At 41.3% G+C, this 109,685-nt stretch overlaps 3 protein-coding genes and 1 pseudogene across 3 annotated transcripts in view; 2 read left to right on the forward strand and 2 right to left on the reverse strand.

The window, feature by feature from the left end:
- The first annotated feature begins 9,274 nt into the window (after positions 1-9,274).
- Positions 9,275-18,991, forward strand: LOC119772207 (dynein regulatory complex subunit 7-like). Its single transcript, XM_038268547.1, has 15 exons — positions 9,275-9,418; positions 10,810-10,914; positions 11,226-11,364; positions 11,442-11,567; positions 13,278-13,466; positions 13,546-13,704; positions 14,622-14,843; positions 14,925-15,062; positions 15,364-15,430; positions 15,513-15,641; positions 15,714-15,842; positions 16,821-17,047; positions 17,181-17,375; positions 17,887-17,997; positions 18,525-18,991. Exons 2-15 carry the CDS (start codon positions 10,835-10,837, stop codon positions 18,609-18,611), a joined length of 1,998 nt encoding a protein of 665 aa, XP_038124475.1. The 5' UTR covers positions 9,275-9,418; positions 10,810-10,834; the 3' UTR covers positions 18,612-18,991.
- Positions 18,992-23,703: 4,712 nt separating this feature from the next.
- Positions 23,704-50,094, forward strand: LOC119772212 (annotated as a pseudogene).
- A 12,318-nt stretch (positions 50,095-62,412) lies between these two features.
- Positions 62,413-99,893, reverse strand: LOC119772206 (heterogeneous nuclear ribonucleoprotein L-like). The gene is made up of 14 exons (XM_038268546.1): positions 99,521-99,893; positions 94,732-94,850; positions 83,952-84,061; positions 82,559-82,686; positions 78,612-78,697; positions 78,247-78,343; positions 75,466-75,538; positions 71,522-71,593; positions 70,067-70,284; positions 68,611-68,732; positions 68,320-68,521; positions 65,784-65,841; positions 65,587-65,685; positions 62,413-63,124 (listed from the first exon to the last, which is right to left on the reverse strand). The coding sequence occupies exons 1-14, from the start codon at positions 99,728-99,730 to the stop codon at positions 63,069-63,071; spliced, it is 1,650 nt and encodes a 549-aa protein (XP_038124474.1). The 5' UTR covers positions 99,731-99,893; the 3' UTR covers positions 62,413-63,068.
- Positions 99,894-109,134: 9,241 nt separating this feature from the next.
- galm (galactose mutarotase) overlaps positions 109,135-109,685 on the reverse strand; it is a 12,899-nt gene continuing 12,348 nt past the window's right edge. The window contains exon 10 of the mRNA XM_038268532.1: positions 109,135-109,298. Within this exon, the coding sequence (XP_038124460.1) occupies positions 109,221-109,298 (78 nt within the window). The 3' untranslated portion in view covers positions 109,135-109,220. The remainder of the gene's footprint in view (positions 109,299-109,685) is intronic.

Here is a 109,685-nt window from a genome sequence, read left to right on the forward strand (position 1 = left end):
GTGGTTAGAATCCAACCTGGATTCAAAGTCATGGAGAAACAACGAAGATCTAGGCTTTAGAACTGACCAACTGGAACAACACTGCGGCATTGAGGCAAGGTCTGAAGACAGCTTATATAGTGGATCCTCTGATGATGGTAATGAGCAGCAGCTGTGCAGGAGGCTCTGCTCAGGAGGATCCACGGCGGACTCTGCTGGAGAAAGATGGTACTACTCCAGCTCCCAACAGTACCCCCCCCTCAAGGGCGGATTCCAGACGCTTCAGACAAGACCTAGGGAAACAAGGTAACAACAAAAAACATCCCACCAAGGGTGGGCGCAGGGGGCACCAAACTAGGTAGGCAAGAAGCCAAGTCCAAAACAAGAACCAACCCACCCAGGGTGGACGGAGGAAAATAAAAAGGAAAAAACAAATTGAGTCCCAGAACAAAAAACAATCCACAAAAAGGTGGACGTCAACAAAGAATGTCTCTTATATCTTACTGGGAGACACCCGGTAGCAGCTCAGAAATAGGTGCAGGGCGGGGCCGCCCACTGCAGCACCGGAGCTGATTCAGAGAGGACCGCCGACTGCAGATCTGGCTGCAACATGGAGAGAGCCGCCCACGACGACTCCGGTGCGGCCTCCGAGGTGTCCTGAGGCGCCCACCGAGGGCCCCTGGATGCTCGGATCGGCCGAGGAGGGACTCCAGAAGGTTCGGCGGAACGGGGACTGGTTGACTGACTGGAGGCATGGCAGGAGGGAGACCACGATTCTACGTGTCTATGAGTCCAATTAATATGAGGGTTGTGTCGCTCCAACCACTCATATCCCAGAACCAAGGGAGAACAGGCTGATGGGAAAACAAGAAAGGTTAAGGTCTCTCGATGACTACCTGAAACTTGAAGCTGAAGAGGCTGAGTTTCGTGGGTAACTTGGTGTAGACTCCTTCCATCAATAGCTGAGACTTTAAGTGGCTTCCTCAGAGGGGTGGTCTTAATGTTTAGCTGTTGAACTAGACTTGAGTCAATAAGGTTTCTCTCACAACCAGAGTCTATGAAGGCTGACAGAGTGAGAGTCTGATCAGAAAAGAACAGGGTAGCAGGTAAAAGTAGATGAGAGGATCTTCTATTTAGTTGATGCTTCACCAGACTCCCCATAATCGCAGACGAGCTCCAAATCCTATTCTTTGCTGGACAGGAAAAAAACAAAATGCCCAGGTATTCCACAATAAAAGCAAAGCTTTTCCTTAAACCTTCTCCTCCTCTCATCGGGTGTGAGCCTAGTGTGACCAATCTGCATTGGCTCCCCCTCAGTTGGTTCAAAAGCTGGTGGAACAAAATGAGTTTTAGACACGGGTTCAAATTCAGGCTGGACACGGCTCTCAGTTCTGAACGCCTCTTCGGGAGAAACAAAAGAAGAGGTGTCCCTTCTCTTAGCCGTAGAAACAGAAACTGGAAAAACATGACTCTTAATCTTAGACTTTGATCTGGTTCGAAGACGGTTATCCAAACTAATTGTCAGCCTGATAAGTTCCTCTAGGGTCTCAGGTGACTCGAGTGTGGCGAGTTCATCTTTTAAGTTTTCGTTTAAAGCGTTGAAAAATGCACTCTTAAGTGCACATTCATTCCAGCCTGAGGCTGCAGCTTTAACCCGGAAGTCTATGGAAAAATCCGCTGCGGAGGAGTTCCCCTGTTTAAGATTTAACAGAGCTCGAGAGTCAATTGTTTGGTCAGAATCTTGGTTGAAAACCTGAGTAAATTCGGAGATGAAGTCTGAATAATAGCCATCAAGGCTGTCGTCGGTGGGAAATCTAGCCTGAGCCCACTCTAAGGCTCTTCCTGTTAGCTGAGAAAGGATGAAGTTTATCTTCCTGTAATCAGTGGAAAAGCTGCCTGGAGAGTTCTGGAAAATAAGTCGGCATTGAAACAAAAACCCCTTACACTTGCTAGGGATACCTGAAAATTTCTCTGGGAGAGACGGACGAAATTCCGGAAGTGACGTGACTGGTTCTGGTTCCGGAAACGGAAGCTGGACGGGCTCCGCTCTGGGAGCTGATTGTCTGGAAAACTCCTGCGGAGACTTATTAAGTCGAGTGTTGAGCTCACCCATGATTATGTCCAAAAGCCGGTCCTGAATATCTCGAATGGCACACTCAATTCTTCTAGCCAATTCATCGTGGCTCCCACGGAGGAAGGCCTCAAGGTTCTGAATCTGAGTCGGTACATCCTTCAGAAGCCTCCAGAGGGGTTCCGCTGGGAAATTTTGTTGGCCGCAGTGTTCTGTCATGATTGGAACTCGGAGGTAACCCAATTATGCAGAACACCTCTGACGGACACAGGGATGGAAAGTTTGACAGTTTATTTAGCACAAACACACAGAATGTATAGATTCTGGTTCGGGCCTGGATTCTGGTTTCACCGGAGTCTCAAGGGTCGTTGAGGTTTTCTTTGGGAGAGTCACTGTTGGTTCTGGAGAAGAGTTTAACAGCAGAGTCCGTTTGCTGCTTCAGCGTCTCACGTCTAGCTTGAACAGACCTTGGCTTAGGTTTCCCAGCTCTAGTCCAGAGCTGCTTGGAGGTTCTCAGAGAATCCTCAGGGTTTGGCTCTGAGGGTCGGCTCGGCTGGTTAGCTCTTCCTGAGCTTTCACAGGGGAGGCACGGGTTTTCCTGGAAAAACAGAGATAGTGGTTAGAATCCAACCTGGATTCAAAGTCATGGAGAAACAACGAAGATCTAGGCTTTAGAGCTGACCAACTGGAACAACACTGCGGCATTGAGGCAAGGTCTGAAGACAGCTTATATAGTGGATCCTCTGATGATGGTAATGAGCAGCAGCTGTGCAGGAGGCTCTGCTCAGGAGGATCCACGGCGGACTCTGCTGGAGAAAGATGGTACTACTCCAGCTCCCAACACAACCTTTAAGTAGAGCGTGCACAAGGAGAAATGGGGTCCTGCATGCTCTTGCACACATTACTAGGCGTTCCCTCTTGGCAGCGGGTTTTTTTAAGTGGAGAGGGCGGGTCTTCTTCATCTCCTGCAAATTAACAGCCTTATAAATGCATTATTTATGTCTATATGGGGTCAGGGTTAGCATCTGTCAAAATTTAAGTAGTTATAAATAATACATTTTACTTCCTCTGGAAGATGAGGAGAACCCACCTGCCCCCACCCATCCTCACAACCTTCTACAGAAGCACCATAGAGAGCGTTCTGACCAGCTGTCTCACTGTGTGTTGTGGAGGCTTCAGCGTCTCAGGTTGGAAGAAGATGAGGAGAGTGGTGAGAGCTGCAGAGAGGATCATTGGGGCTCCTCTTTCCTCCATTAAAGACATTTCACCCCAGCGCTGCGTGTCCCGAACCCATAACATCATCAATGACCACTCTAGGAAGAGGCTTTTGGGTTCTGCAACAGCTTCTTCCCCACCGCCATCAGACAGCTGAATGTTGAAAAAGACTCTGCATCAAACTGACCATATCAATTTCTTTCTATGCACCCATTTTTTCCCCTCCACGTTTACATTTGATCACTGCTGCATAAGAAAAGTGACAGTGATCAGGAATAATCCAGTAACCACCTAAATAAATCAGCCATAAAGGAGAGGCACTGTTGAATTATGAAGCATGGCTGTAGCAGCATTGTGCTGAGGAGTTGTCTGGCTGCCACTGTTTCTGATGGATTGCACTGAGAGGATCCAATACTTAAAAAGAAGGAATATCTTTGAATATTGAATTTTACATTAAATAAATATTTGTTGGGCAGAAAAACATTTGATTTTGCAGGATTATAATCTCAAACACATCAGCGCTGGCTTAGAGAAGAATGAGGAAAACTGTCATTTTGCATCAGTTATTAAATTATCTGACTAATGATTTATAGATCCACACTCATTTATTTATAGATTATAGATTTATAGATTCAGGAGGTCGGCCAAATTAAACAAGCTTTAGAAATCCTGCCTGTTTAACAACAGAATTCAAACTTTCAGCCAACTTTCTCCCAGAAGCTCACCGATGTCTTCATAAAGCTTCTGGTCCGAATGCTACTCTATGCTAAATCTCATTCAGGATATACGTGTATTTGGACCATAGTTGATTAAAGACAATGTCTAATAAATGTTCATTTTTATGCTCCAAAGATCCTTAGTTTATCATCTTTTCACACCTAACCTTTATGAAATACTTTATGAAATGCCTAAAACAGAAATGATGTCCAAGTCAGTACTGTGTATCTGTAAATCCTTGACGACAAACATGTTTAGTTTATTTTAAAAAGAAGAAAGTAGTTGTTAAAATCTATGGATTGTTTTATTTGAGCATTTCAAGGTTTTATTTAAATTTTATTTATACCTTGGGATTACAACTTCTGGGAAATTCTGGTTCCAGTAGCTTATATAGAGTACAGAGAGTTAAAGCAAGATGCCATTAAGCCTTTATAGGGTAAGTTAGCATTTATGATCACTTGCATACCCCTGACAAATGGAGTCCCCGCCGTCCCTCAATGAGGTCTAGAAGCACAAGATCTATATCCAGCCATTCAGCAAAGATGCTGCTACATGACTGTACATCTTATTTTGGCATTTGAACAATTAGCTGAGCCCTTGAATGATATATTACCTACTGTACATTCAGCAGAAAAAAAGTTTGCAAGTCAAGAAAAAAAGGTAAAAAACTAATTGTAAAGTTAAAAAGTTAATAAGCTTAGTTAACAATTCTATTTAGGTTTATAAACTAAAAAATGTGTCAGTATCAGCATTAATGCCTCTAAGGCAGGGGTCTGCAACCTTTCATATCCAAAGGGCCATTTTGCTTCAAGTACGACGAAGTCGAAGTTGTTTAGAGCCGCAAAATATAACAACACTTTACAAAAAAAAAAAAAATCTATTTATTCTTTTTATTAGTGGGTTAAGGAAATTTTAAAATAATATTAATACACATAATTCCTACATTAATTCAGAGAAAAATTGCTCTTAAAACAGATTTCTGTGTCTTTTTAATATCATTCATTAATTCTGGTATTCATTATAGTACATTATTTAGCTCTTTATATACATTTTAAGAGCCGCTGGAGATGATCCAAAGAGCCACATGTGGCTCTGGAGCCGCAAGTTGCAGACCCCTGCTCTAAGGTGAAATACCAAAAATAAAAATAGTTTTTCATGAATTTCTTATAGAAGCACCTTTGTTGGATTCCAATAACACTATTGGCTTGAAATTTTGATTTTCAAAGTATTTCACTGAGTGCCCTATAAAGGGTTAAAGATAAAAATACAACAGGCAATATAAAAAGAGAGTATATTGTACCAAAATGTCCTGGAACATGTTTTCTTTAGATATAAAAATATCCTTTAGAAACTGACATCAAAGCTTTTCTCTTCTCTTTAGGAAGCACAGCTTAGATGCTCCTCAGCAGGAATCAGATCATTTCAGCTCTTTGCTGATGGCACAGATGATGACATGATTGCTCCATTCGGCACTTTGAGCGCCTTATTTTGGACCATTTCCAAGGGAAGAAATCAAGCTTATATATATATATTTTTTTTTTGGGGGGGGGGGCGTACACAGAGGCTAAACAACCTGTTGTTTGTTAAACATGGAACACGGTGCCAATGCTGTGTGCGCTGAGGCTGTAAGGTCTTACTGCCAGGTAGCAAACACTGTCCGAGAGTTCAGTGAATGTTTACTGAAGTAGATTTTGTTCTAATATGTGAATATGATGGAATGATGTTCTTTTTTAAACTAAAGCATGTTTCAGTTTTTAGTCCTAATATAAAATTTACAATCAAATGTGTAACGCAAAATCTAAGGCTAGATATGACGCCTCTTTTGTAACTTTTAGAAATTCCCCCAGACGTCGAGGGAATCAGACATCATCAAACCTACTGTAAGCAGCTTCCCGCATAACTCAGAAATACAAAGACAAATGGAAAAAAAGCATAGAGATGTACAGAAATATGTGTATTTAGTTTAGATTACACAGGTTGGTATTTTTGCACCCATTACACTTCTTCTCAAGGAAAGCTTGAAGCACTTTAACAAAAATATTAGTATATTTCCACCCATGCAATAAAAACTGACCAATTGCAAAATCATGTTACAATCATGTTTTTTTTACAAATTTGTCAGTTTCTTAGAAGTTACTACTTATATGTATTTTTTTTTCTTTGGGGCAATAAAAGATTCAGGAAGTGTGTAAGTATATGTTTGTGTGTTTTTGAGTTTTTTTTTTAAACCTAGTAAACAATGTGCCTTTTCTATTACTGGAAAAACTGTATCTTAAGCATTGTGTGACCCTTTTTGGTCGTTATAGTGTATGTTTATTGGAAATTGAGGGAACTTTATTAAAAGTATTTCTTTTCTAAGAAACGAGTTGGAGTGTTCTTTTGACCTGAACGTAAAAATTTTCCCTTTTTTGTGAAAGTTATCTACGGAGCAATAAAGGGGTCAAAATGTTTGTAACCTTTGTTGAAACTGAAAAGATAAAAGCTGAAACTGAAAAAATATAACTTGATGTTGAATTTCAGATTTTGACCTTATAATCTGAGAAGCTGAAAGTCCTCAAGTCTCCATTGGGGATGAGGAAGTGAGGGAGAGGTCAATGGTAACAGTCCCAGTCCAGTGTGTTCTTTACACCAGTTCTAGTCCAGTTTGAGGTCTCTTTCAAGAGAAGCAATCGCTAAGCTGAGACCATTATTTCCTTCTTTCATCTGCAGAATATTGCAAAAATGAGAAATATCCTGTCCAGGGGTGATGCTGAGAAACTAGTCCATGCATTTATTACTTCAAGGCTGGACTAGTGTAATTCTTTACTATCAGGAAGTCCACAAACTGCAGTTTAAAGCCTTAAGCTGATCCAAAATGCTGCAGCCAGAGTTCTGATGAAAATTAAAAAGAGAGATCATATCTATTAATACATAGACTTCAGCTATTAAAGATATGTAGGAAAAATTTCTAAATTGGATTTTGCTGCTCGTGAAGGAGGATGATCACTGATGCAGCTTAAAGGGAAACCATCCATTTTTTTCGGGATGGATGGAATCGGCTGTTATTCATAATTTCCTTATATATTAATATGCAGTGCTGTCAAAAGTACACACATTTGTTACTTAAGTAGATAGTAAGTATAGATACTGCAGTTTAAAAACACTCTGGTAAAAGTTGAAGTATCAACTTGACCTCCGTACTCAATTAAAAGTGAAAAAGTATGTGCTCCAAAAACGTCTTAAAGTATAAAAGTATAAAGTAACCTTTAAAAAAAAAATAACCTGATGCCACTATATGAATTGAAAGCTCAATTTTTCACTATTTTGAAAAATTCTTTGAGATAGGGCCAAGGATGAGGGAGGTCTTGTTGGTCTCCGTCTCCAGATACGCTCTGGCCTGTGTCCGACCTTTCAGACATTTCAACATCTTTTTCTGAATCCTACATTGTAGCATTGCATAGACTATTCACGTTTGCAGTTTGAAGAACACCTGCTTAATTCTGATGATTTCCTTTAGCTAACCAATGAGTGTTTGCGTTATATGACTCATCTAATTACACTAGTTTTCACTAGATGTGGATGGTTTAATGATCTACATTGGATGACGCACATGATGTGAAATAAATATTTATAAACATTAAACCGAAGCCAAGAGTAATGAGTAACTTTTGTTTTAAAAATGTAAGGAGTAGAAAGTACAGATACTTGTGTGAAAATGTAATGAGTAGAAGTCAGAAGTAGGAAGAAAAATAAGTAATGGAGTAAATTATAGATACCTAAAAAGTGTACTTAAGTACAGTAACAAAGTATTTGTACTTTGTTACTTGACACCTCTGCTAATGTGGGTAGGCCTTATATATATAAATGCACTAAAAGGCATCTGTATAACTATCTATAAACATAAATATTAGTGTATTGTGGTTCTCTTGTGCTTTCAACAATAAGAAAAGCATTCAATAAATAAATAAATGTTTAAGCTAATTTTTGGAAAATAAAAAAACCTAATGAAAGCGTTCGGGTGGAGTAACTATAGGTCCCCACCAACTTTCATCACTAAGTGACACCCTAGGTAAATAACTGTTGAAGTGATTCCCTACTAATGTGTTTTAGCCAAATTTGTCAATATCGATGTCAACTGTGTATTCTGTAATACTGAGGAAGAAACGATTAATCATCTATTTTTTGAATGTAAATTTTCACAGATATTCTGGACAGAAGTTGAGGTTTACATCATATCACACTCTAACAGACCAATTAAACTACAAGTCAAAGATACCGTATTATCTTACACTATACTAATAACGATAGGAAAATGCAATTTATGGTTAACTTGATTATTCTAATTGCAAAATTCCATAGACACAAAACCAAATTTTCCAAAGGTCGACCTTTCTTCCCTGTGTTTGAAAATGATTAAAAAATTACATGATTTGTATCCAGAGAATCAACAATCAAAAATGTATTTACACTGTTAATGTAATTCGGGAAATATTTGGAGAAACATAAAATATCTCGGCCCTTTTTCTTTTTTTTTTTTGTCTTTTGTTTTTTTGTCTTTGTTTAAATCTCTTTTGTTATTTATTTAAGTTAAAGTATGTCATATCTTAACTGTATTTGCACTCCATCATTGAACACATATTATGGAGATACTGTTCTATTTCTTGAGATATGTTATGTTAATATTTTGTAATTTGCAACTTAAAAAAAAATTTTGAAGTGATTAGCGTGTCCTGAAAGAAAAAACAAATAACTATATTAAACCTAAAATAGATTTTCCGTTTGAAAATGTTGCTTTGTAAAACCTCTGGCTTAATTTTGAGAACACGTTAAAGAATATAAGAAAACATTCAAATGGGTTTATTTAGCTTTTAAACCGGTATTAACCGGTATTATTGTGTCAGTTAAAGGACTTCCGTTACCATGGATACAGAGAAGTAGCAGTTCACTTTCCTTCATTTTATAGAGACACTGACGGCTTTTGGAGCAGGTAAGGGGTACTTCATCATGTTTAACTCTAACTAGATCTACTTTTTTAACTAACAGGTGAAGTTATTCGAGTTGTAGTGAAAAGTATTTGTAATAATTTCTAATTAGAATTTTTAAGCTTCTGTAAGAACTAGAGTTTCTGAAGTAAAATTAAACCTTTTTTTAATGTAATACATTATTTTTGGAAGAAGAGTAAATTTTACTTAGAATTTTCTTAAACTATTTAAATATGTACAAGTTGTATGAAGATAAACCTACAAATACTGGATAAACGTTACTCAAAAAATTTAGCATTTTGAAGCGGTAGCACGGCGCATGCGCACTGTAGTGTCACAGCAGGACTGATTCTGCTCCGAGACAAGTTGGAAAACCTGGGCTGCATCCTCCAAGGACGCAGTCTACCTAGACTGGATCCTTCGAAGTCCTTGAACATAAGGAGACCGGAAGAGTTTTGGCTGTGAATTCGAACAGGTATACCCTCGGCGGGTTTTAACGCCGTAAGCTCTGTTGCTTAGCAACCGTGAAGTTGACACACAAAGCAGAAAAAGAATGAAAACCGAAGTTTTCTAAACTGTTTGTTTATTTATTTCTTTTTTATTATAAAGTGAACAAAGACTACATTAACAAGAATCAAGAGTGGAATAAAGGTTCCATCCACAGGGAGCAGGAACAAATCAAATCAAATGTAATGATAGAAACCTTAGTCAGTTAAATAACCTGCTGCTGTCATCACGCACATCTCTGATGTTGCTGCTATTTTCAAATATCCATTACTGTAAAAATGTCCATAGCTGCATATTGGTTATTAATTCTCCAGTTTTATATTGTTAAAGCTCTTTACAGAATTGTATTGTTTTTTTTTTTTTTTTACTCTTCCCTATATGTCATTGTTATACATTTTTCAAGGTCCTCATTTGTGTGACCATTTCAATAATGTTTCTGCTGCTGTAAATTTGCACATTGTGGGACAATAAACGGATTTTCTATTCTATAATAGGGGTAGAAAGATATAACTAAATCTAAACAGTGTATGAATAAAAAATATATCTGCAAAATTTCTAATATTCAACAACAAAAAATAGGTAGTTAAGCATATTGTGCAAAACAGCAATAAAACAATTAAAATCCTATCAGATTTGTCCTTAAATTCCAGCCAAACCCATTTACACAGTAACAGATAAAAACCTTTAGATAAATCAAACATTACCGCCACATATCTGACTCAATAACCATTAAAACAACTATTTTCATTCATCTCAGACGGAGCTATTCACTGACTTGTATTTGGTTAAACTGAACTTTTCACCACTGTTCGGCGCCAAGTAACCTTTCCTCTGATCAGGGAGCAGCCGGCTTGCTTGGTCTCGCAATGAATCCTGGGTAAACCAAGGATACCGAGGATACATCGGACCCGTCCTTCAAATCGTCTTTAACAGGATAAAATGTTAAAGACAGAAACTTTCCTGCACTACACTATTAAAGGAAAAGGTTTTCTACAATTCTGGATGATAGCTTTCTTAGACTTCATTTTATTAGTTTTTAGCTAAAAGATGTAATGAGTAGAGTAAAAAGTTGCCTGAAAAAGAATTACTTTAGTAAAGTATAGACGGCCAATATTTATACTTCAGTAAAGGAATGAAGTATTTGTACTTTGTTACTTGACACCTCTGTAGATAATTCAATAATAAAATGTTCCCCTCAGTCCGATAAGGAGATATAGAGACTGAAGTGTGTTCTATTAGCTGTAGTTCTATGGGTTAAGCTGCTTCTGTCTTGTTCAAAGCTACATTAAAGAGAAAAGGATCATTGATGTAACAATCTGCTTTGTTTTTTTCTGGGTTTGTGATGTGGAACCTCTGCAGACCCCTAAGATTCCAGCTATTATCCATGGAGGCAACTGGAGCAGGCAGGCAGATGGAGAAGCTGCAGGAGGATCTCAGCAAGCTGCAGCTTTCAGAGGAGCTCATGTGAGCCTTCAGAGTAACTCCTGCAATGACCATTATCTGATGTTCAGAGTCTGTTTAAGATGAGGCAGGTATAGATGTACATCACATAGACCAACAGCAGTTTAGTCCATCGCTGGTCACAGCGGCTGCAGCGTCTTTTGATCAAAGGAGATGTTAACCTTAGGTCCATCTAGAGGATTTGATTTTTTCTCTCACTGACCAGTAGATCTTCAGGGTGTGTTGATGTGACGATAACAGGGACAGAAAGTTTGGTTTCACTCTGGAAGCATTTTACCGTGTTTGATCAGTGGCCTCTTTTTGTCCTTCTGCAGGCCTGAATCCTGCAGGATCAACTCCCCAAAGGAAGAGCAGCTGCTGGAAACCGCAGACAACTTCCATCAGCAGTATGTGCTCCTGCATCCTGATAGTAAACCTCTGCTGCTCTGCCCCGTCAATGAGTGTGGCGTCAGGGTAAGGATGAGCCCTCCCTGTTTGACCTTTGCCCCCCGCTCCCGGTCTGATTCCTCTGGATTCTGTCTTCCTTTCAGAAGTTCATATCCACCACGGTTCAGCCTGTAGCCTCGAACCTTGGTGACCTCTTCTACTGGCAGGACTGTTCCTCGTTCGTAGCCGACTTCCTGTCCCTGCGGCCTCTGGAGCCGCCGACTGAGTTGGTCAGTATGGAGCAGCACCTTGCACCATCGCTTCTCATGTATCATCATTCAGTCAGAATTAAAAACCGTCAGACAAACAGTTCTTGCTTCGGACATAGCTAAGGCCAAAACACTGAATCCGATTTTGCATCCGATCCAACAGAAAATCGTGCCTCAGAGGTCGTGGCTTTTAGTGCTCATTGAAATTCAAAAGGGATGTTTTTTCCTGCAGGGGCTACGCAGCGCGACTAAGAGAGAGCCCAGGTCTCTTTTAGTCTGACTATGCAGCAACTCAGCAGCAATTTCATGGGTCTGACTGACAGGAGGAGAGATGTGGTTACAAAGTAAAATTCAACCAATTTGGGGGAAAATACAAAGTAAAATCTGTTAATCTGCTGGGGAAAGAGTCAGCTTAAAGTCACACATTGTGTTAGTAAGCAGGAAAGACTGGTGTAAAAATAGTGAATGAAACATTAAAATAGAAAACTAAACCCATGATAGGAGATCAGGGAGACTGAAAAGAGATAAAGTAGTGACTCTCTTTGAGGGGCAGGCAGAGCAGGTAAGCGCAGCGTATCTCTCTAACCTCTTTATGAAAAAAAAGAAAGAAAAACTTCCCAGATCTCTCTCTGAGAATCACCTCTCTGCCTCAGTCAGCATAGAAACCATCCCACCGTGTTTATCGCTGGGTTTTTCTTTTCTTTAGCCCTAGATCTCATTATGATTTTAATATATGAACATTCTCTATCTGTTCTGGTTTGAGATGCTGCACAGACTCGTTAAGTTGAGCTTTGCTTTATAAAATGCACCACTGCTGTATTTTTTTTAGTTTAATTAACCAATGGGTGTATAGCACAGAGACAGAAGTAAAAAAAAAAATCTGCTCAGATCTGCCCACCCTGCCCAGTTGGACCCTCTCTATACGCAGTCAGTGTGACACAGGAATGAACCTGGATGCTTTGACTGAACTCTCCTCCTGTCTGGAAGGATAACAAGAACAGAGTTAAGCTTCTGCTTCAGTTTCTTGGCTCCATACAGTATCATAAGGACGCCAACCAGCTCCTGCATAAGGCTGGGAGAGCAGAGCAATGACGTCAGCAGCTTCAGCTTCAACTGAAACAGCAACTGTTCTCATGGCTGAGCTGGATGTCATACACAGAAACCTTCCCTGTCTGAGCAGGCAGAGACTGAGCGAGAGCGCCACAAGATCAAGAAGAAGAATGTTTGGAGGACTCAAACTGTGCCAAACATGGCGGTGGGGGTATTATGCTGTGGGACAGTGTGTTTCTGTTCTGCGGCACATAGAGAATGAAATAAGGGGAGGGTCTTCCACCTGACAGCTGGGTGTTGTAGCCAGCAGCCAATCACACGACTGATACCAGCAGACATTTTGATTGTAGTTTTTACACCGTTTGACCATCAGCTGTTAGCAGGTCATTGGTCGGAGCTGATTGCTGCCATCATCTCCTGGTTGGTCTGTCGTCCTTCTGAGCACTGCCTGCTCTGACCTCTGACCTTTCAGGGACATTCACTCCTTAATCACCAGCTGGCTTTAAACTATCCACCAGAAAAAGTCCTGATCTCTCTAAATAGTGAGCAGCCTCATAACCCTTCTCACGTTGAGATGAGCATCAGTTCTTTGTGGAAGCTCACTGTTGAGCCTTTCCACCCTGACATTGAGATAACACCTGCAGGGTCTTCAGATTCTAACATGCGGACCTCTCGTTGCAGCCCAGACAGCTGTTCTCCCCCACATATGTGTTGAGCAATCAGAAGGCCACCTGTTTCGAATCCTCCACCCTGCTCTGCAGCATGCTGCTGGCCCGGAACTACCACGCCTACTGCGTCAGCGGCTACACCTCCAGAGAGATGTGCCTGCTGGACCAGAGCCTGCAGCAGTGCCCCCTGTTGGACACGGAGGTGAAGTTGGGTTTTTGGGCTCCATTCTGTTGGTTTCAGAGATCGTAGGCTCACAGCATACCTGTGTGATTCTGTGCAGGAGGTCCAGGAAGAAACCTCTGAGCAGAGACAGCAGCAGAAAGACATGGTCAGGCTTCTGGGGGAGCTCGGAACTGCCTCTCTGATGGAGCAGGAGAGGCAGGAACAGGAAGCTGCTGAAGGAGCTACAACAGCTTTGCTTCAGAAGGAGCTACAGGAGGTAAAGAAAACTGTGGTGCAAATAAGCAAAGGTTCAGAGATCATCTGATCATCTTCCAGCTCCAGCGGTGAAGCACATCCACCTGATTCAGATTGATCCTTTTTCTGTACTGAGTGAAGAAGCAGCCTCTGCTCTTCAGTTAGAGGTCTTAGAGAAGAATCAGAACCATATGAGTTCTCATAGGATACATATTGCAGCAGTGACATCTGCTGCCATAAACTCACTTTAAATGCCTATTAACTATCAAACAGCTCATGGGAATGGCTTACAAACAAGTTAAATCAACTTAGATGTTTAACAGGAGCATGTCAAGTCAAAATGGTGACTAATAACAGATCATAAATCTAAGATACTAGAGTTACCAAGCAAACATAAAACATCATTAAAATAATGGGAACACCTCATTATGCACACAGCTAACAGGATGCAGCATAATAACTAATAACAGTCTAATAATTCAAATATCATTACGCAACACAAATTAAACTAGTGTAACATAATGAACAACAAATGATTACTTATGATAAGTCAGTAAAGAACATCAACCATAAAGGAAACTGTCAGCACCAGCTACATGCAGCCACTCACAAGGATGTTGCTCTGAAGTTTCCAAAGTGCTGAAAAAGCTCACCAGCAGGTGGCACTCTCACTCCATTCAGGCTTCCACTCAGGTTCAAAATAACAGAAAAAACAACACTCAACACAGTTTAGCATCATGAAATGTTAATGTCCAGTAATATGCAGGAGCCTGCCTCACAGAGCTCCTCTGGGCAGCTGGAGGGTCAGAGGCTGCTTGGTGCAGTTATTGAGGTGGTCCTCTCGGTCCAGGTTGGGTTGGAGCTTTTTGCTCCATAGAGGGAAGTTAGCAAACAGCTTCCTGTTTTATGTCAGGTGGTTCCCGTCTGACTTCTTCTCAGCAGATTGAAAGTCGACGTCTTCCTGACCCCCTGGAAGGACTTCGGATTCACTGCTGGGTTCTGGTTCTGTCGGGAAAACACGACATCGAGGAGAACTTCTTCATCGACCCCCTCACAGGAAGCAGTTTTCCCACAAACGACAAGAACTTCCAGTCCATAGAGAGCGTATGGGACAACTACAACTGCTATATTAACAGGCAGCGGTGCATCGATAGCTGCAAGGTGAGTCCACAGCAGCTGATCCCGGTCAGAACCGGTCCAGATAGAACATCAGCCCTCTGATCAGGATGCTTCTGCCGTCAGCAGGATGTGTGCTTCAACTTTGAAGACCGCAATCTCTGGGAGAAGGTCTTAGAAGGTGCAATCAGCCAACAGCAACTGGAAAAACTGGCCCTGAGAAGGGAAAAAGAAGGTTCAAAGGGAATGGCCCAATTGATGCAGGTCATCCAACCGCCATCCAACTATCATCTTACACTCATCCTACATCATCTAACCATTATCCAACTTTATTCAACAATCATCCAATATCATACAACCATCATACAACAATCATCTGATATCACCCAACCATCACCCAGCTTCATTTAATTATCATCCAATACCATCCAACCTCCAATCAACCGTCACACAACTTCAATCAACCATCACCAACCCATCCATCCACCCATCATCCATCCACCCATCCATGCATTCATCCATCCACCATCCATTCATCCATTAACTGTAAACTCTTGTTTAATAGGGCATTATTCCCAGGAAGTTTGTCCTCCACAGCTCTTGGGTCAGCTACATCAACATCTCACGTGAAGGTAAATGCAGAAGCATGAATGATTAATTATTTTATTTCTAGAAGTTTTCCAAACCTCAAATACCTGTCCTGCTGTCATTCAGACTTGAAGAAAAGGTTTCCAGGGGGAAAGAAGGAGACGCGCTTCAGGAGGGCAAAGCTGGAGAGGTTTTCACCAACTGTGACCAAAGATGGCCTCATCCGCAGATTAACAACATACAAAGACCTGGACTGTTAGTCAGACAGGAACAATTTAATGTTCAGAGTTTGTTCCTTCTGCCAACATCTATGATCCTATGTTTCAGGCACAGAGGTCACCAGGGTCAAAGAGTGGTACAAAAACAGAAGTGATTATTTGGAGGAGAGAGAAATTAACAAGGTGGAGAACGTGACTACTGAGCGCTTCAGATCTCGAGGAATTGGGACCCTTTTATGTAAGTCTTCTCCTGAACGAGAACTATAGACCGAATGGACTGATTTCTCTTCTGTGAGCAAAGCAGAAGCAGATCATGCTTGGGTTTGAGTGGAACATTCTGGTTCTAGTGTGTTAAATCTCCGAACCATCACCAAAGCACTCTTAGAGCACTGTCGTCATTCAGCATGTCTGCTTACTTCATACAGTCAAACATGGCGGTGGTTACCGCTGATATCAAACAGTTAATAATTTGTATAATTTGATATGGATTTGATTTTTGAGAGTTTCTTAATCATTTAATAATCAAGAACACAAATCATCAGAATTAATTTCTTCAAATGATGGTTGTGAGGCTATTATCATGCAATAGGTTTACATCAAGTCACAGCAGAGTTTGCTGAATTGGGCACAGTGGTTTTTAAACAAGCCGTTTCAGTTAGCTGCAGAATCTTGGGTCCAAATCTAAGAGGCAGAATAAGCCTTTCCTGAAATGGTGTCATGAGCAAAGAAACAATGTGGATCGGTATTTTTCCTTATTGTTATGCTTAGTAACTTTGTTTTGAAGGGAGCATCGAGTCACTTCCAAGTCATGTCACCAATCCTTTCTGACGAAACCAAGTCTGGTCTGAAGTCATAGTCCTGGCCTATGCTGAACCCTGCTGGGTGCTTCATCAGATCAAACTCTGACTGTCTTCTGATGTTCAGGCTCTTCTGTTTGGCTCCAGGACACAATCACAATCAGAAAGCTTTTCAGGAATGCTGGTGTAAATTCTCAGTCATCCGGGTCACGGCAACCACAAACAGGCTCAAGTTGGAGACAACCGGACTTGGCTCAGTTTTTTGGCACCTTAACACCTGAGATTTCAAAACGTCTTAAAAAAACATAGGTCCATTTGCCTCCAATTTAATCCTGTTTGTGCTTTTTAGGACTATTCCTGTCAGGTTCTTCTGTTCTCACAAAATGATCTGGTTCTAATTCTGGTTCTGCTCTGTTCAGTTCATAGGTGGAAACCAGTGAGTTCTGGTATTGAACGGATGATGCGGTTTGAAACCTACAAAGGGTTACCTGGTCTGAGGCAAAGAGTGTTATCGCCACAGTTCCTTGAGGAAACCTTTTTGGACCGAAGTGACTTCCTGTATTTCAGACGCGTCACCTTCAGGCTTGACGATCAGCCTTTGAAAGCCGATCATCCGGGAACCCCGCTGGAGGACCTTGGTGTGCTGGTAGGAAGGCTGGCTGACCTGCCTCTTCATGGACTTGCATCTTCCCGTCTGGTTCTATAGAACTTGGGCCGTCTGCTGTAATTGTTTCCACCTTTGGGTTGATGCATGGGCTCATATTTCTCATCCCTTTCAGAAAGTGGTGGAGCGTTTCCATAGGAACCAATCCAAACCAGCCAACGACCACGTGGCCCAGCGGGTGTTTCTGCTGCCAGATTGGATCCTGTTGACCTATCACCTCATGGACCACTACACTATCCCTTCAGCAAGGCGCATCAGAAGAATAAACAAAAACTTTCCCATACCTCCTGACCTGTGCTCCGAGTTCCAGGTACAGCTCATGGCGAAGCGTGGTCCTAAGATGGCATGGCCCTGCTGTGGCCCCTGTGCTGTCTGGCACAGCCCACACCATCCCCTCTGCATCATTTCCTTTCTGGTCCATCATGAGTCAGCATATTTCATTCTAGTTCTGGGTGGTTCCTAACCAATGCAGAGACCTGAAATTCTGCTTGGTCACCAAAAAAAGAGGTCCGGTCTCTCTTGCATTCTTCAGATTTCCCTGGCATCCACGCTGCCACCCTCAGGCTTCCTGCAGAGATATCTGCATAAAACCAGGAAAAATACTAAAAATAATAACATGAAATCCATCAGATTAGTTAACAAGATTAGTTTTGCATTAAAGCTAATCCAAGGCATTATTTTATTTGTCATAAAATGTTTCACATGCAACAAGTTTCCTGAAAAAGCATTTGGATTAATCTGTGAAGAAAAACAGGAGACCCGTTTTATGAAAAAGCCTAACGATCTAAGCTTCCAGACATTCTGAATGTTTTTGTTTCCAGGCGGACCGCTCTCTGAAGCCTCTGGGGCCGCTGTCCTTCTGCAGGCTGTTGGATGACATGAACGCCGAGGAATACAACGTGGCCCTCCAGATCAAAGAGTCTCTGATGGAGGTAGGAACGTGTCAGCAGCTCCAGCAGTACTGAGGTCCAGTGGCCTTTCTATTCCAGAAGATGATGAGCATAGATCTGGGAGACACGAGGAGAAGAACTACTCCTGGAGTTCAGGATCTTCCATCGGCTACATCTTGCTGTTTACCCACAATCCTCGCCACAGTCATCTGCTTGCTCCGTTAGCGTCTTCTATCCTACGGTTCAAACACCCCCCCCTTCTCCTTGCAGACGATCTAACACTCTGTTATGAAGTTTGGGGTTCACCATTAACTTCCACATCTTTTATAGAACATTTTGGTCTGTTAAGACTAAAAAAAGTGGAAGAAAGCCAAGAAAGTTAACTTCCAATGGTTCATAAAGGACAATAGAGACATGGGTATTTAATCTGCAAATAAGGAAAATTAGGCATTACCTCGACCACTAGATGCCAGCAACGTGCTTCCTGTGTGAGCCTTGGCATTTTTACAACCCAGAGTATCTGTGTGTCTGTCTGTCTGTCATAAAGCAGTCTGTTACTCCTTCCCCAGGTGGAGAACTTCCTGGCCTCCAGAGAGCAGCAGGAGAAAGAGTTGATAGTTTTCTCATCAGTAATGGACCGGTTTAAATGCCTTTAGAGGGAAGCTGCAAAGATGCTGCAGACTATCGCTGATCCATTCAACAAGGAATTCCCGGTTTGGGGACAAAAGAAAAGCAAAAGTAGCCCCATCCGAAGGAGGCGGCGGTCGTGTCAGATATTTACTCATAAACATGAGATCCGTAATTATATATTTGTAATCCATGCTCATAGACTTGTGTTTAGAGACTTATTTCTGTGTACTCAGTTGTTATAAGATGTGTGTTTATGTGACTGTTATGAAGTGCAGTTTGTAGTTTTGCCACAATGTGTTCCTGTTAGACTGGCAAGAAGGGCGCCAATGCATTTTTTTTTTCTGTTGACCAGCTCCTGTTCTCTGTTTTGAGCACATGGTTTTCTGAGGGTCTGGTGAATAAATATGCCAATAGGGCAAAAGAAAGAGTTTGCCTCTGTGTCTGTGTTCCCCCGAGTTCAACCCTGGTGAAGCTGCAAAACGCAACATAAGGTCCAGGATGCTGAGTGACTGATGTCTCTGTTGCAGGGCATTACATTTCTCTATCAGCAGGAGGCGGGGTCATGTCACTACCAGGTCCCCTATCGAGCACTGAGCACTAACTTGAGTGAGAAAGAGAAAGGGTTTCAATATTCATTATTAATGGATCAGTACAATCTTGTTTAATTAAACTGTTACAGCTTTATATTTGCATAAAAAACATTTTAAGTTTGAATAAGAAGTAGATCTGATGAGTTAATCTAGACTAAAGGTTGTGTAGCATTAGAACTTTATATAATGCAGAAGACTGTGATGCAGTTTAGCAACATTGTTTAATAGCAGGTTTATAACAGCTGTACACTACAAACATGAGCATCAGATTTTAGACTAACTGTAAGGTGCAATATAATAAAATTAATATTCACATCAGCATTGCTAATGTGAATATTAATCTCAGCTGTGGGAAGGAAACACTAATCCTGAGATATATGTATATTTATTGATTTTGTATGTTTTATTGTGCAGATGTTTTAAAGTTTTTCTGTAAACCAGACATACAGAAACATAAAGGAGTTAAAAACAATGTTTTGTAGAATACATCCTTTTGTTTTCTTTTTTTTATTTTTATAAACTTGTTTATGAGTATTTGTTTTCTCTTTTAATAGTGATATACAAGATTTAAATCGTGACACCCTTTGATTAAAAGGAGGGAGTGTTCTTGTTTAATATGAGGCTTATTAATAAAAATATCCTCCATTTTTTTAAAGAATTAATTGCAAGTTCAGTCGAGGCCAAACTTTACAGCTCTTTTGATCTTTTTTTTGGCTTTTTAAATTTGATCCATAGGGTTTAGTAATAAATATTATTTCATTTTAAATTTCTCTTGTTGAAAAATACAAATTTAATTCAAAAATACTTCATTCATCCCAAAGGGAGATTAAATAAATGAATGCAAAGGGCCAATAGGATCTCTATAGATGTATACAATTAGGGTTGTTTCAATACTCTCCTGAATAATCAAAGATTTTATCCACATTTCACTTCATATTTAGTCTAGAATTCTCAAAAAACTTCTTATAAAATATATATATAAAATTCTTGGAGCTTTTTTAAATATCATTATTTCATTCTTTGCTGGGGGGTGTTTTAACATTTAAACCAAGCTCCCCTCTAAAAGTTTCCACTTAAAAGACAACTGCTCACTACACTGGAAAAAAATCTAAATCTAGATAAGTAATTTTTTTCTTAAAATAAGTGCATTTGTTCTTGAATTGAGAAATTAAAAGGGAGCTGTTGCCAATGATACAAAACAATTTACATTTAAAATAAGAAAACGCAATTGTATTGTCTTATTTTAAGTGCATTTTATCTAAATATCTTATTTTAAGAGTAAAAATACAAATTTTATCTCATTAACCTACTCAAAATAAGGGTAAATACACTTAATTTAAGAAATTTCTACTTATTTCTAGACCGTTTTTCCAGTGTACCATTCCCTCCTACCTGAGTCATCTTTAGCAGATGGCCCTTGCTGGGTTATTAAATATATCAAGAGTAAGAAAGTAGTTAATCTTATTAAAGTTGCTAGCAAGTATATGTCATTTTTTATTGAAAGCTCTGTGTTTCCACTTTGAAGCTTTCTCTCTCCAATTCTTTTCACAAAAAGAGGTCACTTGGGATAAACTCCTTAAATAACACTTCATGATGTATTAAATAACCAGGAGACATAACAACAGATTTGGACACAAATGATAATCTTACTTAGATCAGAGAAGTTGCTTAGAGTTACAGAAGGCAGCTGCTTACCAACAGGGCTCACATCTGGTTGGAGTGGCCCTAAATCACAGTCAGAGAAACTTTTTATAGAACTCCAGGCTGCAATGGCTTCAGACATGGCTTCAGCTTTATCAAAATATTACACTTTGTTCTTAGATCGCGGACGCTGCTCTCATTCTATTCCAAACTCTTTGCCACCTACATAATGAAAATGATAACTGTATATCCTGACAGAGGAACTGTCCTAAATAGATACAACTATTGGGAAAAACATTAGTTCTGACTCACAGGCATGCATTATTAGGGTTTAACAGACGCATCATCAATAAGGATAATCCTGTCTAATTTGATCACTGGTGTTTCCCAACACTTTTACTCATTCTGTTTATTCTGCTAACTTGTGTTTTCCTTGTTCTTACATTTGATTGTATTCCATCCATCCATTTTCTGACAGGGTTAATGCCAAGTGGGGTTACGAGGGTTGCTGGTGTCTCCAGCTGTCTGCAGGCAAGAATTTTATTGTATTTTTTGTATTTATTTAATAAAAAAAGAAAACCTGAGGAATGTAGATGCCTGATTGTATATTGAGAAATAAAATAGGTAACTTTTAACTAGCTCCACAAGTGGCCTGTTCAGGAAAGACACAGCAAGGCAGACAAGCTATGAACCTATTCTGCTAGTCATAGTGAAAGAATCAGGAAACAGGCCAAGATCCAATTTCTATAAACAGAGGTGTTGATGGCAGCAGCACAGCTGATATTTCTCTCCAGGATGGAGTCACAGCTGAATAGGAACAAATCAGATGAAGCTACTATGACAACCCGCAACCCAGCCACTACGTTTTGCAGTGTGGACCAACGTAGTGGGGGTACATTTTCCCATGAGACTGGGTTGACTATGACTAGAAAAAGCAGAGAGAGCATGACATTATGAATTGAGCTTGACAAATAGTGCAGATTGGGAGAATAGAGATGGAATGGCAGAGAATGAGGAAAAGTGGTCCCTATGTCCTCCAGCAGCCCAAACATATAGCAGCACAAATAAGATCAGGATAACTATTTTGTATGAAGTACAAGAAAGGTAAGGCCACAATAGGCCACACTCAACAGTAGAAGCCCAACAAAGCCTTGTTTTTATTTAGAAAACATGCAAATTGGAACAGATGATCAGGTCCACCCCTTTGGAATGGGGTTCGTTTTGCTTCTTTTGTTAGCCTGCAATGCCCCATACCTGTCTATGTCTCTGAAAGCGAGGTCGTTAAAGGAAATTGTTGGCCTGGCTGAATAGGTGAGGTCCTTTGTGTAACTATACAGCGGTTGGGGTTGCAGTGATAAGGGGAAGGGATCAACTTAATTGCTGCATTGTATGTTTTATGTTTTTTTTATTTTGATGGAAGCGAAAATCCTTATTATCTTTCTTAGGAAATATTTGCTGTATACTGCAGCTTTCCTGAATAGGTAGCTCTGCTCTGCTTTTGAATCCAACCATCTAATACTTGTGGGGTTGTTTACTATAAAAAACAAAACAAAAACAGACATTAAAAAGTTTATAAATATTCAAATTTATTAGTAAAAAAATGTTGCTCTAAAACCTCTGTACATCTAAAACAGTCTGTTTCTGGAGGCTAAATGTGTTCCTTTCTAACTGTTTGAGGGCCACCAAATCAGTATATACTGTGGGACAGACTCTGGTTTCAAAGCTGGTTTTATAAACAGGCTTTTTTGTCCTGCTGGAAGGGGAAACTCCTCCCCAGCCTCTGCTCTAGTCCTTCAACAGTTTTCTTAATGGCTTGACCTGTATTTATCCATCTGTCATCTCATCAACACAGACCAGCTTCAATGTTTAGGAAGGGCCTACCTACAGCATGACGCTGTCACCTCAGGATAATACTCAGTTGGTGTTTGTTGCCCAGCTTTGACAACACAAAAAAATCCTAAAACGCCACAGATGGACGCGTGCGGAAGCCTGTTTTCACCACTCTGTTAAAAAAATAAAATAAAATATTTCATGATAAGGAGATTCTATCTCAAAATAATGAGAAAGTAACCCAATAATGAGATACTATCTCATTATTTTGAGATAGTTTCTCAGTATAAACAAATAATTTATTTTATTTTTTATTTTTTAACAGAGTGGCGGGCTCTACACAATGGCAGCCCACTGCTCCCCAAGAAGATGGGTTAAATGCAGAGCTAAATTTATCCAATGTGAGATCAATAAAGTTCAATTATTATTATCATTATTATTGCTTTTACAAAATAATTTGACAAATAAAATCACACTGAAGCATATTGATGCCAGAAAACATTTTTGAAGCATATATTTTTCATATTTTTTAACTTTCCATCTAATTAATAATAATAAGAGGAAAACTCTGTGTCAGTACACAGGTCCCAAGCCTGCTACAGGAGCTGTTTCTAAAGCCTCTATCTCACTGAAAATACCGGGTCAACACAGGGTTTTCAAACACGGGTCGACCGGCTAACAATCGCCCTTTGGCTCCTTTCTCTTTGGCATTGGCTCCCACTGGCAGGCTGAGTGGCCTCTTTCCCCCTGCTGCTACGTGTCTGGTGACGCCATCATGCTGGGTTATGGGGCGAGAAACGCAAAAGTAACGCAATAATTACTTTTACTAATAATTAGTTACTTTTATTGTGTAGTAACTCAGTTACTTTTTGGGAGAAGTAACTAGTAACTACTTTACTATAACTAATTACTTTTTCAAAGTAATTAGTTATAGTAAAGTAAAAAAGAACCAGCGTTTATTTGAACTCAGGGTAATTAGTCAGAAAACAACAACAACAACAAAGATCAACCGGTTAGATCTGGATTCCTGCCTCTGACCCCTCCCACTTGACCCGCCTCCTCCACAGGTGAAGCTCTGACTCCAGTGGAGCTCAGCCGTGTCTCAGCCGGTTGTTCAGATCTTTTAACTTTCTGAACCTTTTGAAAAACTGTAAGTTTAATTTATTCAATTATCATAACTTTGCCTTAAGAAAACTTTCTTGTTTTTTTTTTCTCACTCTGATGATCAGAGAAAATGTTTACTTCTCATTTCACCCTCATTCTGCTCTTTGAAGCTTAATTTACATGAGAGACTATTAATTTGTCTGTTATTTATCATTTAAATACTGGAATCAAGCATCATGTTTGCAGCTTGTTTTATTCGAAAAAAGCTGCAAACATGAACTTTATTTTTTTATTCTTTCCTGGAACCAATTACAGGAACTTGGCTTCTCCTGTTGGTCCTTCCAGTCAAAATGGAATCACTTCATTTTTTTCAGAATCATACTGTAGTTTCTGTTTGTTATTGTTTTCTGCTTCCAGATTTCACATCTGATGTCTGATTTTTTAAAAAGAAATATTAAAAAATTATTTTTTTTATCCTGGCAGCAGAGATCTAATTGTCTCTCTTTCAATTTCCTGTTCTAAAGTCCTCTGAAAATAATTAACAGTCTGATATTTTGAACAATGATGATCAACTGCTTCATCATTTATCAGCTGACATTGTTTCACATGTTTAACTGGGTCAATGAGATGGACTAAAGCCTCCAATTAAATTTGACCAGTGTCAGTGGGTGGACATGTTGCTCGATGGCTTCATCTAGTGGACTGACAGAGGTACAGCAGCTGATGGCAGCATCCTCTTTTCTCACTTTGCTGTCTGGCTGCATTCAGCTGATATGAAGTAGAGAACAAGGCTCAACCCAAGAAGGAGCAGCTGATCTTTATCCAGCACTAATGGTGTAAAGAAAGGTCAGAGTTGATGTTCGGATAAATCATTTGTTTTTCATCTGCAGGTGAAGGAAGAAAGTGTTTGTGATCTGATGTGGATGTAAATTCAGCAGCATGGATCGCCATGGAGACAGAAAGGACGGAGTCCCTCCCTCTAAAAGCACACTGAGTGGAGAACATGAGAGCAAGAGCAAAGTTCCAAGGTTAGATCACCATCTCTAACTGTCCTCCTTTATCTTGTCATGCAGCTATTATTTCATCCAAATGAAAAATGGAGAACAGAGAAGCAGATCATGGCTTGTCTGCAGTGAAAAGAAGGACTGGGTTATTTACTTTTGCCTTTTTGGAAACACAGGAAGGAGCAATCAGCTAAGTGAGCTTAGTGCTTGGAAAAAATCTTTAATTCCTTTTGAGACAACATGAAAAGTCAGCTGAGTACAAAACATACACTACCGTTCAAAAGTTTGGGGTCACCCAAACAATTTTGTGTTTTCCTGAAAAGTCCCTCTTATTCACCACCATCCATTTTGAAATGAATAGAAAATAGAGTCAAGACATTGACAAGGTTTGAAATTTGTGTTTGAAATTAGATTTTTTTTTACATCAAACTTTGCTTTCGTCAAAGAATCCTCCATTTGCAGCAATTACAGCATAACAGACCTTTGGCATTCTAGCTGTTAATTTGTTGAGGTAATCTGGAGAAATTGCACCCCACGCTTCTAGAAGCAGCTCCCACAAGTTGGATTGGTTGGATGGGCACTTCTTGCGTACCATACGGTCAGGCTGCTCCCACAACAGCTCAATGGGGTTCAGATCTGGTGACTGCACTGGCCACTCCATTACCGATAGAATACCAGCTGCCTGCCTCTGCTCTAAATAGTTCTTGCACAATTTGGAGGTGTGTTTAGGGCAGGGGTCAGCAACCCAAACTGCTCAAAGAGCCATATTGTGTCAGGATTTGGTTATGGAGTGTAGACCCAAAAGCAGAGGCAGGAAGGCAGAGGTGAATTTCTTTAGATTTAATTAAAAAGGGAAACTGAAAACAAAGGCAGGTTATCCAAAAATCCAATAATGAAAACAAAGTCCAAACAAGCATCAAATCAGGAGTCCAAAAATCCAAAAGAATCAAACATAAAAACTAGTCAAAACGAACCAGAAACCGTGGAGACATCAGGGGAATTACTGTCACAACGAGGAAGATTCAGGAAGACGGAGTTGGAGGAAGTTTGACAAAGTTTGGCAGTGTTTGACGAGGACCCAGCAAAGATGAACTGAAGAGAGAGGGCTTTTTAAAGGAGACTGAGACAAAGAGGGGGCTAATGAGGAAACTGGGAGCAGGTGTACAAAGAACAAGAGAGGGAAAGAGCTAGGGGAGAAGGAGAACATAAGAGGGTAGCAGAGAGCAACAAATAGAAACCTGGAAGATTGGAAATAACAACAAAATGATAATCAAATAACTAGGACTATAAAACATGGAGAAAAGAAAACTAAACACTAGAAAACAAGGAGTAAAGAAAGACTGAATACTCAAAAGAAAAACATAACAGAAACAGAAACCTGACATATTGGACCAAAAAAACAAAAAATAAATCTGTCTAGAGACGCAAAAATGTAAAAGTCTTATAAATGCCTCGTATGGAAACACAGGCTCTAAGTGTATTATCCCACTATAGAAAATGACTGTGGGCTTAAATATATAATAAGCATTTATGATTAAATCTTTATCCTCGAGCAAATGTCACATAGCAGCATGAGGTGAGGGAGGAGCAGTGAACGCTCTCACCGCACTCTGCTTCCCCGCGCGCCGCTTAACCGCCCTTCACCGCGCGGTTAAGTTTTGTTGCATTGATGAAATTATAGAAACAGGATCAAGGAATCTCTCTATGGTGGACGTGTTTCTGTTGGGAGGAGTTGATTGAGTCATAAGGAACCAAGCAGGAACTGACATCAGAGCTGTGCTCTCTAACCCTGAAATCCCACATCCCAGCGTTCCTTGGCGTAATTTATATTTTTAGGATTTGGGGAAAAATTTGAAGAAAGTGCCCATCACTGCATCAGAGCTCTACCTGTATAATCTGTGGATGGTTTTCCATCCTTGCAACAAAACTAGCATCAGTAGTGGAGTTTGGAAATGCAATCCACTTCTTAAATCTACATTTGCTTTCCTCTAATTTATCCAGAAAAACTGCAATCACCATTTTTCTCTCCCTCCCAGCTTGGTTGTTGGCTGCATATTTAGCTTACCTTCCCTGGAAATGCCTTTCCAAATTTTTATTTTTACTTTTTACCAACCTCTCATTACCAAGCAAAAATGCAGGCAATCGTTCCCATTGATAATGGAAGAAAATGATTCGGTGAATCCTCTTTTCTCATCAGCCATCTTCCTTTTTTCCCCTTTGGGATCCATGGTCCGAGACACTCCAGCAGCCTGGCACTGCGCAGCGCTGGTTGCAAGTTATGACCACTGATCTCTATGGCTATGGCGCAAATTATTGTTTAAATTTATTTATTATACAAATGTTTACAGCCTTGGAAAACATAATTATTTTTTGTTTCACTTCCTGCACACCATATTAAAACGAAAGAAAAAAAAACTCGATTTTCAGAAATTTTTGAAAAAGCTCCAGGGAGCTGCAGGGGGAACGCTAAAGAGCCGCGGGTTGCCGACCCCTGGTTTAGGGTCATTGTCCTGTTGTGGGATGAAATTGGCTCCAATCAAGCGCTGTCCAATGCGCATGGCGTTGCAAAATGGAGTGATAGCCTTCCTTATTCAGAATCCCTTTTACCCTGTACAAATCTCCCACCTTACCAGCACCAAATCAACCCCAGACCATCACATTACCTCCACCATGCTTAACAGATGGCGTCAGACATTCTTCCAGCATCTTTCTTCGTTCTTCTTTGTGATCCAAACACCTCAAACTTGGATTCATCCGTCCACAACACTTTTTCCAGTCTTCCTCTGTCCAATGTCTGTGTTCTTTTGCCCATCTTAATCTTTTTCTTTTATTGGCCAGTCTCAGATATGGCTTTTTCTTTGCCACTCTGCCCTGAAGCCCAGAATCGTGCAGCCGCCTCTTCACTATAGATGTTGACACTGGTGTTTTGCGGGTACTATTTAATGAAGCTGCCAGTTGGGGACCTGTGAGGCGTCTGTTTCTCAAACTAGAGACTCTAATGTACTTATCTTCTTGCTCAGTTGTGCAACGCGGCCTCCCACTTCTTTTTCTACTTGGGTTAGAGCCTGTTTTTGCTTAACTCTGAAGGGAGTAGTACACACCGTTGTAGGAAAGCTTCAATTTCTTAGCAATTTCTTGCATGGAATAGCCTTCATTTCTAAGAACAAGAATAGACTGTCGAGTTTCAGATGGAAGTTCTCTTTTTCTGGCCTTTTTGAGCGTTTAGAAATTACGATGAAAAATTTGAAAAATTATTACATTTTAAATGAATAGAATAGAAAATCCCTTTATTGTCCTACCATGGGGAAATTGTGGCCTTACAGCAGCAGAATCATTGCAGCAAAAGTGGTCACACAATATGGACCTTAGTCTCTGTAGCACTTTGAGATTTCTTTGAAATATAAGGTGCGTTACAAATAAAATCTATTATTATTATTATTATTATTATTAGTGTCTAAAAAAGTGTCCAAAAATAAAAAAGTGAGAGAGTTCGATAATAAACAAAATAAAATATTGTACTCTGTTTTTACAAATATAAATTCTGTGCAATCATCTGGAGAATAATTAACCAATATAAAGCTATGGACATTTTTACAGTAATGGATCAAATAGCAGCAACACCAGATATGTGCAAAATGACAGCAGCATTATTTAACTGACAAGATAGAAACTGCTAAATCAGCAAGAATGTAACAACTTAACACACTGCTGTCATTTTGCAAATCTCTTGTTCATTTGTTCTATTTTAACAAAAATTTCCTGCTTTTGTCACATGTCTACAGTTCGCCAAAGAGACTTTTTAAAAGATCCTCGAAGACGCCTGAACCAGAACCCAGCTGCGTGTCCTTAAAGAGTGACGATTCAAAGGATCTTGTTATCACCTTTAATTCTTCTGGAGCTTCATCCTCAGAGAGGTGAGCTTTATCTAAAAGTTGTAACTATGGAAATGGAGTCAATTTGAACTTTCTTTATTCCATTCTTTATTCATGTGTTTTTAAAGTTGCTGTAGGAGATCTTGGAAAAACGGTTCAAGCAAGCTATATTTTTGAACATGCACAACCATGCATCTCCCTTCGAACCCCTCGAAGCCACACCTTCAAAACACATGAACGCGCATGCTGTCTGCAGCGCGTCAAGAGCGGCAGGAGCCGCTGCTGGCAGGGAGATGGGCAGCACTGATGATGCAGAGCGCTATGATCAGCGGGGGGAAGCACGGGGCAGCCAGTGTTCAGGCTACCGTCACGGGGTCGGGTTGGTGCTCCGTCCCCCACAGCCGGGGTTCCCAGTACGGTCCAGTCAGCAGCCCCAGCAAAAATGCAATGTTTTATTTTATAGCCTACATTGTTTCTTTCCTTCAAGGTTGGAATCTTTTATGGGAAAATAATAAAAACGGCAGCTGGAAAAAGCTCAAATACGTGAGAAACCCGGAGGGTTTAGGGACGGTTAGCAGTTAACGTTACTAACTACACCTTTGAAACACATAGCAGCTAGTTGAAAGTACATTACATGCATGAGTGGTTGTTTGCACTAACGGTTAGCAATTACTAAACTAGCAGGTTCCAGAGCCCGTCTGATCACAGCTTACCTTCGTACGGATTACTGTGTTCCCACTGTTTGCTGGCTTTATGATCTGCAGCTCCTGAACCCATCCATTCATGAACTGCACATGAGACTCCAAGGACGTGTAGCTTGGGAACTGTTTTGAAGTATAGGCGCTCACTCATCGGTGCTCCACTCATTGTTTGGAACTTCATATGGATCCAAATTATTACTAATGCTGATTTTGTCAACATACCAGTCCCTGGCTTCTCTATTTAATGTGTCCCGGTAAATTCCAGATCCTTTTTGGGATTTTAACATCTTTTTTCTCTCGACTTCTATGTCTCTTCTTTCAACAACAACATTGTATCAGAGCTATGTTTACGTTCGCGTAGCCATCAACATGGCCGCCACATACCACAATGCAACGCGGATCCTAAGCCCTATCGGTCTCCGCCAGTCACGTGACATTTGTTGCTAAGACGCCATTTTTGATGGAAGAGGCGTAGTGTTAACAACCGCAGCATAGCTAAACGAAGGACTAAAGGCCCCTTTACATAGCAGCCTGTCCAAGATAAGTCATTACAGTTAACATAAGCCTGAAAACAGGGGCGGATTTAGAAAAATCGGTCTCCGCCAGTCACGTGACATTTGTTGCTAAGACGCTGTTTTAGGTGGAAAAGGCATAGTGTACCGCGCCTGAGGTAAACAATTGACGTCACTTGACGGAGACCAATTGTTTCATATGATTGTCAGTGATTAATAAAGTAATGTTATTCATCATTATATTTGCACTATGGAAAGGTTTCAGTCAAATTCTTTTATTCATGAGGGAAAGTTCTCAGAGTAATGCAAAAATGTAAGTATTTAAGTATTAATATAGTTTATTCCAGACAAGTATAAAAAACAAAAATCATTGATGTTAAGCTCAAAATATAGAGAGCTATTTAACCTCAGGACTGCCAGACCACAGCTCATTGTAAGCCCTCAAAGAGAGCACACAAAGAGTGGACCCAGAACTGCAGCTTCACCACCTATTTGAAACAAAACTACTGACAGGTCAGGATATCACTTTCACATTTCTCTCTTGTCTGTGATCAAGAGAAGATTAACTCAGCATCTTGCTATATCTTGCTCTCCTCAAAGTCTACAGCTGCATAGCTGCAACTATTCCCAAACCACAGAGTGTCCAATCAACATGACAGATTCATAGGTCATCCTACACAATGGTTCTCAATAAAAAGGTTTAAAATACAGCCTCACTAGTAAAACACGTGTATGCACTATATATAACAGACAACTCTCTCTGCACTCTGGACAGGCAACAACTGTCTGCTGTGTCTCAGATGCAGGGGAGTGGGGTCCTGATGATCTTCTCCTCTGTCATCACCACCCTGTGCAGAGTCCACAGTCTTAGGCCCTGCAGCTCCCAGACCAGCCAGAGATGCAGCTGGTCAGTAGGCTCCTGATGGTCCCTCTTTAGAAGGTGGAGAGGATAGGAGGGGGAGGAAGGCTCTTCTCAGTTGTCACAGGAAGTGCAGGCGCTGGTGTGGCCTCTTCACAAGGGAGGTGGTGTGGAGTAACCAGCTGAGGTCATCAGTGATATGCACCCCAAATAACTTGGTGCTTCTCATTACATCCATAGCTGTGGTGTTGATGAGAAAGGGTGTGTGGGTAGGTTCGGATCTCCTGAAGTCCACAATGATCTCTTTTGTCTTATCAATGATCAGGACCAGATTGCTGGTCTGCATGATGTCACACCTCCTCCCTGTAGACAACCTCATTATCATCCTGAATAAGGCTGATGCAGACGCCGCCACCTTGGGTTTTCCCTGTTAAAACATGGCTTCTCTCTGAAAATAGCAGCAACATCAGAGATGTGCAAAGTGGCTGCAACATGTTATTAAAGTGACAAAGTTGAAACTGAAAAATCATCATGAATGTAATAACTTACCAAAGTTGTTGGGAACAGTGGTGGTTATAAAGTCTTACAGCTGCTGAAAGGAAGGATCTGTGATAACGTTCCCTGATGCATTTAGGGAGCAGCAGTCTGTGACTGTAGGAGCTCTCCAGTTCAGCATCAGCTTCATGCATAAACACCTTTTTCAAAGCTGTCATTCATTTTTACTATTTTAACAAACATTTCCTGCTTTTGTCACATGTCTACAGCTCGCCAAAGAGTTTTTTTAGAAGATCCTTGAAGACACCTAAACCAGAACCCAGCTGCGTGTCCTTTAAGAGTGACGATTCAAAGGATCTTGTTATCACCTTTAATCCCTCTGGAGCTTCATCCTCAGAGAGGTGAGCTTTTTCTAAAAGTTGTAATCCTGGAAACGTAGTTTGAAATATATTTATTCCATCATGTGTTTAAGGGGAGCTTAACCCATTCAGAATCCGTAGAACCTGTTTTCTCTCTTGATGTTTTTTGCAGTACTTGTTTCAAATGATTTTCAGTGATTGAAAATCAAGCGTCTGTATGATGTCAGTATATCCCTTCCACATATCTTTCTTGTCTTTGATCAAGAGAAGACTAATTCAGTTTCTAGCTATATCTTGCTCTCCTCAAAGTCTACAGCTGCATATCTGCTACTACTCCCAAACTATCAACGATCAACGTGACAGAGATTCATAGGTCATCCTACACAATGGTTCTCATGAAAAAGGTTTTTGAGTTGAAATGCCGCCTCACTAATAAAATACATGTATGTACTATATATAACAGACAAGTCATTATGGCTGGTACATTTCCCCACCTGTTTGGAGTTGGCACTGGGAAGGATATAGATGGTAGCAGTGGTGACGCTGGTAGAAAGAATGGTCTGCATCTCACAGTCATGATCAATATCTGCTGAGCAATGGCTGGATACCAGAGTAGCATTGTTACAGATTTATCATTAACATGAACAAACTTTAATTGGTCAGACAGATACGATTTAAACCAGTCTAGTGCTCTCCCTTTAATTCCTACACAATATTCAAGTATTTCTATAAGAATATTATGATCAACTGGATCAAATGCAGCACTGAGATCTAAGAGGAAAAGTACAGATACAAGTCCATTATCTGAGGCCATGAGAATATTATTAGTGACTTTTACCAGAGCTGTTTTAGTGCTATGATGAGCTCTAAAGCGAGATGGAAACCTTTCAAAAAGTGTATTATGGTGTAAGGGGTCACACACTTGTTTGATCACTAATTTCTCAACAATTTTAGATAAGAAAAGAAGATTGGATATAGGTCTATAATTGACCAAGTCCTCTGGGTCAAGAGACAGTTTTTTAAGTAAAGGTTTAATTACAGCAACCTAAAAGCCTTTGGTACATATAACTCTGAAAGTTCAACTGGATCAAAGCAGTCTAAACCCAGTTCAGAATCTATGGCTACCTCAGATGCTGCCTCACCATCCAGCGCTGAACCAATCATAGTTAGAGGAGTGCTAATGATCTTATTCTTAATAAGATGAATCTTATTTATAAATAATCCCATAAAATATTTGCTGCTAAGAGCAAGTGGGATGCATGGTTCAACAGAGCTATGGCTCTGGGTGAGTTTGGCAACTGTATGAAAAATGTATCTAGGTTTATTCTTATTCTCCTCTGTTAATGAGGAGAAATATGCTGCTCTTGCTTTACAAAGGGTCCTCTTATACAGCAGTAAACTATATTTCCAGAAAAGGTAGGATTCCCGTAGGCATGTACAGAAGCATGTAGAGCTTAGGCATGTATAGCGCCATTTTCTCTCCAGTTTCCTAGCATTTTGCTTCAGTGTGTGCAGCTCTGCATTAAACCAGGAAGACAGCTTTCTATTTTTATAGGAGAAACAACTCCCATACTTCAAGCTTGATTCTCCTCCATCAGCAGAAGAAAAAAGACCCCCTAACTTTGTTTTCACCCCCTTATATACTGAATCCACACCTCCTTAGGATCCATCCGTCAGGCCCAAATTCAAGGATTGCAGTTTCCTGCTTTTACCCCAGATCACATTGTCCATATAAGGTAACAGAAATACACATAGCAGCACTCATCTAAAGGTACCCAGCTCACATTCTTAATCTATCTCTAATACGACCCCCCTGTTGAGGTGGTCAATACACCCACCTCAATAATAAATCGCAGTGTGTATGTCAATGAGACCTATGCTACATACAACAGTACCAGCAGGCACTGTTCCAGATTTCAGGTGATTAAAGATTAGCAAAAAAAATTTAGACCAGGCTTTCCATCTCTACAATGGTTTGTCTTAGTTAACTGTCATCTAGCAATGGGTAATATTCCATACAACTGCCTGAGGGGGAGCTGCACATGTACACATGTATATCCCTCCATCTGGTACCTTCATTCATATATGAAACAGCATTGCATAAATTAAACTGGAAAGTAGTGCTACCCCCCCCCCCCCCCTCCTTGTTTTATACAGACGTTTGTGGAGCCTTTCCATTTCCAACTACAGCATCTTTTACTCCTCTACTTCTTCTCGTATGTCTCTCAGATGCCTTCCAATTTCTCTCAGATTTCTTTCAGTAGGTGGCTCTCCTTTTCACAAATGTGACTTATGCCAAGGTCTGCTTCTGTTCTAAATCTAACCACACTCTTAAACTGCAAGGGTTTGCACTTACCACTTTGAAGGATCCACTCCACCTTGGATCCTTCCAGGTTCTGTAAAACACCTTTCTGTAAACCCACTCTCCTTTTTCAATTGGCTCTGGTTCAAGCTCTGTTGCTTCCTTTGTTAGTAATCCCTGTACATTATGCATACAATTGTGCTATATAATCTTTTATCTCCTCCCTTTACTCGTCCAGAGTGATGAGCAACCACAGCTCAGCTGTGCAGTTGAAGGAGTGGGCGCCCATCTCCCTTTTAGTGGCTCATGTGGGGTCGATGCAAACTGAGTATGCTGAGAGGATCTAAGTGGGAGTTTGACCAAACAAAAAGCTTCCATCCAAGTCATTTTTGTGTCAGGACAGATTTTTGCAAGTTGTTGTTTTATGGAAGAATGAACCCTATCCACAAACCCTGCTAAGCAGGGTGGTATGCTGAGCCAAACCTGTGCTGAATGGAAAAGTACTCAACCTTTTGTAGATCCTCAGCTGTGAAATATGTGATCTGATACAACTTGGAACCCCAAAATGTGGAATAAGATCATTAATGAGCCAAGTAATCACCTCTTGGGCTGATGAATGTCTGGTGGGTTTAGCTTAACCTATCTAGTGAAAGTATCAACACAAACCAAATGTCTACATCCCTTGACATGATTTTCAACTCCCATATCTGTAAAATCAACCACAATTTCATCCCATGGTTTCTGCGGAACAGGGAATGAACCCATTCCTAATTAAAAGTTGTTTTAGGATCAGGTAAGGGTGCCAGCAGTTTTGTCCTTTCAGGGCAGCCAGTTTATTCCCTGATTGATGACTCCTATACTGAGCTTCCTCTCACATCATATTGAAAAGTTTTGAGGAGGCCAAAATTCCCCAAATGACAGTAGTTGTATATTTCCATGCTCCCTTTCCTATCCATGCCTGTTTCTCATGTGTGGCTGCTGTGATCTGAATGTCCACAAGTTCAGTTTTTGTTTTATCATTGGATGAAGAGGAGAGCTGAAACATCTAAGACAAACCTTTTCCTTTATTATGATAATAACCAGCCACTGTTTTGTCACGGTTGAGTGGAGGTTTTTGAGGACCCAAATGCAGAGGCAAAGGTGAGTCTTACAGATTTAATGAGGCAACTGAGGCAGAAAAAAAAAATCAAAAATACTATACACTGAGAACCAAAAATAAGATATTAGGAAAAACTCACGTAGGAAGCCAGAGAGAAGGAAGCCACAAAACAAGAATCCAGCACTCAGTGACTGCTTAAGTGGTGTATATATGGGGAGCCTGAACCAAGACAGGCTAATCAGCAGATTGGGAGCAGGTGTAAGTGGAACAGACTAGAAGGGAACCAAGGGGAAAGGAAACAAGCAAAAGGGGGCAACAGATGGTAACTCAAGCCTACTCCCACTCTTCTGCTGTTCTCCTTCAATTATCCACTGGTGGACTGTTCAATCATTCATCATCTGTCATCTTAGCTCCAGTGCTGACCCCAGCCAGCTAGTGTCTCTACCGACCACTGATGCTCTCTGCACTGCTAGATAAAAAGAAATAACACCAAATCTGGGCAATATGCAGACACAGCTCCTAGTGTTGGTTGTGGTACTCTATAAAATGGGTTTAGTCTCTGGAGAATCGTGTGGACCCATAGAGTCAGAATGGAAGCTAAAGCTAAACTCTGAAACTTTCCTAGAGAATCTTATCAAAATGAAACAGTCTTTGGTGTCACATCCCTGGCTGAATGATGGTCCTTAGCACTAAAGCTTTATCACACCTCAATGAGAAATGTTTTATCCATAAAACTTAATTGAACTATCCTTTTAATATAATTATAAAGAAAATAAAATGAGATCCAAACAGCTGCTTTCCTCTTTTTACTTAGACTTTTCTCAAGTTTAACAAGAATGCACCAGCAACCATTTTATAAAATCTCGTAATAGAATTCAGTGTTTACAATAAAATATTGTATAATATTAATATAATGCGTATAAAATATTGAATATTGATAAAATAAAGTCTGTAGCTTTACTAGCACCCAATAATATATGCTAAAAGTAATAAACAACTATCATTCACCATTTAGGTTTTCAATTTTTTACTATTTACTTGTAGTGACTAGTTGTCTATTAAAAAACTTAAAAATGAAAAAGCAAAAAATAAATGTAAATCAAATAGTCACTTGAGGAATATTGGGTTTCTGGTTTTACGCAGTACAAAAAATTCTCAAAATACGTGAAAAATGCAGTTCGGTGAGTTTATTCCAGGTTTCTTCAGGAAAAATAAACATGATACAAAAACTCAAAAGGACTACTTGCCACATCTCCTGGTCTGGTTTCTGCCTATGTGCTCACTTCACCTGATTAAGGCTGAGTGACTTGCCTTCTGAAAGGCCTGGTAGCCTGCAGCTAGAAGACTGGAAGACTGGTAAAAAACCATAAGCCCACCCACTTTTCACCTGAGCTACCTGGAGTACATGGCTCTGTTCGAAAACCTAGGACGCATCCTTAGAAGACCGGACTCGAAGGCCGATTACGTCATAGCGCGGCGCCGAGGTCTGGTCGGATTCCAAGAGTCCTCGTTATGCGGCCTTAAAATGCGTCCTTTTTTTTGCCCGATTTGAAGGACGGGTCTGATGTATCCTCGGTATCCTTGGATATCCCAGGATTCATTGCGAGACCAAGCAAGCTGTGATCAGAGTAAAGGTTACTTGGCGCAGAACAGTGGTGAAAATTGGAAGTTCAGTTTAATATAATACAACTCTGTGAATAGTTCCGTCTGAAATGAATGAAAATAGTTGTTTTAATGGTTACTGAGTCATATATGTGGCGGTAATGTTTGGTTTATCTAAAGGTTTTAATCTGTTACTGTGTAAATGGGTTTGGCTTTAATTTAAGGACAGATACTAATATATCTGCAGGGAGGGGACTATAAATCTGATAGGATTTTTATGTTTCTATTGCTATTTTGCACAATATGCTTAACTTTGTATTTTTTGTTGTTGAATATTAGAGATTTTGCAGATATATGTTTTGTAAATATATTGTTTAGATTTACTTATATCTTTCTACCCCTTTTATAGAATAGAATAGAAAATCCCTTTATTTTCCCACAATGGGAAAATTTACAGCAGCAGAAAGATTATTGAAAGTGGTGACACAAATGTGGACCTTAGAAAAATGTATAAGAATAACATAACAGGGAAGAGTTAAAATATAAACAATAAAATACTTTAAAGTGTTTTAACAATATAAAACTGGAGAATAAATAACCAATATGCAGCTATTGACATTTTTACAGTAATGGATATTTGAAAATAGCAGCAACATCAGAGATGTGCAGAATGACAGCAGCATGTTATTTAACTGACTAAGGTTTCTATCATTACATTTGATTTGATTTGTTCCTGCTCCCGGCTGTTGGAACATTTATTCCACTCTGGATTCTTGTGAGTGTAGTCTTTGTTCACTTCACAATAAAAAATAAATAAATAAACAGTTTTGAAAACTTCTGTATTCATTCTTTTCCTGCTTTGTGTGTCAACTATCACGGTTGCTAAGCAACAGAGCATACGGCGGTAAAACCCGCCAAAGGGTAGACCTGGTCGAATTTACAGCCAAAACTCTTCCGGTCTCCTTATTTTCAAAGACTTCGAAGGATCCAGTCTAGGTAGACCGCGTCCTTGGAGGACCCGTCCTAGGTTTTCGAACAGAGCCCATGTATTTATATACCAGACACCCAGACAAAATCAATTAACTAATTAAACAATTTACTAAGAAATAATTGTATTCTAAGCAACTACTTTCAAACAAAAATGCAACAAATAACCAAATAAATACAAACTAACTAAATAATCTAAGTTCTTAAACAAAAATAGAGAAATAGCTCCTACATACTTCTTTACTGAGTTTGATTTACTTCCTCCACTGATAACACTTAGACCATTAAACAAACCTTGACCAACTTTTTAAACGTATTTGGTCATCATAACTGTCATTAATAGTTTTTCTTTGTTGCAGTAATTCTATGACATCTAACTGCCCTGAATAGTTGAAAAATTAAACAGAATTATAATAATAAAATAATTTTAGCATCATGACTGAGACAGAAACCAAAGTGAGCTGCTAATTCTCAGCTGGACCGGTTCATCTAGATATCATTACATAAACCTTTACCACATGTTTGTCCCCTGACCTGGAAGCTAATTGTTTCTGGTCTTCCACAGAACGGAGCATCACTCTGAGATGATTCCTAGCTCTCCATCTGTCCAGCAGCAACAAGCCCAGCTGGACTCCATATTTTTGGTGTGTACAACAAGTACTATTTTTATAGTCTTCTCCATGATTCACTTTATGGACCAGGGGACCATTGCTCTGTCCAACATGGTGTTGGTGTTTGCCTCCATATTTTCACTTTGGTGTGTCCTTCATGTACTATTCTGTTCCAGCTACTGGAAGACAACATATTCACATTTGTGAAGAACGAGCTGAAGAAGATCCAGAAGCTTCTAAGTCCAGATGACCCTGAACACTCAGATACTCAGGAGGTTCAAGAGGAGGTGTTTGCAGGTGAGGATGAAGAGAAGAGGAGGAGCAGCAGCGAGGCACTGATGAAGATTACAGTGAACTTCCTGAGGATGATGAAGCAGAAGGAGCTTGCTAACCATCTGCAGAACAGTAGGATATTTTCTATAAAGATTTAACCTTAGGGATAAATCAAACATGTAATGATGTAAAGAGATGAAATTACATTTACTGAACAAATGTATATAATTTTATTTTCTTCCTTATTATATCTTTTGTTTTAATTTAGAGATTCCTGCTTTAGTGTGTCAACATAAACTTAAATGTGCTCTGAAGAAGAGGTTCTAGTGCGTGTTTGAGGGGATTGCTAAAGCAGGAAATCCAACTCTTCTGAACCAGATCTACACAGAGCTCTACATCACAAAGGGAGGCACTGGAGAGGTTAATGATGAACATGAAATCAGAGTGATTGAAGAAACATCCAGGAAACCAAACAGACCAGAAACAGCAATCAGACAAGAAGACATATTTAAGGTCTCATCTGCAGGAGATCAGCCAATCAGAACAGTGATGACAAAGGGAGTGGCTGGCATTGGAAAAACAGTCTTAACACAGAAGTTCACTCTGGACTGGGCTGAAGGGATAGCCCACCAGAACATCCAGTTCATATTTCCGTTCACCTTCAGAGAGCTGAATGTTCTGAAAAAGAAAAAGTTCAGCTTGATGGAACTTGTTCATCACTTCTTCACTGAAACCAAAGAAATCAGCAGCTTTGAAGACTTCCAGGTTCTGTTCATCTTTGATGGTCTGGATGAGAGTCGACTTCCTCTGGACTTCACCAACAAGGAGATCCTGACTGATGTTACAGAGTCCACCTCGCTGGATGTTCTGCTGACAAACCTCATCAGGGGGGAACTTCTTCCCTCTGCTCTCCTCTGGATAACCACACGACCCGCAGCAGCCAATCAGATCCCTCCTGAGTGTGTTGGCATGGTGACAGAGGTCAGAGGGTTCACTGATCTGCAGAAAGAGGAGTACTTTAGGAAGAGGTTCAAGGATAAGGAGCAGGCCTGTATGATAATATCCCACATGAAGGCCTCACGAACCATCCACATCATGTGCCACATCCCAGTGTTCTGCTGGATCACTGCTACTGTTCTGGAAGATGTGTTGATGTCCAAGGAGACAGGAGAGCTGCCCAACACCCTGACTGAGATGTACATCCACTTCCTGGTGGTCCAAACTAAGGTGAAGAAGATCAAGTATGATGGAGGAGTCGCAACGGATCTGCACTGGAGTAAAGATACCAGGAAGATGATTGAATCTCTGGGAAAACTGGCGTTTGATCAGCTGCAGAAAGGAAACCTGATCTTCTATGAATCAGACCTGACAGAGTGTGGCATCAATATCAGAGCAGCCTCAGTTTACTCAGGAGTGTTCACACAGGTCTTCAGAGAGGAGAGAGGGCTCTACCAGGATACAGTGTTCTGCTTCATTCATCTGAGTGTTCAGGAGTTTCTAGCTGCTCTTCATGTTCACTGGACCTTCATCAACTCTGGTGTCAATCTTATGCAAGAAAAACAAAGATATAAACCATCATTCGTATCCAAGAAACCTAAACTAAGCTCTCTCCACCAAAGTGCTATTGATCAGGCCTTACAGAGTCCAAATGGACACCTGGACTTGTTCCTGCGCATCCTCCTTGGACTTTCACTGCAGTCCAATCAGAGACTACTAAAAGGTCTCTTGACACAGACTGGAAGTCATTTACAGACCAATCAGGAAACAGTTCAGTACATCAAGGAGAAGATCAATGAGAATCTGTCTGAAGAAAAAACCATCAATCTGTTCCACTGCCTAAAAGAACTGAAAGATGATTCTCTAGTGGAGGAGATCCAACAGTATCTGAGTTCAAAAACTCACTCCATAGATGAACTGTCTCCTGCTCAGTGGTCGGCTCTGGGTTTCGTCTTATTGTCATCAGGAAAAGATCTGGATGTGTTTGACATGAAGAAATATTCTTCTTCAGAGAAGGTTCTTCTGAGGATGCTGCCATTGGTTAAGGCCTCCAACAAAGCTCTGTAAGAACATTAATTGTTACTGCATTTTTTTGTTGATGGTAAGAAACCTGTTAATGATGAGGTGAATTAGACTAATGTGGTTTTAGTTTATCTACAATTAGCCAGTTAACAACATCAAGTGATAATCATATGTCTAAATTAAAGTAAAATTTTCCAGGAAGAATATTGGCGAAATAAACATCATTCTTTTATGAACTGTTTAGTAAGATATTTTTCTCCCTGTCTCCTCAGACTGAATTCCTGTAACCTCTTACCGAGAAGCTGTGAAGCTCTTTCCCCAGTTCTCAGCTGCCAGTCCTCTAGTCTCAGGGAGCTGGACCTGAGTAACAACAACTTGGAGAATTTGGGAGTTGAACTTCTCTGTGTTGGGTTGGGGAGTCAGAACTGCAAACTAGAATTTCTCAGGTAAAATGTTCTTGGTCCTGTTAAAATCAGATGTTATTTTTTAGGACTAAGATCTCCAATCAGAGATGTTATAATTATACATTTTTCAACTTTTTGCATGATGTTTTTATTCCTTATGAAGACTGCTATAGAAACAAATCATTAGTCTTATATAACAAAAACAAGATTGATGGTCTTCATCCAGGCAAATTAATTTGTTCTTGCAACGGAGAACAGATAAAATATTTTTTTCTTTTACATGACCTGTTTACTCTTATAGCTCTGAGAATTGACGTCCTGGTGCTGAATAATAGCCCGACAATTTGCTTTGACTAGTGAGCCATCATGGGTATCATAGGGTTATACTTCTCCATTGTGATTAAATTATTATACACTATTACAACTATTATTGCAAAATTTAATTGAGGAGACTATCTACATGTTATCCATATTGTAAAAGATGGCTCTGGAAGCCTGTGAGGCAGAGCGACACAAAGTTTGCCTTCTAGTGAGGCGAATAGGGTGAGATCAGTGGAGCGAGAGCAACAGGCAAATTTGCAGGACCTGGTTTCAGCGAAAACCAATTAGACACTAGATGTGACTGATCTACAGTAAAGGAGCCTAGCAAATACAAGTTTGTTGATAGAGAAAATTGCTTTAATGAAGAATGAAAAAGGAAAAGGTTTGTAGGTGGAAAAAAAACATTTTAATTTAGCTTTAAGGAAGATTGGATATAGGGCTATAATTGACCAAGTCATTTGGATCAAGAGAAAGTTTCTTAAGTAAAGGTTTAATTGCAGCAGCCTTAACACTAGAAATCCTAGATAATTTCAGTTTTCCTGGAAGCCCCCCCCCACTCTTCAAGTTTGTGTATTCACTCTACCTTACTAACTGTCCGTATTGTAATGCAAATAACCTGTGATGTGACCAGCCCTTCTATATTAGACTGGATAAAGTCTGAAACACACTGGCATCAGAACAAGAGAATGCTCCAAGCTCTTTTCATTACCTGCCCCTGCAACATTAGACATTTTTGCAGGAATATCTTGGTAATTCATATCTAAATCTTTTATTTAGGCAAACCTATTGAACAACCAGATATCATACGGGTCCTAGTTCCTGAGCTGAGAACAGGTCATAACCATGCTTTTCCAACATGGCAAGGCAGAGCCTATTTATATTGTCCATTCACCAACAGACTCATTTATATTGCAAAGCTCAATATGTGAGAGAAACATAGACAATAATTGTATTTCGTCTTGTCTCGCCTTTTCATGTCATTCAACATTTCAGCTTAGAAAATGACAAACAGTATGATTTCAGTATTGGAGTAACATTTATTTGACCCAAGGAAAAGCCCTACATATGAAGCTACCATTGTCCCATTTAGCAGTTTTCACAAATCCTGCATTTGTGACAGGTATACTTTGTGCAGTGCACACAATGCTCAGTGCTCTGGTTCCTGTTGCAAAGATTGCACATCTGGCCTGCTTATAGTAACAATGAAAAAATCTAAAAAAAAATAGAGTTTAGCACATATTCTGAAAGCAAGAGTTCTAGTGTTAAGGAACAATCAGATCTCTGATATCAGATGGAGCTTGGCTGTTTAAGGCTTTATATGTCAGAAGGAGGATTTTAAGTTCTATTCTGGATTTAACAGGAAACCAATGAAAAGAAACAAGAATAGGTGAGATATGATATATTTTTTTTTTCACCAGAATTCTGGCTGCAGCATTTTGGATCAGTTGAAGGCTTTTAACAAAAGGATATTCCAGACTCCAGAGATAAAAGAAGGAAATTATAGAATTCTCTTTGATATGGGATTTAAACAGCAGGTCTGATAGCAAATGACACCAAGGATTTTTTACTTTATCATCTGAGGTCGATTTAGTCCCATCCAGATTAAGCGACTGAATAATCTGCATGTTTTTTTAGAGATTCAAAGACAATAACTTCTGTTTTGTCATCAAAGACATGCATGTAGTCTATTCAATGGGTTAGTTTAATCAGGATTTATGGACAAATATAGAGTATCATCATCATAACAAGGGAAATTAATAACAAGGGGGAAAGAATATTATTGATTTAGATTTTTTCACTTATTATTCAATCAAAAAAGTTTGCTTCATTTAAAAGAAATTGTAAAAAAAACAAAAAAACTTAACCTAATCAAAAAACCCTTTCCAATCCAAGACGAAAAGTTTTTGAAATAAAAAGTATATTTGAGACCCCCCCCAAAAAAGCATATGAATACTGTTTTTCTTGATTGAAAATCTTTATTTTGATAGAAGTGAAGGTTTTTTTTGTTTAAATCAACTCTTTGATTGAAGTATGTCAGGCTCAGAACAAAAGCACCCAGTGTTCGAGGCGGAGTGACAGTTAGGAATCTAAGGTAGGAATTTTTTGCAGGTGGAGAACACAGCTTGGTGACCATGTCTATCAGGAGGAGGAGGATAATGAATATGTGAGTCACTAACCTTGTTTTAAAGTTCAGTCTGTGCCCAGAAGACAAGATTGGTCCAGCTGGTTGGCTGCCAGTAATGAGGTGGGGGCTGCCAAGAGAGTCCAACACCCTTAAGACCCGAAGGTCAGACGACAGGCAGGTGATCAGCACCGAGCAAACGAAGGAAGGCAGGATAATCCAGAGAGCGAAGCCAAAGCCGATGTTGGGGATGTGCTTAGGAGTCAGAGTCAGGAGATCATAGATCTGAGAAGGTACCAGAGGCAAATCCAGGACGGTGTCAGGAGTCAGTTCCAGGTTCTGTACACAGCAGAAGTCCGAGGACAGCTCAGGCAAGCAGATCAGAATAGGAACAGGCAGGCTCAGAGGTCCAGAGGCAGAACTGGTCTGAATCAGGCAATCAGAACCATTCAGGTATGCTAGAGAACTCTCACTAAAGGCTCAAATAATCTGGCACTGATGACTGGTTGAAGGCTGGTTAAGTAGTTGCTGAAGCAGGTGGATCAGATGCATGGTGATGAGAAACTGGACGGAGCTATTTTTTTTGCTTAAGTTGTCACTCAATTGAAAGTTTTAAACTTTCTATTTATTCTTTAAATAATAGAAATGTTAGTACAGTATATAACAAACTTGTGAAAACATTTCTAACTATCAACTTTCTTTCTGCTCTTGGGGCTGTAGCTCCTCACCCCCCTCCTCTTCATCGGCTTGTTGTCTTTTATCCTGCTTTCACACTGAAAACCCGCCTTTTTTTTTTTTACTGGGTTGACCCACTAACAATCGGCTTCTGGCTCTGACCTTCTGCTGGAAAGCTGCGTGGCCACTGTTCCCCTGCATGGTCACTGCGTGTCTGATGAGGGCAAGAGCTCACAAATCTTTTGTTGCCAGTGCCATGCCATGTTTCTTGAATACGAGCATACGAGTTGTTTGTTATTTAACACAGGACCGGCGCAATGTTTTAACGTACGTACTTTGAGCTCAAAGTCATCACATAATTTAGTGGGTCGACCTGGGTCTGGTGGTCCCACATCATGCTGATCAGAGTCAATTTTTATGCTTGCCAAGTCATTTGACCAAGGTACACACCTGTTGGTAAAAGATGTAGTGTTCAGGGTGTTCTCTCTGTATGGGCATCTGTCTGTTAGCATGTGAGGAACAGCAGCAGAGGAACAAAGGGACAGAGGGGAGACTTACCAAAATAAAATATGAAAGGATACTACAGAAGCGCAACTGGGGCTCAAACATTAAATTACCTTGTGGCGAATGTTGCTCTGGCATTAACTTCCAAAATGAAAAATCTTGGCACATTTGGAGAGTAGCGAGTTACTTCGAACCCTGGATATACATATGTCGGTAATAAAACACATTCAGGAGCTCTTAGTTAGAAAGTCCACTTCCAACAGTATCTGTAAGTTTGAGTGTAAACTTAAATCTGTAAAGGGTGATAATAGTTAAATAAATAAACCCGAAACATTTTTTTTTTCCTGAAAAGGATGTTATGCTGCTCTCTACTATGGCTAACTTGTGCTAGACTGCTGGTAGCACATGGTGACTACATCTACTAAATCCAATTATTTATAATTATAGAAAAACATTATAAAAATATATTGGATAGAATAACATTCAAGCCCGTAACTTATACAATGTACAGATAAAATCAAGAAAGGGTAAACCTACATTTACATTATAAACTAACATGACTGTGATTTCAATCCATCACAGTGACGTCTGTTTTTTATTTCCCACAAAACAAAATAAAGTTTGTATATGATTTTATTGTTATTTGTTATATTGAAATTGTAAACAATAGTGTCTTGTTTTGTTTTTTCTCTCCTACTAAAAGTTCAGTACTTTGCTTTACCTCCACTGTTGTGTTTAATTGTGTGTCTGCAGCTTGTCAGGCTGTATTATATCAGAGGAAGGCTGCGTTTTTCTGGCCTCAGCTCTAAGCTCCAACCCCTCCCATCTGAAAGAGTTGGACCTGAGCTACAATCATCCAGGAGATTCAAGAGTGAAGTTGCTGTCAGATTTGCAGAAGGAACCACAGTCGAGACTGGAAGTTCTCAGGTATGAAGAAACCTGCTGCAGTGAAGAATGTCCTTTCTGTCCTTGTGTTAGTCTGACAGACAACGTTGTTGTAATGATGTGTTCACAAAGAATGGCGTGTCCACTGTAATGTCTGCCATCACCCCACACTATGTGTTTCAGGACCTCAGCTTCACTATGCTGATCGCGAACCCCCTTATCAAATAGGAGAAGCTTAAGCTTCTATCTGCCTACCAGCTTCTAGTTAACAGGGCAGAGAGGGATTTTGTCAAGCAAGTAACTGTTTTGCTTTGCTGTGGAAAGCACACAAAGCCAACAGTGTTGATCTCTTTTGGTCTGCCCGATCCCCGTGACAGAACAAGTTTTGAGAGTACCACCACTAAGTCCAACGGCTGTTTTGTGGATGATTGTCATTGTTATTATCTAAGGCAGTACACAGAGAACTAGCAACCCCATTAACAAAATAATCAACCTGTGAAGGGGAATAAGTTTAACGTTTGCCTCCACCGGCACTGCTCAGCAACACAGAGGAGAGAAAAAGTGAACGATAAAAATTATAACTGCACTATCTGATGATGATCTGCTAAAGTGAGACCTTCTTTTGGGGGAGGAGAACTCTGCTAAAGTAATCCTAAAGTTATTTTGAAAGGGGTCAGAGAGGACAGGGTTGTGAGAAAATACTGTTATTTCTTCACATTCAAAGCATATGTCAGCACAAGTTCTAAAGTATGAAGATGAGAAAGTGTGGGACTATTCATATTTTGAACAAAGTCAATAGCCTCTAAGGTAGCATTAAAGGCTGCATTTAAGCCATCACCTTTAATGTCAGCATGGATGTTAAAACCTCTTTAAAACCACTGGGTCGCTGGTGGGTAAGAATAAAAATATTTTTTTCGACTATAGACATGTTAGACATCATTTGGAAGCTTAGATTCTCCACAATTCATTCTCCACAATTTAGCATGCGATGTTTGGTATGGTTCTTTACATTGTCTTCTTATCTATTAGACAGAAGTATCTGCATATTTTCATGACGCAATCTGTGCAAGATATAGTCCCTGAAATCTCACTTGCTGTCACTACCTTTCAGCCAATGACGCACTCTTTGCCTCCTTAATAAGCCCGGCTGTTATTGGTTAAGACCATGTAGGCTGTTGGGTTTTGTAGCCAATGAAATAAGGTTTTAATCAAGCCTACATGTGCTGAGGGTATTTAAAGGGGTACCACATTACAGGCTTGCATTAGAGAGACACAGACAGCTGCGGCTGGAGTTTTTTTTTTTAAAGATTGGACGCTGATGTAGTTTTATTACAATGGCATTGTAATGAGTAAAAAGGAAATTAATAATAAGGAAAAAAATCTAGACCATGTAATTCGGGCTTACAGTTCCTAAGTTATTTGCTTTTCCATTTGGGTATGCAAGAGAGGCCAGAATTCCTAGGAAGAAGAGATACACCATCCAAAGTGGGATGGATGCCGTCTTTCTGAATCAGACCAGGATTTCCCCAAAAGGATTGCCAATTATTAATGTAGCCCACTTTGTTTTCAGGACACCACCTAGACAACCAGTGGTTGAATGATGACATATGGCTAAACATGACATCACTGGTCAGATCAGGGAGGGGACCAAAGAAAAGTCCAACATTGTTTTGGCAAACTTACACAGTGAAGCAACACTTATTTTAGTGACCTCCAATCGGCAGAGCCGGGTGTCATTATCGCCAGCGTGAAAAACAATGTTTCTGTATTTAACCTTATCCTTAGCAGGTAGTTTCAGGTGGGATTTGATGATTTGATTAATCTCTATTCACCGCTCGTGCCCCTGCAATATTCCTAGGGTTACTATGTAAATGAACCATTCATAGAGCGGACCTCGTGGGTAGTCTGAATGCACCATAAGTATTTTCTTCAGAACCCACCTCCCCATTCCATGTGCATCATGGTGGATGGTCCTGATAATGCCGGTGATGGCAATCATCCTATATTCCTCAAGTAAATGTCATCAAGTATATGTAAGTTTTTTTAATGGTCATGTGAAGGTATTTTTGTTTTGCAGCTTTGCCTGTGTCTAAAGAAATTAGTTGTGCTACAGCAAAGCTAATCCTCCTGAAGCCTTTGCATTCATTCATGTTCTAACACACCTGAAACAAAACACCAAATTATCTCCTTGGCTTGTCAGTGACTTTAGCAGTGGCCTGGCTATTAACCCTTCATTTGATTTGGATGTGTGGAAGAAGGGATGGATGCGAAACCTGCAGGACAGTGGCACTCCAGAACCAACATTGCCTACCCCTGTGCTACAGTATCAGTTGTCCAGTGCAGTTTGGAATGTTCACATTAAAATCACAGTTATAATCACAGTCCAGATTTATCTGCTGTCAGCTTTTCTTTCTTTCTTTTGATATTTAGAAAAAGTCCAAATCTTCTGTTCCCAGAGTAGGACAATGTATTCCTGACAACATGCAATGTTAATGTTTTCTGCCTGAAAGAGACTGTTAGTATAGGGCTGGTTATCCTCCCGCAGCAGTGAGCTTGTCGCAGATATTTTTTATTTATGCCCAATATTAAAACGTGGTCTGTGCTATGTTATTACATGCCACAAAACAAGAGGGACAATCAGGAACTAGCTGTGGGTCTAGATACGGCAGAGGTGGTGAGGAAGTGGGGGCAAGTTTGTGCGACAACGGAGGGACATGAGGGCCAAAAAGAGCGGGGCTCCAGGTGGAAAAAGGGTCCCAGCGTTCTCACGCACCTCACTCTTCTAGCTGGTCCATCTTCACAAGTTGTTTTCCACAATGGCGGTCATACAAGCAAAGCAAGCCAGTAAGGTACCAAACAGGAAATACGCATAGTGTAGAGCGGATGTAGATTTGACCAATCAGAGGCTTCCTGTCTGCCGTCACCTACAATTTTGGAGAGGTGCACCAGAGTGTCTGCAGGTTGGGCGGGGCAAATTTGCATTCACTGCGACGCACACGCAGACAACCTGGTTTCTGAGTATAAATCAACCTTATGGTCCTCTCCTTCTTTCAGTGTCAAGCCAACCGGAGAACGATGGTTGACACCGGGTCTGAAGAAATGTAGGTTTGTTTTTCATTGGATTCATGAAAGCAAAGCAGCTCAGATCTTCAAACTGTCAATGACTCATTTAGGAGTCATAATTAAATTGTGAAAAAATGATCAATAACTGCAGCTGAATTATGTTTCTCCATCAGATTCCTGTCAGATCACAATCGACACAAACACAATTAACAGAAACCTAAAACTCTCTGAAGACAACAGGAAGGTGTCATTTGTGAAGGAGCTTCAGCCTTATCCTGATCACCCAGACAGATTTGATGACATGCCTCAGCTGCTGGGTAAAACTGGTCTGACTGGTCGCTGTTTCTGGGAGGTCTGGTGGAAAGGAAGAGTTAATATATCGCTGAGTTACAGAAGGATCAAGAGGACAGGAGACATTAAAGACTGTGGGTTTGGCTGTAATGATCAGTCCTGGAATCTAAACTGCTCTGAAGGTGGTTACACAGTCTGGCACAAGAACAAAACAATACGTATTTCCTCCTCCTCCTCCATACTCGACAGAGTAGCTGTGTATGTGGACTGTCCTGCTGGCATTCTGTCCTTCTACAAGGTTTCCTCTGACTCACTGATCCACCTCCACACTTTCAACACCACATTCACTGAACCTCTGCATGCAGGATTTGGGTTTCTGTGGTCTGATCCTGGTTCTTCAGTGTTTCTATGCAGTTCACATTGAGAGGTGAGGCTATCTAAAGGGCTCCATAGACAATGGCAGTTTCTTTGTTTTAAAAAAAATCCACTGGTATTTCTAAATCTTAACTATATTTCAGTAAATGTCAGGGATAAAGGGGATGTGAATTGTCTTTGTACCATTTATAAACTACTGTTAAGAACCAACAGTAGTTTAGCGTTTGGCTTGATAAGTCAAAGCTATATCCATTGCATTACTTGGATCCAAGAAATTTCTCTTTTCTACCACTACAATTGTTTAAAGGATCATCTTAACCAGTCCACATGCAGTCTGGATAATGTCCATGTGTGAAAGGCTCTCATTTTTGTTGGATTTGGGGAAGTGGTTCTTGTAAATTACTGGGACTTGTGTGTTAAAGAGGCTTCTGGGTAAGAAGAAAACACTGCATTATAATTGCTGTCCCAAAACCATGTTGTTGTTTTATTACATAACATAATTACACATCCTTTATACTCATTGTTATGATCTGCTGGATTTATGTTATACTGTTTCTACTGTTGAGAGTTATATCTTTTTTTTTACTTATTAGTCTTACTCTTTGTGTTTTTTTAGTTATATATTCAGCAGTCTTTGCTCTAGTTTTGTTTTTGTCATTCATTGTTATCTTTGGGTTATATTTCCCAGTTACCATTGCCCCCTAAAGTCACCTTCCTCCTCATTGTTTTTTTCTTCTAGTTGGTTCTATTCACACCTGCTCCATATCAGCTCAATAGCCCATTCTTTGTTCTGTTCCCCATATATACACCACCCCTGCAGTTCCTCATTGCAGGTTTCTTGTTGCTTTGTTGTTACTTGGCTCCCTGTGTGTGTTTCTTCCTCCTGGTTTTTTGTTTTTCTGTATTTTGTTTTTGGATTTGTGCCTCTGTTGTAGTGATGGTGAGATGAAGCCTCATTGGGCTAATTGCTTCAACGATCCCCAGAGTTCATGAAGCTTCATGTGAACATGTCACCACCTACTGGTGGAGTACAGAAATACAGTTAATTTAGGTTTAGGTTAGGTAATTAGGTTTTCTTGTTTTTTTCCCCCATTTAGTCCCTTTAAATTTGTTAATGATTGGTGTGTATAATAAAATCTTTTGTAAGTTTTTTTTGTGTGAAATGTGTTATTAGAGAACAATCATTTAAGGTTCACGGTTTTTCTGTCATTTTAGTGAAATAAGCTCAAGCAGACAGGGAACGTGTTTGTGTAAATTGGGCAATGATGAGCAAAATGAAAGTGGTTAGTCATTTTCATGCAGTCCCTTTTCTCATGTAAATAAATATCGAATTTAATAGTTTTCCCACAGTTTTTGGGTTGTGTGTTCAACCAATCTTTTGACTAAACCAGCCAATCTAATTTGGTACTGTTTTTACCCAATCCATATTTGTACAGGGCAAACCAATAGAAACACACATTGACCAAAATAATTGTTAAGTATTATCACAACTTTCAAGTCTAAATTGGATCTTGAACCAACAACCTCAGGAAGTCCATGTCTGACAGCTGACACCACTAGCAATGATAACTACTCATTAGAAAGCAATACTACCTAACACTAATATAACAACTGTAACCAGTGGCTTGCTCAGATTCTGATCATTACATTGTTTAATCTAACCAAAATAGTTTTAGCCAAAATAGATTGGTTGTTTTTCTAACCAATCTATTCTTAGAATCTATCCACACTCTTCCCAACTAACAGCAACTCTCCTACAAACTTCCACATCTTCACTAAATACCAAGGCTCTTTAAATGCCTGTTGAAGTTCCGGGCGAGCTGATCCACTTCCTGAAGCGATCTTAAGGTACGGCGCGGTAACAAGGCTTCAGACATCATCTATTTTGGCTCCTCCAACGAATGAAGCAAGCCTCGACACACGCTTCAGGGAAGCTATCCTTCCGCTACTCGACACAGGCTTTGAAGCCTCGGCTCATCACTAATCTGTTGTCTTTGGAAATTAATAAAATCTGCAAGAACTCATCTCTGCCTCTTATTATTTCTACCTAAAATAATAAATGTTTTTGTACTGCTACAGTAAGTTGGTGTTACTGGATCTGTCTCTCAGAAATGCCTTTTTAGGTTGTTGCCTTTTGTAATGGCTTCCCACATGGCACCAATTGTAAGTATTAGCATGTTTTTTCTGTTATGCTGTAAGATTAGTGAGCTACTGTGGCACCAAAAGTGAAAAGAGGTGATCTTATAATGTTTGAGTTATTTGTAAACAGGCAGGACTGTGTATCTGTGAGATTGAGTTTGATAGTGCTGGGAGGTTTTTGAACAATTGTCTGGGTCAGTAGTAGGTTGCAAAACACTATATATCTAGTTTTTGATGTAAAAAGGCAGCCCCCTATTTCTAATAATAATTGAATGATTCCATCCATTTTCTGTCACCCTAGATCCCAGCTGGGGTGGCAACAGGTGCTGGTGCACCCCCTCGCTGTCCACAAGGCGGGGTCCACCCTGGACAGGGCAACACAAAGACAAACAGAACAAACAACCATTCACACACATGCTCACACCTAAGGAGATTTAGAGAATTCCAATTAACCTAACAATCATGTTTTTGGACAGTGGGAGAAAGCTGGAGTACCCGGAGATAACCCATACATGCTCAGGGAGAACATTCAACTCCATGCAGAAAGACCCCGGGCCGGGAATCGAACCCAGAACCTTCTTGCCAACACCGCACAACGGTCTGCTAATTTTTTTTTTTTTATACACAGACACAGAAACACACTTGTACTGTTCATCTCCAGACTACGTCAGTCGTCCCTGTCTCTCCATCTCTGGCATTCAACGCTTTAACATAAAACTGTTAGCAGCGAAGCTGTAAGTGAACGAATTCACAAAAAACAGAAAATCCACATTCTATGTAAAAACAAACCCAAGGAGCTACCTTAAGTGATCTGAATACATGTCTGACCATTAGAAGAGTTTCAAGCATTGTGGCTATTTGAAAAGGCCTCAAGGAAGACGCGTTCGTAGGAACACATTTCTGCTTAAATGGGCTTGCTGAACCATTTAAGCAGAAATGTGTTCCTACGAACGCGTCTTCCTTGAGGCCTTTTCAAATAGCCACAGAATACATATTCGATATTGAAACCTTAATATTCTTTGTGGATTATCTTTGAATATTTTTAGCAAATGTTTGTGTAAAAAATATACTGAAGACTGGAAATGAAATGGGGCTAGCAGCCTAGAGAGGCCCAGACTTGGGTCTACTAGGCTAGGCGAGCTGAGAAACATAGCTGAGAAACATAGGCTGTGTAGGCGAGCTGAGAAACATAATCCCTCCAGCTTCTCCTGGGTCTTCCTCTGGGCCTCCTCCTGGTGGGAAGGTACTAGAACAGCTCATCAGGGAGGTGTCCAGGAGTCATCCTGACCAGATGCCTGATCCACCAGCCTCTTTTTCCTTTGCCTTTTCATGATCAAGTCCTACATCCTGTTATGTGACTGCTGAGGTAAACAAACATTTTATAGAAATCTACTTAACTTTACTGTACCACTAAAGCCCCATTTATACTACCCTCTGAAACCGATTCATGGTTAGCTTGGTTCAGTTAACCGTGCTGAGCTTGGTTCCTTACAACCATTTACACAAAACATTAGCACGGTTCCTCACCTCCTAGTGACGATATATACGGTACTACTGCTCTCTAGGGGTAACGAATCAAATCAACACGGCAACGGCCGTAACATTCAGGGAGGTTGGTTATAATTGTGATATTTCGTTGTTTTTGCGGAGAGTCAGGTGAAGAAGGCAGACTTTGGTGAAATTACTTGACAGTCTGGTTTTGGGAAGTGGATACTACAAATGATAGTCTAATCAGGGCTTACAGACACAGGAAACAACGACAGACGCTGAGGCTCATCACACTGCTAAGCAGAATCATCACTGGAAATCGTAGCACGGTAGGGAAGCTAGTATTTTTAGGAATGTCTGAAATGTCATGAGTGTAAGGAGATGACGGCGTCTGTTGCGTTCTTTGTTATCAGAGAACCGAGCCAGAACTGAACTGCGCCAAGCTCCACTGATGAACTGGTACCATGTTAGTACGGTTTGGTTGTGTCTGCCACGGTCCATTTCAGTTGTGCGTGCCATTTACACTCAACAGTTATCTCAGCTACCGTGCTTGGACCAATCTCAGCACGGTTTCAAGAGGGTTGTGGGAATTTTACTGTGGGTTTATTACAGTTAGGGTGACCAATCACCCTTCTTCCAGGGACGGTCCCTGGAAAAGGTATCCCTGAAGTGCTGTTATAAAATGGCTGTTTAGGACAGCAAAGGAGAGAGCAGCAGGGGGCTTGTCCTCACTTGTTCATTGATACTGTTATTTATTCAGGACTTTTGCCAGGACAGAACTATTAAAGGGGAAATTTACTGTATTAGGTGATTAAAATGTGATCATTATTTCTTACATTTTTAGTTGTGTTGGTAAAGTAGACAACTATCTGAATAAAATAAGCTTTTACCAGCTGAATGTTGCCTATAAACACAACTTTAGCATCCCCTCCACTAGCCACTGTGTCCTCCCCACATTTCCAATGACTCCAAAGCCACTGCAGGACATAAAACCCCAGTTGTATTCTTAAAGGTACAGTTTGGTACCATTTTTTCTGAGTGTAAGGCAAATGTAGGTTAAATAATTCCTACTTTGGTGATATTAATTTACATTTAACGCTTCTTCCTGCAGTTTTTGTAAACATCTGGTTTGACAGAGATGTTCTAAAGAGGATTGTCAGCAGCAATCATAATGCTCAGTGGGAGGTCCACTGCATTTTATAGGGGTGTCTATGCAAGGACTAATTAATGCCAATTAGGGAGCGGCTGAAAACTTCTAGGAGGCAAAAACATTTGACAGTCAATCTATGCTTATCAAGGTAAACCAGCAGGAAAATGAACTCATACAGCATTTATATTTTCCAAATAAATCCCTGAAGACAGATATAATTTTGATGTGATCCTTGCCAATAAAGCTTAGCATGTAGTTAAAAATTATTGTGGTAATGTGGCCTTTTGTTTTCCTTATGAAGTTAATTTCATGTTTTATTTTTCTGATTTGGATTTGATTGTTATATTTTTGAAGTTATTCACTTTTCTTGTTAGATTTAGCTTGGGTTGCTGTGTTGCATGTTTTTCTGATTTCGTTTTGAGGTGATGTTACCACTCATACCTGGAGACACCCATGGCAGAGGTGCAGGTGTTCTCCATCAGCTAAACAGCGTGCAGACAGGGAGGCCGGTAATAAAAATGCAGCTGTGCAGTTGAAGGGATTGAAGACAGACAGAGCACAGGTGAAGGAGCGGCAGATGGAAGGACTGGTTGCTGCGGAGTCTCCTCCAACTGTTCACCGTCGAGGAATGGACAGGTGTTGGAATGTGAGTGCCCTACATTTTCATTTTCTCTATTTAGTGAATTTATTCTTTTAAATAAATTATTGTAACTTTTACTGGCCCGTTCTTTTAAAGCTCTGCTCAAAGTCAGTTTGTGTTTTCATAAATATACTTCTCGGGTGTGATTCCTGTAGGTATTGTCACGATTTGGTTAAAAGGTTTAGATTGGACCCAAACGCAGAAGCAGAACCATGGAGACATCAGGGAAAAACCAACAAGGAGCCAGGGTGAGGAAAGGTAAAGACGAGGAACCAGCAAAGAGGGACTGCAGAGGGAGTGTATTTATGGCTGACTGAACAAAGGTAGAGGTAATGAGCTGATAGGGAACAGGTGTGATTAGAGCTGACGAGGAAGCCAAGGGAAAAAAACACAAGGAGGCAGCAGGGGACAGACAGAAAAACCTAAGCAACTTAAATGAATCCAGACACACCAAAAAAGCTAGAAATCAACGAAAAACCTGGCTAAACTTGAAACAGAAAGCTTAAAGAAAAACAACAGAACCAAGATCATTACAGAGCCCCCCACTCAAGGGCGGATTCCAGACGCCCCTTTAATGTCCAAAAAGCAAAAAAAAACAAAACAACCCAGGGTGGGCGGAGGGGGAACCAGGAAGGGGGGCAAGAAGCCAAAAACAGTCCAAGAAACAAAACGCAACCCATCCAGAGTGGGCGAGGACAATCGAAAGTCTCTGAAAGGCCGGCCGCGGGGCCGGAGGCGAGGCAGAGTCTTTGGAGGGCGGCCGCGGGGCCGGAGGCGAGGCAGAGTCTCTGGAGGCCGGCCGCGGGGCCGGAGGCGAGGCAGAGTCTCTGGAGGCCGGCCGCGGGGCCGGGGCTGAGAGAGACGCCCTGGAGGCCGGCCGCGGGGCCGGGGCTGAGAGAGACGCCCTGGAGGCCGGCCGCGGGGCCGGGGCTGAGAGAGACGCTCTGGAGGCCGGCGTCTCCAATGCAGCAGAAACCTAGGAGGAGGACGCCGCCTCCGCAGGATGCGCCGAGGAGGACGCCGCCTCCGCTTCTGTTGCTCTGCAACAGGCTCAGAGGGAGCCGTCGACTGCGGCTCTGGAACAGCCTCGGAAGGGGCCGCCGACTGCGGCTCTGGAACAGCCTCGGAAGGGGCCGCCCACTGCGGCTCTGGAACAGCCTCGGAAGGGGCCGCCCACTGCGGCTCTGGAACAGCCTCGGAAGGGGCCGCCCACTGCGGCTCTGGAACAGCCTCGGAAGGGGCCGCCCACTGCGGCTCTGGAACAGCCTCGGAAGGGGCCGCCCACTGCGGCTCAGGAACAGGATCAGACTGGGCCGCCCACTGCGGCTCAGGAACAGGATCAGACTGGGCCGCCCACTGCGGCTCAGGAACAGGATCAGACTGGGCCGCCCACTGCGGCTCAGGAACAGGATCAGACTGGGCCGCCCACTGCGGCTCAGGAACAGGATCAGACTGGGCCGCCCACTGCGGCTCAGGAACAGGATCAGACTGGGCCGCCCACTGCGGCTCAGGAACAGGTTCAGACGAGGCCGCCCACTGCGGCTCAGGAACAGGTTCAGACGAGGCCGCCCACTGCGGCTCAGGAACAGGTTCAGACGAGGCCGCCCACTGCGGCTCAGGAACAGGTTCAGACGAGGCCGCCCACTGCGGCTCAGGAACAGGATCAGACGAGGCCGCCCACTGCGGCTCAGGAAGAGGATCAGACGAGGCCGCCCACTGCGGCTCAGGAACAGGATCAGACGAGGCCGCCCACTGCGGCTCAGGAACAGGATCAGACGAGGCCGCCCACTGCGGCTCAGGAACAGGATCAGACGAGGCCGCCCACTGCGGCTCAGGAGCAGACCCAGAGGAGACCGCCGACCGCAGTTCCGGATCAGGTTCTGAGGGGGCCGCCGACTGTGGTTCAGGAACAGCCTCAGAGAGGGCTTGGAGCGCCCGCAGAGGGCTCTTGGAGGCTTGGAGCTCCCGCTGAGGGGCTCTTGGAGGCGTACTCCCACAAACCCCAAAGTCTGAAGCCTCTTTGAAAGTGTGCTCAGGGGTCTCCAGAGGGCACAGAGCAGGCTCAGGGGTCTCCAGAGGGCACAGAGCGGGCTCAGGGGTCTCCAGAGGGCACAGAGCGGGCTCAGGGGTCTCCAGAGGGCACAGAGCGGGCTCAGGGGTCTCCAGAGGGCACAGAGCGGGCTCAGGGGTCTCCAGAGGGCACAGAGCGGGCTCAGGGGTCTCTGGAGCTAGGCTAACTAGCCTGCTAACGGCCTCTGGTGCTGGGCTAACTAGCCTGCTAACGGCCTCTGGTGCTGGGCTAACTAGCCTGCTAACGGCCTCTGGTGCTGGGCTAACTAGCCTGCTAACGGCCTCTGGTGCTGGGCTAACTAGCCTGCTAACGGCCTCTGGTGCTGGGCTAACTAGCCTGCTAACGGCCTCTGGTGCTGGGCTAGCTAGCCTGCTAACGGCCTCTGGTGCTGGGCTAGCTAGCCTGCTAACGGCCTCTGGTGCTGGGCTAGCTAGCCTGCTAACGGCCTCTGGTGCTAGGGAAACTGGACTGCTAGGAGCTGATGGAGATGGCAGAAAAGGGAAAAGATCTTCCCTCTCCCCATAAAAGAAACCCCAGAGATCTGACTCTGGTATATGGGGAGCTCTGACTGTGGGGGGTGAAGTTATGAAAGCAGGTCTAAACCTACCAACCCGAGAAGCTAGCTGTTTGTCATGGAGGTGACGACTAAAGCCATAGGGGAAACTAACCAGGTTAAGAGAGGGACTGAAAAAGGAGTCAGGCTGACCCTCCGGAGAGGGAGAGGAGGAGTCAGGCTGACGCTCCGGAGAGGTGGTTGTCTTCCTCCCCCGGCGGCGTTGCTTGCGCCTGGAGGAGGCAGATGGCAGGGGAGGACCCACAGCTGGTAATGGTGGGGGAACAGGATCGGAGGTGAGAGACAGCAGAGTGGGAAGGTGATGGAGTGATGGTTTGGGTGGTGGAGGTCTATTGCAGAGTTGGGCGAAGGCGGCTTGGCGGTTCCACTCCAACTCCTCGAATAGCTCAGATAAAACTGGGGGTGATAGAAGTGAGGAGTTAGAGAGGAATACTGGCTTCAACTGGTCAGCCGCACTCACCCTCTTCCAAGGCGGACTGAGAGCGGCAATGGAGTCCAGAGCATTCCTGAGAATAATGGAAATTCTCCTGGGGGCGTCCGGGCCGTGTTCTGCTGGGTCCATTCTTGGCTGGTTCCTTCTGTCACGATTTGGTTAAAAGGTTTAGATTGGACCCAAACGCAGAAGCAGAACCATGGAGACATCAGGGAAAAACCAACAAGGAGCCAGGGTGAGGAAAGGTAAAGACGAGGAACCAGCAAAGAGGGACTGCAGAGGGAGCGTATTTATGGCTGACTGAACAAAGGTAGAGGTAATGAGCTGATAGGGAACAGGTGTGATTAGAGCTGACGAGGAAGCCAAGGGAAAAGAACACAAGGAGGCAGCAGGGGACAGACAGAAAAACCTAAGCAACTTAAATGAATCCAGACACACCAAAAAAGCTAGAAATCAACGAAAAACCTGGCTAAACTTGAAACAGAAAGCTTAAAGAAAAACAACAGAACCAAGATCATTACAGGTATTTGTCAATTTTCTCTCCAGTTTCCTTGCATTCTGCTTCAAGGTACGCAGCTCTGTGTTAAATGAAGAATTAAAATTCTTCTTTTGCAGAGGGGCTACAGGGTTTAAAGCAGTGTAGAGAGAAGAGGTAACACCATTCAAACTCGCAAGAAACAAGAGCTTTTGTCGAGCGCCTGCAGTCTGCAGGCCTCTGCACCACTCAGTCCCTTTTCTCATGTAAATGCACCATTAGAGAACTTTCTTCAGAGATCCATTGCACCTCCATGGCTAAATTTAATCTCTGCAGCATCGATTTATCTCTGCATATTTTGATGCCCAGCATTTATTGAGCAGAAGCACATTTTCTACCGCAGGAGACTCTGTTTTTTCAGTGAACTGCAGGTTCATGGTGTTGAAAGCTGAACTGAAGTCCAGGAATAGCATCCGCACATGGGTGTTCTTCTCCTCCTGGTGTGCCAGGCTCAGGTGAAGAGCAGACTAGATGATGTCCTTGGTGGAGCGGTTCCATCAGTAGGCGAACTGGAATGGGTGGAATGTTGGCGGCAGACTGGAGACGATGTGTCCTTTAACCAGCCTTTTGAAGCATTTCATCAGGATGGAAGCCAGAGCTACAGGCCATTGAGTGAGGTGACCTGAGGTTTTTTGGAACCGTAATAATGGAGGCAGACTTAAAGTATGCTGGCGCTATGCATTGGTCGGAAAGAATGAAAAGTGATTGAAAAAATGTTGTCTATCCATCCATTTGAAGTTTTGGTTCTTAGGTGGAAGGTGGAGTGGATGTATGACTCCTATTGTCTAATTATTAATTAGTATTTTAATTGTTAATGAAGATTCTCAGTCATTCAGGTCATAGTCATTCAGTAAAAGGTTAAGAACTGTGGATCCAGACATGAAACTCATCACATTGTCCATGCATGTTCTACTTTCAACTCATCTAAAACAGTCTTTTAACAAATACGTTTCACAAATCCAATGGACTTTCTGTCTGTCAGGAATGAAAGAAAGTTTCTTTGGTTACAAAGAATTAAACCAGACTACACTACTGAGTGAAAACCAGACAGTCTTTTATTTACAGTGTCTTTATTGCCATTTTTCTGTACAAGTTATCCCACAACAAAATACAGGGAGGAAATGTTAAGTATCCTCTGGAGAACCACCAGACCTCAGCGATCATCTGTAACGCAGCTGACTTCTCTTCCTCACAACTCTAGAGAAGAGGAAGCTCAGCGCTACCAGGGCTTTAATCAGCTTCTCAGAGAAGCTAAAACAGCAGAAGGCTGGAAGATAGACATGGGCGGTTCTAGACAGGGGCCAACGGGGGCCATTGTCCCTGTGGATCATATCCTGGCCCCTGTACTGAAGACATAATACTCAAAGAAATTCTAATGATATTCACTGGAACAGACATGGTTACTGATAGGTCCTTTGGATCTATTTCATTTTCTTTCTTTACAAATTCTGTTTGACTAATTATTTAAAAATAAAATAAGGTTATAGCTTCAGTGCTATAGAGATAGGATCCCAGTTTTCATCTGCTAAATGTTTTTTTCCAAAACAAATAAAATAGTTTTTTTAATTCTAAGTCAGATTTTATAGAAAACAGTCATTTTAATATAAATTAAGTCAAAAGTATGTACAATTCCTAAATTATGAATGAATATTGACCTAATGAGACACAGAATTTTAATTAAACCGAATTGAATAGATATTTCGCTTCATGCCGTCATCTTAATATATTTGAATCGCTTGTCCCCAGGTGCCCCCATGAAAACACCCTGGCCCCCTCCTGGCCCTCTGGTACATTTGGTCTGGACCACCACTGAAGATGGACCTAAGCTTCGGCTCAGCTTTGGCCGGTGTTTCAGGTCTAAACCCTCTCTGACCTTAACGGTTGGAAAATCTGCGAGGGAACAGATTCTCAAGAATCGTGGAAAGATAACAGACCGTTGCTCTAACTCTATGTAATTGTGCCTTGGTCTTCCATCGACACCAGGTTCTGTTTGGAGACCCGATGAAGATGGAACTGATGTTGCTGGGCCTGTGGGTTCCTCCTCCGTTACACCAATAGCCGCTTCCAACCAACCATGAGGCCGGTTCTGGTTGAAAGACAGAACCAGTCCACCAGCAGCAGGGGTCCCTGATAGGATGTTATTCCTCCAGACTCTGTGGTCCGGATGGGTTTGGATTGTTCTCCTTTACATGTTAACCTTACAGCCTAAAACTCAGAGTAAACTGTTCTATTATAGCTAATCAGTGAGAAGGGCTCAGAAATCTCTTCAGTCTATATTTAACTCTCTAAAATATGCGTTCATTTATGAGGCTAATGGCTGGCCACGTTTCACCCCAAGCAGCCGAAGTTCACTGAGACTACTAAGAAACATCCAGAGGATGGAACCATGAATGATGTTCACGGCAGAAGCTTGGTTTGGTGTAGAAGGCTTCCAGCCGTACATGTTTGAGCCCTTGCCTCGCAACGCTGCCAGTTCTGTTAGCTCTACGCCTGCTGAAGACACAGACGTCCATCCTGTAGGACGGAACTCAATGGGAGAGGAAATTATTCTTATTTCAACTGTTGCGTATATTAGCTGCGACATATGAATCGAGATGCTATGACCGAAAAAATTTGATTGACAGATGACCATTGATATATGATTGGCTGAATTAAGGTGTTCAAGCTGACATAGAACTAACTGAGATAACAAAAAAAAAAAAAAACAGATATTAAGATATATTTTTTTTTAAATAGAAACAATCTAAATTTTGGGAGAATATGGCTTGATAAAGAGTACATTTATATACATGTTTAAGCCAGAATGATTTGACATTTAAATATGATTTCCCTACAACTTTAAGATCAGAGCCATATTCAGCTGTTGTTACCAAACGAGGAACAGTCGGTTCTTCCAACAGAACCAGGATAATTTTCTAGCCTCATTAAACAACTTTATTCTCCCTCAGGTCCACATTAACATCTGTTATATGATTCCAGACAACTGGACCCCGCATGCAGCAGAGAAGACTGGACTGGACCACCAATCTCTGCACCTCAGCTCCTTCCTGTCAGACCTGCTGTGATCATGTATAGCGGCACAGCGACTGGGAGTCTGTGGAATGAGGTCATCATCAGGTCAGTATGTTGTTTACCTGATCTTCAGTCTAAACTGATCAGGACCAACAACAGCTGAAGGTCAACTTGCAGAACAAGTGGGTGCCTTGGTTCAAAGAGGCTCCTTAGTCCAGACCTGTGCTGTCTTACTGTAGCAGCATAACCCTCATCCTTTAAACAAAGGCATCTGAATATGTAGATTGAAGGCAATGAACAGGAATGAATGTAAGATTTGTGTCTGTTTCTTTTTGTCAACTTGCATACATGTGACATTAGATGCTTCATCCCTCACAGAAGTTTGGAAGTTATAAATTGAAGTTATAAGTTTGGAAAAATAAAAAGAACAAATCCCCAATGTTCAAGTATGAATCGAGAACAGCTGACAAAGCTTTTACTCTCCCTATGGGTTGGTGGCAGAGTCTTCCACTTCCACCGTCTTCACTTAAAGTTGTATAAATAAGTGATTTACTTTTAAATTTGTAATTATACATTTTTGATTAGTACATGTAAGTTTGTCATTTTCATTTCTAAATTCATAACTTTTTGAATTTGTGATTCCTTAATAGAAATATGTAATCTGTATTCATAAATGTCTGATTCATGTTAGTGCATTTTTCATTGTACTGGTTAATTTGTGACTCGTACTCATATTTTGGTAAAGTTGTAACTTTGCAACTGTTATTCTTAACTTCCAAACTTATATTTTCAGAAATTAATTATCTGATTTCAGATGTAAAAGTTGACAAAAACAAATACAAATCTTATTTTTATTCATGTTTTCAGACGCCTACATGTAGGTGTTTTTTGACAGCGATCTTACCTCCTAGATTTTAGTCACAATAAATATTCAGGAGAATAAAGGGAGAATTTAAATAATTTATAAATCCTCAAACCTAGAGGTGCTTCTGAAAAGCAGAGCTGTGACAGGGAGAGATTCTGATTACTATATTTCTATGAATGTTGATCGGACCTGAGGCACCTTCCCAGAGGACGGCCGCTATAAAGCATAAAAAAAAATATTTCAGTATGTGTCGGCATTGATAGTGTGGCTGACTGCAGAGGGTCTGTCTGCATCCACAGTTCAACTTCCTAATCTCTACCTGAGGCTTACAGTTTAGGACATCCTCAAGTCTCAGGAGAAAAGCTGTCAGGTTTCAAATTCAAGCAATAAATGCATCATGTCTGAGAAATATTCCTTTTCTTTTTTTTATCAAGCAGCATCCTGACAAACAGCAGAATTCAAGTTTCTAAAAACACCTGATTAGTTTATTTCTAAGACCTGGGAACTTTTTCTCTGAGACCTAGGATGTCCTAAAGGGGACACCGTACTGAGGAAAGTTGTGGCTAGAAGTCTCAACAATATTCTGGAGAAAAGGGCGACTGATGAAGCTGAAGCTGCTGGGCAGTGAAGCCCCCTCTGAACAAACAGCTGAGTAACATCAGCTCCCAGGTGTAGCTGCCACCAACAGAAGATTACAGAACATGCACCTACAAATACTGAATGAGAACCCAAATATTCTTCATTTTTACAGTCACATTCAAAAGCACAACGTATCTAACAGTAAATATTCTTTAGCGTGTGCGTGGAGAACCAGGAGGGACATCAGAGCTGGTCTCCAAGGTGGATGACCATCAGGAGGTCTTTATCTGCCTTCTTTTAACAGACCTCCCCAGGATGTGCAGTCAGGTACCAGGTCCACTGCTGCCTGGGTGGGTAGAGGGTGGGGGTGTGCGCTGTCAGCTCTGTCTGCTGCTTTAGCCTCTCCATCATCCCCCGAGGATCTGCAGCGTGGCTCTGCCCGGTTCTCTGCCGTCTGGGCCACACACCAGCAGGCCTTCCTTAGTTCTCAGCAGCTCCTATAGATGGGATGAGGTGGAGAAGCAGAGCTTCAGGGTGTACGGGTTGGATCCATCTGCAAATGGAACAGACATAGGCGCTGAATGGAGACAATAAAGCTGGGAATACAATGTGCAATTTTTTCAATCGTTCCACGCAGCTACAGCTCACACTGCACGACATAAGCCGCAGTTTAAAAGGTCACAGCTCACGATGTTTGTTCTCACACTGTGTGACCCGATGCTCTGATGCGATCTACCTGCTCACACTGTCTAAAAATCAAGTGGAACTCCATTCCACAGTGCGATGGAGCTACCCGGACCCATTTATCCGGAAGCCAAACCAGTAGAACAGGAATTTGAAGCTCATTATAGTGAAACGTGCTGCCTTGACAATTTGTACAATTTTGTGCTGAAAGCCCTAAAAAGGCAACAACGTATTTGGACAAAGACATGGCTGATCAAACGTAGCTACTATGGTCTGTCAATTTTACAGAAAGAACTCCATTTCATTCACACCCCCGCCACGCTTTTGTGTTTTCATCTGAGCGGAGGAAGGAGAATCCTTGTCTGCTCCTGCGCATGGAGCGATTTGCTCACGGCCACCTTACGACGGCCTACTGAATTTCAAACATGTTTAAATTTTCTCCCGCCCTTATGATTCCTGATCGTGGTCGTGAGAGGCTGATCGTCCCTCGTTACCCTCTGTATACTAAATGACACACCACGACTACACTTTCATCAGACTGAAAGTCTCGCATAACTGGAAGGGCAAAAAATACGCCTTCCTGGTACTTCCATCAGGTCAGAGGTGAAGCTAACCTGTGGATACAGAGGTTAGGGAAATCAAATGTTCTCCCGCTGCTCTCCTACCAGAGCTAGGGGGACCTTTTGGAAAGAAGGACTCAGAATTATTATTGGAAGGAGAGGCTTTCTACAAACAGTCGGGGGAAAAAATCTGCGGCTGTCAGGGAGACCATGGCCATTTCTCAATGTGTGTACTTGTGCGTTCTCATGTACTCGTGAAACATCATCAGCTTCAGCCCTAGTACTGTTCCACTCCACAAGAACAGCAGACAAAGAACGGACAAAGTCCCTGGATGTTTTCCTCGCCCCTCACTCTTTACCCAGCATGCATCAGAGCAGACTTGACCGTTCATGAGACCAACAGCTGTCCCATCATGCACTGGAGCAGCAGCAGCTTCCACAGAGCGCTCACAGAGCTCAGAGTATTAAGCTCAAAGTTCTCTTTTCTGTTGCCGTTGTTCAATAAAAGTACGTTTTAAGATAATCTGAGGCGAGAACATCATACTAAGCCTCACTATATGGCCCATTTACCGATTTAATGCGTAATTCAAAAAAGCATTCCCGAAGTTGAGAGGACCAATGTAACCAGCGAGGGTGACGGCAGCCAGGGCTAACGTCATCCCCTCAGAAGCAGCCCTCTCTCTGCATAGCCGTGTGTGAAGGACCACTGGTTCTGATGGTGATTTATTTTGTTTTATTTGGCAAAATGTTCATTTTATTTACGTTTATCTGACTGATTTAACTATTATCCCCTCACTAAATGAAATAGTCATAATTTATTATTATTATCTAGAGACTATTAATAACAGAAGGTGTAATGCAGCTCCAGACTATGTCATCAGTACGCTTGTGTTCAAATTGACCCGTATTTATTCTGCACGTTCTCCCTGAGTCCACACTTTTCTGTGTTCTTCTTAAGAACATACTTGGCGAGGATAAGAGTCTGTCGCGTTCTTTGTTTCCAAGTTTGAGGACGTTTCACTTCCCATCCAGGAAGCTTTTTCAATTAAAAATGTCAGAAATAGGGTTGAGTTCCAGGCTTTATAGAGTGGACCAAAAACACTTTGTTTTGGTTTAGAAAACATGCAAATTGAACCAGAAGAACGGGTCCACCCTTTAGGAATGGGGGTTGTTTGGTCTCTTTGTTAGCCAAGCAAATGACCCCCATTCCTAAGAGGATGGACCCATTCTTCTGGTTTAATTTACTGAACTGGTGAAGATAACTGGAATTTGAAGAGCCGTTTCAGAAGTCCACCTGGGACGTGAGAGGGCAAGAATCCTAGTGAGTATGCGGATTACAATTACAATTAATCAACTAAAAACATTCAATTGGTTTTACCTTCAATATTGAATGAGTTATTCATTAACTACAACTTCCAGTACTAGTTAATCATATCTTCCTAATATACTGGTAAACTATCACAACAGAAAGCCGACTTTTAATGAAAGTTTTCAAAAAGGTTCAAGGGTCTTGAACTTGTTTTTTTCAGATTCAGACCTATGGAAGCCTTAATAAACTGAACTTGAACGGGCCCATGGTCTTCTCCCTGATGTCTCAGCTGATTTCCTCTGATGTCTCACTTTAGGTGTTACCTTAAGATTTTTTTAGAATCTGACAATTGGAGAAATGTCAGAAAAGGCTTTATTTCCCTCTGTGAGACCATTTTCAGTGGATAAAGTCTGGATTCATGCTTTCATTCAAACAAAGACATGCTAACGGTGGAAGACTTACTTGGTATCCTGATCTGGTAGTGATTGAGAACAGTTAGAGCCTCCACAGCCTCCGTCTTACTGTCAAACTCCAACAGCCCTGACATGGTCTTAGATGAGGCTGAGAAGACAGTAGAAACCATCACTTCACATTGAAACGTCCAACATTTCTCATGAAACTCAAGCTTAGAAAAGAGCTCAGTAACAAGATGTACTTACGTTTGGCGTCAAACATCTTGAACTTGACGAAGCTGGGAACATCATGCTCCTTGCACAGCTGCCAAAACACACAGGGATTCCAATCAGTGCCAACAGCATGACAATCTGTTATCAGCTAACAGCTCCAAGAGAAGGTCTGCAGACCAAACCTGATCAGGGTCACACAGAGACTGACTTCAGGCACGCTGAAGTAGTCCTCATTTTTAGTATCAAGGAAAAACACTAAAGCAGTACCAAAGGAAGGAAGTTCTTGATGTGTGTTCAACTTATTCAGGAAGCTAGAACCAAAAAGTGGAAACACTGCCTTTAGTTCAGAGAAACAGTGAAATTAAGTTCTAAATACTGTTAATGGTTCTCAAGACAGAGACTGGTTCTAAAGACTGTTGAGTGTTCTAAAGACTAGGGCCGGTTCTAAAGACTGTCACCAATTGTAAAGTATGTTATTGTTCTTAAGACTGTGACTGGTTCCAAAAATGGTTAATGGTCCTAAAGACTAGAAGTCCCTCTAAAGACGATTAATGGCTCTAAAGACTAGTTGTCAGGGATCTGAGGGCCGCACCCGTTCAGGGTGCAACCCTTGTTTTCCATCTTGCTGCCAGCAAAGTCGCTGCCCCCCCATCGGGCTGGCTGAACGGCAGACGCTTAAAGACCACATTAACGAGTCGCTCGCAGTTCGGATCACCTGTCCATCATTCTCCCCTTTGGGGACTGGGTTCTTTTTCTTGGGGAAAAAGGACGGATCTCTCTGCCCCTGTATTGTCTACCACATCTTAAACCAAATTACTGTTAAAAATAAAAATGCGTTCCCCCTCATCTCATCGGCCCTTGAGCCGGTCCAGGACGCCACAATGTTCACTAAATTAGACTTACGGAATGTTTATCACCTTGTAAGAATTCACCAGGGGGATGAATGGAAAACTTCGGGCCACTTCGAATATTTAGCTATGCCTTTTGGCCTTTGTGATGCACTCTCAGTCTTCTAGGCCCTATTCATCAACGTCCTCCAGGACTTTCTCATTGTGTTCGCCTTTGTGTAGCTGGACAATATCCTGATCTAGACCCTGGCAGATCACCAGACACACATATGCTTCATTCCCCAGCTGAGATATGCGAGTTCCACAGACCCTCTGTCACTTTCCTAGGTCTCATTCTTGAGGGTGGGATGGTCTGCTCAGATCCTGAGAAGATCAAGTCTTTCCTTAACTGGTATGTGCCTGACTCCTAAAAACAGCTGTAACGGTTCCTTGGATTGACCAACCTTACCGACGATTCGTTAGGAACTACAGCATGATCCCCGGCCCTTTACAAGCTCTGAACTCGACCAAGACCACCTTCGCCTGGAATTCTGAGGCCGACTCCGCCTTCCAAGCCGCCAAACACCTAAATTCTAGACAAGCCCGTTGATCCCAACCTGTACCAACCTTCTCTCTTCCCTGTTTGTGCACCACATTCGTCTGTGCAAGTTTGGGATCAGACACAGCACCCTCCGCCGCTCCACCGAATGCACCTACCGATTCACTGACCAGAGACGGTTTCTGGCACCCCTTTGCCATTCCGGTCAGCAGGTCTGGCTTTCCTCTAAAGACCTCCCAGCTAGAACCACCTCCCGAAAACTGCCCCCTCGCTTTACTGGTCCCCATGTCATTGATTCCATAATCAGCCCCATAGCCGTCCGCCTCTGTCTGCCCCTGCGCTCCCGTATGCACCAGGCCTTCCATGTTTCCCAGCTCAAGTCGGTTTGCTCCAGTTCATTATGGGTTTTTGCATGTGGGCTAAAGACTGTGTGTGGTTCTAAAGACTAGGACTTTCTCTAAAGGCTGTTAATGGTTCTAAAGACTGGGATTGGTTCTAAAGACTGTTAATTGTTCTAAAAAATGTTCATGGTTCTAAAGTTAGCTACAATTGAGTTTTAAGAATGATTTTGGAAATGAATTTCTGCTGTCTTGATGGGTTGAAATGACTCTGGTCTTCTTTGTAAACAGTTAACAGTAAAATGCGTTTTCCTTCCACTCCTGACTGGATGACATCAGCAACAGAGGAGTACGTCTCTATAAAACTGTTAACCAGGCCTGAATGAATTCAATTCTGTTTATTTCTATAGCGCCAATTCACATCATGTCATCTCTAGGTATTTTACAATTCAACCAGATCATTCAGTCAGATTGTTTCAAAGTTTTCTATCAAAGGAAAACCAGCTGATTGCATCGACTCATTGACTCAAAAGCAGTTCCTCACACCAGCCTTACTGTTCACTGCACTATATAGTTCAGGAAACCCTTTCCTGGAAACAGCCGATCATTTTGGTGTTAAAGGGCTGGTGTTGGTCAGTAAAATGGCTTTCAAATTGTCATTCAATTTTGGTGAGAGGAGAAAAAAAAGAAGGGTTTTGTAAGAGATATAAGAAAAGATAAGAATCCACCAAAGTTCTAAAAGTGATCATTTGGTAAAAAAGAGGTTGATCTCAGTGTTCAGCTAATATTTCAGGTTTAATGTTGCAGGCACTAATCTGATATAGTTAAGCATAAGACAGACGTACCTTAAGTAGCTGATCCTGCGAGATGCACGGAGGAACGTTGTAGTAGTGGAGCACAGCAGAAGGAGGCTGGATGATGTTCTTGGAGGCTTGTCCGGCGCTGCTGAAGCGGTTATTCCTGGTCATTGCGAAGTCCTTGTAGCTGCTGCTGCCATCCTCCAACTCAAAGACCTGACTGGGAATCACCGCCTGCTGCTTAGAGACGCTGTCCACAGCAACAAGACAACAGCAACGTTACCAGTCTAAGCTTATGCAGACAACAACCAAACATATCCGCATCAGTCCTCCTCTCACCACACATTCAGCCTCTTTCCAAACAACTTGATGCTGTTGAGGTGAGTGATCGCTCGGTCCACTGCGTACTCGTCCCCCATCTCCACCAGCGCCGTACCAGGAACGCTCTTCATAAACTTCACCTACAGCGACATAAATATCCCATCAATCAGAGACCAGGCCAGTTAAGCATGGTTAGCCTTAGAGAGAGGTCACAGCAATGCCTTTTTCTATTTGTTTAACAATTCTTTGTTTTGAGAGCTCAACCGCAGGACTGTCCAAGTTCTGATTGAAGCACAGAAATGGATCAAGGTCTAAAGGAATAAAATCCCAGATACAAGCAATGGACAAGGGCTTCTTCCATTGACTAGCCAGACTCAGCTTATGGGTCAGGTGATAAGCACTGGAAGGAGATCCCAGGAAAGACCCAGATTACTCTGGAGAGACAATACAGCACCTCTGAGCTCATTTGGTTCCCTTGATTGACTCGGTACCACAGGACAGGAAGCATAGATACTGAGGAGGAGGGAAAAGTAACATGGAAACCTTAAGAGGAGTGATCTGAGAGAATACAATCAAAACAAACAAAGGAAAGAACACCAGGAATAAAGCAAGAAACGAAATATGGAAAAACCTTCCTTCCATCCATTCACCTTCCATCACGCTTATCCCTGCTGGGGTAGCGAGGGGTGCTGGTGCCTATCTCCAGCTGTCTAAGGGTGAGAAGCGGGTTCCACAAGTTGCCAGTCCATAGCAGGGCAACACAGAGACAAACAGAACAAACCACAGACACTCATACCTAGGGGAATTTAGAGAAGCCAATTAACCTAACAGTCATGTTTTTGGACTGTGAAAGGAAGCCAGGGTACCCGGAGAGAACCCACACATGCTCAGGGAGAACATGCAAACTCCATGCAGAAAGACCCATGGGAATCGAACCCGGAACTTTCTTGCTGGAAGAAGACACATATCAAAAATTAAAAATAGAAAAATATGGAAAACCCTCAACAGCAAATAATAAAAAAAACAACAACAGAAAGGTCAAAGGGGAAACAGACAGACAAAGACATAAAAAAAGCCTTGCAGAAAAGCAAGATTTCTATTTTTGGAATGAAAATATTAAATTGAGTAGAAAACAATCAGTTTCCTCGTTTTCCAGTCACTTTTGTTGAAATTTGCATTATCCCATTTTCTAGCTTTTTCTCCGCCTGGCACTTCTTTTCCGAACATAAGGCTCTACGATCAACCGAAAGAAGTTCAAATAATAGAAGTGCAAATATATTGGATATAATATATCTGACGAAATTGTTGTTATAAACATATCTGGTTTATTTTAATAAAGCATTTTAAATGCTAAGAGAAGCACATTTAATGAATTTCAATGCCAATTAAGGCTTTAATTTAAGAAATAATAATTTAATGACTTAATTATTTTTAATGACCTGGGGAAACCCTGTAAAAACACAAACTGTCCTACCTTCTCTATGTTACCGTAGAGACAGAAGAGGTTGAAGATGCGGGTGCAGTTCATCTTGGATGGATGGAGGCCGCTCACCATGGCAACAGAGCTGGGGGTGTGGCCGGAGTAGGAGGGGGAGGACTGGGGCAGAGGGTAGGACACCATTTCTGGGACGTCCACTGAGGCCAGCTTGTACCTGCTGCTACTGGTGAGAGGCAGCAGGGGGCAGGCTAGACCTGAGGGACGAGCAGCAGACAGAGTTAATGTTTCCCTAAAACATTACCATGTCTGTTTGTGTTGTTTTAAAGAGCTGCAATGTTTGGTCCTTTTCCTCCCTCAAATATCGAACTACATCCAGTTCCTTTACTGAAGAGTTCAACCGCCTTGAACTTTGTCTCACTTGGTCAATTTAACCCAAAACTTCAAGATGTTTATAAAGTCACAAACAACACCCTGCTGTGATGTGAATACAACTCGAATAAAACCACCAAGGTTCATTAGTGACCAGAGTCCAGCTGCATGTAACTGAATCTAACTGTTCTGATTCTGGACTCAGTGGTCTGCAGAAACAATCCAGAAATAAGTAGAACTGTCTTAAATAAAGTCTATTTACCCTTAATCTGCGCAGGAAAATAAGATAATTTGCCACTCGAATGAGTATTTTTAACTCTGAAAATAAGATAATCAGATAGTAAGCAATTGAAATAAGACAATGCAATTTTTTTTGTTCTTTTAAATCATCGTTTCATTGAAAAAGTGTCTTGCTTACCTCCTAAATAAAAAAAATGCACTTATTTTAAGAAAATTACTTGAGATTTCAATGTTTTGTTGAGTAAATATATTATCTGAACTTTGTAAACACACAACAAATTACTCTAAAACCTTTTTTTTTAAGTAAAAACTTTTTCAAATGTCCTTTTCTTAAACAACATTCTTTGTTTTCAATAACATGTTAACAATTTCTCTTTATTCTGGTTTTCCTTAGATAGAAAACTTTAACCGGTCTGTCTGGGTGACCTGATCAAACTGTCTGTGGAGCACCTTGAGATGAATTGGTGCAACACCAATATAATGAAGCTAATCTGTAGCCAGGCAGCCAGGCAGGACGGGACACGTTCATAAAAACAACAGGAGGAAAAAGCAAACAGTGGTTCTGCTTCAAAGTAAGTTTGAACCCGACGAGGAGAAAAGTCTGAGACCAACTCAGCCTGTTTGTTGGGCTGCAGATTTGCTGAGTCAACCTGACTGGTGATTCAGCTACAAACTGACTGTCAGAAAACCTCTGCCTTTTGAATCAGACTAATCTCTGGAGTCTACACAACAAGTCCTGCCCAGTCGAACCGAGTACAACCAGGGTGTTGATCTGCACAAGTTGAGGGAATCAAACTCTGCTGTGCTTCTGAACTTAATTCTGATCAAATTTAGGAATGTCCAGCTGTTATCTGGTGTTTAGATTGGGTGTGGAGGTCTCACCATAGCCGTTGTCAGCGTAGGAGGAGGGATGTTCTCCTAAAATGGCCTGCTTTTGTCTTCCCTTCCCACGTTCTGCAAAACAAACAAACACGTCAGAAAAGCACAGTCATTCTTTAACATCTCAGACCAACACATCTGCTGCTTTAAAAAATCAAAACTGCTCTCAATGTATATTAACTCCTTAACAAATGCCTCAGGCATCAGGAGAGAAACCATTGCCTGGTTTCAGTCTGACATGTCTGACGGTCCACTGAGGAAGAAGAGGGCCTGCTGATGATCTGCAGCTTTAGGAGCCAGCAAACCATAATGGAAGATAGCAGGCGGACAGGATCAGGAAAGCTTCATGCTCTGACCTTACTCTGAACCTGCTGGAACGCTGTCTGAGGAGCTTCCCTCCGGGGAATCCTCTCTCACCCTGCAGGAACAGGCAGCTGGTCTAGAAATGAGTCCTTTCAGATGGATGGACAGAAACTCTGAACCCTCAGCTGCTCCCTCTCTGATATGATGGATAGCTAGCTCAATATGATGAGAGCTGCCCAAGTTCTCCAGAGGTTTACTTCTCAGTGCATGATGGGTAACCATGGGAATTCCCTCAGTACCCCCTCCATTCAGTCTGACATTCAGAGAGATACCAGGGCTCGTCTCTGCATCTATCAATAGATGTGAAGGAGACAAATCAGGGATAATCTGATTCCATTATCACCATGGAAACACACAGATGTTTATTACTAAATGATGGGATTTTTGCTAAGTTTGTAAGAAAACGAACATCTTCTTTCACATCTTTGTACAGAAAAACCGGAACAATCCACTGCTTCCAGTTCCTGAGTTAGTCTGATTTTTAGTCAGGTTCTAATGCATCCATGTTATACATTGACTTTTTTAATAAAAAATATGTATATAATAAAAAAGAAAATTGTTCCATTTTAAAATCTAAAGTGTTTTTTTTTTAAGTAAAGAACAACAATCTTTCAGTTTGGTATATAGACAGTTTCCTGATTCACATATTTTATAAAACTCCTGAACTGACCGTTATTTTCTTTTTTCTTTCTTATGTCTTAATGTTGGCAGTGGGCTTTATGCTGCCCTGCAAGGCTTTAAACCTGGGTTTGAATGGAGACTAAGCCATTCTAAAGCAGATATCAAGGAGCTCATTTTGAGCCTGGATCCATATTTATTTTTGATTCTGTTCATGGTGGAGAATCCTGCTTCACTGCAGCAGGTTGAGCCAAACACCCTCTAAATGTTCAGAGTCATCTTTGAGCACCATTTCACTTTTCTTTCACCAGTTCACCACAGTTCTTCCAGCAGTCCACACTTTCTCTGCTCTCTTTTTCTCATCATCTTCTCCTTCTTTCCCATCGCCCGGCTTGCCACAGGTTTGCCTGCTGTGTCTAAAAGTAGCAGCAGCAGCAACCCAGACTGACAGCAGCTCATTGGCTAATTTGTATCACGTGTAGCCTGGAGCCGGAGGTTCCGGAGAGCTTTACCGTATTAACAGGAAAAGCAGCGCAAGTGAAGTTAGAAACTATCGTCAGACAATATGTGGTAATTTATAAATGTTATAAATCAGGTTGGGTCCGGATTAGCCAGAAGGTGAATGACGGCCCACGGTCCGTTGATCCGTGACCTCTGTGTTATACCATCCAGTGAGCAGCCTACAGCATAGCTTCAGTTGGTCTCAGCAGTAAACTAGTAGGGCTGTGCATAAAAAATCCATACAAACATTAATATAGATGTTTTTAAAAACAATTTAATATAAATATTCTGGCTTTCAATATCGATATACCTCCCAAACCCTAGGGGGGGCGGTATTACAGCGTGCCAATACTGTTCACAGCAAGGGAGTACAGGTGAGACAAATTTGCGGAATTGCCGACAGGATTTGAGAAGCTCCTTTATCCCTGAAATCAGACGTTTGGGCAGATTTTCATTTTAAAGCCAATAAGAGAGTCAATCTCCGGTGCTGAGGGAACCCGACCCAAAGCCCCCAGGCTGGGCTTTCTCAATGAAAGACATGCTGGCTAGATTGAGGTCTTGGACATCTTCTGCCCACTCACCCTTTCAATTCAGTACAATTTAATCCAGTATATTTCTATAGCGCCAATTCACAACACATGTCATCTGAAGGCACTTTCCAGTTCACCAGATCATCCAGTCAAATTGATTCAAAGTTTTCTATCTAAGGAAAACCAGCTGATTGCATCGACTCATGGACTCAAATGCAATCCCTCACACTAAGCATGCTTGTAGCGGCAGTGGAGAGGAAAAACTCCCTATTAAGAGGAAGAAACCTCCAGCAGAACCAGGCTCAGTGTGAGCGCCCATCTGCTGAGGGCGACTGGGGTTCAAGGAGACAGAAGCAGAGATACAAAAGGCAACTTTAAATGGTGCCCCCTTCCAGGAAACACTTGGGGGTGTGGATGGGGGCTGATGGACCTACAGCTACTGGACCCTTTCATTAGGATTTTGTATTTTACAGAAATGAGCTCAAACATATATTTATTGAATGCTTTCCTATTGTTATACCACAATACACTGATATTTATATTTACAGATAGAGAGATTTTTTTTTGTTGCATTATATATGTACACGATTAACGATTAACAGCTGATTCCAATGCCAAAATGTGCTGCTGTGTGTCTCTCCCTAAAAGACGTAGCTACTCTCTACGCGGTGAAATGCGACGGCAAAGCAGATGACTCAAAGCAACGGATCTGATGATGCTACACCAAGAGGCGGGACACGGAAGCGGTGCGAGAGAGGAAAAAAAAAAAAAAAACACTAACTCAAAATGCTCTTAACAAAGATAGCTGCACACAACTCTGTTACCTTTGGCTAAAAGTAAATCAGCTGAAAGGGGAAAAAAAGCGGACATTATTGGTGGGGACTGTCCACACCAGGCCAAAGTTGGTGGGGATATCTCCACAACAGTCCCTCAGAAAGCTACGCCTGTGCCTCCAAGGACTCCAAAGAGGTGGGTAATCTGAACTGTTTGGCAGATAAGGACAAACAACAGTCAGAACCCATCTGCTCACATGAACATGAAGGGAGACCACCGTCTCATTTACCGGCGTAAACCTCAACGTACAGGTACCAAGATGAGGGGTTACAGGTATAAAAAATGCTGCTAGGCGCCTTTATCAACTCCAGAGTGGAGGAGTGTCCAAACCCTCAAGGGGAATGGCCGCAGAGCCAATCATCTCAGGTCATCATGTTTAGACTGGACTCAAATGATGAGATGACATGTGTGCTACTGCTTGATTGGAAAGAAAAAACCAGCAGCCACACAGCCCTTTCTGGAACCAGTTTGACACCACTGATTTATAGTAATCATCATGGAAATAGGTTCAACTCTCAAAATTTTACAAAACTTAAAAAGGAAGGCAAAAAAAAAATATATATATATAGATTTTAAGCCCTAAACCTGTGGTTCCAGCTGCTTTCTGTTGCGTATTGATTGGTCAGTATTAAATTTGCGGCATAACAGTGTCATTGATGTAGATGTGAGTTTTTATTGGTTGAGTCTGTTGAAGAAGGTGGTTGATTCCCTTCAGGTTGGAGGAGAGTTTCGGTCTTTAAGCATCTTGGGGACCTGTTTATTACTGAGGGGAGAACAGAGCCGGAGATTGATAGATGGATCAGTACGGCTGCTACTATAATGCAGCTCTGTGATTGCTGCAACTCAAAGTGATTAAAAGTATTTAGAAGATACAAAATCAGTCTTTTGTCCAGATAAAGGATTATGTCCATTTTAACTGTGGCAGTTACTCACAGCTAAATGTTTTCAGTGTGGGAGTTAAAATAGTAGACATGAAGAGCTTTTAAATCCAGGTTTAAAGTTGTTATTGAGTTTCTCTAATCCACAGCACCCAATGAGTTTTGACCCTCAATGTGGTCCAACAGTGATGAATCAGGCAGGAGGAAGACCAGCTGCTCTCACCTCGTCTGACCAGGTAGGGTTTGGTGTAGTCCCAACTCTCGTTGTCGTTCTTGATCACGTTGAGACGTGTTGGCTGTTGACACAGAAAAGAGACATGTTCCGGAAGCAGAACAACACAAACAGGAGCTGCATGACCACCGACTCAGCATGAAAACTGTGTTCTGCCAAAGAACAGCAGCTCACTTCCTGCCATGGAAGCCAGAAGCTGCAGCAGCACAACGCTTGAGATTTTTCTTGTAGTTTCAAACTGCTGGCCCCTTGGCATGGGGGCGGGGCTTGGATGACATGGACTGTAAAATGAATAAACCGAAAATAATCTGTCTTTTCATTTTTTTCCCCCATTTTTAAATCTTTTTCTTTGTGGTTAATTTCTTTCATGTTATTAAATTCGTTTTAAAGTAAAAAAACTATTAAAAACCAATATCTATGGCACCAATGTTGCTCCACATCAATGCACAAGTAATTTTTTCTTTAAATAAGTAAATTTTTTTCTTGAGGTGCGTGAGACACTGGACATGGACATGGAACAAGGCAATTTACATTTAAAATAAGAAAAAACAACTGACTTGTCTTATTTCAAGTGCATATTGTCTACTTATCTTATTTTAAGTGTAAAAATACTCATTCCATTGGAAAATCATCTTATTTAACTGCTCAGATTAAGGGTAAATACACTTAATTTAAGAAATGTTTTCTTATTTCTAGATATTTTTTGCAGTAGAATAGAGAGGATGTCATAAATTTGTTGGGAGCCCTGCAGTCCAGCATCACTGCTTAAAGGAAAAGTCTGCTCATATTCAGAATTCAAACTTCTTAAAGTACTTAAAATATTAAATTTTAACATACTGTTCAATAAATGATAAATGTTTCTAATAGGGATACACGATATAATCGGCCCCCTATCGGTATCGGCCTGTATCGGCCTTAAAACTGAATATCTGACATCGGCCACCCCACCGATATTTAAACCGATATTTGATCAGCTTCTGAGTTTCTAAAGTTAAAAAAAAAAAAAAAAATAATACTTCTTCTTATTCCTCAAAAACTTCTTTTTTGCAGACTTAAAAACTTTGAAATAAAGACGAGGGAAAAAATATTGATACATTAAAATATCACAATATCTTCATATGCTGATATATTGCCATTTAAAAACACCATATCAATCTCTTTTACTAATGAAATATTGCTATATGTCATTGTTATGCTACGAAATCCCCCGAAAATTCACAAAATTTTGCCATATTTTTATTTGTTGATATATTGACGCGGATCTATTTTACTAACAAAATCTCACAAGAATTTGCAAAGTATCACAAGAGTTTGTAACAGAACGATGAAATTTCATGAGATTTTGAAAGTAAAATAGATCGATACCGCGTTTTTAAAAATCAATTTGATATCAGCATATGAAAATATATTTGAGTATGTTATTTTTCAAAGTGTCACAAATGGATAACAAAACTGCTATTTTCAATGACTACTTATTTTGTCCAGCTTTAACATCCGTATCGATATCGGTTATCGGCTACATGAGTTTTAAAATATCGGCATATCGGATATCGGCCAAAATCCCAATATCGTGCATCCCTAGTTTCTAATTAAGATTAATTTTCCTTTGAATGTGCTTTACCAGAGGCATCCATCTTTGTCAAAGAACACTACTGCCACCTACTGGTTTGTGACGTCACGGTGCGGTATCGGCTGTTGATCAAGTCCCAGTGCTGTATCTGGTGTTTTGTCACAACGCGCTATTATCCAAGTCATCTTGAAAACATTCTTCTTCCAAATGTTGGCTACATATTACGTGTTTTTTCTCTGGCCAGAAGTTCGATGGCAAATCCTCCCTCTTCAAGTTGGCAATCCAACGACGAACCCGTCCGTGGAGGATCAGGAATCAGAAAGGTGAAATTACTTTTTTTTTTTTTTATTCCATTTTTATCCAATTATCCAAGTATTCCAACATCCAGCTGCCATGCATGTGGGCATTGTCAGTTTCACTATAGCTCTGGTGAATTTCAATGGTGAAGTCCTCTGGAAATCTTCAATAATTGTTGTTGATTGCAGATGTGTCTAGTAGTTCCCATTGATTCTGCTTGTAAAGCGGGGAGAATGGCGCTAGGCTTACCGCACCGTGACGTCACTGCTGGGAGATGGCAGGAATGTAGTGTTACTATGTTTGGGCATGTTTGGGTGATCGCAACAAAAATTATCATTTTTATTTTTTTTTTTACTGATTAAATCTAAATTCATTAAATCACTGCAAACGTATTAGTTTCAGGTATAAATAATGATCCATTGGTTATTCCTTGCTGACCGGAGTCCTCCTTTAATGTCTGACTGGATCAGACGGTGTTCTGTCAGATCAGCAAACCCATATTAAATCTGCATGCTAAACATGTCATATTTGCGTTAATCCCTTTAGTTTTGCACAAAAAATATCATTTAAACTAACCTTTAGTCATGTTCAAAAAAACAATTTAAGGTCAGATCGCCATACCCTTCTAAAAACACCAAAAAGTGAGTAAATAGTTTTTTGTACATGACTAAAGGGATACACGCCAATTGAGGTAGTTTAAAGTCTATTGTTCAAACAAAACTAAAGGGATAAACTAAAGGGATAAGTGTGTATTGACTATGGGTATGCTGGTCTGACGGGGTATGCTCATCTGATAGAACAGCGGCAGAAGCACGATTAGTTGATCTCTATGAGTCGCAGCTTCAGTCCCTGTTAGGGAGAACTATGTGGAGCAGGAAGACACAAATGTGGATTCTGGTTCTTACCCTGGCATACTCGATCTTGAGCGTACAGCAGCCGGCATAAATGTCAGCTCCGTTTAGAGCTGCTTTGGCCTTCTGGGCGCACTGAATGGACTCAAACCTGAAGGAGTCACATTAAGGAAGACAAAAGACACGGCAGTCCGCAGAGAGGCACATCAAACTTACACTCGTGTTTAAATACAACCGACATGACCAAACCACCAGAGAGCCTGGGATTCCCCCCGGGGAAGGAAAATTTTCCAGAAGGTTTGGTTTAAATAAAAGGATGAAGAGCTGTGACTCAGATGGGTGGAGTCTGAGGCAAGGAGCGGCTTTAGGATTAGAGCCAGTCCTACTGTCACAGATGTTCCACAGAGGAGAAAGGATACTCAACCATGGCCTGGATCCCATTCCTCTTGAAGATGACGATCCTCAGCACGCTGCCGATGGGGTTACAGACTGTGTGGAGGACATCCTGAGGAGAAACACAGACATGTTCCTGTTTCAGCTCCAATCACAGCAGATCACTGCAACAATAAGGAGCCTAACAGTAAAACAAAACATTAAAGCATCGCTGAGTAACCTTTGACCTCTACTATCAGTTTAATCAGAGAAATATTCATTTTCAGGCTACTCTTTAGATTGACTGATTGAATCAATGCAATTTCTGGCTACTTTACACACCTCTGCTGAAATATCAGCCATCTGTCTCCATCTGAGATTCTCTTGCATGGTTTGATTCTTTCATTTTGTTTTCTGTTGAGTACTTTGAAGTTTAAATTATGTTTGGGGTTTATTTTTGTGTTTTGTCTCTTTCTAAATCTAATTATTGTTCCAGTAAGCTACAGCTCAAGCCCACACAAGGCGTGTAAAGAAAGAGGCGGTCTTTGTTTGTTAATATGGAATGACGGTATAAAATAAGGCTACGCACTTTTTAAATAATCCATCTTTTAAATGTTAGGTTTGGGGTAAAAATCAAGTGTTTTTAAATAAACAGGTTCGAGATAAATTCAATAAAAGAGTCTAAAACAGTCACAATTTTTTTAACGCCCATCAAAGGTCAGAAAATGAATGAATGAGGTCCAAGTCATGTGACTAGAGTCCTAACCTCTGCTGTTTTTCTTGTCCCACTCTCAATTTAAGGAGAGACACCAACGGTCTTAGTCCTGCCCTGTAGGTGGCGCTAATATGCTTAAAGGCGAGTGGAGTTATGAGTATGGTAGTTATCAGGTGCTGATTAGGATGAGTCTGTTTCAGCGCTGAAGAGATAATCTGCTAATTGAATTAGATGTTAAAACATGGAGGAGGTCTGCTTCATCGTCAGCGGCCTGTTTAAGGTGCAGAACTCTGGATGGATGGAATATGGATGGATGGATGGATGGATGGATGGATGGAGTATGGATGGATGGATGGATGGAGTATGGATGGATGGATGGAATATGGATGGATGGATGGATGGAGTATGGATGGATGGATGGAATATGGATGGATGGATGGAGTATGGATGGATGGATGGATGGAGTATGGATGGATGGATGGAGTATGGATGGATGGATGGAATATGGATGGATGGATGGAGTATGGATGGATGGATGGATGGATGGATGGATGGAGTATGGATGGATGGATGGATGGATGGATGGATGGAATATGGATGGATGGATGGAGTATGGATGGATGGATGGAATATGGATGGATGGATGGAGTATGGATGGATGGATGGATGGAATATGGATGGATGGATGGAGTATGGATGGATGGATGGATGGAGTATGGATGGATGGATGATGGATGGATGGATGATGGATGGATGGATGAATAGATGGATGATGGATGGATGGATGTATGGATGGATGGATGGAGTATGGATGGATGGATGGAATATGGATGGATGGATGGAGTATGGATGGATGGATGGATGGAATATGGATGGATGGATGGAGTATGGATGGATGGATGGATGGAGTATGGATGGATGGATGATGGATGGATGGATGGATGATGGATGGATAGATGAATAGATGGATGGATGGATGGATGGATGGAGTATGGATGGATGGATGGATGGATGATGGATGGATGATGGATGGATGGATGGAGTATGGATGGATGGATGGATGATGGATTGATGGAGTATTGATGGATGGATGGATGATGGATGGATGGATGATGGATGGATGGATGGAGTATGGATGGATGGATGGATGATGGATGGAGTATTGATGGATGGATGGATGATGGATGGATGGAGTATTGATGGATGGATGGATGGAGTATTGATGGATGGATGGAGTATGGATGGATGGATGATGGATGGATGGATGATGGATGGATGATGGATGGATGATGGATGGATGGAGTATGGATGGATGGATGGATGGATGATGGATGGATGGATGATGGATGGATGGATGGATGATGGATGGATGGAGTATGGATGGATGATGGATGGATGGATGATGGATGGATGGATGATGGATGGAGTATGGATGGATGCATGATGGATGGATGGATGGAGTATGGATGGATGGATGATGGATGGATGGATGGATGGAGTATGGATGGATGATGGATGGATGGATGGATGGAGTATGGATGGATGGATGATGGATGGATGGATGGATGGATGGAGTATGGATGGATGGATGGAGTATGGATGGATGGATGGATGGATGGAGTATGGATGGATGGATGATGGATGGATGGATGGAGTATGGATGGATGGATGGATGGATGGAGTATGGATGGATGGATGGATGGAGTATGGATGGATGGATGGAGTATGGATGGATGGATGGATGGAGTATGGATGGATGGATGGATGATGGATGATGGATGGAGTATGGATGGATGGATGATGGATGGATGGATGGATGATGGATGGATGGATGGATGATGGATGGAGTATGGATGGATGGATGGATGATGGATGGATGGTGTCTAGGTTAATGGCTAATCTCAGGCTGACATTCCTCTATGAGTTCAGCTTCGGCCTGCAGCTCTGAGACAAAGGAATAGATACACTACAGATACACTATGATCCATAAATGAGGCGTCTATGTTTGCTGTGGTTGGATTAGAGGAGACCTGGGGACAGGTCTGAACCCGTCCCTCTGACTCACCGGTCCTGGGAGGGACACTCTGAACCAAACCTCTCAGCCTTGCTGCTTTATTCACTGCGATTCCTCAGCCATTATACCAACTACATTGCCGGTTTCAGGTATCCTCTATCATCCAGGGCCAACACCTCCATGTTCTGTTAGTTACCTCAACTAGATCCAGTTCAGAAGCAGGACATTCATTTGAGAGGTAGAAAGGACCCTCATATTAGTCTGGTTTGGTTCCTGTCAGATGCAGATCAAGGTACAGCTTTTTCAGAACTCGTAGGAACCGTACAGTTCTCACATCGGGCCCCAGGGGGCATCACAACTGAATGACACTACCAACTGGAAGGAAAAGTTGAGGATTAACGGCACATCGGCTTCAAATCACTTCCTCTTCTAAATATATCAATCGGTTCCACTGGTAAAATGGGCCGGTCCTAACAGTCCAGCTTAACTGGTCATGGATTGGCTATGTGCTAGTGATGCAGCACATGATTGTGGGTAAAAACTTGAAGCAGAGAATCTGTGGCATTACTGTGGACTTTGTTCATAGAAACCAGAGAATAGAAAAAAAACAACCATTGATAAATATTACAGACCGTAAGACTTAACCCAACAGCAGCCACAGACGAGTAAACCTGGATATGAATGATGGTGAATCCCTGGTGACCACCAGGAGGCACGCTGGTATCTGAAGCTGAGCTCGGACCTGCTGCAGCTCATCCAGAAAATCACTAATTCTATTTTAGAAAGGCAGCAAAGTATCACTATGGCAACATGCAAGATTAAGCTAACGTTCAACATTTTTAATGTGACTTTCAACCAGCAGCAGAATAAAAGCCTGGTTTTTATGAGAAGTTTTTAAGGAGGAAAACTGAGAAAGAACCTTTATCTCCTACCTGAAAACTTCTTAAAACTTTCCTTAATGATAAAGCTTCTAGTTAGAGTGGCTCAGGTTATCCTGAGCTATCTCTATAGCTATGCTGCTATAGGCTTAGACTGCTGGAGGACATGGGGGACCTTTTCATCATTCTGCTTCATTCTATCTCTATTCTCCCACTCTGCAGAATTGAATTGAAAGTTTATCTAAGCCTAAGGCCAGTCCAGAGGCTGGTCATGAGACAATCTGGGGGACAGGTTCAAGCCACCCAGATGTTCCTGGAGGAGCATCTATGTAGCATCAGAGGTCAGAGGTGGCTGTGTTTCTGTGGACAGAGGGTGAGTTTGGTTACCGTAGTTATAGGGTAGAGCGGGTTCTGGATGGAGAGCAGCAGGACCTTGTTGCCGCTGTTTGGGTTGTCTGCGTTTGTTGGTCTGGTGATCCTCTTTGACGTGGAGTAATTGAAGTAAGCCTGCTGTCCTGGTGAACAGATCAGTGAGAACACCAACACATCAGAACAGAAGACGGGTTCTGGTCTAACATGCAGCTGGTGGAAGATGTGGCCTGCTGGAATCTGGGCTTTCGCACCATTTTATATCCCAGCGATCCACACACTGAAGGCTGTTTTTTCCTGCTGTGTTACAACAGAAGGATCAGATTTTCAGTACAAAGAAAACAGACTGTGAGACGGTTGAAAACCTGCTGAGCTTTGCTGAAGGAGCTATGACCCTGATCTACAGGTAAGGTCCAACATATGGAGGCCGGGTTGATAAAAACAAATCATCAGTTTGTGGCTTTGCTGCAGGTGATTTACTACGAATGAAAACAGGTGCAAAAAGGTGCAGACCATTTGTTTAAATGAGGGTTTTTATGATGCTGTCACCAGAATTGGAGGCCGAATGGATTTATGTTCTGTGTTCCAAAGGAAACTGCACACAGACAGCAGGTTGGGTCACTGTGTGGACCGGGAGAGGACAAAGGTCCTTCTCTGTTCATGTGAAATTAACAAGTAATCAGGAGACGACTTGGAGGAACAAACATGGTGGAGCAGTTTCTAGATCGTTTTATAGTCCCGACTAGTGGAGGTCTAACAGCTGAAATGTTTGATACAGAGAATATCTGGTGATCATTTTACAGAGTTTACCCCTCCGATAAAACAACAAAAAATGTATAATTTTAATAAGAAAGAAGAAATAAAAACTGGCTGCAGGAGACAAAGGGACACAGAGAGGAACTGTTTGTTTCATAATATAATAAACATTTGACTTTCACTTTGATAAGAGATTATCTGTTTAATTATTAGTATTCTTGTTTTTTAAAATACAGAATGGTTGCAGCCACTTTAATGCTACGGTCACACCTAAATTAGCAAGGCAGCAGAAGCAGCTAGCATGCAAAGTCAATGGTTGACACGCATCTTGGATTAGCAAAAGGTCCCGCAGTGCTTTTGAGCAGCAGGAGCAGCGTGTCATGCTTTTCTGAGCATCTGAGGCATAGTTTTATACACACAGCCTTTAGTAGATCAGGGCCTTAAAGGTGGACTCTATCCATCATCCAGTCGTAACATGGACAGCCCTTCAGACTAAATGCTCCAACATCCCAAACCTGAACCAGCTTGTGGAGAAATGGTCTAAATTGTCTGATTGGTAGGTTTGACCCAGTACTATCAAAGAACATAATTTATGTTCTGTTTACTAATTAGAAAATAAACTGAACAATGACAGGAAAGACTGAGCTTCCCGAACCTGCGATGTACACCGGCTCCTTGGTTCCACAGGACACGCAGCGATCAGCACCCTCTGCTGAAGAGAACTCCACCAGGGCCTGCCGCTTGAAGGGCATCATCATGACGTAGCTGGAAGACAGATGGAAACGTGGATAAACCAACACTTCACTCTCAGATCCCAGCCTGTCCTCTATCGGACAAAAAGAAGCTTTTAATTAATTGATTTTGTTTAATTTGACACTAAATATGATAGACAGGATTTCTTCTCATTCTGGGCAGAAGAGCTTTTAATAAAAACCTTTATTCTCAGTTGAGAACAGTAAAGATCTTCACATTAGGGTGTCATTTCCAACATAACAACGAAGTAAAGTGTAAATGAGTGTTAAAGGCATAGTGGAGGATTTTTAGCAAATTTTTTTAAAAGACCCGCCCTCTCCACTTAAAAAAAAAAGCTTATTTTCCAAAAAAAGATTTGCAATTTCTCCACTAAATGGTAAATGGTATGTCAGACTCACCACCGGTTAGTGAAAATGGGAACGAGCCCGTAGGACGGCCTTACGTAAACATATCACCAGAATGATTGACAGTTAGGAGGACCACTTATTTAGATGATCCATCCGGAAAAACAACATCCTCCACTATAACTTTAACTTTCTTAATGAACAGAACAGGAGGGCTTTTATTTTGATATTTTCAACAGGAAGTTTCCTTGTAATGACAGTTTATTTTAGTCCTAATTCATCCAAATAGTTTTAAAGCACCTTCAGTCGTGTGATATTTATTATCAGAGGCATCAAGTAATAAAGTACAAATACCTTGTTACTTTACTTATGTGGAAATGTTGTCTATCTATACTTTACTGGAGTAATTCTTTTTTTAGACAGCTTTACTTTCTACTCTTGTTAGTTTTGTTTTATTTAAGTTAATTTTCATTACGGCCTGTTGGTATTTAAAAAAATAAAAACCATCAAAATAATTAGTTTCAAGAGTGGGCCAAAATCCCTCCTGCAGTGTGTGGAAAACTGGTTAAAAACTACAGGACCTCTGGAATAGACCTCTGGAATTGCAAACAAAGGCTACTGAACCAAATACTAACATTGATTTTCTTGGGTGTTCAAATACTTATTTGCAGCTGTATCATTCAACTAAATTGTTAAAAAATCATATATTGTGATTTCCGGATTTTTTTTTTAGATTATGTCTCTCATAGTGGACATGCATCTACGATGACAATTTCAGACCCTTCCATGATTTCTAAGTGGGAGAACTTGAAAAATAGCTGTTAAAATACAAATTTTCCTTATTGTATATAGTACCCGCAGTAGTTTGAAAATACTTTTACCCCATATATATATATATATATATATATATTAGTGCTGTCAAAATTATCGCGTTATTATCGCGTTAATGCGAGGCCATTTTAATGGCGATAATTTTTTTAACGTGAGATTAACGCTATGTGGTTTTATGGTACAATTTTCCAAGTACATCCCGCTGCAGCCTGCGAGAAGGCGGGGCTATTTTCCCCCAGTCTATGTATTTTCCATAGGCTTCGAGAGCGGAGCTCCTCAAGGGAAAAAGACGCTCATACACTGGGTGACGCTAGTGCCTTTTCTTTAAGCCCCACCACCAACAAACAAGTTGAGTGTCTGGTAACTAGTAGCAACCTGAAATACGCTGAGAAAACAGATTACTGAGGTGAAATGGAATCTGCTACGGCACTCTTGCTGTCTGTGTACGCCACAGGTCAGTACCGTGTGTGTGTGTGTGTGTGTGGGTGGGTGTGTGTGTGTTCTCATTTTTGTTAAGAGGCTGAAAAGTAACTTTCTAGAGCATAGACTACCTCCATCTAGTGATGTCGGTCTATTGATTTTGATGTATTGATTGAAAATTGTTCATTATTATCTTGGTTAATTAACATCTAATGTTAACTGTACTACATTTTATAGCAGTAGGGTAAAGTGCTTGTCTTTGTTCAAAAGACTGTATTAACAGTAAAGACTGTCTTTTACATCAGCCTGTTTTCAGGGCCTTTTTTTTGGCTACATATTTGTTATTTTTTGCTACATGCCTCCCCATCTTCTTGCCATATGTTTCTATGGCATAAATCAGTATCTGTGACCTGTTTTCATTTAAAAAAAAGAACATTGGCACAAACCTAGCCTGTATGTATTTTTTGTAGTTCATCGAGAGTATTTAAATGATTTTCAATCAGAAAAAAAATTTGCGATTAAAATGCGATTAATCGCGAGTTAACTCAGGCATTGATGCGATTAATCGCGATTAAAAAAATGTAATCGATTGACAGCACTAATATATATATATTAGGGGTAAAAGTTTTTACAGAAAATGAATACAAGTCTGATTTGCCCTAGAGGGCACAAGTGCAATAAATGAACATGTTTCAATGTCTACTTGTTATGGAAGAAAGAGCAGAAAACCAGAACCAGGCTTTACGTAGGTTCTGACCCGACTGTCATGATCTTGGCACTGAAGACTGGCTTAATTACTTATGCCATTCACCTGTCCAACTCTGCATGGTTTCTAATCGCTGCTCAACTGATCCTTCTACTCCTGCCTCTATTTAATGTGCTTGCATGCACTTATCAGGGAAGATTATCTTGTTCTCCTATGCCAGTGGTTAGAGTGTTTTCATCTTATCTGAGTGTTTCTGAAAACCTGATCCTGACCCGTTCTGCCTCACAACCACTGAGCCTGCCTGTTCCTGTCTGATCTCAGTGGTGAGTAGGTTTTTAGCATTACCTTAGTGTTCCTGAATACCTGATCCTGATGTGTTCTGTCTCTCAACCACTGGCCCTGTCTGTTCCCTTTCTTATCTGTTTGCCTGACCTGGCTTCAGACTCCTTCTTGATCTACAGGGCTAGAGCAACACTCTGGGCGGTGTCTGCTGCATCTTGTTGGCAGCCCACTGGCTGGATCCTGCCTCATTCTCTGGGCATGGCTGACTTGTAAACCAACTTAATGACTCTCATGGACAATCATCCTCCATCAGATTATCATGGTCACTAACCTGTGTTTCTCTCCTGCAGAGGTTCCAGCCATTGATGCCCTAGCCGCTGCTACTCCGATGTTTTTAATAAACGCTCGAATACTGTCCGTCTTGCCTCGAATACTGGGTCCTCTGTTCTGAGTCATAACGACTGTCTGAGGGTTTAATAACACGGCAGAAGAACTGATCCAGGAGTACCTTAAATGTCAGAGAAAAGTAGGATATTTCCTCTAAACATCATTCCATCAGTCCCATCATCAATGTGTTCAACATTAAACTGAACAAATTTCTTGGATCCAACATGGGACAGGAGTGATAGCGTCACACTATGCACCGTATCACTCTGCTCTGCGCCCGGTTCACATCACATGTCTAACCTGATGGTTCTCTCTGCTGTTGCTCGACTTGGAATTTGCCTGGTGAGCGAAAGTGTTTCACATGGCAGGCGAAAAGCTCCTACATCATAGGCTCTACATCCATAGGCTAGGTCTGGATGAGAGTTCTGCATTTGTTTATTATTCCTTATTATATTTTTTTAATCATTAGTTATAACAACATATTTTAAAACTATAAATGCTTTTTTACTTTTGAAGTACAAGTAAAAGTAGTAAACATCACAGTGTAAATTCATGGTAAGCAGCTGAATGAGCCCCCTCCACTCCTAAAGACCTTCCATCACTCTGTTGTGGCATTAGCCATCTTCTATGGAGCCTTCTGTTGGAGCAGTAGCTTATCTGTAGCTGACAGAAAGTGGCTGGATCAGCTGATCAGGAAGGCCAGCTCTGTGATTGGATGCCCTCTGGACTGCAGGAGGAGGGAAACAGACGGATCCTAACTAAATGAACATCTCTGTTGGATAATGTCTCCCACCCCATGCAAGAAGCTGGTGCTGAACTGGAGAGCTCCTTCAGTGACAGACTGCTGCACCTTAAATGCACCAGGGAGCGTTATCACAGATCCTTCCTACCAGCAGCTGAAAGACTCTAGAACCACCACTGTTCCAAACAACCTCAGTAAGTTGTTACATTCATGCTTTTTGGAGTTTCTACCTTAGTCAGTTAAATAACATGCTGCTGTCATTTTGCACATTCCTGATGTTTCTGCTATTTTCAAAGATCCATCACAAAAAAAAACAAAAAAAAAATTGCTGCATATTGTTTATTTATTCTCCAGGTGCACAGTATTTTTATAGTTTACTTTTTGACTTTTCACAATTATTTTATTGTTATACATTTCTCTAAGGTCCAAATTTGTATGGCAATTTTTTTCTATAATCTGTTTGCGCCTGTAAACACTAGAATTTCCCCATTGTGGGACGATAAAGGAATGTTTTCTACTCTTTGGCCTCAGATTGATCATGTTCATACGGAAGAAAAATCTGACAGCTTATCTCATGAGATCAGTATCTCATAATTACGAGATATTATCTCGTAATTATGAGATAAAGATCTCAAAATTACGAGATACTGATCTCGTAATTACGAGATCTTATTTTGTAATTATGAGATCGTATCTATATATTTGGTTACACTTACTTGAGCCTGTAATGTAGAATCTCTCACAAAACTGGTCTTCATGATTCCTTATTAAGAATATCTGCATCTGTTCCACTGAACAGTTCTCTGCAGGTCTAACATGATGTGCGTTGGAGTTCTGCTCCTGTTTTTCACTTCATCAATAAATCCATCTATAACCCTGGGGTTACTACTTGTGTAGTAAGCATGCAGCGATATGACCATATGGGAAAATCCGTCAACAGCTCTATTAATACAGATTCTGTTTGGTTTTAGGTTTTCATATGAATCGACATGCTGCATGAAGTTGGGACCTGGTCGTTTTAAGTGATTCTGAAGCTGTCATGATATCTGCGCCGATGGTTCGGTTTTTTCCTGGACTCCTTGCTCCCCTGTCTAATTGGTCCTGCAGCTGATTAACCCCGATCATTTCCACCTGGTTATTCAGCTATTTATGTTGCGTGCTTGCCTTCCGTCAGCACCAGGTTATTCCAGCAGTTTGGTGAGATTAACTAGCGATCTGTACCTTGTTGTGTTTTCTTGATTGTGACCTGTTTCTGCCCTATGGATATGGAGTGATTTCTCTTCCATAAACGCTTTGAACTTTTCCACTGCCTGTCTCGCCTCCAATTATGATCCAACGTTCTGAGGTCATTACAGAAGCCTCAGCTCTCCTTGCGGATTTAGGATTTTGAGAAGGTATCGATGGACAGTTCTATGTGACACCACCAAGCAGCTTAAATGTTTTTCAGACGCATTTATTTACAACCATAAAGCAGCCTGTGCTGGTTTAATTGCTCCTGCAGGAAAAGTGTGAAGTCAGAGTGGGATTCTTTGCCTAAAAAAATACTAAGGACTTACTTTACAATGCTGACCAATTAAAATTATTTCAGTCCACATTAAGGAAACTCTGTATTTCTCAGTGTCGCATACCTAAAAGGAAATAAAAGCAGATTAAATCCAACAACCCACTCATTGTTCACGTTTCATGTAGCGGAGATAAGCAATGACTGTCCTTCCAGATCTCCTAAATATGACATATTATCTCATAACTATGACATCTTATCTCGTAATTATGGGATAAGATCTCATAATATTGAGATCAACATATCATAATTACGAGATAAAGATCTCGTAATCATGAGGTAAGCTGTCAGAATTTTTTATCTTTGTTGAATGCAATAAGCTTCCGTATGTTCACATGTCAATCGCCATAAGAAGAAAGAATGGCACACATGATGACCCCACACATTCCTTTTACATCAAAGTAAAAGCGTTTGTTTTCACAACAAACTATAAAAATATATTTTATAAAACGTTGTTCAACAGAGGGATAAAATCCCAGGATGATCTCAACCAAAGCAATACTATAAAGCATTTACTCCCTCATATGTTTTCAGTTCCTCTTTCCTAACTTCCTGTGAAAAAAAAAACGTAATGATCTAATGTTTGTGTGTAACTGCTGCTCAAATTAAAACCTTAGTTCATCCAAAGTGTTTGAATGAAACCCTCTGTACTCGGTTAAAGGAAGGCAAATTTAACAGCAGCTTCAGACCAAACCACAGTGGCTGAAAGATAATGACACAAGTTTTGCTCACTTCATTGTGGTTGATTTGAAATTCATTTTATTTAGTTAGTGCAGTTTGTTGACTCTAATGCAATAAAGGTTTTTGCTTTTTCACTCTATGATAACACATCTACCTTCTTCTTTTCTCACATAAAAAAGTCCTCCTGCATCACTGCTTCTTTGTTCCTCTTTCGTGTCTGCTTCTGCCTCCTTGAACCCCCAGTCGGTGAGATGTGACGAAAGCTGCGCTGCCTCCATGTCCCTCAGCATCACCACCTTTTTCTGAGTTTAATCTGGCTGATGGTTCAATCACACAAACCAGTTAGATGTTCTGGAACAATCATCAGTGTCTCCATCCATCTTTGCAAAAGCATGCTGATCAAGCTCCATCAGGGATCTCCCTCTGACGTCACCATGGAGATGGCTTTGATTCTAAATAACTCAGAACCACCTGGTATGTCCTGCTGCACCATGTTAATCTAACATTACATGAAATCAACACTGTGTCATCAACCCTACAAACGTGTAATATTGATTGATCTAAAACATGCACATTAAAAACAACAGATATAAGCAAAGGTAACAATTTGCCCTCCGTTTGGTTAAGTAAACCGACTCACATTTTATTAGTAAAGTTAATCCAAGAGAAACTAGGTAACATCTACTCATCCCAGGGGCACCGCCAGGAATTTGCTTTTTCATTTAGTGGAGAAATAATAATGAACACCGTCAGATAAACACAAATCAAATGAACATTTTGTGAAATAAAACAAAAAAATTGCCATCTGAGCCAGTGGTACTTCACACACGGCTATGCAGAGAGAGGGCTGCTAAAGTTAGCCCTGGCTGCTGTTACCCTCGGAGGTCCGCTGGTTGCCTCTCAACTTCGGAAACTTTCTTTTCAATAATGTATTAAATCAGTAAATGGGCCATATAGTGATGCTTAAAATATAATGTTCTCTCATCGAAATTATCTTAAAACACATTTTTATTGAGCAGCGGCAACAGAAAAGAGAACTTTTAACTTAATATTCTGAGCTCTGTGAGCGCTCCATTGGAAGCTGCTGCTGCCGCAGTGCATGCTGGGACCGCTGTCAATCTCAAGAACAGACAAGTCTGCTCTGATGCATGCTGGGTAAAGAGGGCGGTGCGAGAACAACATATGGGGACTTCGTTCTCGGTCTGCTGTTCTTGTGAATTGGAACAGTACTAGGGCTGTACTGTGCAGTACTTGATTGATTGACAAAAAACACAGCTTTATCTATGTACACATGAATAGAAAATAGGTTTTGTATTGTGCAAATATATTCCTATTAGGTTTAACTATAACTTTATTAAAGGTTATTTTTATGCCCTGAGAGCTTACTTTTTATTCATGTATATGTTTAACCTCTTAACATCCACCTCATTTCTGGGAAATTGGCCTATTTTGCAAACCCAAATGGAAAAGCAAATAACTGAGGAACTGTAAGCCCAAATTACATGTGTGATACATTATTTGAAAGCTAACACCTTCTACTTTGTAAATATACATGGAAATTGGGTGAGTAAAACACCCAAGCTGCATCAGTTAAAACAAGTTGGGTTTTTTTTATTCTCAAAAATGATAAGTCTTTTTTGAACAGCAGTAATAAAAACATGCTTGCTTGTTGTGGCTGCTTTGTCATGCTACATTTCGACATGCTGCTATAATTGTGCTTTGGTGCTCGCTATGTCCATAAAATCAACTTGGTGGTCGAATTGTGGAGAATCTAAGCTTTCCAACAATGTCTAACAAGTCTATATTGGTAAACATTTTAAAAGTGTAATTTTCATGCATTCCTATTTATTTGTAAATGCGTTAAAACGGGTCGCCAGCAGGTTTTGAGAGGTTAATGACAATAAAACATGTACTTTTGGCTAGGCTGATTCAGGCTGCTCATGAGAATGATCCAGATTTATAGATGTCTTGTAATGGTTTTTTAATTTTAACACAGATTTTAATCTGGCTGCTGGAGGCTAACCAATGCACTACAGCTGTCCAGCAAATGTATCCTTAGCAGGAGACAGTTTGAGACTGCAAAGAAAAAACTCATTACATAGCAAAATCCATCACAGATAACATGACATCTTGCAGGAACATCAAGGAGAATGAGAGCTGGGTATATATCATATGTGGTGGCTAGTGGTTAGTAGCCTGACGTAGTCCTACTCAATTCTAGTCAGAATATGAGTCTGATACTGCTCCATAGAGCTGTGATTATGGGGCGTGTTTCGAACGAACCAGGGAAAAAATGCCTCTGCACTCAATTGGATAGACCTACAACCAATAAGAGCAACGGAGTGCGTGACGTATGTTAAGCGAGGCATAGTTGTTGTCCACAAAAATCAAAGCGTGCAGTTGCACGCCTAGAATAAGAAGATGAGACTCGATCGCGTTTCTCTGTTCTTCTTTTAAAATTAATTTGCTGTCGATATCTTCTAGAACAGACCTAATAGCAGAATCTACTCACCTCAACTCTCCAGCGGCAGCCATTGTTGTTGTCGCCCAAGCGCGCTTTGGTCACGTGGTTGATTACATTACTGTTGATCATCTGTCCATCATCGTATAAAGCCCGCCCTGACAATTTGATTGGATCGCCTGACAGTGGGCGATAATACTCGCGCTACTATGGAGCAGAGCCAGACCGAACTTCCCGACCTCAAACCTTGTGGGCGAGACTAAGTTCGGAATGGCACCCAGGCTAAGTGGTTAGGGCATATAGCTCGAAATCCAGAGGTTCTGAGTTTGAGCCCCACTCCCACAGACTGCCACTCTGGGTCCCTGAGCAAAAGACCCTTAACCCCACAATTGATAGATGAAACACTTCATCAGCTGACCAACTAGGCAGCTTCAAAGATGTCTTTTGAAGAGGGAGGGGGCAGAGGGCAGAGCTTCATATTTACATGTCATTCTGACAGAGTTGCTTAGATAAAGGCCTCTCAAGACCAGTGGGGACGTGAATTCCAGATAAAGGCAAATTGTTTGGATCAGGCTGGCTGTGTATTTTTTCCTGCCTGCCTTCAGAGTCTTTGCTGGAATTTCATCATGGCGAAACCCATAGAACAGATTTTATGGACCTCTCCGCCAGTGTCCAAGCTTAAAATTTATCCAAGATTATACCATTTCACCTCTGAGTCCAGGAATCGCAGCTAGCCTGTGATCCTGTGCAAGAATCACATCCAGTTTAGGGTTCTGCTCCCTTAACATCTCAGTCTGAGAGTTCTGTAGATCACACAGTTGATAGCTCTGTGACCTGGTTTATTTAGCTTAAACCGATTCATATTATTGCCTTATTTTATATTTTTATATTGTATTTTATTATTTTTTGCTATTTTCAGCCCTTTTTTCAGCTGTAGCTGTTTTAAAGCACTCTACAAATAAAGATGATGATGAAAATCAACTTAATTGCTTTATTTACATGTAAAAATGAACATAGAATGAAGTCATTCTATGTTCATTTGTTTTGCCAGTAAGATTCTGGGAATAGATGTCCATCCCCTAGATGTCAGCCTGACAGAGCAAACCAGTATGTCTGTTGCCATAAGCTTCTGACTGGTACGTGTATATGAAAAAAAAAATTCTGGAAAATCATATACAACGGACACAGAAAAGGAAGAGAGAAAAATAAACCAAAACAGAAAAAATAGACACAGAAGCTATACAGTAACTCCTGCACTGCAAAAACAATCTAGAAATACGTAAAAATTTCTTAAATTAAGTGTATTTCACCTTAATTTGAGTAGATAAATAAGATGATCTGCCAATGGAATGACTGTTTTTACTCTTAAAATAAGATAATTAGATAACTGAAATAAGACAATGCAATTGATTTTATATTTTTTGCAGTGTAGGAGTCTGCTTCCACACATGTAAGACACAAAACTATAAGAAAACAGAGAAAAAAACAACCTGCATAAATGGGGATCACAGTCCTCATGTTGGCCGAGAGCAACTGAAAGCCTGGACTCATTGAAACATGGAAAAAATAAAAAGGATTTAACCGGAGATCTTATATCTTGAAAACAGTGAGATTTGCAAACTGACAATGTAGGCTGAGGTTAGCTGCTGTTAGCATCAACCTGCCAGCGGTTCAGGTGGGACCGTCCTTCAGCAACACAGCTGCGTTGCTTTTCATCCCTTTAAGCTCTAACACCGTTAAACATGGTCACACTTTAATGCTGTGAGGGTGGGGGGGGCACTGAGTCAGTGTGTGGGAAGTTATGTAACAACTGGGACAGAGACAGACGCAGTAGATTCTGTAGAGCAGAGAACTGAGCATTTAAATCAATCCAAGATTTAACTATGAATATTAATCTGTTCTATTAACTGGCCACTAAATATGGTCCGGCTGGGGTTGCCATGGTAATATATAAAAAATTGCATTCAGTTTATTCATGGAGACAACCTTCTCATGTCTAACTGATAAAAACATTTTAATCACACGCTTTAATAAAAAGCTGCAATCCTCATCTTCATCAACGTTTTAAAATATGGATAAAACGTGTAAGAATGACCTTTCTGACCCCGTCAGAAGGTTTGAAGCTGTGAAAGCAGCATGAAATGTAACGGTGGGTGTGACCATAAACCTGACAGTAACTATGCATTAGCAGGGCAAACCTAACCCTAACCTTAACCTGGAATCACACACACTGATGCAAAGACACAGGCAAACAAACACTGTCTCACCATATGGGTCCAAATTTCTTCAGGGCGTCGATGAGGTCTGCCTCCACCACGGCCTCACACAGACCGCGGACATGGACCACTGGACTTGGAGAGATGAGATGGGAGTCCTCGTCGTTATCCTGCAACACAGGTCAACACAATCACACTGAAGCTCATTCATACCATGGTTAGCTTCAACATAACACCAGGTCAGTGAGAGAAGACATGGCAAGTCTGAAACATTTCCACAAACACATTCAAAGTGCAGAAATCATGAGAAAAGAAAGCAGATAAAAGTAACAGGTAAAGAGATTCTGGAATTGCACTGTTTAAGGAGGCTGCACGGTGGGTTAGCTCTGCTAGCTAGCCTCTGATATTCTTTTTTAAGAGTTTTTAAGATTTTTTTGAATACAGCGGAATGCATTTGTGTCAATAACTGGTGATTTTAATCACGTTTCACTCTGCTACACTGCCAACATTCCAACAGTTTCTCAGCTTCTGCAGCAGAGAAAACAAAACGCTGGACTTGTTTTGTGCAAATGTCAATGACTACTACATCTCTACAGTAAGACTTTTTCTTGGGAAAATGGATCACAATCTTGTTATTCTTTGCTCAAATAAAACAATAACTGTAAGAAGATGGTCATAGGAAGCTGAAGAAGCCTGCAAGGTTGTTTCAAGGCCACACTTGGATGCACTGTGTCAGCCACATGGAGAAGACATTAATGCAATTACTGAGTGTGTGACTGACTACATAAACTACTGCATAGATAATACCATCCCTACCAGACCTGTGAAATGCTTCCAAAATAATAAACAATGGATTACAAGTGATCTGAAGCAACTGATAAATAGGAAAAAAGCAATAATAAGAAGGAGGGCTTTGTTGGTGGTTCCAGGTCTAACGCACCACCCCTCCTGTTCATTGTCGGAGGACCTGGTGGGGCTTTGCTGCTCCCAACAGACCCAGTGGGTGTTAGCTAACCTGCAGATGGTTGCACTGGTTCTTGATCTGATCTCAAGCTATTTGTGTTTCCAAACCCACATAACATGTCCCAGATGTTAACGATGAGTTTGTTTCTTCAGTAAGGGTTTCTTGTGCATTTTTGCATTGTTCTCTGTTTGTTCTGCCGTTTCTCTTCTTATCATATCAAACATTTCTATTTTCTTATCCAAATACTCCTTTTTAGGTGTATTTGATTTCTCTCTCAAACCTTTTTTCTTTTGTTGTTTTGCCACGGAGAGTAAAAACACATCTTCTTTGACAGAATCTCTGAGGTGGGAGACAGAACCGCTGCCATGGGCCTCCGATCACACTGGATGATTTTATTTAGGTGTTCCAGAGTAAGGGGGGCATGAACAGATGCCAAACATTGAGTTTGATTTCCTTTGCAGGAATGTTCTGCCGCTTTCTAACACTTCTGGACGACATGGGTCAGCATCAATATACATCACTGGGAATGTCTGCATCAAACCAGCTATTCCACTGTCCCCTAAGTGAACACACAACACTGACTATCCTCCCTGCAGGGATTAGAGCAGCAACATTAGCTCCTCTGCAGACAAGCTCTCAGCCCCACCCACACACTCGCTGTTCACCAGCAACCTGTGAGCAGAGAAGCAGGGAGAAAGCTGTCAAAAACGGCTGGAGAGCGGCACCAAGGATGTACTGGAAAAAATTTCTGATGTGGTTGAAGGGCTGCATGCAAGAACATCTACCCAATAGGATGTTGAGGTAGTTCCACCTGGAAATCTCAGCAGCCAAACCAGAATGTTTTTGGACCCTAAGCTGACAACCTGATGTATACGATAGAACAACTGAACAAATAAAGCGGGCATACACTGTACGATATTTTCAATCGTTGCACGCAGCTACAGCTCAAACTGTGTGATGAAACCACAGAGTTTAAAAGTTCACAGCTCATGATGTTTGTTCTCACACTGTGCGACCCTAAGCTCTTACCCCATGTTCACAACGTACATCCAAAATACACACATCAGACTCAGTGCCAAGAGATGCCGCTGGTTGGACTCGTCAATATGGAAGAAGAGAAGAAGAACTCCCTTGTTTGCACATGTGCACTGAGGCTCAGGTAAATCTGCTCGTAGCAGCAGGATTTGCCCAAGACCACCTCAGGAGGGCCGACTGAATTTCAAACATGTTTGATTTTTTCCCGACCTTACCATTCCTTATCGGGAGGTGGTCATGAGAGGCTATTTGCCCCTCGTTACGTCCTGTGTACTACATGACAGGTGACGCGCCATGAGGCTGAGGTTCGACCTGATTAGAAAAAAAATCTCACATGACTGAAGAATCGGCCCAAAAAGGGCAAAAACATGTACAGTGTATGCCCGGTTTAAGGCATCGACCTGAGGTCAAAGGTTACCGAGCCCTGCACCCTGAACACCCTGGTATAAATGTTATATAAATGTTATTATGGTATAATATGTTAGATTAATCTGATAAAATCAGACTGAAAAATTATTAATAAAGAGGTTATATGTTCTATTAAATATGGTGGCCGATGGGTAAAACCCGTGCTACAAATAGCCAAACGTGCCGCAGACACGTAAATTATGCTAATGGAATAAAACAAAAGCATGAAAAAAATAAAATGCAACACAAGAAAGCTAAAAAATGCAGCAATCCCAGAAAAAAAAGAACTGTTAAAAAAAACCAAACAACTAATAAATCTAAAGAAAGTAGCAAGAAGGGGAGGGGGTCCGGTCCAGGGAGGAAAGACACTTAGGAAATAGAATAGAATAGAATAGAATTCAACATAATTGTCATTCCACTGTCACAAGTACAGAACAACAAAATGAATTCTCTGCATTTAACCCATCCACTTGGGGAGCAGCGGGCTGCCATTGTGCGGCGCCCAGGGAAAGACAGGCAGGCAGGCTTTTTAATCTCGGATGCGATTCTTTTCCCATGAGACATTGACTTTTATTGACCCTCATTGCCTTTGTGAGGCTTAGAGAGGATTATGCCAAACTCCTTTTTGGGTAGAGTATTCTTTTTAATGTTTGCCCCGTGTTTCCCTGTGTGAGAAACAGATTTTATTTTGTATTTTCCCCCAAAGCGGATGTGTTTTACTTTGTAACCGCATCTCTCTTCCTGTCAGACCCATGACATTGCTGCTGAATTGCTGGGTAGTCTGACTAAAACAGACCTTGACTCTATCTCAGTCGGAGCTACGCTGCCCCCTGCAGGAAATCCTTGACTGTAAATGAGAGCTAAATGCAACGTTTTCCGACACGATTTTCTGTTGAATCGAATGCAAAATCGTATTCTGTGTGCTCAGTGGTTAATACTGGCCACATTAGTATGCTGATGTTCTTCAGAAACAAACAAACATTTCCTCTAATCCATCCAGGACTCATCAATCACTTCTAGCTATGGGTTACCTCCCCCTAGTGGTCTGGAGCATCTTATTTTTAGAACAAGTCTGCAGTATTATTTGCTTAATTTTTTTATTTGTGTTTTTCTTTTGCTGCAGTCTAATATCTATCTTTGCAGCCCTTTGTGTTTATTATCCGCTGATGATAAATTGATTATATTAGTCATGTTGGATGAGTTCAGCACAGGACGCATCTGATTGGCTGCTTGAAGATCAATTATACCCCAAATGTCTGGGAGCTTTGGGAAACTTTCACCTGCTTCCAGCTCTATAGAAATGTTTAAAGGGGTGATAGAATGATTCTATAGGGTTCTGGTCCTTAAGGTCTCCGAATAGGGTGTGTAACATTGGTTGGGCTGAAAATGGCATATTTGCTGTTCTAGGAGCCCTAATGAGAGCCTGGTTTAAAGCCCTAGAATGAAACGACAGGTTTTCTTCCTTTTATGGTATGATCATGAATATTTAGATTGGTTGGTTTACAACGAGCAAAGCTGCTGAGCAAAGACGCATCATAGCAACAAACACACACTCACGGAAACATCAAATTGTTGATATGGTAGGGTGACCAGACGTCCTACTTTTCATACCTAAACAAATGTCAGGGGGGAATTTCAAAATGGTCCGGGATTTTTGGTCAACTATAGTGGAGCAGAACCGAGCCGTGAGCTCCAGGGCTGGTCGGGGCTGGGGACAGTGCGATCTTCTGATAGACAAAAATAATCCCTCCCTGTCGAGACTTCAGATCCTTGAGAAGACCGTGGCTGTAGCCTGAAACACTGCATTTACTGTATGCCAATTTTGGGGCGTGACAAAAGTACAGGTCAGAACCAAATAAGGCAACATCCCCGAGTTTATCAACTCAGGGCTTCTTTTGAATTTGCTCATTTAATGGTGGAAGTTTAGAATTGTGAGATTTGCAGATAAAGGAGGTGTTGATGGGGTTTGAATTTCCACCCACTGAACTATCATTATTCATCTATGACAATGGAAACTCTTTTGCATTCTATGACTCCTTTAAGTCAAACACTGATTCGTTCCCTTGTTATGTTGTTAAGAGTTTCTCTGTATAATATAAGTAACACTGCAAAATGTGAACTAATATTATTTAAATGTTGTGGGAATCAGTGTGTTGGACTCAGGAAGCTCAATGATCTAATTTTAATGTATGATGATCTTCAGGGGGAAACATCCCAGTTTTCCTCTTTAGGTGAAACTTTGCTGCTGAATAAACTGATTTCCAGGAGTTTCTCCTCATGTTCAGCCTCTCATCCCGCTGATGATGGAGGAGGAAGCAGCCAGGAGATGCTGCTCAGCTCTCTGACAGACAACAGCAGCATAGCCTGGTCTGCGCGCGCGCGCGTGCCAGGCTTTGCGGTGCCGTTAGGTAAAAACATCCCTGCTATCCTTACCTTCCGCCCTGATCCGAACTGCCACCCGGTCCACCGGGCCGGTCTGTCCGGATCCACCCCCTCGGTACCGGGCAGCGAGCCGCTGTCGGAGTCCTCTCCCTCCTCCAGCTCATCCTCCGCTCGGTCCTCCTTCTCCTCCATCTTTGGCCGCTTGGCAGCCCTCCCGTACTCCCCTTCATCGCCCTGACCGTCCGTCTCCGCCGTGGACATGTTCGCGCTGCGGTAGAGCCTTGCTTCAACCGTGGACGTCCATCCCACTGGCTGTCCCGCTGCGTCCCGGTCTCCACAGGCGGCAGTGAAGCGTCACTGGTCCGGGATCCTGCTTCCCTCTGCGACGCCACAGATTTCTGAGCTTGGAGGAGCGCGAGCTCTGGCTGATCCCGCCCCGCGCGCATCCTGCTATTGGACAGTCCTTCCAGAGACCTGGAAACACGGCCTCTCATTGGTCAATGCCAAGGCGCAGTAGATAGATAGATAGATAGATAGATAGATAGATAGATAGATAGATAGATAGATAGATAGATAGATAGATAGATAGATAGATAGATAGATAGATAGATAGATAGATAGATAGATAGATAGATAGATAGATAGATAGATAGATAGATAGATAGATAGATAGCGCATTTTTCTGCCACACTTCTTCCTTCCACTCACTTTCCTTATAATATGCTTTATTCCAGAACCCTGGTGTCTCCTGTTGAGAGAATCTCCGTTTACAGTTTCTGTAAAAAAATTTTTATCATCCTCATCAAAATTAGATGGAAACAAAGGCTCAGAATAAATCAATCTATGTGCAATATTTCTATAATTCTCTTCTTCAGGTGTCTGGTAAAAAGTTTGAGCTTTTTTGCACATCTTTTTTTAAGTACCTGTAGACATATCGATATATGTGAGATTAATGGCAAATGATGGGTTTTAGGATAAAACCTTTCTTTTTTTCACCAAACTGATTTGCAGATTTGATCTTCCGTCTGTCACAGTGAAACAAAGGAAGTGTGATCACACTCAAATGAGAGCAAACTCACTGTGGAGCAATCTAGTGAGTCAGAGCTGTTTGGAAACATGAGGGCGGCACGCAGCCATTGCATAAACCATTTAAAGGCAAACAGGAAGCCTTCATAAAAAGGTTTTGTTTTTATGTTAAACACAGAGCTTTGCTGATTAAGCTGCTTATCATTGATCTGCCTGTTCTCCAATGTTCTCAAAAAAAAAAAAACTCAGAGGCTAAAACCACTGATTAAGACAAAGGGGTAATTAGGAAAGAATAAACAGCTACTCTGCTGTTTTTTATTGGTTCATAAAAAAAACAAAAATGATAAAACAAAAAAAAGATTACAAATTATGAAGCAGTTCAGGTTGGTGGCTTCTTTTTCTACTGCAGAAACAGCAAGGATGGGGTTAAATTATTACAGGGGTGTGAACTGTGATAACCTATGGTACTTCTGTGTGTTAATGCTGTTCCTGTTTGGCTGTGACTCCATCCTGGAGAGAAACATCAGCTGTGCTGCTGCCATCAACACCTTTGTTTATAGATGGTAAAGATCGGCCTGTTTTTCAGTGTTGTCCTGTATCTCTGACTGTGACTAACTGGATGTGCTCTCTTCATCCTCTGACACAGGAGCTGGCTTGGAGCTCGTCTGCCTGGCTGTGTGTTTCCTGGACGGGGCCGCCAGTGCAGCTGGTTGACAGTTGCTTTTTGTGTCTCTGCTTCTTTCTGCATCTCTGCTTCTGTCTCCTTGAACCCCAGTCGGCCTCAGCAGATGGCTGCTCACACTGAGTCTGGTTCTGGTGGAGGTTCCTTCCTGTTCAAAGGGAGTTTTTCCTCTCCACTGTCGCTACAAGCATGCTTAGTGTGAGGGATTCCCTTCAAATCAATTAGGCAATGGAATAACTGGTTTTCCTTAAATAGAAAACTTTGAATCAATCTGACCGGATGATCTGGTGAACTTTAAACTGTCGTGACATGACATGATGTTGATTGGCGCTATAAATAAACTGAATTGAATTGAATTGAATTAATGACCAAATATTTGGCAATAAAGTTCTTAAATCCACTTGCTGCTACAATTCTGATCGGTCCAAGCATGTAAATCTAGATTAACGGGAATTCTACAGGTTATAGTGCTGAGAAGCAGATTTACCCTACAGTGATTGGATAATTGATCAAGTCTGACTAGAAATAGATCAATAGATGCTGTCTCCTATGTGGAAGATTCTCTTTGTAATGTCGTCTCTAAGAACAAACATCCACATAAACACAGAACAGCGAGGAACCTTCCTACCTAGATTACTCATCAATGACCAGTCCAGGACGTCCCAGTAGAACCCAGAATGTCTTCTGAAGCTCTGCAGGTCTCCGTTTGGTCAGAGAGAATGAGCAGGAGAAACACTTGATATATGCTTGAGAATGTCTTTGTCTTTGTAAAGAACAGCAATTGTTCAGTTTGGTATATGTAATGGGTTTTAGAAGATGTAGATCAAATTCTACTAAAATATGTATCATAATTTTTTTTGATGAGTGGTTTTTGGCGCCCCCTACTGGTTGGCCTATAAATACAGGCAATTCCACAGAATCTGTTCGGCCCCCAGCTATGGTGAGAGCTCCGGTCTGGCTATCTTCTTTGTAGTGTTGAAGTTGGGTATCCGAGGGATTACTGGACTTTTTATTGCATTACAGCTGTTGGTGAACCAGAGGGGAGGCTAACCAGAGTATTTGTTTTTCTCTTTCATTCATTACAGGTAATTAGGGGGGCCACATGCCGAAGGCATGGCCCACCTACTACTATCTCACATATTTATTCCGCGTATTATACTAGCTTATAGTTCTCCTCGCCACCAAAACTTCGGCACCTAACTAGTCCCGCACGGTTTGGCGGATCGGGCCCAAAGTTGGCACACGCGTCGGGACCAATGGTGCGATGCGTGCTTGTATAAAACTTTCTCATTAGTCCGAAGGTTCGCGAATTATTAGCGAAAACGTCGCAAAAAAAATCCCATAGGAAATGAATGGGGAGAGGGAAAAAAAAGCATAAAAAACAGCACTTCACTGTGTCGGCATACATTCATGTAGAAAAACAGTTTAAAGCTCAGTTTGTAGATAAATCCTTCGTCTATTTAAAACTGAAGACGGCATGTTGATAACTGCTACGGTTTTTGTATAATCAGACCTCAAGCGCCACAAAGTTTTAGCAAAATCCACCCTTCTAGAGTGGAGAGACTGAAAAGCTAGAGTGTGAGGCAGCCGTTTTTTTAAGACCAAAAAACATTTTAAACTCGCCCTCACGGCCACATATTTATAGCTAGAGTCACCATTTTTGGTCAGTTTGTAGACTGAAATCTCTGGACCCACACAATGTCTTCGGAATTACGGTAGGATTAATACTTTTCCTTAAAAACCCTCCAGACCGACCTAAAATCGATCAAAATCAGAGCCGTTTTTCATTGGTTTTGGAGCAGCAGTGGGGAGAAAAACGAATGACATTATGTGTTTTCAACTCGTCATAAATATTTTTCTGAAAGACACACATACACCAAAGTTGGCATAGTTGGAGTCGAAGGATGGCTGACGGTCACGGTGAAAGAATCTTTTGAATAACTCATACGGTTTTTGCTCAGCAGTCGTTTGTTCGGAGGACATTTTAAGCACCAGAAAGCTGGGTGACAGTGAGCTGCTGTAGCTAGCTCAGTTAGAAGCTAAGGACTGAGGACCCGTTTTTTCTTATTCTTTCTCTTCCCATTCAGGTTGTAGATGACCTACAGCCATGAAAGTTACTCCAATTGAAGACAAGATATAGCTGTCGCTTAGATAAAAAGAATTTTTCAGATATCATTTATGGTTTTTACTCAGCAGTCGTTTGTTCGGAGGGGTGCTTTAGCAGCAAAAAGATGAGAGAGGAGCTGCTGCAGTTAAACCAATGGTAGGAGCAGGTGGGACCCACCATTTTGTTTGTGCTTCGTTTTGGGTTGTGAAAGACCTACAGACATGAAGGTTACCCCAGTCTGAGACAAAGGATAGATGTTTCTTTCACTGAAAGAATTTTTCAAATACCTTTTACGGTTTTTGCTCAGCAGTCGTTTGTTTGGAGGGTAAGCACCTGGAAGCTAGCTGACAGTTAGCTTCTGCAGCAGCCTGCTAGTGTGCAGCTGCTGACATCTTAGTGTGAGGCGGCCGTTTTTTTAAGATAAAAGATTTTGTTCTTGCCTCACGGCCACATATTTGGAGCTACAGTCACCATTTTTGGTCAGTTTGTAGGCTGAAACCTCTGGACTCACACAATGTCTTCGGAATTACGGTAGGATTAATACTTTTCCTTAAAAACCCTCCAGACCTACCTAAAGTCGATGAAAATCAGAGCCGTTTTTCATTGGTTTTGGAGCAGCAGTGGGGAGAAAAACGAATGACATTATGTGTTTTCAACTCGTCATAAATATTGTTCAGAAAGACACACATACACCAAAGTTGGCATAGTTGGAGTCGAAGGATTGCTGACGCTCACGGTGAAGAAATTTTTTGAATAACTCATACGGTTTTTGCTAAGCAGTCGTTTGTTCGGAGCTGTTGCTCCCATTCAAAAAAGCCTGAGAGCTAAGGAACGATAGTGCTGCGCTTTTCTCTCTGTCACTGACAGGCTCGTTAAGCGTTGTCAAGGTAACCGTGCTTCAAAGAGATTTTACCTCTGCTGTTTTAAACAGCACATATTAATCTAATGGAGGGTGAAAGCACTGATTTAACATTGGGAAATGGATACTATATGACTGCTGTCCATGACACTTCCCTTGCCACTCAACACTGATAGACTTTCAAAATAAGACTCCAGGGACCCTACAAAATAAAAGCCTCTATATTTTTTACATATATTTATTGCCCTATATGGCTCAACATTATGACCCAAACTCAACCCCATTTTAGAGAATAGACTCTAGGAGACTGTTTAAAACACAACCTAAGGCAAATTTCAAAATAAAAGCCTCCCATTTCATCTTCATCTACTGCCCTAATAACATGGAAAAAGAGTGATTTAACGATTGGAAAGTCATCAACTATCATTGCTGGGTCTGAACATTTTCTCTAAACACAACTCTGTTGGACTTTCAAAATAAGACTACAGGGACCCTACAAAATAAAAGCCTCTAGATTATACTAATGCAATAATTGATGCAAATGGCTCAACATTATGACCCAAACTCTTCCAGGTTGTTTTTATTAGACTCTAGTGACCTTTTCAAAACACACCCCAGAGCAAATTTCACAATAAAAGTCTCCCATTTACTCTGTAATACAGCAGCTATTCACCTAATAACATGGAAAACCAGTGATTTAACATTTGGAAATGGATTCTATATCACTGCTGGGCATGACCCATCTTTTGATGCACATCCATGATAGACTTTCAAAATAACACTACAGGGACTCTACAGAATAAAAGCCTCTTCCTTATACACACTCATACATTCTGGCATATTGCTCATAGCCATTGGTGATTTCATCACTGCAATGGCTCTTAGAAGGCGGGCGAAGCCCGCCATTGGTGATTTCATCACTGCAATGGCTCTTAGCAGGCGGGCAGAGCCCGCCATTGGTGATTTTTTTCATCGCTGCAAGGGCTCCTAGCAGGCGGGCGGAGCCCGCCAACTGCGCTTTACCCACTGCGGTTCAATATGGACAACCCATATTACCCTTGTGCATCATATGCTGTGCACGTCTATTTCCCAGATTTCAGCACAAGTGGCACACAGCTCTCTTTGCCCATGACCTAGCCCTCTTTCCTTCCCTCAGCAGCCCTCAAAGGCGTAAGCAGTTGGTCTGGGGAGCCCCAATGTCACTTGCCAGGGCCGTATTGGCCCAGTTACCCAGACGGGCAGTAGGTGGCCCCCCTCAAAATTTCTTTAGAAATTTTCTAGTTAAATTAAACATATACTTTAAATGTTGGTAACATTAAATGTTAGTAATTTATGTTGTCAGTTGTCAGTTATGTTTACAGTGTCTCTCAGTTTACTTGTTAGTTGTTTTAATGATGTTTATTTTGCTTTGCTTTGAAGTTATTTAATAATTAATTTTACTTGCTGTCTGTATTTGTTTTTCTAAATTGTTTGATTTATATAGAAAAGAACAAAATTGTATTGAACTCATTTTAAATATATATTGTATAAGAAAAAAAAAGAAAACTATATGATCAAATATAATAAGAAAAGGTCCTGTGAATTTATATAGATTCATTGTGTATAATGAATCTATATCCCCCAGCTGTGCTGTTGGTTAACCAGAGGGGAGGCTAACCAGAGTATTTGTTTTTCTCTACCATTCATTACAGTAAAAAAATAATAATAAAAAAAAAAAACTGCTGTCTGTCATCTGATCTGTGCATGATGGGATGGCTAATAGACAAGCTGTGACATATATAGACAACTTCCTGATTCACATATTTCATATATGACAACTGACCCTTTTTTTGTTTGTTTCTTTCTTTTTTCTGTCTTATTGAGAGTAGTGGGCTTTAGGATGCCCTGCACGGAGAAGGACCAGGACAAGGTCAGAAGACAGGACAGACACTAAAATCCTCTCTATCCACTGACCAGGAACCATGATACGAACCTTGGAACAAAACTAAAAACGACCAAACAGAACACAAGCAAAAGGCAAAACAACAAAACAATGATCTGGCCCCAATCGCTCGGGGTGAACCGAATATAAAGAAGAGACGAAGGTGGAAAAGATAAGGGAAAATTAACAATAAAGGGGAAGCTATCAGGCCAGATCATGACAGCTTGAGCCAAACATCCTCTAAATGTGCACATTGATCACACCATTTCACTTTTCTTTAACCAGTTTACTGCAGTTCTTCCAGCAGTCCACACTTTCTCTGCTCTCTTTTTCTCATAATCTTCTCCTTCTTTCCCATCGCCCGGCTTGCCACAGGTTTGCCTGCTGGGTCTAAAAGTAGCAGCAGCAGCAACCCAGACTGACAGGAGCTCATTGGCTAATTTCGATCAGCCGGTCACTACGATTTGCTTTACCATATTAACAGGAGAAGCGGCACAAGTGAAGATTAGACACTGTCATTGGACAAAATGCAGTAATTTACAAATGTTTTAAACCAGGTTGGGTCCGGATTAGCCAGCAGGTGGGTCAAGATCCTCTAATCTGTGACCTCTGTGTTATCCAGTAGCCCAATAAAGCCTTGCTTCTGCTTAGAAGACATGCAAATTGAAAAGGACGAACGGTTCCATCCCTTTGGAATGTTTTTTTTTTGGCTTCTTTGTTAGCCTGCAATGCCCCATACCTGTCTATGTCTCTGAAAGAGGGGTTGTTATAGGGAATTGTTGGCCTGGCTGAATAGGTGAGGTCTTCTGTTTCGCTGTAAAGTGATTGGGGTTGCGATGAATCAACTCATTAATTCCAGACAGAAAACCTGCAGCTTTACCACTCCATGAACCAGCTCTCGGCATCATTGGTGCTTTCTTTTGGAGGACAACCTTTTCTATATAAAGCAGACCGTCTACTTCAGAGTTTCAGGTCCTATTTCTGCTCATTTAGATCATTGTGGCTAACAGCTGCTGAAACCCCAAACTTCATTTTCTGGAACAAATTAGAAGTGAATATTTAAAATAGTTTTATAAGTTATGGCTGACAAAGGACTGCGGCTGACTGAGCATGAGTGGATGCATTAATAGAAAGGTGTGGAAGAAAGAAGAAAACGGGCCCTATCCTGCAGAGGCTGCAGGATCACAAACGGCACAGAACTCTTCTTAGAAATGATATTTTAGGCTTTTATTTCCTTTATGCCATCATTGTTCACTTTTAGATGCATAATTTACATATATATATCCAGTTAATTGTAGGGTCTGTAAGGGTCAATGCATTTTCATTGAAAACCATATAGACAAAATAAACCAATTTTTCTATTTAAAAAACTCTTTTGCTCCTCAATTATTAAATAATCATATGAGCAGAGCAACACATATATTTGTTGTGTTTAATTGATTATTATTATTTAGGTTATTCAACAGTGGTTGAAAGTTATAATCCTCTAACTAAACCTGATATTTTATGCAACATCTTTGATCAGAAGAGTGACCTGTCCATGAACAGTAATTATAGCACAATTCCTTCCACTATGAGGAAAAAAATATACAGAGCATGCAATATTTCCTGTGACAGTCTATAATTTTTATGACCGTTTAGTTGTACATAAATCATTTCCTTTAGGAAACGTCACTTTCCTTCTTCATCCACATTTCAAAGCTTCAATACAAAGTCAAGGTTGAGCTTGGCTTACTTTACAGAAACTTCCTTCACCACTCCACTGGTCAGGACGCCATTCTCAATAAGAACTTTTTCTTAATGACTTGGCTGTAAAAATAAAGGAGCCCAATGGTTGCTGCTGAAGGTGCAGCATTTAGAGCTAATGAAACATTTATCACTGAGGCTACTTTGACCTGGTTAAGCCAGTTACTAACACTTCTAAGCCATGCTCTCGTTCCTAGCTCCTTCCTAACTGCCAGCACTATTCAGACAGCATTTATTATGGCGACCATGGAGGCACTTCTGCCGTAGCTTAGAAGGTTAAACTGATTTAAGGTATTCAGATCAGCCCTGGTATTTTGAGCTTAAAATTTTATAATAAAATCCTTTGAAAATCCAAATTTCCAGCCAATAGTGTTAAGACAAGACCTTATTACCTTTGTAACATTAAAATATTATGGATATTTTGATGGCAAAAATCATGTCAATGTAATAACAAGAAACGTCAACTTGTCCAAATATATTAAGAAAAATGAAAATGCTTCTATAAGAAATTATTGAAAAACACTCTGAGAGAGAAAGAAACACTTTTTTTCTTGGTACAACATAATCTTAGAGGCATTAATGCTGATACTGGCACTTTTTTAGTTAATAAACCTAAATGTAATTGTAATTCTTTATTTTTGAGCTTTTCAATCAGTTAACCTTTTTTTCTTGACTTGTTAACTTTTTTTAGCTTAATTTACAGTAGGCAAATTTTTCCGGCCTGGGATTTTAGTGCTTATATGAGAAAAACGCTTTTAATTGTGCAAATATTTGTTTATTTGTTACAATTTCTCGAATTAATTGAAATTAACGAGTTTTTATATATATGTATAGATATCCATCTATTTGTGAGGAACCTTTATGTTTTTCTTTAAATCACTGAAGTAATTCATTGTGAAATAACAACCGTTCCTTCACTGAGATCATTGTGTTATAGATAACACCTGTCTGAACCACAGCAGCAAACCTTCAGAACCCAATGATGGCTCCATCCAGTGAGGAGCTGCTGCTTCCCCTCTTAAAGCAGAAAAGTGTTTCTTTCCTTTATATTACTAAAGTTTCAAACTGAAATCTGTTTCTGTGTTAATAACAGAAGTATCTTTAAGTTGTTTATAGTTATGAGTGTAAAAAGAAGCCAAAGCAGTTTCAGCGGCTGTAGAAACACTAAAAGTCTCCAGTTTCTAAGAACAGAAGCAGCAGGTCCAGGTCGTGCTACAGTGGGAGCTGGTTGAACAGCCCACTAGAAGCTCTGCAGACGGTCGTAATGTTCTGCTGGGAAAAGCCGCCATGACTGAACTCATGGAGAAATAAACAAACAGAGGGATGCCTTCATCTGATTTTATTCCTGAAAAGTTCCTGAACAAAAGCAAAATCTCTGCTCCCGTTAAGCCGTCCAATCAGGGCCGGCGCTTAGACCGTGGTGAAGGTGAAGCGGGTCACGTGATGGTACTCCTCCCCAGGACGCAGCAGGGCGTCAGGAAACGACACCTGAGAGGAGGTCAGAGGTCAGACATCAGAACCAGCTAATGGATGGATCTACTTCATCATCCATCCATTCATCGATCCATCCTTCCTCCATCCTTCATCCATCCTTCATCCATCCATCCATCCTCCATCCATCCATCCATCCATCCATCCATCCATCCATCCATCCATCCATCCATCCTTCATCCATCCTTCATCCATCAATCCATCCTTCATCCATCCATCCATCCTTCATCCATCCATCCATCCTCCATCCATCCATCCATCCATCCATCCGTCCATCCATCCTTCATCCATCCTTCATCCATCCATCCATCCATCCATCCATCCATCCATCCATCCTTCCTCCATCCTTCATCCATCCTTCATCCATCCATCCATCCTCCATCC

This window comes from Cyprinodon tularosa, unplaced genomic scaffold (genome assembly GCF_016077235.1).
Source record: "Cyprinodon tularosa strain WSP-4 unplaced genomic scaffold, ASM1607723v1 ctg701, whole genome shotgun sequence".
In the NCBI taxonomy this organism is placed as follows: Eukaryota; Metazoa; Chordata; class Actinopteri; order Cyprinodontiformes; family Cyprinodontidae; genus Cyprinodon; species Cyprinodon tularosa.

What these genes read in the sequence shown, in the direction of transcription:
- LOC119772206 (XM_038268546.1), bottom strand. Translation starts at nt 99,730, where the DNA reads ATGTCCACGGCGGAGACGGACGGTCAGGGCGATGAAGGGGAGTACGGG. An exon ending in GGAGCCGGTGTACATCGCAG is followed by an intron (nt 82,687 to 83,951) that starts GTTCGGGAAGCT and finishes TCTGTTCACCAG; the next exon opens with GACAGCAGGCTTACTTCAAT. An exon ending in TCTACGGTAACATAGAGAAG is followed by an intron (nt 68,733 to 70,066) that starts GTAGGACAGTTT and finishes ATGTCGCTGTAG; the next exon opens with GTGAAGTTTATGAAGAGCGT.
- LOC119772207 (XM_038268547.1), top strand. Translation starts at nt 10,835, where the DNA reads ATGGAGGCAACTGGAGCAGGCAGGCAGATGGAGAAGCTGCAGGAGGAT. An exon ending in CAGCTTTCAGAGGAGCTCAT is followed by an intron (nt 10,915 to 11,225) that starts GTGAGCCTTCAG and finishes GTCCTTCTGCAG; the next exon opens with GCCTGAATCCTGCAGGATCA. An exon ending in ACCTGTGCTCCGAGTTCCAG is followed by an intron (nt 17,376 to 17,886) that starts GTACAGCTCATG and finishes TTTTGTTTCCAG; the next exon opens with GCGGACCGCTCTCTGAAGCC.